Source organism: Oryx dammah, unplaced genomic scaffold (assembly GCF_014754425.2).
Source record: "Oryx dammah isolate SB20612 unplaced genomic scaffold, SCBI_Odam_1.1 HiC_scaffold_27, whole genome shotgun sequence".
NCBI classification, from domain to species: Eukaryota; Metazoa; Chordata; class Mammalia; order Artiodactyla; family Bovidae; genus Oryx; species Oryx dammah.
Genome location: NW_024070211.1, coordinates 28,379,490 through 28,515,009, shown reverse-complemented (window position 1 = coordinate 28,515,009; position 135,520 = coordinate 28,379,490). Strand labels below are relative to the sequence as shown.

General features: G+C 49.5%; 11 protein-coding genes, 1 non-coding gene and 1 pseudogene across 38 annotated transcripts in view; 6 read left to right on the top strand and 7 right to left on the bottom strand.

Moving 5' to 3' along the window:
• The window catches only part of ABCB6 (ATP binding cassette subfamily B member 6 (Langereis blood group)), an 8,041-nt gene extending 6,194 nt beyond the window's left edge, over window positions 1–1,847 (bottom strand). The window contains exons 1-3 of one of the 4 annotated variants that reach the window (XR_005718962.1): window positions 918–1,782; window positions 482–619; window positions 49–235 (exon numbers count right to left, since the gene is read on the bottom strand). Coding sequence is in view for 1 of the 4 variants with exons in the window: in XM_040228290.1 (XP_040084224.1) it covers window positions 49–235; window positions 482–619; window positions 918–1,466 (874 nt within the window). In the remaining 3 variants the exon portion in view is untranslated. Of the gene's footprint in view, window positions 1–48; window positions 236–481; window positions 620–917 lie in introns of all 4 variants that reach the window. The other 3 variants (XR_005718961.1, XR_005718960.1, XM_040228290.1) reach the window with 3 other exon arrangements.
• Window positions 1,848–2,155: 308 nt separating this feature from the next.
• Window positions 2,156–11,599, bottom strand: ATG9A (autophagy related 9A). 6 transcript variants are annotated; one of them, XM_040228292.1, is made up of 16 exons: window positions 11,460–11,599; window positions 10,394–10,451; window positions 9,834–9,965; window positions 9,668–9,711; window positions 9,079–9,143; window positions 8,186–8,347; window positions 7,862–8,003; window positions 6,888–7,636; window positions 6,655–6,808; window positions 6,366–6,545; window positions 5,720–5,968; window positions 5,343–5,521; window positions 5,119–5,236; window positions 3,924–4,146; window positions 3,576–3,721; window positions 2,156–3,293 (listed from the first exon to the last, which is right to left on the bottom strand). In XM_040228292.1, the coding sequence occupies exons 3-16, from the start codon at window positions 9,934–9,936 to the stop codon at window positions 3,288–3,290; spliced, it is 2,520 nt and encodes an 839-aa protein (XP_040084226.1). In that variant the 5' UTR covers window positions 9,937–9,965; window positions 10,394–10,451; window positions 11,460–11,599; the 3' UTR covers window positions 2,156–3,287. The 6 variants fall into 6 exon arrangements, with proteins under 6 accessions (XP_040084226.1, XP_040084227.1, XP_040084228.1 ...); XM_040228293.1 differs by having other exon boundaries at window positions 10,394–10,448; window positions 11,460–11,593; XM_040228294.1 differs by lacking the exon at window positions 11,460–11,599 and adding an exon at window positions 11,094–11,342.
• Window positions 11,600–11,799: 200 nt separating this feature from the next.
• ANKZF1 (ankyrin repeat and zinc finger peptidyl tRNA hydrolase 1) lies at window positions 11,800–18,294 on the top strand. Of its 3 annotated transcripts, none has more exons than XM_040228281.1 (14): window positions 11,800–12,099; window positions 12,212–12,387; window positions 13,454–13,566; window positions 13,782–13,884; window positions 14,007–14,200; window positions 14,576–14,688; window positions 14,782–14,929; window positions 15,199–15,427; window positions 15,598–15,744; window positions 16,455–16,926; window positions 17,087–17,198; window positions 17,329–17,496; window positions 17,634–17,725; window positions 17,948–18,294. In XM_040228281.1, exons 2-14 carry the CDS (start codon window positions 12,240–12,242, stop codon window positions 18,069–18,071), a joined length of 2,163 nt encoding a protein of 720 aa, XP_040084215.1. In that variant the 5' UTR covers window positions 11,800–12,099; window positions 12,212–12,239; the 3' UTR covers window positions 18,072–18,294. The 3 variants fall into 3 exon arrangements, with proteins under 3 accessions (XP_040084215.1, XP_040084213.1, XP_040084214.1); XM_040228279.1 differs by having other exon boundaries at window positions 15,598–15,771; XM_040228280.1 differs by having other exon boundaries at window positions 11,805–12,099; window positions 12,209–12,387; window positions 15,598–15,771.
• Window positions 18,231–26,343, bottom strand: GLB1L (galactosidase beta 1 like). Of its 2 annotated transcripts, XM_040228282.1 has the most exons (17): window positions 26,108–26,343; window positions 24,780–24,906; window positions 24,445–24,611; window positions 24,044–24,194; window positions 23,836–23,896; window positions 21,590–21,684; window positions 21,317–21,491; window positions 21,170–21,228; window positions 20,945–21,066; window positions 20,794–20,834; window positions 20,476–20,594; window positions 20,089–20,163; window positions 19,909–19,998; window positions 19,681–19,794; window positions 19,261–19,392; window positions 18,821–19,036; window positions 18,231–18,649 (listed from the first exon to the last, which is right to left on the bottom strand). In XM_040228282.1, the coding sequence occupies exons 2-17, from the start codon at window positions 24,846–24,848 to the stop codon at window positions 18,392–18,394; spliced, it is 1,944 nt and encodes a 647-aa protein (XP_040084216.1). In that variant the 5' UTR covers window positions 24,849–24,906; window positions 26,108–26,343; the 3' UTR covers window positions 18,231–18,391. The 2 variants fall into 2 exon arrangements, with proteins under 2 accessions (XP_040084216.1, XP_040084217.1); XM_040228283.1 differs by lacking the exons at window positions 24,044–24,194; window positions 24,445–24,611 and having other exon boundaries at window positions 26,108–26,271.
• STK16 (serine/threonine kinase 16) lies at window positions 26,325–29,699 on the top strand. 6 transcript variants are annotated; one of them, XM_040228285.1, is made up of 8 exons: window positions 26,325–26,400; window positions 26,758–26,947; window positions 27,469–27,688; window positions 27,939–28,072; window positions 28,243–28,363; window positions 28,489–28,584; window positions 28,994–29,115; window positions 29,216–29,699. In XM_040228285.1, the coding sequence occupies exons 2-8, from the start codon at window positions 26,862–26,864 to the stop codon at window positions 29,352–29,354; spliced, it is 918 nt and encodes a 305-aa protein (XP_040084219.1). In that variant the 5' UTR covers window positions 26,325–26,400; window positions 26,758–26,861; the 3' UTR covers window positions 29,355–29,699. The 6 variants fall into 6 exon arrangements, with proteins under 6 accessions (XP_040084219.1, XP_040084223.1, XP_040084218.1 ...); XM_040228289.1 differs by having other exon boundaries at window positions 27,401–27,688; window positions 29,216–29,697; XM_040228284.1 differs by having other exon boundaries at window positions 26,384–26,550.
• A 1,424-nt stretch (window positions 29,700–31,123) lies between these two features.
• LOC120854341 (tubulin alpha-4A chain) lies at window positions 31,124–34,919 on the bottom strand. Its single transcript, XM_040228273.1, has 4 exons — window positions 34,820–34,919; window positions 32,832–33,054; window positions 32,408–32,556; window positions 31,124–32,164 (listed from the first exon to the last, which is right to left on the bottom strand). The coding sequence occupies exons 1-4, from the start codon at window positions 34,820–34,822 to the stop codon at window positions 31,193–31,195; spliced, it is 1,347 nt and encodes a 448-aa protein (XP_040084207.1). The 5' UTR covers window positions 34,823–34,919; the 3' UTR covers window positions 31,124–31,192.
• A 10,282-nt stretch (window positions 34,920–45,201) lies between these two features.
• On the top strand, window positions 45,202–51,202 carry LOC120854340 (tubulin alpha-1A chain-like). Its single transcript, XM_040228272.1, has 4 exons — window positions 45,202–45,305; window positions 48,750–48,972; window positions 49,280–49,428; window positions 50,171–51,202. Exons 1-4 carry the CDS (start codon window positions 45,303–45,305, stop codon window positions 51,149–51,151), a joined length of 1,356 nt encoding a protein of 451 aa, XP_040084206.1. The 5' UTR covers window positions 45,202–45,302; the 3' UTR covers window positions 51,152–51,202.
• A 7,344-nt stretch (window positions 51,203–58,546) lies between these two features.
• DNAJB2 (DnaJ heat shock protein family (Hsp40) member B2) lies at window positions 58,547–66,101 on the top strand. Of its 7 annotated transcripts, none has more exons than XR_005718958.1 (10): window positions 58,547–58,751; window positions 59,001–59,102; window positions 59,796–59,905; window positions 60,974–61,027; window positions 61,210–61,332; window positions 62,354–62,446; window positions 62,653–62,755; window positions 62,943–63,013; window positions 63,863–64,962; window positions 65,171–66,101. XR_005718958.1 is itself a non-coding variant. In XM_040228276.1 (10 exons), the coding sequence occupies exons 2-10, from the start codon at window positions 59,038–59,040 to the stop codon at window positions 65,179–65,181; spliced, it is 837 nt and encodes a 278-aa protein (XP_040084210.1). In that variant the 5' UTR covers window positions 58,547–58,751; window positions 59,001–59,037; the 3' UTR covers window positions 65,182–66,101. The 7 variants fall into 7 exon arrangements, 5 of the variants coding, with proteins under 5 accessions (XP_040084210.1, XP_040084208.1, XP_040084211.1 ...); XM_040228276.1 differs by having other exon boundaries at window positions 63,863–64,069; XM_040228278.1 differs by having other exon boundaries at window positions 58,575–58,681; window positions 63,863–64,069.
• Window positions 66,102–67,973: 1,872 nt separating this feature from the next.
• Window positions 67,974–87,329, bottom strand: PTPRN (protein tyrosine phosphatase receptor type N). 2 transcript variants are annotated; one of them, XM_040228270.1, is made up of 23 exons: window positions 87,168–87,329; window positions 85,681–85,731; window positions 85,289–85,402; window positions 82,493–82,589; window positions 81,263–81,524; window positions 80,826–81,180; window positions 80,267–80,401; window positions 79,016–79,050; window positions 78,065–78,339; window positions 77,762–77,848; window positions 77,374–77,453; window positions 77,115–77,179; window positions 76,246–76,464; window positions 75,613–75,813; window positions 75,365–75,512; window positions 75,140–75,213; window positions 74,853–74,930; window positions 74,602–74,721; window positions 73,227–73,393; window positions 69,837–69,890; window positions 69,136–69,200; window positions 68,848–68,921; window positions 67,974–68,633 (listed from the first exon to the last, which is right to left on the bottom strand). In XM_040228270.1, the coding sequence occupies exons 1-23, from the start codon at window positions 87,280–87,282 to the stop codon at window positions 68,562–68,564; spliced, it is 2,943 nt and encodes a 980-aa protein (XP_040084204.1). In that variant the 5' UTR covers window positions 87,283–87,329; the 3' UTR covers window positions 67,974–68,561. The 2 variants fall into 2 exon arrangements, with proteins under 2 accessions (XP_040084204.1, XP_040084205.1); XM_040228271.1 differs by having other exon boundaries at window positions 80,267–80,398; window positions 87,168–87,308.
• An 8,471-nt stretch (window positions 87,330–95,800) lies between these two features.
• Window positions 95,801–97,524, top strand: LOC120854098 (annotated as a pseudogene).
• LOC120855199 lies at window positions 96,672–96,751 on the top strand. Its single transcript, XR_005719169.1, has one exon. It is a non-coding gene; the product is annotated as a small nucleolar RNA SNORD55/SNORD39 (small nucleolar RNA).
• A 3,385-nt stretch (window positions 97,525–100,909) lies between the features above and the next one.
• Window positions 100,910–106,530, bottom strand: RESP18 (regulated endocrine specific protein 18). Of its 2 annotated transcripts, XM_040228268.1 has the most exons (7): window positions 106,302–106,521; window positions 104,277–104,381; window positions 104,037–104,141; window positions 103,105–103,237; window positions 102,837–102,876; window positions 102,626–102,715; window positions 100,910–101,063 (listed from the first exon to the last, which is right to left on the bottom strand). In XM_040228268.1, the coding sequence occupies exons 1-7, from the start codon at window positions 106,405–106,407 to the stop codon at window positions 101,013–101,015; spliced, it is 630 nt and encodes a 209-aa protein (XP_040084202.1). In that variant the 5' UTR covers window positions 106,408–106,521; the 3' UTR covers window positions 100,910–101,012. The 2 variants fall into 2 exon arrangements, with proteins under 2 accessions (XP_040084202.1, XP_040084203.1); XM_040228269.1 differs by lacking the exon at window positions 104,037–104,141 and having other exon boundaries at window positions 106,302–106,530.
• Window positions 106,531–134,951: 28,421 nt separating this feature from the next.
• The window catches only part of LOC120854337 (aspartyl aminopeptidase), a 9,384-nt gene continuing 8,815 nt past the window's right edge, over window positions 134,952–135,520 (bottom strand). For all 3 annotated transcript variants that reach the window (XM_040228264.1, XM_040228267.1, XM_040228265.1), the window contains exons 14-15: window positions 135,451–135,520; window positions 134,952–135,089 (exon numbers count right to left, since the gene is read on the bottom strand). The exon at window positions 135,451–135,520 is cut by the window's right edge and continues 98 nt beyond it. In XM_040228264.1, the coding sequence (XP_040084198.1) occupies window positions 135,039–135,089; window positions 135,451–135,520 (121 nt within the window). In that variant the 3' untranslated portion in view covers window positions 134,952–135,038. The remainder of the gene's footprint in view (window positions 135,090–135,450) is intronic.

Genomic DNA, 135,520 nt, shown 5'->3' with positions numbered 1-135,520 from the left:
CCAGGCCAATGAAGGACCAGAGTGCTAAGCTGACCTCCTCCCTCTCACCTATGTCCCTATAGAAGATGGGTACCAACACGTTCAGTCCCCGCTCCAACCCCATGAGCCCCAGGCAGATGAGCACAACAAACTGCAGAGCTGGACTCCCCCGAGGCCACAGGTAGCCACTCAGTAGGCGGAGCTTCCTGCCTAGGTCTCGCCAGGTAGACCTCGGTGGCCCCTCTGTTGATGGAACCTAGGATGGTGAAACATGTAGGGGAGGGGAGCTCAGAAATCGAAACAGCATTAGCCAGAAACCCCCTAAGGAAAACATATGGGATTATAGCTCCCAGGTAACTTGGACCCACAGGTGACCCCTGATGGGCTCAGAAAGGCTAACAGGGATTCAGATTTAGGAAAGAAGTGAGTTATTACGGTGAGAAGAAATGATGACGGGGAATGGAATTACAATAGACCCTAAATTTTAGAAATTGAGGTGTACCTGGCTCCTCTCTACATCTTGATCCTCTTCATTGACCCGCAAGGTGTAAGACTGCGGTCGAAGTCCAGGGGCCCAGAGCCCCAGGACAAAAAGCCCTCCGGAGACCACATACCGCAGCACCCACAGGCTAAACTGAACCTAGAATTAAACATAGGCGGGGAGACTATCACTGAGGGCCAAAGTCCCATTTTCACTCCTTGTAACACGGCTGGGCACTGGGGTAGTACACACACCCAGGTCCTCTTCAGGGGCCCAGCATCTAATAGGCTTTAAAAAAGACTACAGTGACTCAGCACCGCCACTCCCCACCAGCTGGCTATCAGCTCCCAGCAGCACTGGCCCCTCCTTTCTTCCCTTTCTTAAAGGCATTTGAAAAGCATGGAAGCAATGTGAGCAGACACGCCAGGCTTCCCCCTCCCCCCACGAGGTCCCTCACCTGCTGGCTCAAGTTCGCCCTTGCCCACCACCATTGTGGGTTGTTCCAAGACACCAGGGCCAAATTCTCGGCTGCAAAAGACACAGTCCAGAGGAGCAGGAGACCCGGGCTGTGCCTGAACTTGATCCAGACGCCCATTGCTAGCTTCTGCAGTGCCTGGCTCCGTTCTGTCACGAGCATCGCCAGACCACAGGCGCTGGCCACAGTCCCCAGTACAGAAGCCAGGAAAAGGTAGCCTGGTAGTGGGGCACCCTGGGCAGTGCCCACCCGGCCAACGAGGCCAGCTAGGGGCAGCGCTACCTGAACTGTGGCCAGCAGCAGCTGCAGCACGTAGGGAGTGACGCGAGGGCCGGCCACCCAAGACACCCTGTCGGCGCCACCAGGCCGCTCCGGACGTCTGCATGGAAAAGCCGGCACCAAGGCCAGAGCCCCTAGGGCCATCAGAGTCGAGGGCACGAGCGTGAAGAAGAAGCAGGGGCTGAGCCCACCCTTCGCCCAGACCGGACCCGCGGGTCCCTCGGCCTCACAGAAGTTGCCCACAGTCACCATGGCAATGCGTGGCCACCGACCAAGACTGTGGGGACTAAGGGACGGGAGAACTGGAGCGGCGGCCGCTCGGGGCGGGGCGCAGAATCCTGAGTATCTCGGGTCATGGATTCTCTGGGCGCTGAGCCGCGGGGGTCGCTGGGCAGGGTCACACGTGGACCCGGCCACACCACCCACTCGCTTCGCACACGCGCCGCCGCCACGCACTCACGCCGGGCACGTACGCTGTCTCCGCCGTTCGGCCGGTGCGCGGGGCAAGTGACCCTCCGGCCGGGTCCGAGCCCACGGGAGTGTTCAACGTCCGACTCCGGCGACTCTCTTCCTCAGCAGTCCCGCCCACCAGGGCCGCCCCTGGCCCCTAACCAGGTCCCCATTGGGCGAGAGTCTCCGAAGGCGGGGTAAGGGGGGGATGGCGCACGCAGGGAAGGGCAAAATAGACGGGCGGAGCCGGCATGGTCACGTGCTCAGGGCGGGAAATCTGACCGCACCTCCTGCCGGAGTCCTTGACCTCCAAGGAACCGTGGTTCGGGAAGCTGCCCTTCTGCTCGCCCGCTAGGTCGCTAGAGCCAAGTGATCGCATAGACCAGCTTTCTCACGGGGCGGACACGCAGTTCCCAGCCACCTGGGTGGTTCACAGACACCCCACCCCTCCTGCCCCCCCAAAACCTGGCCGCTCGGGACAACAAGCCATGACCTAGTCAGTCCCTTCTTTATTAAAGGTTGTCAAGCTGTACACGGTCCCCCACCCCATTCCGCTGTAAGTTCGGCTCGGTAGTTCAACCGCTCACCCGCAGCGGACCCGAGCTGGGGGAGGGGGGTGGGGGGAGGGAAAGGAGTTGGGTCCCAGCATGCAATGCGGCAGACCACAGCCTAGGGCGAAGCCATCCTGTCGCCCCTGCATCCCCCTCTCGGGACAGTGGGATGCAGGCCAGAGCGCTCTTGCTGGGAGACAGACAGCTGAGGTCACCCTCCGGCCCTTTCCATCCCATGTGCAGGTGGTACGGGGTACAATAAGCAGCAATGGGGGCCAGGGTGGCCTCAAGTCTCCCAGGGGCCCATCCTAAAAAGTTGGAGAGGACAGCAAAGACTTTCCATCCCTGCTCCACAGTTTAGAAACCTTCCTTCTTAGTGTCAAAAGATAGCATGAGGGGAGCTGGGAGCTAAAGCCTCCACACCAACACAAAGCAAAAGCTGAACAGAAGGGGGGAGCAAGGGAACAGAAAGGGAGCAAGTGGCAAACATGCCAGTGATGTATGTGCAGGAAGCAGGGGAGAGGTGAGCAGGCTGCAGCACTGGGAGAGAACTGGGGGTGAGGTAAGGGCCACAGCCTGAGCTGCTCATCTGTTCGGGGGTGGGGAAGGAGGCTGCAGAGGTTGAGGGTCCAGACCCAACCTTCCCACTCCACAGTTGGCACACATTCTCCCTGCTTGGCAGCTTCTGGGGTGGGGAGTCCTCTGGAGACTTGCAGGGGTGGGTGCAAAGGTGGCAGTACTGGGGCTGGGCTGGGGACCAGTTTCTAGCACCACACTCTGAGCCAAGGGGGGTCCTGGGGATGAGGCTAGAGTCCCGTGTGCCCTGTTTCCTAGGCCCCCCGTCTCTCTCCTGGGGCTGTGGTGAGCCCAGCATTGGCACCTCCCTTGGCCAGGCACGGACACACAAACACCACACGCGTGGAGCCAGGCAGCACTCGGGAGCCCTCCATGACGGACGGATGGGATGGCAGGGCAACAATGGCCTCCATCCTGGGGCACAGGGACCCTCCTCTGGGATGGCAGGGCAACGATGGCCTCCATCCTGAGGCATAGGGACCCTCCTCCGCCTCGTCTATACCTGTGGAGAGAAATGGGTTGGTGATGGAGATGGTCTTCGGCAATCTGCTCACACAACAGAAGCCTGGAGATAAAAGAAAAGGAAATTTTGATTCTGGGGCAGGTAAGCAAAGGAAAAATCAAGTCCTGGGTTTCATAGTTGGTGAGGGGAGAGAAGGAAGTCTACTTTGGAGAAGTTGCAGTGTCATCTGCTCAGGAGGCCACCTTCCTTCACATGAGAAGCTTGACCTCAGCCTGGAAGTTACTACTTCTGGCTGTCGGTTTCGGGTCTTGGAGCCCTTACCTTGTGCACTTGAGGGGGGAGCTCATCCTCTGAGCCCTCTTCGGGCACAGGCTCCGGGTGCCTTGATGCTGACTGCCCATCTTCAGCCCATCCTCCCAGGGGCAGCCGAGAGAAGTGAGAGGGAGCCCGGGGCACTGTGCCAGGATCTACAGACACAAGTGAGTACTCTTAGTCTGCACACAGACAGGAATGAGAAGACGGGCTCTGGGGCTGCTGGGGGAGTTGGAAGCGCCAGGGAGGGACTAGTCTTCTTGGGTCTAGTCCCTCTGATCTCTTTCCTCCCCTAGAGGCCCCAGAAGGACCACTCTTCCCTGAAGGCTCTGTGTCTTCTGTACCCCCAGTGCATACCTGTGATGCCTCCATAACGCCTCTGAAAGCCCCCCTGCAGGGCAGTAGTCTCAGGAGCTCCAGGCCGGGGTGCAGCACAGGGATAGCTGGCAGAGCGGGGGATAGGCTGGGCTGCCCGGGCCCCCTCTCCCCCCTCTTCAGGGGCACTCTCCCCACTCTCATCACTCTCCCGGCGGTGCCACACATGCCGCTCAGGTTCAGCCTGGGCCTGCTGCTTGTGGAGCTGAGAAGTGGGAGATTCGTTAGTTGGGGACAGAAAGTGAAGTCGCTCAGTTGTGTCTGACTCTTTCCTACCCCATGGACTGTACAGTCTGTGGAATTCTCCAGGCCAGAATACTGGAGTGGGTAGCCTTTTCCTTCTCCAGGGCATCTTCCCAACCCAGGGATCGAACCCAGGTCTCCCCCATTGCAGGTGGATTCCTTACTCGCTGAGCCACAAGGGAAGCAGTTGGGGACAGAAGAATATCTGCAATAGTTACTCTCCACCATGGTATTGGCCAGTTCTGATTTATACTGCCTCATCTAGAACCACTCACTCAGAGTACCTGTCGTGTTAATAACATGTAACATACATGTAATGTTTTCCAAGTTAAATTCTCAGCAGATTCCAGGAACAAGCCTGTGCACAGATTGTAATGGCTCTCATTTTTCCCAGTCATCTGATTTCAGAATAAATTGTTTGTGAATCTAAGTGCCAGGAGCTCTTTTAGGTGCTGGGGATACAGCAGTAAACAAAATACTCAAAAACCGCAACTCCCTGTGGCTTATATACTTGGATGGGGTGGGGGGAGATAGACAATAAACCAATAAATAAGGAAAGAATACAGTGTCAGATGATGTTAAATGCTATAGAGAGAAAAACAGAACTGGAAGATTCAGATCCCTAGGCAAGGGAGGCTTTTACTCAGGGTGGCCAGAGATGGTACAGACCTGAATGAGAAGGAGGGAGCCATGTGAATATGTCAGGGAAGTGGACTCTTAGCAGGGGAAACCACAAGTGTGGAAAAGCCCTGGGTGAAAGTAAGCTTGTCTGAAAAGGATAGGAAGAGGAAATATGGGGAATGAAAATTGCAGAGCAGGTAAATGGCAGAGAAGGGATTCGAGCCCATGTCTTGCTTCTCCATGTCTAAAACCCTCTATTCTATTTTCAGTTGCCACCTTGGTTCTACAGCCCTGCCCCTTCCTGCCCACTCACCTGGTGCATGTAGAGGGCATGTAGGCTCATCTCAGTGGATGCATATTCTGACAGCACCAGGCTCTGCAGTTGGCCTTCCCACACGCTGCTCCCGGAGCTGGCTGTCCTGGCATCCACCCTGTCCCCACCGCCAGCACAGACAGCAGTCATCAACATTTCTGAGACTGGCACAAATTGCTGGGGGCTACTGCCACGCCCTCCCCTCATGGCCCACTGCTACTCACCCAGAGCCTGTCATGGTGCTGGGAGCCCGGCCCGTGGGAGCCTGACCCGGCTGCAGAGGCGAGAAGGAGCGCAGAGCAGAGGCGACTTCAGCCCTGTGCCTGGAGCCCTGCAGGTCTCTAGGCAGTGGGGGGCCCCGGCAGGATGAGCCGGCTACCACATTTGCAATAAGGCTCAGTGGCTGTGAATAAAAAGGGTGGTAGAATTCTCAGGGCACAGGGAGGCCTCTGGTCCCCCAGGACTCTGCACATTAGGACCCAGTGGCACAGACTGAATGAACAGAAGGAAACTGACAGGGTGGACCCTTCTGCCCCACACCCTCAAGTCCCGGCTCCTGGCGTCCACTCTGCCCATCATATCCTAGTCCCTAGGAACGCACCTCAGACTCGGATTGTAAGGACTGGATGGACGTAAAGAGGGCATTTTCCGGGAGCAGACCCCCTTGGGCAAGGCCAGCAGCTGCTCCGTCCCGCTGAACTTGCTCCTTGAGGAAACCTAGGAAGGCTGTGCTCTCACGTGGTGGCTGCCAGCCAGGGTTGGTGATGGCAAAGTGCATGAGTGACAACTCTGTCTTCCCATCCTCGGCCTGCTGGTACACTGAGGCCTCCGTCTGCCCACCGGACAGCCACTGCACAAGGGAGGCTGTAGTGAGCAGGACTGGCCCCTTACAGAAGCCCTTTGGGTACTTCTCCTGCGGCGGAGCAGGGAGGCCTTGCCCCTGGAGGACAGAGACCACAGTGCACTGCTGTATCTCGTCCAGGGGCCCTAGTGGCCACCCTACGAGTAGCCACATACTGTGCTAGCTGCTTGGTTTGTGCCTTTCTTAGGGGAGCTTGGCCAAGGGTACAAGTTTAAGGCTATAATCCAGTCCAGGCTCCTGTTTACAAAGCCATGTGTGCCCTGGTGCAGGGCTGCCACTTTGTGATTCGTTGGCTCAGAAGGGGTATCTTTTTGCAGTTTGCCCCAAAATGCTGCATAGGCCAGCATCACCTCTGGCCAACTGCCCCACCCCCCTTTCCTAATACCTGGGGATGCCCATGCTGGCGAACATCCATCTGAGCGAAGGAGCAAGTGTCTCCAACACCGACAACCTCCACGGTGAAATTGCGGAAGAAGTCTATAATCTCCAGGGCCCGTGGGCGCAGGCAGAAGATGAGGATGAGAGGTGTGACAATGGGGCTCAGTAACTCCTCCAGGATGAACACCTAGAGAGGAAGAAAGGGACTGAGGTCACAAGAGAGCAGGAGGGAGACCAGCCCTTGGCACCGAGCTGTCAGCCAGTCTCTAGCAGGCCCTGACTCCAACTCCACTCACTGCCTTGTACTGGAAGAGCTGGGCAAACTCGTCCCGGGTCTGCGAGCGGTGGGCATTACCCTGCCAGTGGTCAGGCATGTAGTGGATGTGAGCGAGGATCACGCGGAGCAGCTGCTCAGGGCAGAACACCATGTGCTGGTCCGGGATAAAGGACCTGGTGGGATCAGGGCTGTGGTGAGACGGAAGCCCTTCCTGGAAATGCCAGCCTGCTCCCCACTGCTGCCCTGGCCCACCTGCACACGGTCACAGTGACCCCCAGGAGTGTGACGGTGGTGAGGACGTGTTCCACAGCCAGCACGTCTTCATCATAGATGGTGAGGGCAATAAGCACGGCCAGGATGGAGCCAGCGAAGAAGGCGCAGTTCTTGGCCAGCAGTGTCAGCAGCGGTGACAAGAAGCAATTCATGTACTTGGACGCAGGCTTGTAGCCTCGGTTGAGGCGGGACTGCAGCTCGTGCTCCAGCTCATTGAAGTGGCGGAGGTAGCAGCGGCCGTAGAGCGACCAGCAGCGTGCACCCAGGGCGCCCGGCTCCCGCTTAAGCACCTCGGCGTAACTGAAGAAGGCGTAGAGGATCTGCCAGATGAGGATGAGGGGGCACAGCAGGAAGTTGGCAATGCCGATCCACAGGATACGGTTGCTGAGGCGCTGGGCCAGCTCCAGCCGTTGCCCCCCACGTTTGTACTCAGCCTTGAGGCTCCATTCATTGAGAAAGAGAGAGCCTGGTCCCCAGAAGAGGATCAGCTCGAAGTTGTACTTGAGGCCCCGGGTGAAGAAGACAACCTCCCCGAGACCGGGCAGGCGGAAGCGCAGGGGCAGGAGGGACTTGTTCACCAGCGCCACCATGTAGTTCTGGAACCGGAGGATGCGGTGGTAGATGTCCAGCTCTGTCAATTCACGCTTGTGGATGCAGATCTGATGCTCCTTCTGGGTCTGCACGATCCGGGCCTGCACTTCTTGCCACGTGCAGTATGGAAGTGCCGACTGGGATGGGGAAGAGACGGGGGATGGAAGGCAGGGTGGTTGCCTCAGCCCCTTGCCCTCCATGAGCTGTGAGGCTCAGGGGTCCTTGGGAGCCTTCAAGCAGACCCTGCCTGACCTACCAAGGATGGAGGAGGTTGCCTGGTGCCCAGGAATATACCCCACCCTTCCCAGGCGGTGGAAGACATCCTGGACTGTGGTGCTAACTGCCTAGCTTCCCAGTCTCACCATGGGGATGCGGAGAGCGTGCAGGTAGAAGGAGTGGATCTCCCAGTAGCAGCAAACGTTATAGATAAACTTGATGAGCCGGTGGACCCAGAAGACACCAGCGATGACCAGGATGGTGATAAGGGAGCCATTTTCCTGAATCCTGGTGGGGGAACAGAGAAGGGGAGGAAGAGTGGCCTGAGGCCTCTGGGCGGAAATGCTGCCGTCCTGAAAGATTCGGAGAGGCTGAACCTGTGTTCTGGGGAATGTGACTGCCTCACACCCCATCCCCCACCTGCCAGCTGAACTACAAGCTCTCGTGCCCTCTGACCGGCAGGAGCTCACCTGGCACTACAGACTTGGGCAGGCAGAAAGGCATCTGGCAGAGTGACCTTGACGGGCTCGGCCGGGTGAAGACTGTGGTTCACCATCTTGTTGGCGAATAGGATGTCGTAGTCCACACAGCTGACCAGGAAGGTGGTGAAGGCAACCACAAAGAGGAACTGCCTGCGGAGTTGGGCAGAGGGGGTGCAGTCTGAGAGTCAGAGAGACACCAGTGAAATAACCGGGAAAAAGTGAGAGTCTGGAAGTGGCAGACTAAGACTAGGGAGCAGCCTCTGGGGAAATGGAGGGCCTCTCTCTACTGCTTGGCCCCGGGAGACCCAAGGCAGCACCTGTTTTTGGCTCCTAGCTTCAGGCACCACAGAATCAGCCTGCTTTTCTATTTCATGGTAATCTCTGCCAACACTCACTCTTTCAAAGGTTTTAGACTATGTGGTCTCTGGTCCCTAGTCCCTGATTTCCTGTTGAGATTGTAGAACCCCTTTGCAGATTTGAATTCTTCTCTTAGGGAGGGCAGGTTTTCCACCCTTTCCTCCCAGAAGCCCTTCTACTCAGCAGTGGGTCTAAGGTACATCCAAGGCAGAACAGAGACATTTTTCTCAAGTAAGCATCTGGCACCTGATACCTCCTGACTGAACCATGCTCATTCTACTGGAGCTCTGATGAGTCTGACTTCTCTCTGTGGAAGAGACAGGACTTGGAAAGCCTTCCTTATAAGGGTGATTTAAAAAGATAAGGCTGTAAAACATGGTGCCACACCCAGCCTTAAACTATAAAGGTTTGCAGTTTGGAGCCTTGCACCTAGCTGCACTGGCAGTTTGGGCCAGGAGTTGAGCTCAGAGACAGGAAACACTGTGATGTGTTCCTTCACCGCACCATCCGTCCCTTGTACTTACATGAGCTCAAAGATCTCCCCGATGAGCATACAAGTGAAACCATTCTTCTGGTGTAGATTATAAACGTGCAATTGTTAAGAAAAAGTGGTTGGTAGAGACAGCAGTTAAGAGCACATACTTTGGTGTCATGTACCTGAGATGAAGTCCTGGCTTTCTGACTTTTGAGCTGTGTGACTCTGGCCAAGTTACTTAACCTCTCTAAGCTTCTGTCTGTAGTAGTATAATAGCACCTGTCTTATAGGATTCTTAGGTCTGAGATAGTGCATGTAAAGTATTTAACAAAGAACTGACACAAAGTCAAAAAGACATTAATTATTACGATTATTAGCATACCATCAAGAGAATCACCCTCAGAGAGTTTCCTTATAAATTAATAGTACAAAGTACAACGCACATGGCTCTTAATAGATGTGGGATATTATTATTTATAACTGTCATTATTTCCCTAACCTCTATTTAGGTTCAAGGTGCACTCCATTCTCCTTCGAGGGATTAGAGCCAAACGCACACCAAGTTCTTCCCCTCAAGGGGCCTGGCTTAGAGAGGGGCTGAAGGTTCAAGAGCTCCAACACAGAGACACAAAGGATATTCGAGAGAAGAAGAGGTCAAGATTCTCGATGTGGTGCCAAGGTGCTGTGGGTACAGGAGCAGAGATGTCAGAGCCCTGAAGAAATGGAAGCCCCTTGCTCCCTCAGCGTCCCTCCACCAAATCTCCCCCCAAGTCCCAGTTCTGGCTCTCATGTCCAAGAACTCACACTTGCTCCCCTCAGGAACATGCACCAACAGGTCCTCCTCTCCAGGGGGTGAATCACTGTAGGAGGCCTCTAGGCGCTGGTATTCAGTGTCAAACTGTGCCATCACCACCGCCCCCTGTCCACCCTGTCGACCTGTGGATACAGAGGAAAGAGAGACCCAGGTTTAGACCTTCTGCCTTCATCTTCTTCCCTGCCTACTAGGACAAAAATGAATGAGAAAGAATCCTTGGGCTTGGTCTCCACTACTAGTCATCTTGGATCAAAGGCAGAGGAAGAGTAGTAACCCAGTGAAAGCAACATGCTTAGGGCCTGGGAGACACTCACTGACCAATGAGGTCAGTCATTCCCGTAGCCTTTACTGAGTGTCTACTGAGGCCTTGCTGGCCTGAAGACAGACTCTGCCCCTTTGAGGGGGTGGGCGGCAGGGTCTGTTTCATCTTCTATTCAGTGGAGAGAAGGAGCCCTCCCACTCCCCTCCTAGAGAAACCCTGGTCTCCCAAGAGACTAGCAGTTTGGAAGCACTTTGTAAACAGAGGTTTGAGATAAGCACATGGCCCTACCAGCTCCATGGACAGTGTCAGCTCCACTCCAGCCCTCGATGCCCTGGCTCTGCAGCTGCTGGAGGAGAAGGTGTCAGGCCCCAGAGAGTGGGGAGTGGGAACAGAAATAAACCTAACCTTACCACTCCCCCCAGCCCCCCCAACGCCCCCCCACCCCTGCTCAGCGGAAGCCAAGCAAGGGGCAGGGAGGCTGCAGTGAGAAAGAGGCACCCCTCCCAGCCTAAGGCTATGCACACTTCCTCTGGTTGTAATATATAAGGCCACTCATTCAACTGTAAGGTCCCGTGCTGTGGCTTAATGAACCCGTCAAGACTGAGTCTGTACAGGGCTGGACTGTTTCTCCATGCCCCACCTCAGCCTCAGGAATTAGGTGGACCTTTCAGGGTCCGCAAAGTCCCAAATCCAAAACCCAAGAAGAGAGTCTCTCCTAAAAAGGAGCTGCTCTTGCTTCCCTAGTGAACACCCAGCGGGCAGGCTAAGTTCCTAGATGGGATATCCTGACTGGGTCAGTGTAGACCCAGATCCTGGCTCAACTGTGGGTTCTCTTGGTCCTGGAGACAGGCATGATCTAGGTGGCACTCACCCAGTCAGTGCAGACACTGAAGCTGTGGAGCACTGCCCAGCCTGGCCCCAGTGGGATTCTCCGAGTTAGTGAGAGCCCTGGATCCTAAGAAGCTGAACAAGCCCTCAGGGAACTCACCACTCACTGGGTCAGTGTAGACCCAGGGCCCATAGAGCCACTGTCAGCCGGGCCCGGGCTCAGGGGTTCCTGCGGACGTTGGAAGAATCGAGCCAGTCCGACAGCCGACACCCCAAGCTGAGCTGGGTTGCCTTCCTACACCCAGCTGCCACGACCCGAGCCCAGCGCGCCCCCAGACCGCCCGGCCCCAGGCCAAGGGCTCGGCTCTCAACAGCGGACAATCTTGCGCGCGGCCCCGCCGCTCACGCGCGCCCCCGTCCGCGCGCCCCCGCTATCAAAACATTCCGGCTGCGCGCCTTCGCCCCGCCCGCGGTGCCCCTTCCCCCGTTACCCGCCGCAAGTCCGCTTAGGACTCCGCGGGCATACCTGGCCAGGCCCGACACGGGTTGTGAGATTTCAGTAACCGGGCTCGCGTTTCACCTCAGGAACGGTGACCCGGGTGATTCCAGGGGCTCCGTCGCCTCCACTGGGCTCGACCTGACCGGGAGCGCTAGGCCTGGCGTCTGCCACTCACTGTCAGCCGCAGTTAGCCTGGCCAATGAACATGGAGGTGGAGACACGACGGCCAATGCTCGGCGTCCGAGGCGGGACTAAAGGCTAGAGGCGGGCTCTGGAAGTCAGGGAACCAATTGTGCGCTCTATATGGGGCGGAGCTCAGATGCAGGCAACGCCTTTTGTCCTCTTCGCTACTCCGTAGTGACGAGTTTGTTACGCTGTTGCAAAAATCCGGGCTTCGAACTGTAGACTTCCAATGCCTCTCCGCTCCCTCTGACCTTAAGTGCAGCTTCTGCGGGCGGGGGCGAGTCCACGCGGTGTAGTCACTGCTGGAACTCACCGCACGGGTAACGAGGAGAGGTTGGTTAAGGGACCGGTGATTTTAACACTGCTGGAGTCGATTTGGTTGCTGAATTCGCGCCCATTTCACTCTTGTGTGGTCCGAGACTGGGGATTTCAGAAAGCAGGCTGGGATCACGTTATTAACCTTGGGCCCACCCCTGGTACCCGGGTGAGTTGCCGTGGTTCCTTGCGGAGTGGGAGAAAGTCACGCTGGCTGGGGACGCGGCATAGGACCTTGCTTTGGGAAGCTCTGTTTCTTAACCTCCTTTCTGCTCCAGCAGCTGCTTCTAAGTAAATTTCTGCTCAGCCATGTCGCCGGCTCCAGCTGCAGCCCAGGCTCCTGTGTCGGTCTCCCTGTTTGACCTCAGCACGGATGCTCCGGTCCTTCAGGGCCTGCGCCTGGTGAGCCACTTTCCCCAGGAGGCCTTGGCCCAGTCTCTGCAGACTTCCTGTCCAGGTATCTGGGAAGATGTGGGGTGGACCCGTGAGAGATATGACAGGACACTTTGGAGCTTATTGCTCCTCCAGGGAACACATTCTTACTGGTGTTTCCCAGCTTAGGAGCTCTTCTTGACATCTCCTTCCACTGGATAAAATTTATCAGCTCCCAACTGCAGAGTGTTTGTTTTTTACTTTTACGCTGAAGTTTGTGTATATTTTTCTTAACTGTTATGAATTTAAGGCAACATTTGTACATGTTTTCTGATAAAAAGAAAAAATTTCACTCGATCGCTGGATTTCTAGAACAGGCTCCTGAATTATCCCCAAGCAAATCTCTTGCCATTGCTTATGCCTCATCACATTAACACCACTGCCTGCAAAAACACTTCACCATTCCTTGATATCACCCCAATTTAACTATTCCAACCAAATCATTCCTTCTTGCTGAATATAGAACAACTTACTGTTGGTTTCATACTACTTTAGTTTGGCTGTTTTCTTATACTTTAAAAAAAAAAACAACTGCATACTGTAATTGGAAATATAAGCTAAAAAGATGGTATTGGGGAAGAGTTATTTCCACAGTTTAAAAATAATCTTAACCTTACCAGAAACCATTCACTGGTGGCTCACATTGTAAAGAGTCTGCCTGCAATGTGGGAGACCCAGGTTTGATCCCTGGGTGGGGAAGATCTGGAGAAGGGCATGACAACCCACTTCATTGTTCTTTCTTGGAGAATTTCATGGACAGAGGAGCCTGGTGGGCTGCAGTCCATGCGATTGCAAAGAGTCAGAGGACTGAGTGACTAACACTTTCAGGATTCCTCTAAACAATCCCTTGTTTATTTACACACAGTGTTTATATTCATCCTATGCATATCTTTTCAGAAGCATATTTATTCTATAAAGTGATTGCTGTGTCATTTATTTCATGACTGCTAGATTGTTAAATTCCTTGAAGGCAATAACATGCCATCTCTCTCATTTGTATCTTCTGCTTTGTATATCAGACACTGAATGTAATCCTAGATAGTGTGGATTTGGGCCCCCATTCTACCTCTGTTTACCCTCCCCTTATTTAGGTTCAGAGGAGCGAATAAGCCCAGAAAGAAGACCATTCCAGGGTCCTCTGGATATTTCAGAGAAGTTGTTTTGTTCAACCTGTGACCAGGTCTTCCAGAACCACCAGGAACAGGTAAAAGACCAGGTGCAGAGCTAAATGTGGAAGCAAAAATGTCATGGTTGGGGTAAAGAGGTAGAAATTTGTCTTTAATGAAGGTCTACATTTTAAGTAAGGAAGTTAGTATTACCTGGTCATACTTGGTGGAGTTCTTTTTTAGGTCTCGGGTACCATAAAAGGCTGGGTCAGGCATATTTCCACATTGTTCTTCCCTCTTTGCCTCGTACCAGAGGGAACATTACAAGCTTGACTGGCATCGGTTTAACCTAAAGCGGCGTCTCAAGGACAAGCCTCTCCTGTCTGCCCTGGACTTTGAAAAGCAGAGTTCCACAGGTGATGACTGGTGGGAAAGCATGTGCGAATCAGTCATGGGGATGGAGAAAGATCCTAGTTGAGGAGCTTGAAGAAAGGTCAAAGATGGGGCACCAAGCTTTCGTATCTTTTGTTGTTTTCAGGGGATCTTTCCAGCATCTCAGGATCAGAAGACTCAGACTCAGACAGTGAGGAGGACCTGCAGTTACTGGATGAGCAGAGGGCTGACTTTGAGAAGCCTACGCGACCCCGAGGCTTCCACCCGCATCGGGTTCTTTTCCAAAATGCCCAGGGCCAGTTTCTTTATGCCTATCGCTGTGTCCTAGGCCCTCGCCAGGCAAGTGCCAGCACACATTGTGTGGTCAGTCCCAGCCTTCTGTACACTCAGCCTAGATTTCCCCTCAGCACAGTCTCTTATTTCTTCCTTCCTTCCTGTCACACATGATGGCACAGTCTTGAGCTGGCCTCAATCTTAGAAGGGTTCAAGTGTAGTGGAATTCAATTTGGAGATAGACGGATCTAGGTTGGGATTGTGGTTCTCCTTCTTGATCTTGACTACCTCTGCAAGTCTCTAATTTTATTTATAAAATGGAGGCAAGCATGAAGCTGTTGTATCAAAAGAGATGGTGCCTGTGAATCACGTAGCCCTGGCCCTTGTTTCTTACTCCTAGTAAGTGCCACAGAGATGTTTGTGCTGCTCCTGTGTCTCCAGGTTCCCCTTGAAGAACCAGAACTGCTGCTTCAGAACCTGCAGAGTGGAGGTCCCAGGGACTGTGTGGTGCTCATGGCTGCTGCTGGGCACTTTGCTGGTGCCATTTTCCAAGGGTGAGAGGGTGCTGAATGGGGCAAGGATGGAATGGATCCTGTTAGTCTGGGAGTACCATTTGATTTCCAGTACTGAGTCTGTGCTGTCTACAGACGAGAAGTGTTGACACACAAAACCTTTCACCGCTACACAGTGCGGGCCAAGCGGGGCACAGCCCAGGGGCTTCGGGATGCCCAGGGTGCAGCTGCTTACTCTGCTGGGGCCAGTCTGAGGCGCTACAATGAAGCCGCACTCTATAAGGTGAGTTATGTGTCCAGGTCAGGTGTGCCCCTAATCCCCACTTCTCTCCTCTTGACTGATTAAATGGTACAGCAGGGAGGCTGGCTCCTGTGTTCCCTGTCTTTGTTCTTTCTGGGTAGATGAAGGTAGAATAGGGTGGATGCCCAGGAATCTGAATCCTCTCATTCTCTACTACCCATTCCCTACATGTCATCTGTACATCAGTTTTTGGTTGGAGGTTTAAAAGTAGCAAGTGAAGAATTAGAGAGCTGAGTTACTGTCTTCTCTAGGAAGTTCGTGACCTGCTGGCAGGGCCAGACTGGGCTAAGGCACTGGAGGAGGCTGGGACAATACTGCTGCGTGCCCCCCGCTCTGGTCGGTCCTTATTCTTTGGGGGCTGTGAGGCTCCCCTGCGCCGGGGAGATCCCCGACTTTGGGATATCCCCCTCACTACCCGAAGACCCACCTTTCAAGAGCTACAGCGTGTACTCCATAAGCTGACCACGTTATACGTCCATGGTGAGCTTTCTTTCTAGATCCCCATACTCCCTAAATGTTCCACCCGAGCCTTGGGTTCTCATTCATGCATCAAGATGGTTTTCTAGCCCTTGGACTGCAGTCTAATGCCATTTTCATTGACAGAAACCTGAGCTGGCTTCTCCTTAGCTAAGTCTTTTGTTTTATGGCAGGAGAAGACCCCCGGGAGACAAGCAGGTTGGATTTACCTCAGACACACAGGAAGAGAGTGAGAGAAAGGAAGGTTATCGAGGAAGAAAGAAAGGTCCCCAGTGATGAAAATGAGGCACTTGGGCAGAACAAGGAAGCTCCCAAACAGGGTTTGCACACCATCTGGCAATTGTCAGGTCTCTCTCTGGGGGGATGTCTGTCCTAGAAATGCAGTGGTAAATCTACTGTCATAACATTGCCCACTTCTCTATTTATAGGTAAGACCTTACATACTAACCCTGTGCACCCCGCCCCGCCCCCCGCGCCTCCCCCCAACACAGACACATCTGTTCAGTTCGAGGTAGCAATTACTGAAATATATTTTGTGATTTTTCCAAATCTCCTATCATCTCTTTTGATCACTGATGTATTTCTAGTTCTTAGAAAAGTCTTAGCATGAAGTCGATGCTTGGACATGTGTTGTGTGAACCTTAACATAATTTACTTGCCTTCTTGGATGCATTGGTTTGGAGCTAGGGGTTGCTTCCCATGCTGCAGACTATCACCTGCATGGTTGTCAGCTGCTTCATGCTCCTCTGTTCTGACTACCCTAAGGCTGTCATGGGAATGTCCAGGGACTCTCGTCCCTGAACAGCTTCTTCTGGGCCTGCCCTGGAGCTTTAAGCCTCATTTCTTCACATGATACTAATGGCCTCAGCTCTTGATCCGCTACTTTATCTTGGGTGACAAAGTACAATTTTATTTCAAGTGATGTGGATTATCTCTCTATGTACATTCTTAGGCGTCCGGGGCAGCCCACACCCTCCTAACCTCTGCTTATTCCTTAGATGGGTCTAACATAGCAACATTTTTCCCCTAGGATCAGAGTCAGAGGGAGAGGATGGCTCCCAGGTAGAGCTGGAGCTAGTAGAGGTGACACTGGGAACGCTGGATCTTCGTGAGTTTGAGGTATTTCCCAAGCAAAGGAGGAGAAAAAGGAATAAGAGGGAGAGAAAGCAAGACCTGGAGTCTGGGGCACAAATGACTCTTTCCCAGCAACCAAAGGAAGATGAGGCCCTTTCAGGGTCAACCCCCTTGCGGCCTCTCTGGGATGAGGCCACGTGCCCCTGTCAGTCGGAGCTCTGGGATGTGCTTCTAGCTGCTTGCCGAGCTGGAGATGTGGGGATCCTGAAGGACCGACTCACTGCCAGCCCCCTAGACCCTGGAGTTCTGCCTCTGCTCAGTGCCCCCTTGGGCTCTGGTGGCTTCACTCTTCTGCACGCAGCAGCTGCAGCTGGGAGAGGCTCAGTGGTTCGCCTGCTGCTGGAGGCAGGTGCGGACCCCACTGTGCGGTAAGTGAGGTCTTCATGCCAATCCCCGCTAGGGTACAGAGGATGATCTGGACGCTAATCTTGGCCTTGCCTAATTGACAGTATTTCCCTTGGTCTGCTTGGGCGATGTTGGGAGGTGCAGCAGGCAAACCGAACCTGTTTGGGGGTTTTTTGCACTTAGGGATTCCCGAGCTCGGCCACCGTATACAGTTGCAGCTGACAGATTGACACGCAATGAGTTCCGGAGGTTCATGGAGAAGAATCCAGATGCTTATGATTACAGCAAAGCTCAGGTCAGCTGAAGAAGGAAGCAACAGAATGGGAAGGCATGAGAGATGCTGGCTAGATTTTTTCTACTCCTACAGTCTTACCAAGGATAGTCTGTACAGATCTTTACCTTATGCTTTCCCGGAAATTTTCCAGGTGCCAGGGCCGCTAACAGCAGAAATGGAGGCACGGCAGGCCACTCGGAGAAGGGAGCAGAAGGCAGCTCGGCGGCACCGGGAGGAACAGCAGCGGAAGCGGCAGGAGCAGGAGAAGCAGGAGCAAGAAGAGCAGCAGCGATTTGCTGCCCTCAGCGACCGGGAGAAGGTGAGGCTGGGGGTTCTTCCTTCCACAGCAACACTTCCCCAGAGGTCTGATCCCTTCCCTGGTGTGCAGCCGTCACTTCTTGGACACGCTGTCCACCACTGAGGCCTTGTGCTTAACACAGCTTCTTTTCCCCTCAGAGAGCTCTGGCTGCAGAGCGCAGACTAGCTGCCCAGTTGGGAGCCCCCAACCCTCAGACCCCCGACCCTGCCATCACCGTCAGCAATATTCCGTATGTGGAGGGGGCAGGTGTTGGGGGTGGGCTGTGATGTGGGCGGGGCCATTCTGTACAAGTAGAGCAAGTGCTGCTCTGTGTTCAGAAAGGCTGTTGAGGGGATATGAGATGTTTTGGGAACCTCTGGAATAAAAACAAGTGACAGGAGGGTGGGTGGGGAAGGCTTGGATTGGAACGTTTCTGGGATTCCTCTCCAGCCATTTTCTCCCTCTTATTCAGACGCTGCTGGAGTTGTGGGATGTCTCTCCAAGGCCTTGTTCCTTTTCACTACCTTGACTTCTCTTTCTGCTCCACACGCTGCCTCCGGGATCATCGCAGTCAGGCTGGGAAGCCCTCTTCCTGATCCCTTACAGCTCCACCTGGGGCCAGTGCTAGGCCCTGAGAGGGCACATTCCCACTGGCCCTAGGCTGCTTCTTCCCCCACAGAACCAGTGTTTGGAAGATTAGGGTGAAGGACATTCAGGAACCAGGGCAAAGACAGGGCCACAGAGGTTTGTGGAGCTGGTACTGTCTCTGGAACTTTAATCACAATAAAGTTTGGCAAGGAAACTGCACTTGTACTTCCATTCAGGCCCATGGCCTTTGTTTCCTTACTGTCACCATGGCTAGCACGAATGGATCCTGCCCACTGCGCTTGTCCCACATCCAAGGATTACCTTTCTTTCAGTGCCCACTTAACTCCATTGGTTCAGAGGCACTTGAGAGGGAATAGATGTACGTCCTGTGCTTGGTGCTATTAAGGATGGGCCTGTCCAGGAACTGGATTTGGGGCTGAGGAGGCACATTTTCTAGCTCTAGCAACGTGATTCTGTTGTGGGCTCCCCTAGGAAACAGCAGGGGTCTTGGCACGTAGAGGGTCTGCTGCGGCCCCCGCTTTGTCCAGTAGCGGCCCAAGTTAAACCCATTGATCCAGACTTGGCCCTGGGGAGTAGAGGAAAAGAAAGGATCAGCTCTCAGAGGGGTAGAATTACCCACTTGCTGGGGGGTGGGGGTGGGGTTCCTAATCAGAGGAATAATTTGTGCTCTCCCTTCTTCCATGGTTTTCCCTTCTTACCACCCTACCTCTCCCCGCACCCTCACCATCAGCAATACCTTCGTCCATCCAGGTAGAAACAGAAATGTGTCCCCGCCTGAGTTTAAAATTGGGAAGGTGGTAGAGTAGAAGGTGGGGCCGGAGGGGGTCTGAGGATGTAAGCTTTTCAGCGGCTGGATGGGAAACCACTCTTTGACAAGATTATCAACTTTCAGGGGGAACATCAGCCACTGGGTAAGGATTGTCTGCCCCAGAACTGGTGGCTGTAACAGGCCCTGTGAAGAAGGCAAATGAAAATTCATCATTCACTTAGTTCTAAGGCCAGACTACTGCTACTCAAGCCCTGGAATGCACCTAGTGGCCATGTCCAGTTCCCCCACCAGCTGCTGCTTTGCTCTCTAAGCCCTAAGGCTGTAGCTCTTCCTTTAGGCCCTTATCTTTTCTGGGGAGTTCAGTAAAGAAGAGTATGGGGGTGAGGGAGTGGGTAAAGCGAGCTCACCTTGAAGTCACTGCTGTTAGACCCAAAACTCAGCCTCCCCATGTTCTCCAGCAGGACATCCAGTGTGGCCCCCATTTTCCCCATCAAAAATAGGTTATGTTTCATGTTTCGTTCCAAAACACCCTGAAACACCTGTGGATGAGAATATCTGTGAAAGGGAGCGGCTCAGCATCTAGCTTGTTGCCACCACCCAGGAAGCTACATTAATAGACACTAATAATAATAGAGACTATTATTTAGAGGGCAGAGAATGAAGCCCTTCTGTCAGTTCCTTCTAGAACCTTATCCTTTGTCAAACTTTTCCTCATCCCACCTTATCCTCTGCAAATGTGAGCAGGCAATGGGAAAAGGTAGATACCGGAAACTTTGCTGGGGAGGAAAGGAAATGGGCTCATAGGTAGCCTGGAATTAGGTTCTCACCCCATCCACCATCACGTAGGCACGGTCATGGACTCCATTGTTTGGCACCCAGAGTTGTGTTGGCTCAGAAACAGTATGGGTCAGATAGGTCCGATACAACATATAGCCATGGACCTAGGTGTGGAAGAATGAGTAAATAAGATGTGCTGAGAGACAAGAAAGGATACTGTGGGGAAGATGCATAACTCAGGGGACCCTTGGTATAGCTGTTGGTGGATTATGCTTTACCTGGTTGACAGCCTCAAAGGTCATTGGCAGGACTGAATGGATGGGACCTTGGGGGCATAGGAAGTCTAAGAAATCCAGCAAATTCCCATCCTATTAGAATAAGGGGAAAGTATCAGAATATAAGGGAACTTTCAGAATAGAGGGCTGGGCAGAATCAGAGAATAATGGGGAGGAGCTTACCAGGTGTAGGATCAAAGGTCCAAGCGTCATCTTGGGGCTGGGGGGAGGTAAAGGTCCCAAGGGAACTTCCTGGAACTGAGCCCAAATTCTCTCAGGAGCCATAGGAAAAGCACACAAAGAAACCCTATTCCAAGACCCTAGTGTGCAGGGTTCTTAACCGGGGGTCCAGGGAAGGGCTTCAGGGGTCATGAAGATTCTCTAATATTGTATGTATTTGTATCTCCCTAGGAAGCCCTATCTGAGTGAGAAATGCTGCAATAGGCTGCTCAGAGGGTTTTGTGGTCCAGACAACAATCATTGACTTATGGGACCCCTTTACGAACAATTTGGGCACCCCTCCCCCTAAATTAGTAAAAGCCTTTGGCGCTTAATGAAGTGGTAGGGCACCTTGCTGATGACATTTCGAATAGCAAAAAGCTTGGGTGTGGGGTCCCCTGCTTCAGATATGGGTGCGTCGTAGTCATAGCTGGTAGTAATTGGAAGAAAGCGTCCCTTCTCATCAGCACCTAGTCAAACCAATTTAATTAATTCAATGCATCGCTCAGATGATAGGCCTAAGCAAAGAAATTCATGCAGAGAATTTTGCTCTCAGAAGGGGCGATGGTAGCCATATCCAGCTTCTAGACATCCTAATCCACGCATTCCTCAGACTCTTTAATTCCTTGCTGCCTCCCTGCCTCCACCCCAGAGACCATCTAGACTCACCATTCCAGTATCCAAAGTTGGTACCTCCGTGGAACATGTACCTGAAGTGGGAGAGAGTGGGGGGAAAGGTAGAAGCTGACCCATTGAATCTTAACCTTCATCCCTAACACCCAGTTACAGATTTCATGTTGGCCCCAGTGCCTCCAGTTACATGTTCACACTGGCTCCCAACTTGAGCATTTTCTCTAGTCCTTTGGTTACAGCTGGAATGGAACGTGTGGAGTGATTCTGGCCCCAGTAATCCAGCCAGCCTGTGTAGTACTCAGAGTTCACCTAGAGTGTGAAGTGAAAGGAGCTGTGAGCAAGATGGGACCTGAGTGCCACCCATTCCCCACACTGCCTCTTGCTTTGATTGGCCTCCCCTCTGGCGCCTCACCAGGGGCCCACGGGGTTCATACTTCCGAAGCAGGCCAAAGATCTTGGTCATGTTGTCAGCTGCAGAAAGGAGGCAAAGGTGCAAGGTAAGCAACATGAAACAGGTGCCCCTTTCCCAGACTTCATTCTGAACCCTTGCTTGGGAGACCTGGGCCAAAATCTACAGTGGTATAGAGTCCCTGGAGGGAGCCACATTTGAGTCCTTCAGGCCCATCTGTGGTGAAGAGCAAAATCTTGTCTCCAAGCAGCGATCGGAAGAGCCCAGCTAGGTGCCTCATGTAGCTCACATCACAGGCTCTGTAGCTACCGTATTCATTCTCCACCTGCCAGGGGAAAGGAAAAGTGGAGGTCAGCTCTGAGGTGGAGAAATTAAGGGCACTGGCACCTCCTTCCCTTAGCCCAGTCAACTTTCCACTGGTACCTGAATGCTAATGATGTTGCCCCCATTGTGGTAGAGCCATGGATATATCCTGGGCAGCAAGACCTTGAACCAGGAGTCCACTGCAGCAAGGAAGTCTAAAGGAAGGGGCAGTGCTCTGCTCATTAGGACACTGCCACCTCCTCGGCCCCCACCCATAGCATCAGTGCTAGCATCTTGAGTGCCGCCTGAACTCGGGGAAGCACTGTGTATCATCCCACTTGTCCATAATTCCGTCTGGGAAGCAGTGACTTGTCAGAGGAAACTCTGAACCCTAAGCACTTGTATATCTGCATGGCAATGAAATTTGAGCATAGGAAACAAAGCAGTGTTTCTCGAGAATTCATTTTTTAAATGTCAGAAAAAAATGGTAAGACACATCACATGGAGCTATTACGTAACCATATATAATATATACTTGAGATCGCTCTGACGTAGCACGCATAATTGTGTGCCTGTGTGCTCAGTCGCGTCTGATTCTTTGTGACCCCATGGACTCTAGGGGTTACAGGCTCCCACCAGACTCAGGTATGAAGTAGCATGGGAATTCACAAAATTGGAGATTATCTGACCTGCACCTGATGGAACTGCCAGTCCAGGACATTTAAGTCAGCAAATGAAAGATCATTATACAAGGTGGCATGCCTTCAATTCTCAACTCCTGTTGGTGATTTTTGTTGACTCACCCTCAGGGTCTTCATGCATGACCTCTGCCTCCTTACCTAGGTGACGCCAACTCAGGCTTCAGGTCTCAAGTTACCTTTCACTTCCCCAAGAAAACCTCTGATATCCTAGATGAGGGTGGATTCCCGGTTACACTCTCTCACATCACCTCCTACTCCCTTTTCAAGTGCTTAAGAAATTAAAATTAAGTGTGTCTGTAATTGTTTCCCGTTGGTCTCCCCTACTAGTGAGCAGGAGCCTTCCTCTCTCAGGTTCACTGGCTGCATCCCTGTCATTGAGGACAATGCCTAGCAGATAGCGGACTCTCAAAGGTGGAGTCAATGAAAGATGTTTTAGAGGCTATCTTTATATTAAAACATTTAATTCCTTTACATTTTGTGTTCCGTATAAAGGAGGGCCAGGTTGCACTGCCTCCTTTAATCCAAGCATACATTAAATCGCATTCCTTGAATGATAAAAATTTAACATGACCAGAACTATTGTTTTTCCCCCAAATGTTGATCTTTTGCCACCCCTAGTCTTCTCTGTCTTCCCTAAGTCAGTAAATGGCACCAGCATCTTGACTGGCTGGATACTTAATTCCCTTCTTTCCTCATCTTACCCATACTGTCCTCCCGCCCATCCGCCACTGCTCCCTTTCTCATCAAAATCTGTCAGTTGAGTCCTGTTGACCTTTATCTCCAACCTATAGCTCATTTCTGCCCTCTTCTTTGCATTTCCACCACTACCACAACCAGGAGCCATCTCTCTCTCCTCAACTACAATCATAGTCTCCCAGTTAAGTTTCTCTACCTCTACCCTTGTTCCCCTCAATCCATTTTCCACATCCAGGCTAACGTAGTCTGAAAACAAATCAGATAATTTTGGTTAAACTCTTTCAATGACTTTCTACTATGCTTATAAAAGGCAACCCCCTTACAATGGTCTGAAAGGTCCTGCATTAACACTCACTATATAGCTCCAATTTCTCATACTACTCTCCCTTACCCGCTGCGCTCCAGCCAAGCTGGCCTCACTCATGCCAGTGTTCTCTCCTACCTCTGGGCCTTAAAACATACCATACCTGGGAATTCCCTGTGGTCTAGTAGTTAGGGCTCTGAGCTTTCACTGCCAAGGGGCCAGGTTCAATCCCCCATCTGAACCACGATCCCACAAGACTCACAGCACAGCCCTCTCCCCAGAAAAGTACACCATTCCTCTACCTGGTCATTCTGACTTCACTCTTCATATGACCAGTGCTTTCCTTTTGCTAGAGTAACTGAAATGTCATCTCAGAAAAGCCTTTTCTAGCTTTCCTACCTAAAGAGGCCCTGTTACTATCTCAACTCCTTGTCCATTTTCTTGTGTAGTATTTTTAAAATAATCTTATATAGGTTTGGGTTTTTTTTTTTAAAATTAATGTGTCTTCCACACTGAGTCCTCTGGTCCCCCAGTTCCCAGCATCCTGCTGGGCATGATTAAAACAGTAAATAATTTGAATGAGTGATCTCTGTTTTGGTACCCAAATGACCCATTTTGTTGTTGTTTGCTTTTTTCTGAGTCCAGTCTTTTTTTTCTCTACCCACCTGGATCTGAGGTTCTCAGATGAATTTTAGGTTTTCGAAGCAACCAGGCTGGGAGACCCCCCTGAGACAAACATAAAGACAACAAAAAAGTGAGTGGGCTTTGTTGTGTGAGAGTAGAATAGGTAAGAAGGGAGGAAGTTGAGGGTAGTGATGGAAGTGTCAGGGCACATGGGAAGCTTTGCTTCTATCCCTTCTCCAACTAACTCACCATCTCCCACTCTGCACAGATGTAAGGTCCTGGTCTCAGTATGACCAACAGGTTCGCTAAAGTTGCCTCTTGCAGAAATGCAAAGAGGTCACGGCTGCCATTAAAGTTATAGACCCCAGGCTCTGGCTCATGGTAGTTCCAGGGCACATAACTGAAAAAGGAAGAGGTTAACAGGGCCCAAGACAGGAAGAAGCCAGGGAGGCCAAGGGGCTCAGGCCTGCAGGAATCTCCAGGAAGCTGTGGGAAGGAGGTCCTGGCCCTCCCCTTTCCGACCCTTGGCAGGGAAGCCCTGGAGCTACAATCCTCATACCCAGCCAGTCTTCCTGTCCTGGTCCCCTTCTTAAGGGCATGGTAGGAGGAGTGAATCCCACCCTTCCATGGTTCTCATGAGCACTTCTTACAACTGTACTACGTTGAGGCCACTCATTCGCATCTTGAAAAGCCGGTCTGCCCAAAGCACCCGCGGTACCCGAAAGTAGTGCAGGCTGCCAGATACGTAGCGGAACGGGGCCCCGTCCAGGAGGAATCTGTTATGATCCCGATCCACTACGAAAGACCGAGTGTCTGCCTGTAAGGGGAGAGACCGTGCTCACAGGGGTCTGGAGTCCGGGGTCAGCGTCTGCCAAGAGCAGAGGAGACAGAACTAGCCCTTCCCAGTATTTTGTTGTTTTCACTTTCACTCTCTCCTCCGCCTGTCTTACCGCACCCAGCGGCTGGTTCGATTCTCCCATCCTACCTGGGGCAGCAGCAGCGTCAGGAGCGGGAGCAGCAGGGAGGGAAGGCAGAGAGGTTTCTTGGGAGCCATGGCGCTTTCGGGGCTCTTCCAGTCAGAGAGGGTGGTCTGACGGTCACGTGGCAGATTCCTGGGAGAGAACCTCAGCGAGCAAGTGGGCGGAGACCACTGCAAGTTGTCAGGCGATTAGCCTGGACTTTGTCTCCAGCCTGCAACTGCCTGCTACTCTACTAGTTTGTAAACCCCTCTATATCTTGCTACTGGTTCATGAACCAGCTTCATCATGGGAGCTTGTTAGAAATGCAGAATCTCAGACCCTGCCTCAGACCTGTAGAATCAGAAGTTGTATTTTAACAAGATTTCCGGGTGCTCTGAGCACATTCAGGATTGAGAAGTAGCTCTCTGCTACATTGAGCCCCCTGAGGATAGGGAGAGCCTTGTCCATCCTGAGTCCTCTGCTGCTATCAGAGGGTTCAGTACACAGCAGGTTAAATCTAGATGAATGTCAGATCCAGGTTTAGACCCAAGGGAAACCAAAGGATATCTTCTCAGTATATGAAAGGGGAGTGGGAGTTGGGGTGGGGATCAGGTTACAAGAGGAATCTTCTTCCTAGAGAATCCTGTCCTGTTTCAACAAAAGAGACCATCTAGGCCATCCTATCATCTTTGGATGTGCGCCCCTTTCCAATTTACCCCTGCCTGGGCAAGAGACATCAAAGTTCCAAGGTTTGGAAATTTGTGAATTTCCATCATTCACTGCCTTCACAGTCCCAAGCCTGGGATGTGAAGACCAGGATAGTTATTATTGTTATTTCTGCTTATGGACACTACTCAGGGCTATGTATCAATCGCTATAGTAAGCACTTCACCTCTCATTTAATCTTCAAACAATTCCATGAAGTAGATAATAATCTCCATTTTACTGATGAGGTGGTTGGAGGATAGAAATATTAGCCCGTTAACAAGGTCACATAACTAGTTTAGTAGAGCTGGGATTTGAATGAGGCAGTCCGGCCTTAGAGTTCATGCATTTAACTTTAGGTACTCTTACACCTATTTTACAGTTAGGGAAAGTGAGGTTCCTAGAAGCTAAGTAACTTGTCCAGGTGACACAGCTAATGGGCTTTTAAGATTCAGACCCTAGTCTAGTTGAAGAGCCTGAGCTCTTAACTACTCTGATTACGGTAATAAGATACAGGCCAGAGCCCCCAAGGTTGTACTGATCAGAGCTGCAAAGGGGTGCAAACTGCCAGCTCCCGCCCCCTCTGAGGATCCACCTCCGGGCTGGACCCGTCGGCCACTCGGTGCACGGGAGGTATGACGCCTCCTACCTCTGGCATTGGGAGAGGCAGGTCCTGGGGGCCTCGGGCCGAGCCCGGCTTTGCTCCCCTTTGACGTAGGTGCCTGCGTCTTGACCCTCACTGCAGGCCAGGTGGGGAACCTTCACCCGGGTCCTGGGACCCGTTCTCCCCCAGGCCTAACCCGCCCCCGGCCTCTCAGCTCCACGCCCCCACATCGTCCTAGTGCTCAGCGGTTGCTAGGATACTGCGGGCCGTTACGCCGGCGCGGACTGATGACGTACTACTGCTTCCGGTCCCTGGCGCTTCCCTCCAGCTAAAGCCGGGTGAGTGTGGTGTCCTGGCTGGCCCACCCAGACCGAGACCCGGAGTGGGCTCTGCAAGCGGTGGGTCCGGGCCTCGCACTTCTCCCCGGATCTACCCTGTGCCCTGCCTCTACAGCCCAACGGGGTGTGCGAGTGAGGGGCCGCCTGAAGGTGGGCCGGGGTTGGAGGAAGTGGCCTGGGAGTTGCCGCGGGGCCTGGGCCTTTTTAAGGCACCTGACCCCAGCCTTCTTGGAGCGGGCGTTGCCAGGGCTTATTTCCTCTAGGTTCGGAGACCTGGGCCTGAGCGCTCCACGTTGGCCCCTTAGGGGGTCTTCTGGATTGTGCCCCGCCCATGACCTGCCGTTCTTTTCTTTCCAGCATGATCTGCTGGAGCCCCAGCAACTTGCCTGAAAGAGACCACTCGACCTGGACGAACCCTTTGGCAGCTTCAGATCGTCCTTGAGGAGGATGACTGAGACACTATGGGCCACGCGCTTTGCATCTGCTCTCGGGGAACTGTCACCATTGACCATAAGCGCTACCTCTTCATCCATAAACTGGGGGAGGGGTGAGTGTTTTGGAAGTCATTTAGTCCCAAGAATTGTGTTTGAAGGACAGCAGTCAGCACAGGTTAGGGGCACGGAGCCTCTAATTCACCGGACAGAGCCCAGCTCCTTGGTGGTCAAGAAAGTGGATTGTGGAACCAGTCTTCCTAGAGTTACCATGTATGGCCTTGATAAGCCCTAGTTGCTTTATCTGCTTATTAGAGCTAATTGTGCTTCAGTGGTGGGGCTGTGAGGACTAAATGAGATAATTATTGCCTGATTAATAGCACTTGATAAGGGTTAGCTGTTATTTAGTTAATATTTATTGAAGCCCTGCATTAAGACCATAGGACCTAGAAAGTGACTGTGTCCTTGCTCTATGTGAATAATCTTCAGACTTCTTTTTAGAGTCACACCTTGGGGGGGTTGCTAGTAAATGGGAAAGACACCCCCCCTCCCCCTGCACTTCTTCCCAGGGAATTCCTCTGGATCCCAGCAGTATGGGAGATGACCTTGGTCCTTCACTGACCCCTTTGGCCCACAGTGGGTTCAGCTTTGTGGACCTAGTGGAGGGGTTACATGATGGACAGTTCTACGCCCTGAAGCGAATCCTGTGTCATGAGCAGCAGGACCGGGAGGAGGCCCAACGAGAAGCAGACATGCATCGCCTCTTCCATCACCCCAACATCCTTCGCCTCGTGGCTTATTGTCTGAGAGAGCGAGGCACTAAACATGAGGCCTGGCTGCTGCTACCCTTCTTCAAGGTCAGAAAGTCTCCTGGCTATGGAGGGGGTTGCAACAGAGCGGTGTGTGCCAAGGGCTATTATGAGCAGTCAAGCACATTAGGAAGCAGAGGTCATGTTCTGGTTTGAGCATTTCAGATTTGGGGTTTAAGTAACCCACCTGGGGCTGTAGGGTGTGTGGTGAAATTGCTATAAATTCTGACATAGGGAAAGAATCAGGCTCAGGGAGCAGAGGCTAAAAACATCAGCTGCGGGGAAACTTGTTTTGCAGAGAGGTACGCTGTGGAATGAGATAGAAAAGCTGAAGGACAAAGGCAACTTCTTGACTGAAGAACAAATCATTTGGCTGCTGCTGGGTATCTGCAGAGGCCTTGAGGCTATTCACGCCAAGGGTTATGCCCACAGGTCAGTGGGAGGCTCCATGTACTTGCTGGACAGAAAGGAAGAGCCTCATCAAGAGAAATGAGAGATCTCTGTGCTCTTCTCCAGGAACAGTCCCTGTGATTCTTTTGCCCCCCTAGGATCCTGGCCTTCTGGTTCAGGGATGCTCCTGGGTCATTTCTACTTCCCTGCAGGGACCTGAAACCCACCAATATCTTGCTTGGCGATGAGGGGCAGCCGGTTCTGATGGACTTGGGGTCCATGAATCAAGCATGCATTCACGTGGAGGGGTCCCGCCAGGCTCTAGCCCTCCAGGTAAGAGTTTCCAGAGTCCTTTGCCCATCTCTTCCTCATCCTCAACCCCTTCTGGTGCATGCCCCAGTTTGGTCACATGACCAAGACCTGTGCCTTGCTTCTGAGCTCTGGGGCCACTGTTCCAGGACTGGGCAGCCCAGCGGTGCACCATCTCCTACCGGGCCCCGGAGCTCTTCTCCGTGCAAAGCCACTGTGTCATCGATGAGCGGACTGATGTTTGGGTGAGGAACGTGTGGGTGGGAACGTGGAAGGGGAGGAGTGCTGCTCTGTAGCTGCTGTAAACTGGAGGAGCAAGTCTTTGGTTTCCAGTGCATGGGGCCCCAGGAAGCATGTATGTCCCAATCCCCCCTTGACTTCCTTCCTGGGAACTGTCACTGGCACTGTACTCAGTTGCTCAGGAAGTGGTATAATCTTGCCCTTTGAGCAGGATAAGTATAACTAAATGTCAGGGCTGGAGGCAGCGGCTCAGCACAAGACGCAGAGGCCTCCAGCTAACTGGCAGTTTCTCTGGGGCCCTGGTGGTGTCACGTGACTGAAGTCTGCATACTGTAGTCTCCTTTCACTACAGAATGAAACAGAGAGAGATGACTCCATTGGTCCCCTTCCAAGGAATAAATAAGTTATGCTCAGTCCCTAGGCTGTGTGCTATATGCCATGATGTTTGGGGAAGGCCCTTACGACATGGTGTTCCAGAAGGGTGACAGCGTGGCCCTTGCAGTGCAGAACCAACTCAGCATCCCGCAGAGCCCCAGGTGAGCTTGAAAGGGGCACTCCAGGCTCCTCCCTTCCGTTTGCAGGGGTCAGAGCACAGGGGGCGGCCGCCTCCCTCACGCTCCCCTCCTCCTCCTGCAGGCATTCTTCAGCCTTGCGGCAACTGCTGACCTCAATGATGACCGTGGACCCCCAGCAGCGCCCTCACATTCCTCTGCTCTTGAGTCAGTTGGAGGTGCTGCAGCCCTCGGCTCGGGATGAGCACACTACCCACATCTGAACAAACCCGTGCCCACGTTGAGAAGGTGGCCCCTGTGCCTTGGCAAGGAGCCGCCCTCCCTCAGTAGAATCTCCAACCATTCAGTCCAGGACCGCCCCTTGTCACTGGGGGCAGCTGGGGCCTGAGACAGTTTGCTCGTTTTTTTGTCTCTGATTCTGCTCTCACCCCCAAGAGCAGTAACTGGACTGGAGGCCTGCCTGGGTGGGGGTTGGGGATGGGGAGAGGGGAACTGATAGAATATAGTCAAGGCTCTGAGCAGGACTGCTGAGCATACATCATGATCTGCTTCCAAATCTGGGGGCAGGAGAATGTATAAAACAAGAATAAAGTGAAAGCAGCTTGGTGTGATCTTAGTCTCGTTGCTCCTGGAGTGAGAAGGAGGTGCAGGGTGCCCAAAGGCTGGTTGCCTTTTCCGGGGGAGAGCCTGGAGAGAAGAGGAACTGGCAGAGCCTCAGGAGCAGCGTGACCAACCCTCCACATTCGGAGGCAGGTGTCCCCACCTTAGATCTGGCTGGTGGGGGAGTGGGCACTTCTCCTAGCTTGTCTTAGTGAAAAACTTCAAACTGCTATTGCCTGAGCTGGTTTCTATGCCAAGAACTGGGCCAAGGGCCCCCTTAAAACACCCTTACCTCATTCTTTCTTCATTCCCATGGCTGGGTAGCTTAGTCAGAGGAGCCCAGCTGGTTTTCCAGGAAGGGCTTCTGGGTGGAGACACCTGAAGAAGCTTTGGGACAACCACACAACTGGTTTCCAGCCTCTGCCTGGGGGCAAGGGGAGTGGAAGTGGTGGATATTTTAGTCCAGAATCTCCCAGATGGTTCTGGTTCACACATGGTTAATGATTAATGGGGCCTATGTGGTGTGGCAGTATCCAGCTGCCACTTCCTGCCTCCTCTGCTGAGTAAACAGGGGCCCTGCCTTTGCTGGGCTGGAAACCTGTTCCCTCGGGAAGGGCACTGCGTCCCTGAATCACCAGGGAGGGGAGGGGAGGGCAGTGTTGGCATCTCCTGCTCCTGAGAGTGACGCCCCCCCCCAACTGTGCCCACCCCCCAACTGCTGACGTCAGTGTGGGTCCTGGGGTGCCTATTAACAACCTTGAAGTTCTCCCCAGGGCCCTGGCAGGAGGCTCCCACCAGCTAGCACAGAAGCTGAGGCCAGAAAGAAAGCACAAACAGAGGGGAGATGACCTGGCTTTTAATGGCACAACCCTAGGCCTCAGCAAAACAGCAAGACCAAAAGTAAGCTTTGCAAAGCTGCTGGGAGGTGCACGGACACAAACAACTCTAGGAGATCGCCCTTGTTCCCTCCCAGCCCCCAAGCTTATGACTAGGCTCCATGCCCAGGAACTCTGGGCCTGCTCAGCCCCACTCCCAAGCCCTTAAAACGCACAGAGGTGTCTGGGCCAAGCTTTGCTTCCAGTCTCGGTGAATGCAGAGCAGCAGGAAGAATAGGGTAGCAGTCTAACTCTCAAATACAGAAATGGCTGGGCTTAAACTCCTACTTGGAAAGGAAGTGAAGCCTCAGATCCTTTAATGGCTCATGTTGGACAGGTCCAAGATCCGGTCCTCATCTCCCCCCTATCCTGGGCACTCCTAGGATAATACATGGGGTCATGTTTCCTGGGCCTGGTAAGGGCCCGTTGGCAGGTGTAACCTTCATCCACGGAAGGAAAAAGTCATGAGCAGCACATAGTCAGGGCGGCAGCAGAAATAGCAGCAGCAGCACAAAAGGGGAAGGCAGCAAAGCTCAAGCACTCACAGAGGGACGAGAAACCGTGCAAGGAGACTGTTTATTTCGAAAGGATTTTGCAATAAACATAGTGGGCTCCAGGCAGCGGTTCTATTCTTCTCCCTCATCCTCGTCCTCATAGGAGTCGATGCCCACTTCCTCGTAATCCTTCTCCAGGGCAGCCATATCCTCCCGGGCCTCGGAGAACTCACCCTCCTCCATGCCCTCGCCCACATACCAGTGCACAAACGCCCTCTTGGCATACATCAGGTCGAACTTGTGGTCCAGGCGGGCCCAGGCCTCAGCGATGGCGGTCGTGTTGCTCAGCATGCACACGGCACGCTGTACCTTGGCCAGGTCTCCCCCGGGCACCACAGTGGGGGGCTGGTAGTTGATACCGACCTTGAAGCCCGTGGGGCACCAGTCCACAAACTGAATACTGCGCTTGGTCTTGATGGCAGCAATGGCGGCGTTGACGTCCTTGGGTACCACGTCTCCACGGTACAGCAGGCAGCAGGCCATGTACTTGCCGTGGCGGGGATCACACTTCACCATCTGGTTGGCAGGCTCGAAGCAGGCATTGGTGATCTCTGCCACTGACAGCTGCTCGTGGTAGGCCTTCTCTGCAGAGATGACTGGTGCATAGGTGGCCAGGGGGAAGTGGATGCGAGGGTAGGGCACCAGGTTGGTCTGGAACTCGGTCAGGTCCACGTTGAGGGCGCCGTCAAAGCGCAGGGAGGCTGTGATGGAGGAGACGATCTGGCTGATGAGGCGGTTGAGGTTGGTGTAAGTCGGGCGCTCGATGTCCAGGTTGCGGCGACAGATGTCATAGATGGCCTCGTTGTCCACCATGAAGGCACAATCTGAGTGCTCCAGGGTGGTGTGAGTGGTCAGGATGGAGTTGTAGGGCTCGACCACAGCTGTGGACACCTGGGGGGCTGGGTAGATGGAGAACTCCAGCTTGGATTTCTTGCCATAGTCAACAGAGAGCCGCTCCATCAGCAGTGAGGTGAAGCCAGAGCCAGTGCCCCCTCCAAAGCTGTGGAACACCAGGAAGCCCTGAAGTCCTGTGCACTGATCAGACTGAAAGACAAGAAGGAAAAGAGCAATGTGGGTGGGGAAAGGCCGAGGATCTCTTATGTTCTGGCTTCACAAAAGTCTAAAATTTCTCAGGTGTTAAGGCAGACTAATGAGTATCCCAAAGCCACAGCATGCTCTGGGACATGTACAATTAGAGATGACTCCATGAAATGGATTTGGAAAAAAATGTTTCTGACCATTAGCATCATTTCAAAAGCTTCCTTCCTTCTACCCCCCAGTTCTCACCAGCTTGCGGATCCGGTCCAGTACTGGGTCAATGATTTCCTTGCCAATGGTGTAGTGACCACGAGCATAGTTGTTAGCAGCATCCTCTTTCCCAGTGATGAGCTGCTCGGGGTGGAAGAGTTGCCGGTATGGGCCATTTCGGATCTCATCTGAAAAGGCATTCACCACATCTTTAGAGCAGAAACCACAAGGCTATGCTCAGCACAGACCTCCCTCCCTCAGCCTGGTGGCTGTGGTCAGATATATGGAAGCATTCATCCTCCTGCCAGCCTGAGATAGCAGTGTGTGAGAGAAACCCAGACCTGCTGCCCTAGGCCAGTCTGCGATCAGCCTCCCTTCTTTAGCTTCCAGCAGGGCAAGGGGTTTTGCAGGGCCAGGAAAGCCGGGTCTAGACATCCTTAATTCCACCCTCTCTTCTGCTCACCAATTACGGTAGGCTCCAAATCCACAAAAACTGCCCGGGGCACATGCTTTCCGGCACCGGTTTCACAGAAAAAGGTGGTGAAGGAGTCGTCCCCTCCACCGATGGTCTTGTCACTGGGCATCTGTCCATCCGGCTGAATTCCATGTTCCAGACAGTAGAGCTCCCAGCAGGCATTGCCCATCTGGACACCTGCCTGCCCCACATGGACTGAGATGCATTCACGCTGAAGGGTAAAGAGAGGGGACATGACATAAGCCCCACATACATAAGTCCTTACCCCATGAGCCTCTCTCCCACCCTATCACCTACCAGTTAGGATGACTCAGTTGGCAAAAGGGCCTGAGCAGAGGTCAAAGAGGCTGGCATGCTGCCCAGGCTCTCCTGCATAGGACTTTCCAACTGGAGGCACCCAGTAGGGCAGGCCAGTTCCCTCAGTCTACTTCTCCATGGGGACCTTGTCAAGTAAGAACTGTGGCTCCATATGACCCTGCCATATTCACAGGACACTCAGGCAGGACGGAGAGGTCAAGTGCATATGAGACAGGCAGACACTGCAGTCACTGAGACAAGGACAAGCGATTTTTTCAGCTGTTCCCAATCCCTACTCCCACAGATCAGCTTCTCAAGAGCCTCAGAAGGGACAGAAGGTTTTCCAGAGCTAAGAATTTATAGCTAGAGGTCCGCCCTTGATTAATTCTTTGCTTTGAGGATGAACAAGTAGAATATCATATAACCCTCTGGCCCTTTCATTCTTGTGAACTGTAGAGGTGTCTCAGCCTTCTGGTCAGGCATCAACTGACCATGCTGGCCAGCAGGATGCCTTGGCCCTCACCACCTTTAAATCCCATCTGGCTGGGGATCAATCCCATCTGGCTGCTCTCCCCACCTCTACCCCCACACCCTGGGTATCTTCACCACGTTCATCCACTGCGGTGTTCTCACGGAAACTGCAGAGAGCAGTAAGGCTCCAGCAGTAAGGGTTGTGGGCACTGGGGCACTCGCTGCCCTAGGCTCATTCCTGCCAGTCTGGAATTAACCTCTGAAAAGCCAAAGTGGTGCAGAGCAGGGCCGGCGCGGCCTCCCTTTTCGACACCGAAATGGCGGGGTGACGGTTTGCAAACACCCAGAAAAGGAAGCGGAACCTGCGGTGAGGCCCCGAAGGTAACCTGCCTTGCCCTGGGCGGGGTGAGCGCCATCCTGCGCTCTGGCCCCGTATTTGCCCCTTCTAGATTCTTTCCAGGTCCATCCCAGTGGAAAGCGAGGATTGGATTTCGGCCCCAGTCCCTGGGCTATAAATACCACCCCCTACACACACCTCTTTCCCCTCCCCCCAACCTGGCCTCGGCCCGCGCTCTCGCTCAGCGCCAGCTGTCTCTGCCCGTCCGTGCACGCGGACTCAGGCTGGAGAGATTCCGTCTTGCCTCATTAGGCCGAACCCCATTCTCGCCACCCCTCCAGGATCAAAAGAGGGGTGCTGAGTCACGGGGTGGGGGTGCTGTGGGTAGAAGGGATGCGCCCACAGTCGGAGGAAAGGGAGATGCTGAACCAAGTGATCTGACCCCTTCCCACCTTCTTGCACCAAGCACGTGTTTGGTCAGTTCCAAGGACTCGGGAGCGAGGGGGAGGCTAGGGGCGGAGGGCAGCCAAGCGGGGTCTCCCTCGACCGCGGAAAGGACGGGCCGCGGGACCGCGTGACTCCCCTCAGGAGGGTTAGGACACAAATACTTGGTGGAGCGGGAAGGGATTCCAGGAGGACTCCTCTCTGCTACTGAAGATTCCCACCCCGCTCTACCACCCTCCCTAGCATCCGAAAGTGGACAACTTGGCCCAGCCAAAGTCACCGGGAGGGGGTGGAGGAAGGCAACCCCCCTCCAACACCTCGAGACCTGAAACTCCAGATAGAGGGCCCCGAGCAGCCCTAGAGGGAGGTTCCCCGAAGAAGAGGAGAACTTAGGGGACGGGCGCGATGCCGGCGGGGCCGCACTCACCATGGTGAGTCCGGGCGGTGGGTCTCACGTAGAGTCCGGGTGACGGGTCTCAGTGAGAACTGCGCTAGCTGCAGTGCCGCACTGCTCTTATAGGCGGGGGGCGGGCCCGCGCGCTCCGACCGCCCACTAGGAGCGGGGCGGCCCAAACGCCACGCCCCCGAAAGGTAGGCGGCCCGGAGGGGTGGGGCCAGAGCGAGTCCCCTCCCCCGGGCGTGCCAGAGTCCCTCACCTGTCCCGCGTGAGTGAGCAGCAGCGACCCGAGCTTAAACCCTTCTCTCCCGGCTTTGCGCCGACACTCGGAGCTCCCGAGCTCCGCTATTGGGACGCAAGGCGCGGTGCCAGGACGTGTCTCTCCTGCACCTGCTTCGTGGGGGCGCCTGTCGCTAAGGTGTTCTGACTTAGGCCGGGTGCTGCAGAGGCTGTTTTTCCGGAGTGGCTGCAGCCAGCCTTCGCCTGTGCCCTCCCCACTCTGCCTCTCTGGAGGTTCCGGCCCACTGCCTGGCTCTGGCGCGTCCCCCATGAACGGCTTGCAGTCGCACGAGGCCTGCGGGTCCCCGGCCGGGACCGCTGGCCTTCGCCAACGCCCGCGGGCGGCCGAGGACCGGGAGCTGCACAGTCTGAGCCCCAGGTTGCCGATCCCTTAGGTTGCTCCGCAGAGCCGAGCCCCACAGTCTGTCTGCGAGGGCCGACCCTCAGAATCTGTCGCGTCTTGCTGGCTGCCCACTGGTCAGTGGCCCCGTCATCAGCACCGTCACTATTAGCCGGTCCTCGCCATAGCCACCTGCCCACTTTCCTGCACCCAGAACCGCTGGAGCTTCTGGGATTCGCATCCTGACTGCCCTATGTGACCTTGGGCAAGTGACTTAACCTCACTGAATTCTTGGCATCTTCACCGGTTAAAGGAGATACCGATCCCACCCCCAGAAAGCATTGTGAGGTGTTTGTTGACTCTGAACAGGAAAAAAGAAAATGGAGATTCTGATGCCATGGCTGGTTTTGACTTTCCATTCCTCTTCTGTCCTTAAGCCATGGGCAGGATCTGCTAGCTGCATCTCAAAGCCCTCGGAGCTCTGGCAGAGGTCTCAGCTAAAGCTATTCCTTCTTTCTACTTTTCATCCCCATGTCTCACAAGAATGGGCTTTTCAACCTACTTCTGCTTTCCCTTGCATGCCTTACATTTTCTACCTGTCTCTCTTCAGTGCAGAAATCATCAGAAGTGCCCTACGTACCTATTGGTACATCCTGTCTCCTGGGAAAAGATTCACCTGTCTCTCCTATTTGTTTCTCCTAGTATTTCCTAGGGCCAAGACTGCCTGACAATATAACACAGCAGGATAAAATAACTAGCAATGGCAACTTGCTACCAACAAAATAGCTAACTGATACCTTACTTTACCAAGGCATGGAAAGAAACACCGTGAAATATGACAAGGTCTCTTTTCCCAGTAGACTAACCATATGGTTGGGAGAACAAGACTCATTCATAGAAAAGAAACCTGGCAAGGGCACATAATGAGGCTGCTTTGGGAAATGGGGTCACGGTCTCTACAGAGCAAGGAGCCTTGGTGACTACAAAACACGTGGCCTCGTTCAGACCTTCCCTAGCCCTCTGTTTTCCTTGTGCAGCCCAACCCTGCAGAGTGAGTATTTTAAGAGACTTGTGCTATCTTAGGCAAAACCCCAAACCTATTTGTTCTTCAGGTTCAGCTTCTTTTTCTGTAAAACTGGGATAATAACTTTGGGTTGTGAGGACCAGATGAACTGGAGGATGCCTAGGTACACAGGAAAGCACTATGTATCCAGCTGCCTGGACTCTTAGAGCATTTTGTTAATTTATTTTAGTGCCTGTAGCACCTCATGCTGCAGCTATTCATGCATATGTCCATCTTATTAGACAGTGATCTTGCTGAAGCAAAAGACTGTGTCTTATTCACTTTTGTGTTCCCCAGTGCCTAGTATGGCACTTGGCACATGGTAACATTTGCTAAGTGTGTGTCAGATGAATTGTTTCACTATAGAGATGGGACTGAAATTAAGGTGAAACTCTTAAGATGCCAGAAGTTTCAAATTAGCAGCCTGGAAAACAAATTCCCTCTCTGAAATGTTTCATCTGGCCCCCACAGTGTTAACCCCTATTGCGTTTAGAATATGAAAAAAATGTATGGGGCATCGCCAAAGACCACCCCTATGTTAGAAGACTTACTAGACAGATTCACAGGACTCAGCATAACCTTGTACTCACAGCTAGGGTTTATTACAGTGATGCAAGAACAATACACAGCTGGATAATAAGGGGAAAAGACACAACAGGAGTCTGAAGGAATCCATGTCCTCTCCCTCCCATAACGGCTTACACAATGTACTCGTTTTCCTAAATGAAAATGGAGCAACATTTCCCTGCAGTGCTTTTGCCCAAGAAAGCCCATCTAGGCCTGCAAATCTCCTAGATGGGGAGATTTGGGGTTTTCTGGGTGGGCCCAGTGTAATCACTAGTCCTTGTTTTAATTAAAAAAAATTTTTTTAATTATGAAAGTATGATAACACATTAACAAGAGACTTGGAAAATATAGAACAAGGTTACATATAGTTCCACTATACATTATAGTTATTTTAAAAAGTAGATAAATTAAGATTTTTAGTTGGGCTTTCAATATCAAACTCTCAAAAATTAATACAATGAATACAATACCATTTTCTCAAAAATTAATTATCTTCTATAGAGTAAAAGGATCTAGTAGACCTGAAAAGCACTATGAATGAATTCAACATAATTAAGATTATACAATTTTCACACAGCAATAGAATACAAATTCTGTTCAAGTTCCCACAGACTGTAAACTAGAAGACACTGGACTAAAACAAGGTCCAAAACTTTCACTGTCTAAAGGTATTGAAATCATACAGAATCGCTCCTCTTATCACTGTAGAATCATGTTAGAAATTAATATCAAAAGATATTTTAAAATAACCCACCTATTTTCAAGTGGAATGTGACATTTACCAAGAGAAATAGAAGGGTTCTTCTAAATGGAAGAAGGAGGCAGGAGAGTCAAGTCAGGGAAGAGGAGAGGTCAGAGTGAAGGCTCTCAAGATGGAAGGAGGCCATGGTGAAGGAATGTGGACAGCCTCTAAAAGACAGAAAAGGCAAGGGACATATTTTCCTCTAAAGTCTTTAGAAGGAAAGCAACCGTGCCAATGCCTTGAATTTATCCGTAAATAGGTTTCCAATTCCAATGGTGGGAGAGGGGGCTTCCCCACACACCACCAAGCAATTCTCAGACACTAGCAAGGGGTTCGAGAATACTGCTCAATTCTGCACTTTCTGCCTGGAGATAGCATCAGGTTCCACAGGTTAAAGGTTTGATCCTACAAAACTGACCCCCCATTTCCTGCTTCAGATGCCAGTCACAAGTCCCAGTTGTTACCTAAGCTTCTGACCCGCAAGCTACAAACTGGAAGTTCCAACACCTCCCTCCAACTCTGGATACCAACCACAAGTCCATATGGTTACTTGTCCTGACTGATGGACTGCAGATTAGAGCTTACCATCACCTCTTTCTTGGGCTCAACTAATTTGCTAGAGAGGCTCGTAGGGTTCAGAGAAACATTTTACCTACTAGATCACTGGTTTATTACACAAGGATATAAGCCAGGAGCAGCCAGATAGAAGGGATGCAGAGGGCCATGTAGGGTAAAAGGCCATGAGCTTCCATACCATCTCCAGGTGCTCTACTCTCCCAGCATCTCCATGTGTTCACCACCTTGGAAGGTCTCCAAACCCCATCCTTTTGAGTTTTGATGAAGGCTTCATTACATAAACATGGTTGATTAAATCACTGACCATTGGTGATTGAACTCAATCTCCAGCTACCCACCCCCTTCAGGAGGTCAGGAGAGCCTGATGGGACTGAAATTCCTAAACCTCTAATTGCTCAGTGGGCTCCACGGGCAAGCAGCCCCCATCCTTAGGTGGGTCCAAAAGTCACCTCATTCACATAGCAAGACACCTTGACCACTCTCAGCACTTAGGGAATTCTCAGGGTTTTGGGAACTGTGAGCCAAGAAGAATGGACAAAGACCACATAATATATAAGAAATACATTTTGGTCATCTGAGTAGCCACAGTTTTTTCTTATAAATCATAATATTGCATTCCCTATAAGATTTATTTTGGACTTTTGATCTCCAGAACGTGAGATAATAAATACATTTTTGTTGTTTTAAGCTACTAAGTTTGAAGCAATTTGTTACAGCCTGGATAGGAAAACGATGCGGCAACAAACGTAGCTGGGCGATGGCTACCTTCTTAGGATGGGCAACAAGCTGCTCCAGTTCACCCAGCCCTCGTTACTCTGTGTCTCCCTGACACAGAAGACCAGTGCCCACTGTCATTTAACATCACATGCTCAGCCCACATCACACATTTATGTTAGCCTGTCTCCTGCAGCAATGAGTTCACAGCCCTAAGCAGGCTTCCTGACAGAGAAAACAGAGAAGACAAGGGTGCAGGGAGACACACCCAGGGCATGTTGGTGGAATATAGAGTCTGCATCTGGTTGGGCATGTGTGTCTGAGCGTGCATGCTCATGCACAAACAAGCATGACTGAGTGTGCATGTATTTTCTCAGGATATAGACAGATCCCCTGAATAAGGGCCATAAGCTCTTGGTAGGTGTGCAGGTAATAGTCCATATTACCAAACAGAAAACTCTTGGACATTCACATAGAATCTAGAAGACAATGCCAAACACTTTTTCAATCTTCCTGATGAGGTATTGTTTAGTCCACTCACCCAAAGTGGGTGTCAACTCTCTCTTTGGGTCGCTCTCCCTCTTCACCTTGCCTACTGTTATCTCCATCTTTCCCAACTCCTTCTCACAGTCTCACCTCCATCTTGAAGCAGTGTGGCAAGGTCATCAAAGTTCTTTGTTTGCTTTTGGCTGTGCCACGTGGCATGTGGGAGCTTAGTTCCCTGACCAGGGATCAAACCTGAGCCCCTTACAGTGGAAGCTCAAAGTCTTAGCCACCAGGAAAGTCCCCATCAAGGTTTAAAATGTCTCCATGGATTCCATTAGGGAGAGGTGGAGCTGAGCCTTACTGCACACCCATTTTTGTTTTTGTTTTCAGTTGGAGCATCTACTAGCTGTCCTCCTCCTCACAGCCCATCTTTCCTACGGGAGAGCTCTGTGTCTTCTCTCCTCCCTGCTGTCCACGCTGGCTTGGTTCACACGCTCCACTGAGATGTTCTTGCTAAGGTCGCCAGTGACCTCCATCTTGCCAAACCATGCCTCTCTCTTCATCTTTCTCAGCCTCTCAGCAGTATGTGACATAACTGATCCTTCCTTTATAGTGTTTCATAGTTGAAGTACTTTGTTCTTGGCTTTGATGACACTTCTGCTCCTGGCTTTTGTCCTAGCCACTCCTTCTTGGTGGTCTTTGATGGCTTACCTCTAAAGGGTGCTCCTCATAGCTCATTCCCAGGCTTTCCACAGGCTTTTTCTCCCTGAAGGAGCAATAGTTGAAAGTGGGTGATGAGTATATGGGGTTTTATTATGTTATCTCTACTGTGGGGTGTATTTTTTCAGTTCAGTTCAGTTCAGTCGCTCAGTTGTGTCTGACTCTTTGCGACCCCATGAATCGCAGCACGCCAAATTGATGCTTTTGAACTGTGGTGTTGGAGAAGACTCTTGAGAGTCCCTTGGACTACAAGGGGTGTATTTTTAAATGTCTGTAATTAAAAGCAATTATAACTTATCTAGGGTTACTCAAAAAAGAATAGCTAGAGTATAAACATCCCAAGCTGCAGTGCAAGAATAGAATAAAAAGAAAGCCGTATCACCTATATGTTGATGGTTCTCAAAAGTACTTCTCCATTTTGGACCTCTCCTCTGAGGTTCAGAGTCACATGACTGTTTGGCTTTTTGATATCATACCTTGAAAGCCCCTTAGATGTCTCAACACAACACAAAGTAGAACTCCTATCACACTCCCTGCCAAACCTGCTTCTGTCCTAGGCTCCTGAAAGTGAAAGTCGCTCAGTCATGTCTGTACCAGTCCATGGAATTTTCTAGGCCAGAATACTGGCGTGGGTAGCTTTTCCCTTCTCCAGGGGGTCTTCCTAACCCAGGGGTCAAACCTGAGTCTCCCACACTATAGGAAGATTCTTTACCAGCTGAGCCACAAGGGAAGCCCCGGGTCTGAGTAAATAATACCACCTTCCTCCCAAGTCCTTAGGTAAAAATGGAGGACTGTCCTCTATTCCTCTTTCATTCTCTTCCTCCCCTCTTTTATTAATTAGAATGTTTTAGCTTCAAATCATGGAACGCCTAGCTACCAGCAGCTTAAACAATGGGTGTATTATTATCCCCCAAGAAATCTGAATGGAGGGCAGTTCCAGGATTGGTTCAGTGATGTCACCAGTAAGTCCAGTATGTCCAGCTCTCTGCTCTGGCATCCTCAATGGCCTGGTGACGTCTTCTCTCCTGATCACAGGATGACTACCACAGCTCCAAGTATCATGCCCTCATATGACACCATCCTAAGGCAGGAAAGGGGGGGTGGTTTCCTCCCACATCTCTTTTTATCAGAGAGAAAAACCTTTCCTTAAAGCACCCCAGCAGACTTTCCCTTGTATCTCACTGACCTCAGGCCTAAACTAGTCATTGGAAGGGGGCACTGGAACTACCATGAATGGTTTGGACTAACCCTTGGAGAAGGCTATGGCAACCCACTCCAGTGTTCTTGCCTGGAGAATCCCAGGGACGGGGGAGCCTGGTGGGCTGCCATCCATGGGGTTGCACAGAGTCAGACATGACTGAAGTGACTTAGCAGCAGCATACTTACCCTTAGGTCTAGAGAAAGGCCATCTTCCTTGACCAAGTGGAAGGGTGAAAAATTATACAAAATCAGGACCGTGCCAGCAAAGAAGACATGGAGGCAGGGGTCAGGTAAGGCTGTTGGGTAGGTCTGCACAGCCCAGATTAGCATGTCCTATCACTTCAACCCAGCTACTTCCCTCACCCCCAGTTTAGTCCAAGCTACCATCCCCTCATTGCTGGATATTAGCCATGGTCTCCTCGCTTCCTGCTCCCACTCTTGAACCTCTATAATGTACTCTCCACATAGCAGCTGCAATACTCTCTCTAAAACAAAACACGAAGTAGGCCATGAGGCTTGCTTAACCCCCCACCCCCCATCACACTTGTAATAAAAACCATTCTCAGGACTTCCCTGGTAGTCCATTGGCTAAAACTCCAAGCTCCTAATTCGGGAGGCCCGGATTCCATCCCTGGTCAGGGAACTAGATCCCACATACCACACCTGAGTGTGCATGCTGCAGCTAAAGATCCCACGGGCTTCAACTAAGACCTGGTGCAGCCAAATAAGTAAATAATTTTTTTTTTGTTTTTTAAGCCATTCTCCTTCCCAGGTCCCTTTCCCTCTGTGAACTCCCTCCCTCCATTTCCTTATATACACCAGGCTTGTTCCTTTGCACTTGCTATTCTCTCTGCCTGGAACACTACAGTTCAGATCTTGGTGTGGCCCACTCCTTATTAATTTCAAACATCACCTTCCTGGAGAGTGGCTTCTTCTCAGTAGTAGCCCCCTCTCCTACTCTCCCCCCACCTCGTCTCTTTCTGTGCCATTATCTGTTTTGTTTTCTTCAAGTGTTCATTGCTATCTGAAATTCTCTTGTTTAGTTATTATGTCTTCCCACAAAAATACAAACTCCTTGAAAGCTCAGACTCTTTTTGTCTACTACCACTGTATCTCTGGCAACAGTGCTTGGCACACAGCAGACAATAAACATTGTTCAAGGAATGAAGAATATTGATCACCTCTCATTTTATAACTTAGATACATTACATGCTCTTAAAAAAAAATCTCAGGACTTCCCTGGTGGTCCAGTGATTAAGGCTTCAGCTTCCAGTGCGGGGGGTGGGGGTTCAATCCCTGATCCAGGAACTAAGATCCCATATGCCTCATGGCCAAAAAAACAAAACATAAAACAGAAACAATATTGTAACAAATTAAATAAGACTTTAAAAATCATCCATATTAAAAAAAAAAAACTTTAAAAAAGGTCTCTTTATTCTTGTTTTATATGAGACCCCTCCCCCTGCCTGCCTTGAAGAGAATTTTCTGTGCAGAACCAGTGTTGTCAAGGTTGACTTTGAGATGCCTAACTTCAAAGACCAGTTGGGAGAAGTTGGAGTGCTAGCAGGACACTCTGGGACACAGTGGGCCCCAAATCCTTCCATCTGGATAATAATTCCAGAGTTCTATGCCTTCGTGGATCAACCCAGTGTAGACCGGGCTTTCTCAACTTTGAAGTGTTGGTTGGTTGTGTCTTCTCTCCAGGGATCCTGGCCTTTTAGTTCCAGGTAGGAGAGAGAAGCAGAGAAGGCGATGGCACCCCACTCCAGTACTCTTGCCTGGAAAATCCCATGGATGGAGGAGCCTGGTGGGCTGCAGTCCATGGGGTTTTGAAGAGTTGGATACGACTGAGCGACTTCACTTTCACTTTTCACTTTCATGCATTGGAGAAGGAAATGGCAACCCACTCCAGTGTTCTTGCCTGGAGAATCCCAGGGATGGAGGAGCCTGGTGGGCTGCTGTTTATGGGGTCACACAGAGTCGGACACGACTGAAGTGACTTAGCAGCAGCAGCAGCAGCAGAACAGAGAAGATCTCAGTTCATGGCCCAAACCAGGGTTAACCCTCTTAATATTCTGGGTTACACCCTGGTATTCTAGGATGAAAAGGGCTCTGATAAAGCCCCACCCTCAAGATAATTCTTTCACCATTTGCCATACTGACTGAAGATTCACATTAGAAACTACTTCCTGGAGAGGATTGCTATTAATAGACAAGATTCTTTTATTTTCTAAATCTGACATTCCTATTCCTGGTCACAGCGCTGGCTGGAAGTATGACTAGAGAGAGGCAACATGGTTTCAAGGCAGCATTAGGGACCATTTGAGGTTAGTGGTCATGCATTTGAAGTTAGATCAGTCAATATAGTTCTGGGGTTTTCTACAGCCACTGTTTAGCGGGTCAGTGCAGGCAGAATTGGTGAACAAATGGATTTAACCAGAGTTGTGGTTTGGTCAGTCAAGGAAACTGAAGCTAGAGGGAGACAAGGGAGTTGAGGAGTATGTAAGGGAATGATCACCACTGACCACGGAATTTAAAATAAAAACACAGGAGAGGATGAGGAACATCGAAAACTCTGCCATGTGGAAATGGGAGAGGCACAGATCCTGAGTCCCAGAGGAACCGTAATTCTGCCCCTAATTAACTCCCTCGTGCCAAGAGGCAGCAATTTCCTTTTATTCCTCAGGGAGTAGAGGCCTTCCCTTGCCCACCTCACACAAAGTTGTTGAGGGACTCAAAGGAGATAAGGGCATGGGGGGGTGGGGGGTTGAGGCTGCCTTGAGAACAACAAAGCAGGATACAAATGGGAGAGAGTAACATTTTTATTTCATAATTTTGTTGCAGGCCATATGGTGACTACTTCTGTGGGAAATAAGGCCAGACTAGACAAGCAAAGACTTGCATTAGAACAGGGAGAGACTGTTAGGAGTAGCCTTGAAACCCTGCTCAGTATCTTGCCTTGCCCGTGGACAACAGCCAGTTCTGGACTAAGCACATCTATCTTGTTTAATCTCACAGTATACTACCTCTCCCCAGTCTACAGATGAGAAAACTGAGGCAAAAGAAGTTAAGTGTGTGCTAAGTCACTTCAATCATGTCTGACTCTTTGTGACCCTGTGGACCATAGCCCATCAGGCTCCTCTGTCCATGGGATTTTCTAGGCAAGAATACTGGAGTGGGTTGCCATTTCCTTCTCCAGGGGATCTTCCTGACCTGGGGATCAAACTCCTGTCTCTTACGTCTCCTGGAGATGGAGCTAACTTGAGCTCTAGTTTCTGCTGTTCTCTAATATTCTGAGTTTCCACCCAGAAAGGCCCAAGTTGATCTTCTGCCCTAGGTAACTCATTGTTTCTGGTCCACTGCAGACTTTTCTTAGCCCCGCCCACTCCTCTTCCAGTCCTCACCAACTCTGGGGGATTGGGAGGGGTGGCGGGTGGTGCTGGAGCTCAGACAGCTTAATTTCTAAATCCTCTCCCACCTGTGAGGGCCAGGCTGAAGCACCAGGGGTTGTGTGACTGAGCAACAGACACCGTGTACCCAGAGACCTGGATACCTGTGTGGGGCTACGTGTGGGGCTACCAGTGGGCCCCTCCTCTGCAGGCACCTCCTCCCCTCCCTGGGCCCGGGCCCAGCGCCTGCCTGCTGCCCGGTAACCAAGTCAACAGACCTGCCCTCCTGGGGCCGTTTCTAACAACATTCCCCCCGACTGAGAACAGACCAGAGAGTATAAGGAGGCCAGCAGGCTCTGTGTCCCTCACAGATCTGTCCCCAGCTTCGGTCTTGCAGCAGACAGACAGAAGACCCCAGCTAGTCCCAGCCAGGCAGCATGGTAAGCAGAGGTGGGGGCTGAGGATGCAAATGAGGGTCCCTTGTGTCCAGGGGTTCATGGGCTATAGTGTGGAGGCAGGTGAGGTAGGGGACAGGGAAAGAGACTTGCAGATGGGAGTGTGGCCCCCCAAATGTACTAGTATGTGGGGGCCTGTTCAGGGGGTTCAGAGGGACAGGTGATGGTAACTAGGACCTGGGTAAGAGCCTGAGCAGCTGCTGAAGGGCTTTGAATTTAGGGGTAGGGAGAATGGGGTGAGCAGGACACAAGTAGAAAGTGCAGGCAATTTCCTGTAAACCTGGGCCCCTGCTGGCCTCTGGTTCCATCTCCCAGCTAGCCTGTCCTTTCCCTGTGCCTTGATCTGACTCCTCATTTCAGCTATGTACCAGGAGGGAGAGAAAGAAGGGGTGGGAGGGTGCTGTGGTGGGGGGTGAGGCTTATTTGATATCTGTTACGAAAACCTGCCCCCCAGGCAGGACAGAAGAGCAGTTAGAAGTGTGGTTGGAGCCAGGCCGTCCCTTCTCTGAATATTCCTGGTTTTGCTCATGACCTTGAGCAAGTTGTTTGACTCCTCTGAGAGTCAGTAAAATAGGATAATAAAAATACGTACCTAAGGGGGCCGTTATGAAGATTAAATGAGATAGTGTGTGAACCACTTAGCACAGTGCCTGGCACCTAATCAGCGCTTAACACATGGAACTAAGCACCCAAATGACAAAGCTTGCAGAGTATGAAATTATACTATTTTCACCGACGAGGAAAGGCAATGGGAGAAGCCGCCTTGAAGCAACTCTGTCCACGTCCCAGAGGGATAGGGATTTGAGGCCAAGTCTGTGTGACTCCAGGGCCTGGGTTCTGTGCCCACATCCAGAGTGAGGGGCATTGTTTCCAGAGTCTCAGGCATTCTCCACGTCAGACATGCCTTGCATGGGCCCTCAGCTGTGGAGGCCAGGTCAGTGTCTGGCTCTGTGCATGGGACCTGGGCAGGCTCTGAGATACAGCAGCAGGCGTCGGCCCTGCTGGGTGATTGGTGAGCTGAGTCAGCCCTCCCTCATGGACCTGGGGATTTCTGGAGTCCTTTGACCCCGAACCCCTCCCAGCTTAATTCATTATTTTATTTTTAAATTTTTCTTTCCTTCTTTCTTTTTGTCTGTGCTGGGTCTTTGTTGCTATGCAAGCTTTCTCTGGTTGTGGCAAGCGAGGGCTATTCTCTAGCCGCGGGGCGTGGGCTTCTTGTCATGGTAGCTTCTCTTGTTGCGGAGTGCAGGCTCTAGGGGGCTCGGGCTTCAGTAGCTGCAAGTCGAGGGCTCAATAGTTGCGGCACCCGGGCTCTAGAGCACAGGCTCAGTAGTTGTGGCACACAGGCTGAGTTGCTCTGCAGCATGTGGGATCTTCCCAGATCAGGGATCGAACGTGTGTCTCCTGCATTGGCAGGCAGATTCTTTACCACTAAGCCACCAGGGAAGTCCTGTGACTTTCTCTTACTATGACCCCCGGGGTTGGGTGATGGGGGAATGGATAAGGGGATCCAATAGAAATATGGCCTGACCTAGTCTGTGTTGTGCAGTGAGCCAGGCAACTTGCATTCTTTCATCTGCAGAGTAATTCTAGGAGGGGGCTCTTATTATTGTCATTTCTCAGGGAAGATGCCTTCAGAGTATTGAAGACTCTTGCTTGAGGGAAGTGGGGAAGTAATGGGGCTGGGATACAGATGGTCTCCGTATTAATCCCAGTCATCCAAAGAAATCACAAGAAGTTAAGGCCCTTGTGTCATATTTACAAAGTCAGAGAAGTGTTCAATTTGTGGAGAAAGCATCCTCTTTTAAAAAATTCTGAAATATTTCAGATATGCAAAAAGGTATAAAGGATAATATGATGAACACCTGCTACCCAGCTTAAGCAAGAGAATCCTCTGACTGTATTCACTTCCCTCCTCTACCAAACAAAACCATTATTCCAAATTGGGTGTTAATATTTCCTTTGCTTTTTTTATTTTTGTAACACATTCCAAGAATATATAGCAAACATAAAAATGTATCTGTAGATGATGCATACAAGTTGAAAATTTACATAAATAGTAACGTCATGATTCCTCTTAATTTGCTTTTTTTCTGGCAAGAATGTTTTAGGGTAAGATTCTTTCTTGTATTCACCCACGCCCACTTCTGAATCATTCTTTATGCACTTTCTCCTGTTGAGGGCCTTCTAATTGGCTTCCGTCGCTATGGTGCTATGACTGTTCCTTCACCTGTTTTCTTGTGTACCTGTGTGAGAATTTCTCTAGAGCAAGAGCATCTTCAGCTTTTCTGCTATTGCCAAATCACTTTCCAAGATAGATGCATCACTTTGGGCTTCTAGCAGCAGTGTGAGAATTCTCATGTCTCCACAACTGCCACATGGTTAAGCCTTAAAGCTTGGGGAAATTTGGTGGATGTGCTTGAGTTTTCTGTTTTTCTTTTCTTTTTTTTTTTTTATGGCCATACAATGGGACTGGCAGGAACTTAGTTCCCCATCACGGACTGAACCCTGACCCTCAACAGTGAAAGTACAAAGTCCTAATTACCGGATGGCCAGGGAATTCCTTCATTTTGTTTTTAAGGTCTGCCATAAACACTTCTCAAGGGGAGCAGGAAGAAACACTCTGGGATCCCACTTCCCACACTGTCACATATCTTAAGCATATGAAAGTCTCCCTTTCCTAGACAGTGAGCTTCTTAAGCACAGGGACCAGGTGTTAAGTGTTATGAATTTCCAGTATCTGCACAACGTCAGGCACATAATGGAGGCTCAATATAAGATGAAGCAAGTGACTCAAGTCTCTTTGATGCTCATGGGGCTCCCCAGAGCAGAGACCTTTCTCTTTTCTAGGACCAAGCAGGTTACCCTAGTCCTGCTTCAGGGGCAAGAGTTCTTTGACCACTAGCCTTGAACCATATGAGGAAGAACTTTCTTCCCAGACTCTCTTCACTCTAGAACCACACATACCCGAGAGGAAAGAACAGCACACACACGTCCATTCCAGGCCCACGTTCCCCTTCTTCACTGGCATTTCTAACTGTAAAGTGAATCCAGAGTCCTTTCTGCTCTTATAAACCTTATCCTTGTCTCTCAGCCCTGAAACCTCACTTGGTTCTTGCTTTCCTTATTAATGGATGCTACTTTCTTTCTAGACGTGAGTGGGTTGACTATTGTGCTCTGGCAGACACAGCTGAGCCCCTCAATGTTCCTTAAGATGCTTCGTCACTGAGAAGGACTCTATAATCTTAGAAATGGTCACATCTTCTGCTTCCCCTGAGGGTTTTATCCCCACCCCACATCCCCCAGGAGATGGGGGCACAGAGAGCAAAGTCTAGGAACTTCTGCTTTCAGCTGGAGAACCACTCAAGGAAGGAAGGCAGGAATCGTGTCCAGACATGATACCCTTCTCTCTGCCCTTTGCCCACTCAGCGTGAGTGCATCTCAGTCCACGTGGGGCAGGCCGGCGTGCAGATTGGCAATGCCTGCTGGGAGCTCTACTGCTTGGAACATGGGATCCAACCAGATGGGCAGATGCCCAGTGACAAGACCATCGGGGGAGGGGACGACTCCTTCAACACCTTCTTTAGTGAAACTGGGGCTGGAAAACATGTGCCCCGGGCAGTGTTTGTGGATCTGGAGCCCACTGTGATCGGTGAGTGATGATCAGGCCCTGTCACGCCTTGTCCCAGGTACCCCAGCAAGTCCTTCTCCATAACTGGAGAGCCCTGGAGTTCCGGTTCCCAGTTGCTGCAGCCAATCAGAACTCCAGATCTGCTATCATTCAGCTCCAGAGTCTCAAGGTCACCACACATCCCTTTCCTTTTTATTGACACACCCTTAAAGCCAAGAGCAATAGCAACTGCCTGAATGGGCCTGGTGACCCCACCCCTTCTGTGTACCCTGGGGCTCTGGGAGCCAGGCTGCAAGGGGCAGGGCACCTAAAATTCTGTCCATTGCAGATGAGGTTCGGACGGGCACGTACCGCCAGCTCTTCCATCCAGAGCAGCTCATCACTGGCAAAGAGGATGCTGCCAATAACTATGCCCGAGGCCACTATACCATTGGAAAAGAGCTCATTGACCTGGTGCTGGACCGGATTCGGAAGCTGGTGAGAGAAAAGTTGAGGGCTGGGGAAGGGGAATTTGCATTCCTGTCATGAAGTAATCTGGAGGCCAGATAAGGAAGGGCAGCTTCCGTCCTCGGGAGAGTCTCCCAGACAAGAATTAAACACACAGGATCAGGAGTAGTGAGGAGGGGAGGCAAAGGGTGGGTTCCAGCCCAGAGCTGGGTGTCTCCTTTATCTACTACAGTAACTGGCCCAATGCTGTGCAGAGGGGCCACCAGTCGATAGGCTGCCTGGCCAAGCTATGAACGCCCATAAGCAGTCCCAGATTGTCAGCTGGTATTGTAGGGATGTGGACAGAAGGCCCTGTGAAAAACAGGGATCCAAACAACACCAGCCCAAGGCTCTCTCATCAACTTGGGCCTTCAGCAAGGATGTGGACCAGGTTTCTGGGTTGTTGATCTCAGTAAAGAAGCCCTCCAGAGACATCAGAAGTTAGATCGAGAGGCAGGCATGGGTAGGAAACCAGGTGGAATTGGCAAGTTATGATAATAAATGACTGTTGGCACAAGAGTCAAGAGAAATGTCTGTGGAAGGTCTCGGGAGGTTTGAGAGAGGAGGAGGGGCAAGGAGAGGAGAGTGGGACCGCCGTATCAGAGCCTATTTTTTGCCCTTGGAAAAGTCTTCCAAGGATTTTATGAAACTTTGGGGAAATTGCAAACAGCACAAGCTGGTTCTCTACTGTCGGTCAGCAGTGCTTCAGATCTCACGTTTCTCTTCGCTCTAGGCTGACCAGTGCACGGGACTCCAAGGGTTCCTCATCTTCCACAGCTTTGGAGGGGGCACTGGCTCTGGCTTCACCTCACTGCTGATGGAGCGGCTCTCTGTTGACTATGGCAAGAAATCCAAGCTGGAGTTCTCCATCTACCCAGCCCCCCAGGTGTCCACAGCTGTGGTCGAGCCCTACAACTCCATCCTGACCACTCACACCACCCTGGAGCACTCAGATTGTGCCTTCATGGTGGACAACGAGGCCATCTATGACATCTGTCGCCGCAACCTGGACATCGAGCGCCCGACTTACACCAACCTCAACCGCCTCATCGGCCAGATCGTCTCCTCCATCACAGCCTCCCTGCGCTTTGACGGCGCCCTCAACGTGGACCTGACCGAGTTCCAGACCAACCTGGTGCCCTACCCTCGCATCCACTTCCCCCTGGCCACCTATGCACCAGTCATCTCTGCAGAGAAGGCCTACCACGAGCAGCTGTCAGTGGCAGAGATCACCAACGCCTGCTTCGAGCCTGCCAACCAGATGGTGAAGTGTGATCCCCGCCATGGCAAGTACATGGCCTGCTGCCTGCTGTACCGTGGAGACGTGGTACCCAAGGACGTCAACGCCGCCATCGCTACCATCAAGACCAAGCGTACCATCCAGTTTGTGGACTGGTGCCCCACGGGCTTCAAGGTCGGTATCAACTACCAGCCCCCCACTGTGGTGCCCGGGGGAGACCTGGCCAAGGTGCAGCGTGCCGTGTGCATGCTGAGCAACACGACCGCCATCGCTGAGGCCTGGGCCCGCCTGGACCACAAGTTCGACCTGATGTATGCCAAGAGGGCGTTTGTGCACTGGTATGTGGGCGAGGGCATGGAGGAGGGTGAGTTCTCCGAGGCCCGGGAGGATATGGCTGCCCTGGAGAAGGATTATGAGGAGGTGGGCATGGATAGTGTGGAGGGGGAGGGAGAAGAGGAGGGGGATGAATACTAGCAGAATCCTTTGTGTCTGTCCTAAATAAAGTGCTGTGGCCTCATTGTCTCCTAAATGTCTTTTTCTCTTGGGAAAACCACTGGGGGTGGGTTCTTTCATAAGAGATAAGAAGGCTAGTATCTTAGCCTGGGTTCCCCAGAAAGCAGATCTGACTTCAGATTTCATTCCAGGGAGCAGAATGAAGGCGGATGTGGGTAAAGCAGAGGAGGAGGAAGAATTCATCCTGGAGAGGATGTAGCGGGATAAACGGCATCTTAGAACCATTCCTTGGGAGATTGGGCAGGAGAGGAGGTGAGAGTGGGGAATTTCTACATTGGCTCCATTCTTGCCTTGGTTAAACCTTCCCCACATCAAGCATAAACTCGCCTGTACTTCCAGGTCGCACACACTTGGGTCGAAGGGCAACAGGGAAGACCTGGGGGCAGGAGGCGAGGCGCTAAGTTGTGAAGCTGGTCTGAGCCACACAGGGCTGCAACAAGAGCCTGGTCAAGGCCAGGAGATTTGACATGGTGTCTGATAGAGCTGGTGCTCACTAGTGCCCCTCCTGTCCTCTTCAGGCAGGAGGTTTGAGTGAAGAGAGGTAGAGAGTCCAGAAGCTGGCATTGAGACAGAATGGTGGCAGAGCGGCACCAACTGTGGAGCAATGGCTGGGGGTCAAGGGGGAGCCTACCCCCCGGAAATCACCATCTCACTCATCACTTTTCGATAAAGACAAACGACCTGTCTTCAAACCTATGCCACAAGCACAACTTCCCACTGGACGACTGCCCCCAAATCCTTGTGTGTAGACTTTCTGTAATGCCTTCTGGGCTGGAGGGATGGTTTGACTACTGGAGGTCTAGAACTAGGGCAATCCCCACCCCTATTGCAGCCCCAGAGATGCAGGGCCTAGTGTTGTCCTTGGCACTGTCCTCCCTGCAGCCTCCCTTTCCCAGGCTTGAATGCTGGCAAGGAAATCCCAAAGTCGGCAAAGCCAGGAAGCTGCTATCACCCTTAGGGCTGGAAGAGTCAAGGTATGAGATGATGATGCCAGAGCTTTGGAGCCGAGATCACCAGGTGACATCTGGAGCCACAGTAGAGCTACCCAGAGGGAGCAGGAGTGGGGAGGAGGGAGGGGTTTGTCAGGGTCTTCCCTGGTGGACTTAGACGGTAAAGAATCCACCTGCAATGCAGGAGGCACGGGTTTGATCCCTGGGTCAGGAAGATGCCCTGGAGAAGGGAATGGCCACCCACTCCAGTATTCTTGCCTGGAGAATTCCATGGACAGAGGAGCCTGGCGGACTACAATCCCTGGGGTTGGAAAGAGGAGGACTGCTGCTGCTGCAGCTGCTAAGTCACTTCAGTCGTGTCCGACTCTGTGCGACCCCAGAGACCATGACTGAGCAAATAACACTATACCATACCAGAGCCAGGCAGGAGTTACTTTCTGATTTTGAGAGAAAGAGAAATAAACTGGCTTCGCCTTTCCTTACACCCTCAATCTCCAGCCAGTGGTTCCCAGTGGGTGAACGGAGACACACACTAGTTGGTAAGAGAGGACCTAGGAAAAAGGGGGTGCAGCCTGTGAGATACAAACCAGGGCAGGAAAGGTGGGTGATTCCAGAATGAGGTGAATAAAACACTTACCTCCACACACCTGCACCTGGGCCTAGCCCAGGAGGCCACTCAGGTAAAACTGGAAAGGGAGTGACTCTTGCCCTCCCCCATATAGTCCCCCTCACCTGTCCCTGTCGTTCTTGTCTCTTGTCTCAATAATTATCTTGTAATTAGAGGATGGAGGGGTGGCACCACGATGGTGAGAAGTTTAGAGGAGAAAACAGGCACACCCAGCCCAACAGTTTCCTCCATTTTGCAATGATTTTCTCAGAGACAGAAAGGATTCTCGGTGCCTCTCTGAGGATTTCAGCTGACAGGTAAGCTCTGTCCTGGGAAGACAGAGGCCTGCAATTGTGTGTATACTTGTGCGATGGGCTTTGGAGAATCATTTAATTATTCTGAAATCCATTTTGGCTGAATAGCTAGCTCAGCTATATCCTCCAATCTGCTTTTATTGATTTTTTTCCCCCTCTAAAAGGGCTGAATTTCAAATCTCTATCCTGTGTCTTTCTATCAACTGGATTCAAACTTGGGGAGGGAAGAGGGGTTATTTGAGGAGCTTTTAAAACCCAAGAAAAATTGTTGTTGTTTATTAAGCACCTACTATATACTAGGCCCCACATTCATACTATCTTCTTGATTTTTTTAATTAATGAATTTTTATTGGCCACCCATCAAAGCTTATGGGATCTTAGTTCCCTGACCAGGGATTGAACCTGTGCCCCTGCAATAGAAGCATGGAATTCTAACCATGGGATCACCAGGGAATGCCCAATACTACCTTCTTTAATCCTGCTGCTGCTGCTGCTAAGTCGCTTCAGTCGTGTCCAACTCTGTGCGACTGCATAGACGGCAGCCCACCAGGCTCCCCCGTCCCTGGGATTCTCCAGGCAAGAACACTGGAGTGGGTTGCCATTTCCTTCTCTAATGCATGAAAGTGAAAAGTGAAAGTGAACTCGCTCAGTCGTTTCGACTCTTAGCAACCCCATGGACTGCAGCCCACCAGGCTCCTCCGTCCATGGATTTTCCAGGCAAGAGTACTGGAGTGGGGTGCCATTGCCTTCTGAGGTAAATATAATTATCGTACCCACTGGACTGGAAGGTCCATGGGAACAAGGCCTATTCTTCTCTCAGGATCCAGAATGCTGCCTGACACATATTAGATTCTCAAATCTGTTTAATGAATGCCTCCTTTATAGATGTGGTGACACAGGCTTGGAGAAGTCACGTGACTTGCACAAGGCTACTCATCGAGGAAGTGGAGGAGCGGGGATTGAAACCTGGGTCAGTCTGGCCAAAACTGCTGCCTCCTCTTCCTCGGTGTTCTCTCCTCCTGCCTGCAATAGATAGGGGCACCCCTCCAGACGTCACCTCGTCTAGACCTGCCAGGTCCCTGGTGCCCAGACAGTGACTCAGTTGCCTCGAAGGCAGGGAGGGGGTGACGCTTGACACTCCCTTGGCCGGGCACTGTGGGAGAGGCGAGGGGGGGCCGGTGCAGGGACTCAGCTTCCAGGGCTGAACAAGGGCCAAGGCGTCTCTGGGGCCAAGCTTCAAAAGCTCCCCACAACTGACCTCCAATAGGTGAGGAAAGGCCCTGAGAAAGGTGAGGTCCTCACCTGGCAACATGGCTGGGCATCCACAGAGGTGGCCAGGCTCCCCTCCTGATGGCTGTACCAGCCAGCCCATTCTGGGTAGTTGGAGGACCACCTCCTCTCAGATCTGGTGAGGTCTCCCAATTAGTAACTCTGTGGGCAAGCTCTGGCAGGCTTAGGTTGGGCTGGGTGTGGCTGTGGGAGGTGGCAACCCAGATCTCCATGGAGTAGCTGGGAGCACCCATCTAGCCCGGCTCCTGAGGACTCCCTCAGTGCAGGGGAATGCTTTCATCCCTGAGGCTTCTAAAGCCAGGGTACAATTACCTCCTGCAGGCAGACACAAGAGACGGAGCCCCAACTTTGGATTCCACCCAACACATTTCCTCCCTTACCTTTGATGTGTCAGGAACATGCCTGCCTCCAAAGTTGCATTCCCTTCTAGCCCCCCTCCTCTTCTTGCCTGTTGCCATTCCTTGCAGTTTAGGCCACAGTCACCCAGGACCTGTCCAGCTCCGAGGCTCTCCTTCCTCTAGAGCCCCTTCTGTCTCTATTGCTCAGGCGATACTTGGCATGCATCACCTTGCAGCGTAGCACTCAGCTCCTTTCTGATATCCCATTTCCCCAACTAGATTTTAAAAGATTACATGCGTATTTGACCAGTTATTATATACACACACTTCAGAATTCAAAAGGTACCAAAGAGATTGACAAACAGCAAAAATAAGTCCCCTTCATTTATTCCCCTCTTGGCAGCCATCATTGTTCATGTTTTTTGTTATTACAGTATTTCCTTCCAGACTGCTGAAGTGTGCACACTAATGTATACTAATGTGTGTACACATTTAAATATACTTTGCTCTACATCTTGTTTTTTCACTTAACAATAACATAGCATTACATATAGATATGCCTCATTCTTTTTGGTGACAATATAGTATTCCATAGTGCATTTTATCATTACTTATTTAACCAGTCTGCTATTAATGGTGTAGTATTTAGGTTATTTCTAATTCTTTGCTATTGAAAAGAATGCTGCAACACTTGCACATACTTTTTTGCATATATGTACAACTACAGATTACTATAATTGGCATTACTGGGTCAAAGGGCACACACCTTTAATTTTGATATATACCTCACACTGCTCTCTTTAAAAATTATATCCAAATTACCTCTCCCACTACCAATGTATGAGACCGCCTGTGCTCACAGTCTTGCCCATATAACATACACCTTTTGATCTGCATCAATCATCTGAGAAGTGAAAGTATTTTCTTGCAGCTTTCCTTTATAATTTTCTTACTATGAATGAGATTGAACAGATTTCCATATTTAAAAGCCAGTATTTTCTCTTCTGTGAACTGGCTTTTCTGTGCCCTTTGCCCATTTAAAAATTACATTGCTTGTCTTTGCTCATAAGTTTATTGGAATCCTTTGTGAACAAAGGAAATTAACCCTTTGCTTGCTACTTGTGTTCCACATAATTCCCCTCAGCTGTCATTGGCCTGTGCCCCAACAAGGTTTTCATTCCTTCAGTACAGGGACTGAAACTTATATTTCTCTATATTCCTAGTCTTAACATAATACCACATACATGGTAAGTGCTAGACAAAAGTCTGTTGAGATAAGAGAAGTAAAAAGAAAGAGATTTGGAAGACTTTGGAGTGACCTAAACTAATCAAGAAAAGCTATGACAAACCTAGACAGCATGTTAAAAAGCAGGGACATTACTTTGCTAGGTCCATCTAGTCAAAACTATGGTTTTTCCAGTAGTCATGTATGGATGTGAGAGTTGGACTATAAAGAAAGCTGAGCACCAAAGAACTGATGCCTTTGAACTGTGGAGAAGACTCTTGCGAGTCCCTTGGACTGCAAGGAGATCACACTAGTCAATCCTAAAGGAAATCAGTCCTGAATATTCACTGGAAGGACTGATGCTGAAGCTGAAACTACAATACTTTGGCCACCTGATGTGAAGAACTGACCTATTTGAAAAGATCCTGATGCTGGGAAAGATTTTTAAAAAGTTGGAGGAGAAGGGGACGACAGAGGATGAGATGGTTGGATGGCATCACCAACTCGATGGACTTGAGTTTGAGCAAGCTCTGGGAGTTGGTGATGGACAGGGAAGCCTGGCGTGCTGCAGTCCATGGGGTTGCAAAGAGTTGGACACGACTGACTGACTGAACTGACTGAACCTAATCGATTCCTTCCTCTTATACCAAGGTCAGTCAAGACTGGAAACAGTAGAAGCTCTGGCAAAAAAAACAAACAAACAGGAAATCATCCACCCAATCCCACCCCCACCCAACACACACACACACACACACACACACACACACACACACAACTGGAGAGATACTGGGTAGCATACAGAATCGATACAAGGGCTGCCAAACAAGACTCTGCAAACAGGTAGCCATCAAGGGAAGTTGGGCAGTCTGTACCACAGTCAAGGTCAGGGCACGGGACAGACTGCCTAAAAGACCGCTGTCCCCTCCATTCACTGCAGAGAGGCCTCCTCCCACCCAGGCATTGAGGTTGACATTCCCTCCTCCAGACACTAGAGGCCACTGCTGGCTCTGCCGCCACCATTGTAGAAATGAATTCTCAACTGCCCCTGCTTCTCTGTGACTTGTTCCAGATTCCAGATTCCCAGTTGGCCCTCCCGACTGGCAGAATGTCTGGCTTTTGCCTGCACCCTTGGAGCCAGGGAGTCTGGGAGAGCAAGTGTCAGGTTTTGTGGCAGGTAGTGGCCTGCTTCCCATCGAAGCCTACACAGTGGGAATTCGCCAGGTGTAGGTAGGTAGGAGGCTCAGAGACTGTGAGCAGCCAGGAAAACCGGACAAATGCACTCCAGGCTCTGCTTTCATGTCTGGCTCAAGCCCTTCTCTTTGATGAAAGCATTTCTGGGTCACCCAGCTTAAAATACTGGACTCACATAACCATTATTGTTCAGCCTGTAATGATGCCAGAGTTTTTGTACTAAGAGCCTGTGCTGTGTGCTTAGTAGTGTCTGACTCTTTGAGACCCCATGGACTGTATAACCTGCCAGCTCCTCTGTCTATGGAATTTTCCAGGCAAGAATACTGGAGTGGGTTGCCATTTCCTACTCCAGAGGATCTTCCCAACCCAGGGATCAAACCTGCATCTCTTGTGTCTCCTGCATTTGAAGGCGGATTCTTTCCCACTTGTACGACCTATTCACTATACCTCATGTGACTTTCAAAGAGCCCTAGGCATTACCTATATTTAGGGAGGAAAAAACGAGTCCTTAGAAGTTTTCCTGTCACACAGTAGCACCAGGTTGCAAACCCAGGTCTGTCTGTTTCCAAAGCCTTGAGGTTTCCCAGTGGTCTATACTGCTGGGCTGGTATCTTAGGTTGGAGCTCTGTGAAGTTAGGGACTGGGCCACAGTCTTCTTTTTACATCCTGGCAGCATCTACAATATATAAGATGCTCAATTAATGTTTGTGGATTGGCCTGGATAGCAAGTGGAAGCCAGTTCTAGAAGGTTCTCTCAATTTCCCATGAGGCCATGGGCTAGAAATCACCTTAAAGTGGAAGAGATCTACTCAGGATCAGTTTGGAAAGAGAAACCTCGAATCTGGGGAATTTCCTCTCTTTCTGCCCTCCACCCCAAATGTGTCCAATGTGTCATAACAACATGTTCCCATCTGTTCATTATTTAATCATCCAACGGATTATTTTTGAATCCCACTAACTGTCCTTAATACTCTAGTGAGAGAGAAAAAAAAGGACATAATCTCTGCCCTCCGAAACTGCCATTCTAGTGGGGGAGGTGAATGTCAGTCAAATAAACAAATGCTAATCTGTATCTCTGACCAGTGTGAGGAAATATGCCAAGAACAGCTATGAGAGGCAGGTCTGACCTACTCAGGGAAATCAGGCGGCCTTTTTTGACGATGGGGCTGGAGCAGGGATCTGAAAGAAAGGGGAGGATTTAGGCCGCGAGGGGAGTCTGTGAGCCCTTGAGGTGGCGATTTTCCCCGGGTCACCGAGCCTGTCTGTAGGAAGGCCACAGAGGGGCCAGTGGCTGGGCGGCTTGTTTGTTGGCGAATGCGTCACGCTTGAATGGAACCTGCCGCTGTCTCCCAGCTCCCATCTGGGGATGACGTTGTCCTGGTGCAAGCCCAAAATAGCCGGCTCCGCCTCCATCTCCCGGCAGCCCCTGCAGCAGCACGCCCCCCAGTCCACCCCTGAGGTGACAGGCCGAGCCGGCCTCCTCTGGGTCTCTAGTAGTTTCCGTGCCGCTGACGCACGCTTGCGCGCACAGCTGGGCCGGCCGCGTCCTACGCAGCAGCCGCGAGCCGGGCAGCCGGTGCCAGACGGTTCCCGGAGGGGGGCAGGGGCGGGGTGCTGCAGGAGGCCAGGGACTCCTGGCGGAGGAGGTGCGGGCGGGGGGCCCCGGTCAGGCTGGGGGGCCCTTGGCGTTTGCTGGCTGCGATAGGGCGCTCCGGCTCTGAGTCCCGAGATAGCCGGTGGCACCCGCCTGCCAGGGCCGATAAGGCTGCCGGAGGGAGTCTAGTCACCGGCCGCGAGGAGAGCCAGCGGGCTCTGCTGCCCCCTGCGGGGGTCTCCAGCCCCAGGGAGGGGCTCTCGGTTCTTTCGGGTCTGACTCTACCTTCTCTACCCCGCAGCCCCCAAGGAGACCCTCCTGACGACTAACGAGTTGCCATGGCATCCTACTACGAGATCCTAGACGTACCTCGAAGTGCGTCCGCTGATGACATCAAAAAGGCGTAAGTGCCTCCGCTGTGCATCAGAAAGCCACTCACCCCACCCCACCCCGCCACCACCACCCCGGGGCCCTTCAGAGGCAGTGCGGAGAGAGCCAGGTCCTTAGAAAAGACTGGGGTGGGGTGGGAGGCTTCCTCAGAGAGTGACCCCCTGTAGGGAGGAAGGAAACCCCTGGATGAATAGGGGAAAATGTGTAGCGAGAAGATCTGTTTACGAGCTGCAGTGTGGGCTCTTTTTCCAGGGCACCCTCCCGTCCTTTCTTTCCCTCAGTCTTCACTCCTACCCCATCCCCCAGCCTCTTAAGTGTGGGGTTTCTGAGCATGCAGTGCAGACATGCTCAAGCACTGAGACCAGGAGGGACCAGCGGCCTCCGTACCCTCCATGGACACATGTACCTACCGTCCTTTGCAACCCCAGACCAAGCTAGCCCCAAGGAGGGGTTAGGGCTGGGACTTTCTCACTCTCAGGTTATCATCTGCTGATACAAGTATGTAGTCCCAGCACTGGCTGCAGAGGGAAGAGAGAGGGACTCCATTAAAACACTGCTGCAGAGGCAGCCCTAGCCGCTGGGACTGACCCGGATCTGAGTGGTGGAAGGGCTATGGTGGACTAACAGGAAATGGGTCATTGTGTTTCCTGGTGGGAAGTCCCTGCCTTTGTCCCCTGACCCTCCCTTCTGAACCCACTTCCTGCAGGTATAGGAAGAAGGCATTACAGTGGCACCCAGACAAGAACCCAGATAATAAAGAGTTTGCTGAGAAGAAGTTCAAGGAGGTGGCCGAGGCGTATGAAGTGCTGTCCGACAGTAAGGGCCAGGGTCAGGGGTCAGGGCAGGCCAGCACCTGTCATTCCAACTTCATGCCCATCACATTGCTTCCCAAAGCCACGCTGCCAGCACCCTCATCACCTCCATGCCTCTTTCAACCTGGCAGTTAAGTGCTCCTCTCTCACAGGGACTCTGGAATTCTTTGTTTCAATTCAGAGGAGCACCTACTGTGTGCCAAGCACCCTTTTATTTTTCCCCTTATTTCCTGTCTCAGTGTCTGTTCCCCAGGGTCTGATAGTTGCGGCATAGGTCCTGATAAGGGGAAAGAAGCAAGGCAGGGAACCAAGGTATGCTGAGCCTTCTCTGAGCCAGGCCTTAGGGGGTGTAATCTCCATGAGTCTTCATAGCCATTCTTCAAGACAGGATTTATCCCATTTGTCAGACAAGAAAAACTGAGGCTGAGAGAAGTGAGTAACTTGCTCAAGGAATATGACTCCAGGTCTTTCATTCATTAATTCAAAAAATATTTACTGAGTACTTAAGGTACCAGGCTCTTGTTGGGCAGAGGAACAGTGAAGGACAAACAGGCTATGTCCTTGCCCTGATGGGTTTATCATAGTCTGGTCAGGAAGGATGGACGTTAACCAAGTAAACGCAGAGACAAGGTTACGCTAAAGGAATAATAGGGTGATGTGATAGGGAATAGGGAATCACAGGCACCAACTTTTGTTAGGTAGTCACGGAAGGTCTCTCTGTGACATTTAGGTTAAAGCCCTGATTAATGATAACACAGTTATCATTAGTTAACATTTATGAAGCACTGAGTGTCAGGGACTATGCTAGGCAGTTTAGGTGGATTATCTCATTTAATCCTTGCAGCTATGAGGTCGGTGCTGTTATTGTGTCCATTATACAGATGGGAAGGACCCCTTGTGTGAAGGGCTGAGCTGCTGCTAAAACCATGGCCATGTTCATGTCCCCTGTTCACCCTCCTGCCCCCCAAGTGTCAGTCTCTGGACAGTCTTCAGAGGGGCCTAGCCTGGAAGTTGGGGGAGTGGTGGCCGTCATCCCAGAGGGAGGGAGAAATGATCCAGTCTCTCTTTTCAGAGCGTAAGCGTGAGATCTATGACCTCTATGGCCGGGAAGGGCTGACTGGGGCAGGTAGGTGGAGTGGGGACACCCCGGGACAGAAGTGGGTCAGGGAGGAGCAGGGAGGCCAGTCTTCTGCAGTGGATTCTTGCTCTCACTCCAGGCTCCTGGAGTCTCCGAGCCTCGGGTGGGGTCCCCTCACTCAGGGCAAGGTGCCTGCCCTGAGCCCTCTCCCCATGCTGCCTTTCCTCCAGGAACCGGCCCGTCTCGCACGGAAGCTGGTAGTGGCGGGCCTGGCTTCACCTTCACCTTCCGCAGCCCGGAGGAGGTCTTCCGGGAGTTCTTCGGGAGCGGAGACCCTTTTGCAGAGCTCTTTGGTGAGTAGACTTGGTGGGCGTCTGACGAGCTGGACTTCTCCCTCCAGGTCTGCCCTCCATCAGCTGGGAGGCCTTAGGCAGGAGGCTGAGAGGGAAACAGAATTCCACAGACAGAAGACTTTGTGGGGGTGGATCCAAGTGAGCGCTGGGACAGAACCTCACACATGCCAGAACCCACGTGACCCTATAGTGACACTTCAGAGACTTGCCTTACATAAATGATAACAACAGTAATTCATTGTTAAACCTCCACAGTGACAGCCATGAAAGCAAGACTCAGAACATCATGGGACCAGCGATAATGCCATTACAAACAACAACAGATGCTACCTGTTTGAATGGATAACTTTATACCCACTTAGAGATGAGAGAACTGAGGCACATTCAAATAACTTGCTTAGAGTCACACAGCAGATGGCAGAGCGGAGACTTGTAGCTGTGTCTGCCTGACATCACACCAGGCTTATGCCTAAAACTGAAGGAGGTGTTCCTTCTGCCTGTCTTCCTTTATTTACAGTGGCCGCAATTGACCAGGGAACTTTATCATATATAATACTAAAAATGAATTTGATTTATAAGTCAGTCCAAGCCGAAATGTACCCAGTTGCTTAGCAGCTTCTATTTCAAGACTAAGATTAAGCAGGGTTCAGGGTCTTCTTCTTTTGGAGAAGGAAATGGCACCCCACTCCAGTACTCCTGCCTGGTGAATCCCAGGGACGGGGGAGCCTGGTGGGCTGCCCTCTATGCAGTCACACAGAGTCGGACATGACTGAAGTGACTTAGCAGCAGCAGCAGCAGCAGCAGGGTCTTCTTTGGTGGTCCAGTGGCTTAAGACTTAGTGCTCCCAATGCAGGGGACAGGTTCAATCCCTGGTCAGGGAACTAAATCCCACATGCCATAACTTACACCCAATGCAGACAAATAAATATTAAAAAAAAAAAAAAGAACAGGGTTCACACATTCTGGGGGGCAGGGGAGGATCTTTTCACCAGATGATGGTTCATCTGCTTACTCATTGCAGATGACCTGGGCCCCTTCTCAGAGCTTCAGAACCGGGGTTCCCGACACTCGGGCCCTTTCTTCACCTTCTCTTCCTCCTTCCCTGGGCACTCTGGTAAGTGCCATTCTTTCCCATGCCTGCAAACGTTTGGAGTCCTGGAGCCCCTCACCTCAGCTCGTTGTTCTCCCACGCCTTCTCTCTCATGTCTCCAGAGCCCTGCCTCACAGAGGTTTCCGGCCCTTTGTGAGCACAGCCTGCCTGCCGGGTGCAGCCTCTGTCTAATGCCCCCTCCTCCCCCACCCCCCTTATCCCGATGCCAGATTTCTCCTCCTCGTCTTTCTCCTTCAGTCCTGGGGCTGGTGCTTTTCGCTCCGTCTCTACGTCCACCACCTTTGTCCAAGGACGCCGCATCACCACACGCAGGTGAGGGCTTCTTCTGGGACCATGCCAGGGCTGAAGGGTGAAGTGGCAGTGGGGGGCTGCAGACGACTTAAGAGGCAGCTCCCTGAGGGCAGAGCCCAGTACGTCTTATCCAGTGCAGTGAGGAGCCCGGACAGACTCCCGCAGGATTCAGGCCTGCCTGCCTAGTGAACCGTGCTGTCTCCCACAGGATCATGGAGAACGGGCAGGAGCGGGTAGAAGTGGAGGAGGATGGGCAGCTGAAGTCCGTCACGATCAATGGTGAGGAAGGGCCCTGCCACCGATCCCTGGCAGGAAGCTGGAGGCCCCAGAGCCCCCTCCCCAACCTACTCCTCTCTGAACACCCCTGGGCCAGGGAGGCCAGACTGGCAGGATCAGAGATGGTGATCCCGGGGCGGGGGGCGGTGGGGTTGCCGGGACACAGAATCGTGGGCTCTCAGAGGGCCCGCTAGTCACCATTGTCATGAGTTGGGATGCCTGGAGTTTGCAGAGCACCTGACTAGTTTCAAAGCCCTTGCACACACACCACCATATCCCCAATATTCTTACAAGAACCAGGGGAAAGCAGGGCAGTTTGCACTCGCCCTACTTTTCATTTGCAGAGACGGAGCCTGAGCATAGCTAAACGGTCCTAACTCCTGGGTAGCCCCATGCCCGAGGCTTTGACCTACTTAGTGAAGGGTGAAGCCAGAAATGATACTACAGGATGCAGGGTTCCTGGGGCTGACCTCTTCTTCCCACAGTGCCCCGCGGTACAGGATGGTCATCCTTTGGTGCCCGCTGACTCTGGGAGCTCTGTGTGCTAATAAGGGCATTTTGCAAGGTGTCTTATTTAATCACTGGAACCATTTGACGGTGTAGGCACTCTTGTCATTCCCATTTTATGGATGAGGAAAGGGAGGCTTAGGGAGATTGAGCAGTTTGCCCAAAGAGACAGCTTGTATCTGCTGAAGCTGAATAACTGGCCATGCTCATAACCATGTAGGTTTCAAAATGCATGCATCCCCACTTCCAAAGGAGGAGCTGAGAGTGGCCAGAGTGCATGAGGCCACCTGGTAGGCTTCCCGAGGCCTGGATCAAAGGGCCTCATGGTGGCCGTGACTCCTGCAGGTATCCCAGATGACCTGGCCCTGGGCTTGGAGCTGAGCCGTCGTGAGCAGCAGCAGTCTGTCACCTCCAGGTCAGGGGCCACGCAGGTCCGGCAGACCCCTGTGTCACAACCCCTCGACGGCAGCCTCTCTGAGGAGGATGAGGACCTGCAGCTTGCCATGGCCTACAGCCTGTCAGAGATGGAGGCATCTGGGAAGAAACCGGCAGGTGGGCGGGGGGCACAGCGACGACGGCAGGGGCAGCCCAAGGCCCAGAACCACGATCCAGGCGTGCGGGAGCCCCATGAGGGTGCAAGGGGTGACACAGCCAAGCCAAGCCCCTCTCCGGAGGAGAAGGCCACTCGCTGCCTCATCCTCTGATCACCAGGCCCAGCCCACCCGATTCAGGGGGACTGGGAGTCCTGGTCAGAGAAGGGCATGGCCTGAGTTGCAGGAGCCCCTGTCTGCCTCGGCGCACCCTCCCCAGGCCCAGCCCTCCCTCCAGCGTGGATTTGCTGTGCTCAGCCCACGGCTGATAGGTCCCTGGTGGAGTCCACGGTGGGGGGACCTCAGGGCAGCGGGAGGGCCTGAGGAGCCAGGGTGAACTTAATTCTTATTAGACGGGGAGTTTCTAAGGGGCATTGTGGCTTGGGTTGGGCCTTTCATGCCCAGGCCTTCTGCCACCTGTGTTGCTGAATGATGTCAAGGAAGGAGGACTTGGCCTGAGGTTCTCTGAGCCAGAGTGGGCAGCCACAGCTCTCCTGGTCGGCTGCAGACACCCCCACCCCAGTTTCCGTGCGCAGTGTTGAGCTCTGACGTCTCTGTTGCTTCCCTCCTGGTGCTGCTTCTCCTCCCTCGCACTCTTCTCTCTGCAATTCCCTGCGGGCTACATCGCTTGCTTTCACTGCCTCCTGCCTGGCTGGGACTCCCTTCTTCCTTTTCCCCAGAAAGCCTCTTTGTGGCGAGGAAGATGCTGTGGCCCGCAGGGCCATAAGGTCTTCCGGGGAGGCTAGCTGGGTGGGGCGGGAGCCTCTCGGCCCGTCCAGATTCAGAACCGGAGCCTACTCCTCCTCCCTTCCTCTTGCTGCCTCAGCCTGCCCCCAGCCTCCGGACTAGCCAGAGGTGAGGCCGGCTAACCCTGGAGAGGGGGGATAGGGCCAGGGTGCCCCAGGAGGGAGGTCTAGGAGGGACCGCATCCCATCCTCCCGCACCATGCACCAGGGCTCAGGGAGAGGCCACAGGGCTAGCCCAGGGCTGCATGCTTAGCTCTGCCCTCCACAGCTTGCCGCTGATCCTCTCTCCTGTCACCCCACCCCTGCTCTCTCCCCAGATGTGTTCTGAGCTGGATGTCCAGGACCCAGAGTTGCTGCACAGTTCCAACAGGACAGCGCCCAACCCTGTGCACTGGGAGGGGACCCTCCATCCCTCTCGCTCACCCGTGCTGAGCATAGAGCTGGGCCTGGGTGGTGGGCGGGGGCCGGGTGGGAGGTAGGCTTAGCCTGTAAATGCTTCCCAGGGTGTTTGGTGCTGTTTCCTGGGGACTACAAGTCCCAGAATGCAACGCACCTCGCCTTCTTTCTGTTAGATCATGCTTGGGGGAAGTGGTGCGCAGTTAACGGAGCTGTGCATCTTGGGATATGTAGTTCCAGCTCTGGTCGGCCTGTTAACTCGTCGTGAGATGGGGACATCTTGTCATTTGATTTGTCCCTGGCAGGCGTGGCAAGAATGTGGATGAAGGGGGAATGTGAGCTTCGTTTCCCCTGATACCTCTTGCTAGCGCTGGGGTTAGAGTGTACAAATCAAGGCCCCGAGGCATCTGGGAGAGGTTATTTTCCTGTGGGCAGTCCTGGGATCTGAGAATGAGCCAGGGCGGATTGGCTGAGCAGGGCGTGGTCTCACAAGGGCTGATGGGCATGGGCTGGTGAGAGCTTGGAAGGTGGAAGGCCACCCTAGTGCTCTGGGGTGAGAGTGTGAGTGTGTGTGGCTGGAATCAGCGTGTGATGGGTGCGCCGGGCATGCTGCTGCTTGTATGGCTTCTTTGGCCTCTGACCCTGCTGCCCATTCTTTCTCTCCAACACCACAGAAACTGCCTCTCCTCCTCCCTCCCTGGGGAGCCCGGTGGCTGGGGAGGGAAGTGGTGGAGCCGGGGTGTTGCCAGCCCCTGTGCCGTTGAGTCTCAGTGACCTATCAAAGCCAGCTGGGCTGAGCTCAGACCAAGAGGGAAACACTGGAAGTCAATAAAGCTGAGTTTTGAGAGCTTAGTGGTGTGCTGTGTCCTGTGTGCTTCCTTCCCGCCAGCCAACCCTGCGGGGCCAGCGGGTGACACACCTCCCTTTATTTCTCAGGCATCCAGAGGTCGCAGGCCTTCCCAGCTGACAGCAGAAGTCCCCTCTTTGACCAGGCGGCCCTCCCCTAATATGGTGTGGAATCCCAGGCTGTGCTCACATGCCTCACCTCTGGGGGCCCCGCACTGGGCTTTCACAGGCAGCTATTGTTCTCCGAATGCAGGACCCCACCACCCAACTACTGCAGGGTCTGCAAGCACAGCTAGGACCAGATCTGACTGGACTGAAAGCTGAGGCCAACAGAAAGCCAGAAACGTGGTGAAACACCTCTAAAAACCTCCTCCCGAGGCCCAGAGACTGAGTACCTCCTCCACAGGTCCTCTTAGCTTATGGCTAGCATCCAGGGTCAGAAGCCTGCCTCTCTCACATGGAGTAGCGTAAGTCTGCCCCACGCAGGGTCCAGGGCCCAGGGAGGTGAAAACTAGGTACCTCCCCCATCCTGTCTCTTAAGACACCTGCAGAGAGACCCTCCCAGCCACGGGACAAGCACTTTTCCATCGTCATGCAGGCCAGTGTGGTTCGCCTCCAACTCTCTCTTCCATTCAGGGGTAAGCCCTGGGCTTCATCCTCAATAGCCAAAGGACCTATATTGTATTTTCCTCAAAACAAGGAAGCAGCATGCCCTGAAAGGAATTTCAAGCCTCTGTCTTGAGAGAGAGAGAATCTTTGGAAGTTTCTGCCCACTTCCAGCCTTTGCGATGACCAACAGTGGTGTTGTGCTGCAGCAGAGCACAGGTGAAGGGTGGGGGGCCAGAGGTCCACTCACTGTCCCTTCACTCTCTGAGCAGGACAGGTGGTACTTGCCCATCTTTGATGTGGGGGCCTGAGCCTTGGGCTTCCCTGGAGGCTCAGACTGTAAAGAATCTTGCCTGCAATGCAGGAGACACGGGTTTGATCCCTGGGTCAGGAAGATCCCCTGGAGAAGGAAATGGCAACCCACTCCAGTATTCTTGCCTGGAAAATCCCATGGACAGAGGAGCCTGGTGGGCTACAGTCCATGGGGGTGCGAAGAGCTGGAAAAGACTGTGACCAACACTTTCACTTTCTGAGCCTTGGCAAGGTGAGGTGGCCCTAATTAATTCCTGAGAAGCTCCAGGCTCAAGGCTTTTTTTGCCTCATTTCTATGTGTACCACTGTTGTCCAAGGAACACGCGGATGGAGTTTCCTCTGAGGCCATACAGAGTGGGGGCATTCTGGGGGAATGGGGAGAAAGGCCCTTTGCCCCCAGGTGAATGAATATTGTGACATCTCACAGGCCTAGTCTGTGAGTCGTTACCAGCGTTTAGCTAATTCTGCTTAAGCTGTGGTGAGCACTTGGCCTGTATCACCTCATTTAGTCCTAACCTCCGTCCTGCATGGTGTATATTATTCCTGAGGCCAAAAGGTGCGAGGCTGCTGCCCTAGAACCAAGAGGAGATGCAGCCAAGAGGCCAAGCGTGCCTGTGTTGGAATCCCAATTCCACCACTTAAGTAGTTGTGGTACCTCAGGCAAGTTCTGTGCAGTCTCTCTGTCTGTAAAATAGGGCTAATAATTGGTAGCATGTCCTGAAGATTAAAACAGTTAATGGTTGTCAAGCACCTTGGAGGCTATCAGACATGTAGGAAGTACAGCATAAAAAACTACTGCCCGATTGTCATTTGCTTCCATGCAAGCCTTGGAGAGCCTGACTCCACCGCCTGGCTCTCCCATAATTGTCTGCATCTCCTGAAACGCAGCAGGGCCTGCTCCAGGCTGAGACTGGGGCTGAAGCTTGGAAGCAGAGCAGAGAAACGCATAGGAGGTCTGGGTTGCAGCTGCACACACGACACACTAACTTTATTCACATTGATACAAAAGTAGATTTTTCCAGAAATGTTCTCTTGTGCCAGGGGGAGCAAGTTGAGTGGCACGTGGCAGAAGGGTGAGGGGAGGGGACGGGAGGGGGCAGGAGGGGCAAGGGCCACAGTGTGGGTCGTGTAGGCAGGACAGCGGGCAGCAGGGGCTAGGGGAGCAGGACGATCTGGGCATGGTGGCCCCTCTGCCCCATTCTAGCCACACTGGAGGGCAGAGGGCGTCCACACGGATATATTGGGAGCATCTAGAGTGGCAGGAAATGGGGGTCAGGGAACTTGGACAGGAGGAGATTGTGGGTGGAATTTGGTGCCCATGACTTTCCTCTCCTTCTGACCGGCTGCCAGCTACCCCAGGGGACACCAGGGGTTCCTGTATGCCCCATCTTGCTTCCCCTTCCTTACATGCTCCTCTTGGAAGGGCTGGACATGCCCAGGAGGGGCCGAGTTGGCGGGTGTGGCGGTGAGAGCGAGTGCACAGATAGATGCTCACGCAGGCAAGGAGGGAGTGGAGGCTGGGCTGCCCACCGAGGGGCCCCAGGGGTCTCACTGGGGCAAGGCCTTGAGGATGGCATTTACCTCCTCCGCCACAGCTGTCAGGGCAAACTCAAACTGGTCCTGGGGAAGGGTAGAGGGAGAAAGGTCGTGGGGAGGCCCGGCCTCTGCTCCTGCCCTGGGATGGGTTGGGGGGGCTTTGGGGCGGTCACTTGCGGGAGAAGGAGGGAGCCCTCCTGGGGGAGATTTGGAGGCAGGCAGGCGGGAGAGGCAGGCCCCTGCCACTTCCCCTGGGGAAAGGTCATGGCTAGGGTGGGTGTAGAGAGAAACAAGTCACCTTAGAGCGAACAAGGCCAGGCCGCTGGTCACGGACATGCTCCAGGGTGGCAGCGATGTCAATCTCCTTCACTCCTGGTGGGGAGGGGTGTGGGGACAGAGATGCTCAGAGGGTGTCCAGAGGAGGGTAGGACCCAGAAAGCCTAGGGCATCTTGGGATGGGAGGCTCAGAGGACTGGATAAAGCCTGGGGGTGTGGTGACCTGCCCTCCACGAACTCCTGTGGCCCCAGGGGCTGGGGAGACTCTAATCTGGGGCTGGGCTGGGGACGTGGTGGGGAGGGGCCTCACCTTTCGCCATGCGGTTCAGTACCATGTCGATGAGGATGTAAGTGCCCGTCCTCCCCGCACCGTCACTGCAGAGGAGATGGTGACAGGCTGAGCTGGGGACCCAGCAAGAAGGGGGAGGGGAGGGGGCATGAAGGCGTGGGGTGGAGACGCTGGTGGAGCTGTTAGGGTTAGCTGCGGGGTCGGAGGGCATGAGTGAGCCGAGGATGAGGGATGGGGTCATAGCTCCTGGGTCCTGGGAATTGGGCCTTGGAGTGTCTCTTGGGCAGTGAGCCAACTGAAAAGGAGAGCCCTGGCTCCACCCTGAGGTGGAGGCAGTGAGAAGGAATGGGAATAGCCATTTCCAGCCACTGGCCAGGCTTTCCTTCAGCCAACGTCTTACGTAAATGGCAAGATGGTAAATATTTTCAACTTTGTGGGCCACATATAGCCTCTGTCGTGTGTTTTTTTTCCCTTCAACTATTTAAAAATCGGAACATCATTCTTAGCTCATGGGCCATTAAGAAAATAGATGGTATGCTGAATTTAGCCCATGGGCTGTTGTTTGCTGGTATCAAGGGGACAGGCCAACAGCGTGCTTGGGAGATACACATGGAGAGCAGGACCGGAGAGGGGGTGGGAACCGCGAAGGTGCCCCCGTCAGGGCCCTCTGGCTTGGGTCTGGCCCGCCCCCACCCCCCACCCCCCTCCAATCCTATACACACCTGCAGTGCACAATGATGGGGCAGGAGCGGCCCCGGTAGCACTTGTTCACCTTCCTGCAACAAGAAATGGGCATGAGGCCAGGGGCACCAGCAGAGGGGAAGGGGAGCTGAGACACACACCTGTGGGCCTGTCTTCCTTTCCTCTCCACCTGCCCAGGGCCGAGGAGGGAAGAGGGCTGGACGGAGGAGTCGTGGCTGGAGGCCAAGAACCAAAGATGGTGTGGGGGGCATTGGGCTTGCCTTGTCACTATGGGCCTAGGCTATGCACCTGGAACAACTGATAAATCAGCTCTGATTTATCAGATAAAACCTGATAAATCAGATCAACCGATAAAAACCTTTCAAGCCTCAGTTTTCTTACCTGTAAAACGGGGATGATAGTAATAGTAACCTCCTTCTTAGGGTTATTACATGGATTATGAGATAATCCATATAAAGGACTAAGTGATAAATCTGGCACACAGTAGGTGATCATTAAGTGATGGCACTATTAAAGATAATATGTCATAATATTAACAGTCTCCCCTGCCTGAAGTTCAGGGAGGATAGGTGTTCTGGTGACTTCAAGGCTGTCAGAGCACACTATTGCTCTGCCCTGGGTGTTCCCCTCCCCACCTGGGCTCCTGTGGTCCTCACCAGCAGTGAGGTCTGGTTGCAGCCCTGGGTGCAGAGTTCCTCTGGCGAGGGGATGACAACGCCTCAGCTCTGAATATGCTGCCGCCCACTGTCTCCCTGGGTAAGTCTTACCCCAGCACAGGTGCTCTGTGATTGGGTCATAGTCAGACTGTGGGTCCACCTGGACCTCAGACTCTGCTTCTTGGACCACAGCTCAACAAGGAGCGGGTGGGTTCTCTCTCTCTCGTGGCCCAGTCTAACCTGCCCTTGTTCCTTATGACATTCCTGATTTGAGAGTCACTTGCAGACTCCTGATACTCCCAAAGGACAACGGCGAGGGAGAACCTTTTGAAGGGTTATTAGAGCATTTCAGAGGAGCTTAGAACTTAGTGGTTCCCCAGTCTGGTACCCCCAGACTTGCTAGAGCCAGGTGACTTTGAATGGTTTTCTAGGAGTCCACATGATTCCTTAGCGTATCGGCTGGTACATCAGGGCTGGGGTTGAACAGAAGTTGTCACGGTGGCTCCCAGTCAGTTAATAATAATGATAACAAATAGTACTTAGAATTAACAGAGCCTCTGCTATGTGCTGGGGCTTCCCTGGTAGCTCAGCTGGTAAGAATCCACCTGGAATGCAGGAGACCCCAGTTCAATTCCTGGGTCAGGAAGATCCACTGGAGAAGGGATAGGCTACCTACTCCAGTATTTTTGGGCTTCCCTGCTGGCTCAGTTAGTAAAGAATCCACCTGCAATGCAGGAGACCTGGATTCTATCCCTGAGTTGGGAAGATCCCTTGGAGAAGGGAAAGGCTACCCACTCCAGTATTCTGGCCTGGAGAATCCCATGGACTGTATAATCCAGGGGGCACAGAGTCGGACACGACTGAGCGACTTTCACTTTTACTTTTGCTATGTACCTGGCACTTACAGTAGATTTTATAGATTTCATGCTATTGACTTTTGTAACAATCCCTTAAGGTATGGGTCATCAATCTCATTTCACAGGTAAGAAGACAGATGGAGGTCAAGGAACTTGATCAGAGTCATTTTCTAAGACTTCAAAATTTATTTTGCCTTCCCTCTGATGGACCTTCACCAAATCAGTATTTATTAAGCAGCAATTAATTTGTTCTGGGTGTCTAAGCCAATTGAGTTTACATAATTCCAGCCTGAAGCAAAGAAACATAACCTTTTCGCTTACCTGTGCAGTCTTAAAATAGGTCCATGCACTCATTTTATAAAGATTTTTAAATATGGAAAACAAAAAATACCCCTGATACCCTTGATGGCACCTTCAAGAAGCCTGTACCTCAGGTTGCATGGACCCCAGTTAGAAACCATTGTCCTGAGGCTCAGAAACTACCCCCAGGTTCCCACCCCAGTTCTGTTCCTCTGCTTTCTGCCCAGCACCTAGAGACCTCAGACTGGCCTGGCAAGGGGCAGAGAAGCAGAAGGAAGCTGCAGTGTGGGTGAGGTCCCTGCCATGGCAGCAGGCTTCTCAGCCACCTATCTGTGGAGGGAAGGCAGGGGACTCTGGAGGCCTGGACATGGTTTTAGCATCTGAAGAGGGCAAGTCCCCCTGTTGGTTTCCTGTCCCAGCCCCCACCTGGTTCTATGAGTCCCCAAGAGTCCAGAGATCACCCCCATTCCCTTTGATAGTATTTGTCCCTTCCCTGAATCTCCCCAGCCCCAGCTCTCCCAGCGCCCTTCAGGGTGGTCCCTGGGCCACACGTCCTCATGTCCCATCCATGCAGCGGCCACACCTGCCAGTGATCACTTTTGTGACTATGCAACTGGAGTGAGAATACTAGCTGCAGATCACAAAAATGACGCTGGCAGCCGTGCGAGAGAGAGAAGAGGGAGGAGACAGAGAGGGGAGACAGACAGAGCAACGGAGAGACAGAGACATGTAGAGAAAGAGAGAGAGGAGGGGGGATAGAGAGACAAAGAGAGGCAGAGTAAATAGGCAGAGATGGGAGGGAGGTGGAGGAAACAGCTGAGAGATGGAACAGGGAGAGGTGAAGAGGGGGGAAGTGTGGATGGAGTGGGGGAGTGAGACAGACTGTGAGAGCGATGGGGAGAGAGCTGAGGGGGAGAGGGAGGGTGGAGGAGAGAAAAGTGGGAAGGAAGGGAGGGAAAGAGGGAAAGAAATAAAAATAGAGGCAAAGAGACACAGAGGGTAAAGAAGGGGGAAGGCAGGGGTTAGTGAGAGAAAGCAAGGGGACAGCAGACTTAGAGACTGAGCACCAGGAAACACAGGACAGGAGGAAATAGACGGCAAGGACCAAGGAGGAGGAGAGGAGAGAGGGAGGCGGCTACAAACAAGATGAGCCTTTCAGGGTATGGGGGGCGGAGGGAGAAGAAGGTTACGGAGAAAGAGTGGGAGATAGGAAAAGAGGCCAAGAAAGAGGGAAGAGGCAGCCAGCCAGCAGAGAGCGCGAGCAGTCAGGAGCTGGACCACAGCAGTGGACGGATGGGCACAGCGAGACAGGGCGTCAGTCCTGGTTTGGGGGGTGGTGTCCAGAAGGGGATGCCAGGAGGTCAGAGTCAGTCCTGGTTTGGGGGTGTCTAGAAGGGGGCACCAGCGGACCAGAAGCTGAGGCTCCAGGTCGGGCGAGAGGGCCTGCCTCTCCTGACCGGGGGGCCCCAGGAGGAGATGATAGGCTGCGGGGAGGCGCCAGAGCGCGGCTCCCGGCCCCCTTGCTCCTGGGCTGCTCTCGCCCGGGCTTCTGGCAGCGTTCCTCGGGCCGCCCCACCGCCCAGGGGTGCCCGCTCACCTGCGGAAGTCCAGGAGAGGCCGGGTGGAGGCCGGGGTGCCCTCTGCCGGCCAGCTGAGGAAGTGGAACTGCGTGAGAGTGCGCGTCTCCTGGGTCTGCACGTTCTTCAGGTAGAAGCTCCGCACTAGGAAGTCCTCGCACCAGATGTGCTCCGACACCAGGTTCACCTGCGAGGGTGGGGGCGCAGGCCTGAGCGCGGCAGGGCCTCTCCAAATCCTCCCGGCCTCCCAGGCCAGTCAAGAAGCTCACTCAACCGTCCCCAGGAACCCTAGCCATCTGTGTCACTTATGGACTGCTCAGGACGACTGGCGGCTTCTCCATCTAGACACGGCAGGAGCCTAGCTCCCCGACCAGGGATCGAACCCGTGCCCCCTGCAGTGGCAGCTCGGATTCTTAACCACTGGACGCTCCGGGAAGTCCTGTGTGCTTCCTGGAATCAGTTTCTCCTTCCTCTTTTTCGCAAAGACTAGCACAGTGTCTGTGCTACACACACACCATAAACTTCGATAAAATTCTGTATTTTCATTTGATTTTTTTCTTTAACCCCAAGCAGGACCAATTTTTAAAGCTTAAAAAGAAAAAGTATTGTATGCTCATCTAATGCTGAAAATTTGTTATCCAGAGCTCATTTAGAGATAAGAAGCTTCTGTTGTGCAAATAACATCTGTTTGATGGGGGATCCCATTGGTCAGGAATGTTTCTCCTTCCCCTACTTTGTCTCTGCCCAGACCCCGCCAGGGCAGGGTTTTTCTATTTTTCATAAGCAACATGTGTGATTGGCAGCTTTTTTTCTTTGCTTTGGCTTCCAGGAAACTCAGATCTAAACTAGACTCAATAAAAGTAGGACTAAGTCTTGGTCTTCAAGTATACTTATCTTCCTTGTCTCAAAACTGTACTCCTGGCTCTTAGCTTCTTACCTTAGTTTCAGTGGCTTTATAGTTTTATATCTGTACCTTTCATCACAGGTCCTTACAAGTGCTTTTCAGCCCTAGACTGGACACACACATACACACATGTATATGCATATATATATGTATGTGAATGCTTTCCTGGTGGCTCAGACAATAAAGAATCCACCTGCAACTCAGGAGACCTGGGTTCAATTCTTGGGTTGGGAAGATTCCCTGGAGAAGCACATGGCAACCCACTCCAGTATTCTTGCCTGGAGAATCCCCAGGACAGAGGAGCCTGGCAGGCTACAGTCCATGGGGTCTCAAAGAGTTGGACAGGACTGAGTGAGTAAGCACAGCATGGCACAGCATGTGTGAATATGTGTAACACATGGATGTTTATATACATACAGTTGCACATGCATGAATTGTGGACCGCCCACTGTCCCCACCCCCACTGTCTCCTGGCCATGGGGTTTGCTGACCTCATATACGTGGTAAAGGGAGGAGCCCTCGTCCGGCCAGTAGCGATCACACTGCTTGACACCATCCTCCACCAGCGGGGTCAGCATGACGATGACAGTGCAGCCACTCTCCCACACCATCTAGGGACAGGTGATGTCTAGCACCCAGGTAAGCGCCACTCCAACCTCCCTGGGAACTGGCTGGCCCTGGCTGCCCCTGGCTGCCCACAAGGGACCCCGGTCCCTGGAGACACCTCCCTCCAAAAGCCCACCTGCCAGAAGTCTGCAATGGTATGCGACAGCGGGCCCTGTGTAGCTATGTAGGCTGGCATCCGAGGGTCGTGCTCAATCTGGGGGCAGGGAAAATACATCATGAACCAGAATAGGAAATGCCATTACGGAGAGGTCTGGTCAAAGGGAGCAGGCTAAGGTCTGGGGGAGCCTCAGAACTCCCGTTTCCATGCCGGATATCAGGCCCACAATTCCAGGGCCTTGTGGAGCGGGAAATGGAGTCTATGGGGGCAGGATGAAAATGGGGGAGGAGATAGGAGCCACTCACAATGGGGCTGGCATTGATGTAATCGCTCCGAGAAGGGCTGCTCTCCACCTTCAGCTTGATGCGAGCATGGTCATCTGCACAGACCCCACACCCCACCCCAGAAACCCCTCCGGTCACTAGGGTCCTGGCACCTCTGCCACTCAGCCTGAGCCAGGAGCCCAGCCCCTACCCCAAGCCCTCCGGACTCCCAGCAGACAGAAGGCTGGGCCAGCAGGACTCACTCACAGGGAAGGAAGTCAGGGTGGCGGTTCTTTTTGATGTTGCCCTCGCCCTGGGCGGTGGCACAGGTGTTGGGCTCCGCCTGGTAGGCACACAGGGCCTGCCACTCCTTGGCCAGGCGGTCCCTGTTCCGAAGGTGGTCCTCCATGTAGGCCTGCAGGGACACCACAGCCTGGCGCCGGCCCCCACTGCCAGCCCTGCCCCTCCCACCAGCTGGTCCCCTCCCCGCCTCTGGGCCCATGTCCCATCCTGACCAGAATCATGTGTCCCGTGGAGATGTCCATGTTGGCTTGGGCGGGCTCCTCACACCAGGACGGGGTGCTGCTGTGGGAGCTGGGGCTGGCCTGGGCGGCGTCGCTGAACTGTGAGGACACGCTGCTCACCCGAGAAGGCTCAGGTGGACCCTCCGCCCGGTTGAACAGGGACTTTGTAGCCATATGCTGGCGGCATAGATCCTGCAGAAGAAAGACAGGGCAGGATCCATGTTCTCCTGAAGCCTTTTCAACAGAGTTCTGGACTCAATTCAACAGAGTCCTTAGGATGGTCCTGGATTGCTTTTGAATGAAACCTGTCTCCTCTGGGGTGGGGTCTTCTGCCCTGGGTCTCATCCTTTCCAGGGCTGTTCTGCTTGGGTGTGGCCCATGACAACCTCAGATATTACAGAGTAGAATCCAGAACCCCCTGAATGGTGGTACTGGGGAACCACTGGGGAACCAGGAACCACCTGTTCTCAATTCCCATCCATTCAAAATGCCTCCACGACACCCCTTCTGGGGCTTCTCCAGCCCGTGCCTGGATACCCAACTCCCTGCCCTCATCTTACATGAGACCCAGACTCCTGAGCCCCTTCCACTCCCTTTCATCAACAAGCTTCTGGGGCTGCACACCTGGTACTCAAAGGTAGTGTCACCATGGGCCCCCTCGGGTCCCAGGGCAGCCAGGCGCTCCTTGTCCTGCTGTCGTGCATGCTGCCGCACACACAGAGCCACTGCCAGGGCCACGAGCAGCCCAGCCACGCCCGCCAGGGCCACCAGAGTAAGGAGCACGGACCGCATGGGAGAAGTGCTGTGGGCCGGTCGGGGAAGGATGGCGGCTGCCTCCTCCCTCTGTGGGAACAAGGTTAGAATCAAGGTGGGCAGTGGTGGTGGGGGAGACTTAGGAGCTGCTCCTCACCCTGTCCCACACCCCACTCCCTGCTAGGATATCTCCTGGGAAAAAGCTGAGAGGCAGGGACATGGTGGTACAGGCAGAGGGACTCACACAGACCCAAGATCCTGCTTTCTCAATCCCCATGGGACCAACTCAACCACACTGTACTGCCAGAGACTTAGTGGGTGACTCTCCCTAGGAGTTTTTACATTAAAAAATGGATGTAGAGAAGTATAGAGACCCAGGGAGTCAAACAGTAGAACATGAGGCATCAGTGTTGGATGCATAATAGAAGCATATTTTGAGTTCAAAGTCCTTTCTGTGTAACGTTTTCCCTTGGAATTTGAGACTTTGCTCTAGCATATCTATGGACGGCTGGGCCATCTCAGGTAGTTCTTCCAGGTGAGCTGGCTGCCTATAGAAGGCTGATCCTGCAGGGAGCTGGGGCCACTGGGGCCATCTGCTGGTCGAAAAGAAAACTGCATGGAGGAGGGCAGCTTCAGCAAAGGTGGTGTATTTCAGCTCCTGTTCTGCCAAGACTGCCTTCATTTCTGGTGGGCAGCATCAGCCAGCGGGGACTTTGACTGATTCTTCAGTTATCTCATACCTGTCCCACTCCTGTCTGCAAGATCTGGAGCCCTGTCTGTGCTTCCAGTTCAGACTTCACCAACCCTGCAGGGAGGATGGAGGTCAGACCCTCTCCAGCCCCCCATATGGTCTCCACCCCATGCCATGCAATGCCCCGTGGCAGGCCGGGCCCACATCCCTGGGTCTGGGAATATTCCTGGGTCTGGGAATATTTCAAGGAGAGCATCAGCCACCGGTCTGGATCTATACAACTAGGGCTGGGGCCAAGAAGTATTTACCGGCTTGCTGGGTCACATCAGCCAAAGACAGGTTCTGTTCATTGTGCCGGATGCGGAAGGTAAGGGCTGGTCCCACGACACTGATGAATAGGAGGTATATTACTGCCTCACCCATCACAGATCCCAGATTTAAAATGAGAGATCCGCTCTGGTCCTATCCCTATTAGAGGATGGGGCTGAAACCCATGCCATACGGGGGTGTTTCAGGAGGGAAGATACTGGACAAGCCAGCAGCAGGGCGAAGTGTGCCTGTAACTTCAATGCAGCTGGAAACATCTGTGACCTGACCTCGGCCCCTTACCTGGAGTTTGTCTTCCCCTCCCTCCCTGAGCCCCTCAGGCCCCACTCCCTTCAAGCTACTTGCCGCCCCAGCCAGATAGAGCCCCACCTGATGTTGATGAAGCTGCCCGAGGACATGTGCACGTGCTCAGCCAGGATCTCCAGCAGCCTCACTCCTGCAGCCAGACTCAGGGGCCTGGAGTTGCAGAGCCGGTAGAGGAAGAAAAGTGGGGACCCTCTTGGCCACTTTCTTGAAACACCCTCCAAGGGTGCCAAGACATCCAGGGGTGCAGAGCAGTCCCCCCCCTCCACCCCCATCTACTTCACATCTGCAATTCTGCTCTCTGCCTCCCAAGGCAGGCCAGCCCAACCCCCAAGGGACCAAGAGGCTGCCCCACTCGGGAGCCCTTACTTCTGGTCGGTGACAATGTAGCCGTATTCCTCTGCTGATGGCCGAGTGGAGGGCTGCCCTGCCACAGTGGGCTGGCTCTGGCCCAGCGGGCTTTTCTTCTCTACCAGGACTGGTGTGGCGGGGGGGCCGGCAGCTTTGAGGGGCTCAGAGGATCCAGCGCTCAGCTCCTTCTGGGCTTTAGTGGAGGTGGAACCACCCATGGGGGATCCAGGCAGGGAGGGCATGGGGGGCGGAGGCTCTGCTGGGTCTACGCCCTGAACCTGCTCCTCCATTGTCTGTTTAGAAGAGAGGCTAGAGGTAAGGTGTCTAACAGTGAAGGGGTTAAGGAAAGGGGGTCTACAGTCTGGACCCTGAGCTCCCATAGGGGTGCTTATGACTTGATTCTCTTTCTATCCCCAGACCCAGGTCAGCATTGGGTACCGAGAGGGCATCCAGGAAAGTGAGCCAAGTGGATGAATGAATGAATGAATAAAGGGCTGAATGAGTGACTATTCATGATAAGTAATAATCGACAGGATGGGGCTGGAGTGGGGAGAAACTCCAGAGTGAGGAAAGCTGGAGTTAGGGGAGATGATGAACAGACAGGCAGTGTTTTTTTGACTTTTGTTTAGCCACACAATCTTAGAAATCCAACGTGTGAAACAGACAGAGCGCCTCAAGCCGTAGGGCAATCAGGAGTCTGCCTACTCCCTTCCCTCCCTTTGCCTAAGGATCTCTTTTCAAAAGTGTGGTCTGACACGACTGCAGTGAAAAAAAGCACTGAATCAAGAATTCTCACTTCTGGTCCCAGCTCTGCCTTCAGCCTGAGGTGAGACTTTAAACAATGACTTGCAGCCTCTGGGCCTCTGTTGAAGGGTCAGAGAATACAGATTCTGCGACCTGAGCCTGAGATTTAGATTTCAGCTAAGGGTTTTTGCTGCCTTACGGGTCTGGGAGGTGTTGCAAACTCACTTGCTTGATGTCAGCTCCAACGTTTACAACCCCTCCTGTAGAGACAGGAAAAACAGGACTCTGGGCAAAGGGCCAAGGCCAAGGTCCACACAACGCAGGCAGGAGAAAGGGCTGGTAGCTCTGAGTCTGTGACATCTGCTATGGGCTCTCCCCGCAGTCAGTAATCAAGGCTGTTGTTGAGTTCATCCTAACATGCCTCTGTGTGTGTTAATCCCTCAGTCGTGTCTGACTCTTTGTGACTGCAGGGACTGTAGCCTACCAGGCTCCTCTGTCCATGGGATGCTCCAAGCAAGAATACTGGACTGGATTTCCATGCCTTTCTCCAGGGTATCTTCCTGACCCAGGGATGAACCCACTTCTTTTGTTTCTCCTGCATTGGCAGGTGGATTCTTTACCATGGTACCAGCTGGGAAGCCCCATGCTTCTGGGCTTCTGCACCATGGGCTCAGTTACTTCAGTGGTATTCACCTCTTTGTGACCCCATGAACTGTATCTCGCCAGGCTCCTCTATCCACGGGATTCTGGAGCGGGATGCCATGCCCTCCTCTAGGAGATCTTCCCAACCCAGAGATCAAACCCATGTCTCTTATGTCTCCTGAATTGGTAGGCAGGTTCTTTACCACCAGCGCCACCTGGGGAGTCCCTTCTGCTTCATGCATGCACGCTCAGTCACTTCAGTCGTATTCGATTCTTTGTGACCCCACGGACCGTAGCCCACCAGGCTCCTCCACCCGTGGGATTTTCCAGGCAAGAATACTGGAGTGGGATTGCCATTTCCTTCTGCAGGGGATCTTCCCGACCCAGGGATGGAACCCGGGTCTCCCACATTGCAGGCAGACTCTTTACCTTCTGAGCAACCATTGCTTGATCAACTCCTCCCTATTTTGGGCCACATCCTTCAAAGCTATTCTTTGCACAGTCCTCTCTTACCTGTCAATTAGTGGCTTCTTGGCAATGACCTTAGGTCCTCAGCATCTTCTGCCTAACCTTTCCAGTGCCTCCAGATCCCCAGCTCATACCCTCATTGGCTTCTTTTCCCATTACCTTCCATCTCCCAGTCCTTTCCTGCTCTAACTCTTCAGCTCACCACCTCACCCCTTGCTTCCTGACTGTGGCTGTCAATGACTCCGTGTCTCAAACCAGTTCCCTACCCTAAGCTTGGCCCTTCCCCTCTAGACTGTTTCTTGTGGCCTTGAGAAGTGGGGCAAGAGGTCTCTGCGGGGCTGCCAGTCTCTCTGCCCCGACACTCACCCAGATTTCGCCTGGCACCCTTGTGCAGCAGCTGCAGCAGGGTCGAGAGGGTAGAGAGCTGCTCCGGGGTCAGCTGACGCAGCTCCACGCCATAGCCTGCCAGCACAGCGGCCACTCTCTGCAAAGTCGCATCTGCTGGGAGCCAAACATGGAGCTCAGGACTAGTGCCGGGATGAACTTATGGGATGAGTTTGCAGGTGGGAGGGGACCCCCACATTTAGGAACTTCTCAAACACCAGGACACTGATGCCCTCCCCTTCCCGTCCATGTCCACACTTTGGGGGAAAGCCCTTCAGGTGCCAAGACCAAACTTCAGGCCCAGTAGGGACTCCTCAATTCCCTAGCTGGAGAAGACATGTCAGCTCCAACCGCTACTGTATCCCCAGTGCCTACTTATGCCTGGCAGAGAGCAGGCAGTCAATAGGCATTAGTTGAGTGTACAGATGACTTTAAGGACAAATTAACAAGTGTGTTCATAGTCAGCACAGACCCCCCTCATCCCTGCCTCCCCAAGAAAGCAGCCCCATAGGCATGGAGTGGATGCTGAGACCACGGTTACCTGGCTGCTCTGCTGGGGCGGGAGACTTCTCCTCACGACCCTCTAGTCCTTCCTCCTCATAGCCCTCCGAGGAGTCCCCTGCCCGGCTGCTGCCCCCTGGCTCTGGCAGCCTTGGTGCCCTGGCCCTGCTGGGCACTTGTGACTCCTGGGCCAGGTAGAACAGCTCTGACTCCTGGAAAAGCTGAGCAGGTGGAGGCCCTGGAGGGTCCCCATAGGAGTGGCCAGGGTGAGCCCCAAACATGCTCTTGGAAGCAGTTTGGCTGAGGAAGGCAGGGGCTTCAGCCTTGGGCAGGGGGTCAACACTGACCATGCCTGGGGAGCTCTCTGAGCCCCGGGAGCCATCGCGGGAGCCAAACTGTGGGAAACCAGAGATTGGGATAAGAGCAGATGTCAGCATGGGGACTGGGGCTGAGAGGGGACCAGTGTCTAGAGCTCACCTGATGGAACAGGTAGGGCTGCAGCAGGGCAGGTTCATAACTCAGGGCAGGATGCGGGGGCTGTGGGGGCAGCAGCAGATGCTCCAAGAGAGGGGGCAGCAGCTCAGCCTGCAAAGGGGACAGTGGGGAGCCCGCCCCAGCTCCGCCCCCACCTACTGAAGGTCGAGGAAGCCGATGCTGCGGAGCTGGGGCGGAGCCAGTGGGGATGCCCTGTAAAAGCAGCTCCCCAGCGGGACCAGGTCTCCTGGGCACCAAGCCAGATCTGAGGAGGAAAGCAAAGTGTGTGGGGGGGGTGTGTGTGTGTGTGCGCGCATGTCTGTGTGTGCGCATGTTGGTTGTGTGGGGCAATGGTGTACAGAATTTATGAGGCAGAGATGCTGGGGGCCAGGCAGGCTTAGCCTAAAGTAAACCTGATCTCTCAAGAGATGAGGTAGCCTCAGGAGAGGAGACAGTAGCATGGAGAAGGGCCAGAGGTCTACGCCTGGGTGGAGGTCATCACCTCCCTGGTAAGCGTGCCTGGGTCCCTGAAACACAGCAGCAGAGCTGATGAAGCATGAGGCTAAGGACAGAAAAGGGGAGAGTGGGGAGCAGGGGAAGGGAGCTGGGAACTGCTCTAGATGAACTGTGGCTGCAACTTGCCCCGTTGCCCCTGTGTGCATGTCCCCAAGTACACATCCAAACATTCAATGCCGTGTCCCGCCCTACCCCACTCTGCCTTCTTCAGCTGGTATCATCCTCTGAGCCCCAAGCCCTCATTTACTTTCCTTTGCTTTACAGGGCCTGAATGATGCCTTCAGAGCCCCTAACCACAATAGGAAGATGGTGCCTCCTACCATGCAGTAATAAAACTGAACATTAAACAGCCTCAGTCTGACAAAATTCTAATCTGTTCCATGATGACTTCTTTGATGCTTCTTTTAAAATACCAAATGTCCAAATGTTTCAAAGCAGTCTTTAACATTGTGAATCAACTATGCTATAATAACAATTTTAAGAAAAGACTTTATCCGGCAAAAAAAAAAAAAAATTCCCCCAGTTTTGAATGCTCTTGTTTTGCTAGATCCCCAGGGATGAGCTCAGCTCATGTTGGGCATATCAAATGACCACTCCAGAGCCTCTTTCACCCATGCCCCAGCCTGCTGGTCTCTGTACATATTTTCCTCTCTCCATCAGGAGGACCACAGATGCACAAGCCTTGCAATGCTAGAGCTGATGACAAATGATGCCTACCTGTCCCTTAGATGAGGCTCTGGGGGGCGAAGTCTGGGGATACGCTCCATCTCCTGGGAGATCACATACTGGGTGAGGTCATCATGCCAGGACAGTCCTTCCAGGGAGAGAAAAGAGTGCGATGGAGATTGTCCCTCAGGCTTGGGGCAGTCTGAGGGCTCAGTAACAAGGGCCAGCGCAGATCACAACTGCACCCTCTACCCTGCAGTGTACTGAACTCGGCAGAGCCCGGGAGCAGTGGAGGGGGTCCAGGGACCTGGTGGGTGATCTGAGTTGTCCTTTCTGCCCCCCCCGCCCCGCCCCCAGGTGCTGATCTGGAAGTGAGACTGCCTCCGGTGAGACTGGGTTTAAATCCTCTGCCACTTACTAACTGTATGTCCTTAGCTGAACCTCTGTGAGCCTTAGTTCTCTCATCTGGAAAATGGGGGTTTATACCTCCTAAAATTGTTGTGATATTAAAACACAGTATAAAGTGGTTAGAATAGTACCTGACACATGAGTATTCAATAAATGCTATTGTTATTATCATCGTCAATATTATTATTCATCTTATTTTTATTGAACCTGAACCTCAGTTTTCTTTATTTGTGGTGGTGGTGGTGGTTTAAGTGGGAATAACATACACTTTATGGGTCTATAGTAAAGATTAAATGCAATCAGGGACTTGAAAATGCTTGGAAACCTCCAAAGCATCATACAGCTGTTTTAAGCCTTCATCAACATCATCTTATCCTGAAGGCAGATCTCCTGTTTGACCATTTCCCTCCATGAACTCTGCTTGCAAGAAAAGTCAGTCATCTATTCTAAAAGGATAACCTCCCACTCTCCAGTCCCACCTACTCTCATTCCTTCTTGCTCGCTTCTGGATTAATACTCATACTGCTTCTAACTCATATCATGGGATCTACACCTGCTTTTTTGCCTGTTAACATTAGATGAACTATCTGTGTTTCTATAAAAGGCCAATCCTCCACTTGGGCACTAGATTTCATCCCCTGCTACTACTCAAGAACATCTTCCCCACAATTCTCCCCTGTTTCCTAAATCATCATTTTCTCCTGTTGTCTACTGAATTATTCCCATTCACACACAAACACAATGCAATTTTTCCCATGTTATAATAAAAATACTGCTTGAATCCCACATTCCCCTCCAACGATCACCCCATTTGTTTGTAGCAAGACTCTTTGAAAGTGTTATCTCTGCTGGCTGTATCCACTTCCTTTCCTTCCATTCCCTCTTACTCACTCTTTTCAGGATTTCCCCGCCCCCCCCCCCAACTAGTCTACTAAAACTATCATCAAGATCACTAGTGGGTCCTGCATATCTAAATCTAGGATGAGTTCTCAGATCTCATCTTACTCGAGCTACCACTATCAGTTGACACTGTTGCTCACTCCTTCCCCCTTGATACACTCTCACTTAGCTTCTAGGACACCAAACACTCCTGTTTCTCCTTCTGCCCCATTGGCTCTCCCTTCTCAGCCTCCCTTGTTGATCCCACTCCTTCTCCTGGTCCTCTTAATGGAATTCTTTAGGGTTTTTCTTCATATTGACTCAATCCCTTGACTATTTCATCCACCTCATGGGTTTAATTACCATCTATACACCAAAGAATTCCAAATTTATATCTCTACTTCAGACTTCTCTCTCTCTTTCAAAACCCAATTTTATACACTCAACTTTCTATTCTAATTGAGGGGACATCTTGAACTCAGTATAATCAAAACTGAGCCCCCCTTCCCCAAGTTTATACTTCTGCATAGTTAATATTTTAATGTCTAGTGTTTCTGTTTATACCATTGATTCCCTACATTCTATTCTCAACACAGCAGCAAGAGTGATCCTTTTAAAGTAGAAGTGATATCAAGCACCCCTATGCTCAAACCTTGTGATGGTTTCCTCTTTTACTCAGAGTATAGTCAGAGTCCACACATTCTCCTGTAAAATCTTAGAACATCATTACCTACCTGACTGTGTCTTCTGCTCTGCCTCTCCATCACTCCTCTATAGCCTTCTGTAGAGGTGTTTTCCATGGTGCTCCTCAAACTCATGCTTAGGGCTTTTGTTCCAGATCCTTGGCCAACCAAAATACTCTTTCCTAAGATAACCTTCTGGAAAACATCCCCACCTCCTTGATGTATTTATTCAAATTTCATAGCCTCACTAAGATCTATCTTGACCACTCATTTTAATAGTATGGCTTCCTACCTCACCATTTCTGATCCCTTTATTCTGCTGTAATTGTTTTTTTCCATGGCACTTATCCCCTTCTAACATATGAATATTTTCTAATTTATATAATGTAGCACCTCCCTTCATCTCCTGAATATAAACCCCAGAAGGCAGAGATCTTCATTTCACCCCTTGATAAATCTTAAGCACCTTAAACTATGTTTGCCACATAGAAGTACCCAATAAATGAATGAATTTATTTGAATAAATGAATTGAATGAGTGGGGTGTTCTCCTGGCTGAAGACCCCAGGATTCACAGCTCTGGAATACTCAGTCAGTTCCAGAGAGTGGGCTGATCTCAAAGAGATGAATGCTGGCCTCTTCCAGTGGCTTCTTCCAGAAGCCCCCTCTGGATTCCTCCAGAGAGTCTAAGTGTGAACAGCATATCCCTAGGATTCTACTCCCACTCCTGTCTCCAGTAGGGTCTGGGAAGCTGAGGCTCCACAGTGGGTGTGATAAGAACGTTCCATGAGAGAAAACCTAAAGTCAGGTGGTCCCTCCCTTCCCCATTTCATCTAACCAAGTTACAGCCTCTCTCCTCCAGCGCCTCTAGGCCTCACCTTGGGACATGAGCTGCCGGAGCACACCTTGTAAGCGTTGAAGAACTGGGGATGTGACTTGCAAAAGGGGCCGGGCTTGCCCCACTCCCACCTGGCACTGTCCAAACAAGCCATCTAAGAACACAAAAGTGGTGTTAGCAGGGGGCTTGGACAAGAGGCCTTCCAAAGCCCAGGTTGCAAATAGAGAGCTCTGTCTCTATCTCCTCTCTTGGCTTCAGAGGGCTTTGCTCCTCCAGGTCATCCCCCCTTCTCTCCAAGTGCAATTCCCTTTCTGACCTCCAGGCACCCACCCCCCCCAACACACACACACACACACACACACACACTACTTTCTCATTGTGTACCCTGCCCACCCCCACCGACTTGTAAGTCCTATGTTTGGTTTCACTCACCCTGAATACAGACTTCAAGATGAGAGCAGAGTCTGCGGTCAAACAGACAGCCTGTAGAGAACAGGTGAGCAGAGAGGCTCAGATACCCCCAGGCATACAGTGGTCAGATGGATGAACAGGCTAGGGAAGGGGGAAGCAGATGGGATCCAGTCGTCCATTCTAAGGAAGGCTTTAAGCTGGGAGGAGAGGAGGGAAGAGGCCTCCTCTTCCTAAGAGGGGGATCTGGCTTTGGATTTCAAAGATCTGCAAGTTTGGATTCTTTCCCTAAAAGCCTCAGTTTGTTTAACTAAGTAATGGGGAGAAGAAGCCCTTCAGGTGCATGGGGATGGTGATGGTGGAGAATCATAAACTTCTACTCTGATAGAATTACTGCGGGGTACTTTATGTCCAAGTTCAGAGGGAAAATGGATTTTCCTTCCCATATCTCCAAAAGTATCTTATGATGGCCTGGGACTCAGAAGAGATGGGAACCCTAGCACACTTCCGCTTCGCATGGGAAAGGGTGGGATGGCTCTAAGGCAGTGCTCTCCACACTGTCCCTCTAAGTCCGTGGCCCTAGAGCTGTTGGCGCTGTTCGCGGTGCTGAAGCTCTGAGCCCGGCGCCTCAGGGTTTGCCTGGAAGCAGTTATAGGGGAGGGAAGGGCGACCGGGTGAGGAGCCTTCAAAAGACCTGACCTCTCCGCCATTCCAGCCTTCATCTTCCACCCTAACCAACCCGCAGCGCCACAGGAAGTACCTTGCCCTGGCCTTCAAGCCCGATGGGGAAGGAGGGCGTCAGATTGCTAGCTTGCGCCCCTTCCCCCACACGCCCCTGGCCCCCACCCTCCCCCTGCTCATGAGTCAGCGCTGACTGTCTCCGTCCGCTCAGATGTGAGTCAGCACCAGGCCTGGCTGTGGGGAGGGGGCGGGAGACGACCCCTCCCTCTTCACCCTCTTTGGCCCCCTTCCCCAGCCGTCTGCTTCTTATAGGAGATCAGATTACAGCGATCTGCCTTTCTCTAGGAGAGAAACCCTGGCCCCTCCCTTGGCCTGATCCTCTACGGAAATCTGGGACCCCGGAGCTCGTGGGCCCGACTTCTACTGCCTGGAAACCAGGGTTCTCTCTCTTTCCTTCCCCTCCTCCACCCCTCAGCGCCGCCACTTTTTGGCGCCTCGGGACACTTCCTTCTCTTGTATCCCGTCTCTAGGTCTCTCTGTCCACACGCACCCCCATTCCTTCTCCCCAAACCCCAAACTTGCCCTGAGCCCTCTTCTCTTAGGTCCCGCCCCCGGGTTCCCAGCCCCACCTCCAGGCCTACGCCCCTTTCCTCGCAGACGCCCTCTCTTCTCTCTCCGCTCACCGGGCCTCCCCCTCCCCACTCCACATACACCTTCCAGCCGAGGTTCTGACCTTCGCGATACTTCCCGTTCCCTCCCCTCCACACCCCCAGCACACCCCACCGAGTTCTGCTCTCGGCACCCTCCCCCACCCCCCATTTCCTCCTGACCGTGGGCACTAATGGCGTTGCAGCCTCCCGGGCGGCTGCCCAGCAACAGCAGACAGAGTAGCACCCGGAGACCCCCAGATCCCCCGGGACCCCCAGGCCGCCCCGGGAGCCGCATCCTTCCTGGCTCGGCTCTCCAGCCTGGCAGCCAGAACCGCAGCGACGCCGGCCCGAGCCTGCCAGCGGGGCCGAGGCGGGGCCTGCCACTCCCCACCCACCGAGGCGGGGTCTACACGCCCCTCTCGCCGCAACTCTGCCAACCCCAGGCGGCTGGTGACGACATCCCCACCCCCGGCTCTGGCGTCGATTTGCGTCATTCGTGGCGTAAAAGCGCAGTCTTCGTCGGGCTCCTACTCACCCCAGCCCTCCTACACCCAACAGTAGGTGCCTCTTTAGAATTCTCACTTGGCCTCAACTTGACATATTCTTCTCCCCAAGGGCCACCGCCTCTATCACCCAGTCTCAGGGTTGGCGAGAAGGGCTCCCGTTGGGTGGGGACCAGGAAGGATAAGTGAGTCCTGTAGTATAAACCTTAAGATGTGAAGCATAAAAGTGAATAGAATGTGTCCTCTTTCGCATCTCAATTAATGGTTCCTCTGTCACTAAGATCATGGCATCCGGCCCCATGACTTCATGGCAAATGGATGGGGGAAAAATGGAAACAGTGAGAGACTTTATTTTGGGGGGCTCCAAAATCACTGCAGATGATGACTGCAGCCATGAAATTAAAAGACGCTTGCTCCTTGGAAGAAGAGCTATGACCAACCTAGACAGCGTATTAAAAGGCAGAGACATTACTTGACCAACAAAGGTCCGTCTAGTCAAAGCTATGGTTTTTCCAGTAGTCATGTATGCATGTGAGAGTTGGACTATAAAACTGAGCACCGAAGAATTGATGCTTTTAAACTGTGGTGTTGGAGAAGACTCTTGAGAGTCCCTTGGACTGCAAGGAGATCCATCCAGTAGATCTTAAAGGAAATCAGTTGTGGATATTCATTGGAAGGACTGATGCTGAAGCTGAAACTCCAGTACTTTGGCCACCTGATGCAAAGAACTGACTCACTGGAAAAGACCCTGATGCTGGGAAAGATTGAAGGTGGGAGGAGAGGGGGATGACAAAGGATTAGATGGTTGGATGGCATCACCCACGTGATAGACATGAGTTTGAGTATGCTCCAGGAGTTGGTGATGGACAGGGAAGCCAGGCGGGCTACAGTCCATGGGGCTGCAGAGTGGGACACAACTGAGCTACTGAACTGACTGACTGACTGACTGTCATCCTTAAGAGCAGGAATGGTTACACATATGTGCTTGGACTCCAGTTTTAGAAATGCCACCTACTAGGGGTATAAGTTTGGGCAAGATGTTTAACCTCTCTACTCCCAAGTTTCCTGATCTGTGAAATGAAGGTGCCAGTAGTACCAGGTGGCTGTGAAGACTGAGAGAATTACACGCACGTGGCTGACTTAGAACAGCCATTGTACTAAACACTGGATAGATACTGGCTTTTTTTTGTTAGCCTTGCCTCACCTTTCTTTCACCCCCTTCCATGGCTGGTCTATTAAAATCTTATGGTTTCTGCCTGAAAAATATATCTCCCATCATCCCACTTCTCTCCATGCTCATGGTCCTTCCCCAACCACTGTGCTCTTTCATGACTATTGCAGTAATCATCTAACTAGACTTTTGCTTCCATTCTTGTCACCCAATAAGCTTGGGAGTGAGCTTTCTAAAGTTCAAAATTGATCACTTTACTCTCTTGCTTTTCAGTAAAACTTTTCCAAAATACAAAAATAAATAAATAAATAAATAAGATAAAAAACATAGTTCAGTTCAGTTCAGTCACTCAGTCGTGTCCAACTCTTTGCGACCCCATGAATTGCAGCACGCCAGGCCTCCCTGTCCATCACCAACTCCCGGAGTTCACTCAGACTCACATCCATCGAGTCCGTGATGCCATCCGGCCGTCTCATCCTCGGTCGTCCCCTTCTCCTCCTGCCCTCGATCCTTCCCAGCATCAGAGTCTTTTCCAATGAGTCAACTCTTTGCATGAGGTGGCCAAAGTACTGGAGCTTCAGCTTTAGCATCATTCCTTCCAAAGAAATCCCAGGGCTGATCTCCTTCAGAATGAACTGGTTGGATCTCCTTGCAGTCCAAGGGACTCTCAAGAGTCTTCTCCAACACCACAGTTCAAAAGCATCAATTCTTCAGCACTCAGCCTTCTTCACAGTCCAAATCTCACATCCATACATGACCACAGGGAAAACCATAGCCTTGACTAGATGGACCTTAGTCAGCAAAGTAATGTCTCTGCTTTTATCTAGGTTGGTCATAAATTTTCTTCCAAGGAGTAAGCGTCTTTTAATTTCATGGCTGCAGTCACCATCTGCAGTGATTTTGGAGCCCCAAAAAATAAAGTCTGACACTGGTGCATAGTAAATACTCATATACTCATCACCTAGACTTAACAGTTATTATTTTGCTATATTTACTTCTTTTTAGTACTTAAAAGTAAGCAATAGACATTGTAAAGTGAAAGTTGTTCAGTTGTGTTCTGACTCTTTGTGACCCCATGGACTGTAGCCTGCCAGGCTCTTCTGTCCATGGGATTCTCCAGGCAAGAATACTGGAGTTGGTTGCCATGCCTTTCTCCATGGGATCTTCCCAACCCAGGGACTGAACCCAGGTCTCCCACATTGCAGGCAAATTCTTTACCACCTGAGCCACCAGGGAAGCCCAACAATACTGGAATGGGTAGTCTCTCCTTCTTCCAGGGGATCTTCCCAACCCAGGAATCAAACCGGGATCTCTTGCATTGCAGGTGAATTCTTTACCAGCTGAGCTACCAGGGAAGCATATTTTCCTATACCACCAAATTGCCATTATGACCTAACAAAATTTACAATAATTTCTGAATAGCATTTCATACTCAGTTCACATTCAAATGTCTCAAACTTTTCCAAAAATGCCCCTTTTCTGCTGTTTTGTTCAAAATAGCAGTCAATCAAAGACCATCATTGCATTTGGTTATATTTCTTAATTCTCTTTAAATTAGCATAAACAGTGCTTTCCTCACCACCCCCACCCCCCATTTTTGACAGTTTCTTGTGGAAGAGATCAGGTCAGGTTTTCTAACTCCTCACCTTCCGAATTTGTCTGACTGTTTCCTCATGATATGTTTCCCTGTATTTCCTCTGTATGTATACTGTGTAGCCCCTGTATTTCCTGAAAAATAGGAGTTAAGTCTTGATTGGATCAGGTAAAAATATTTTAAAACAAAAAATTCACAGGTGGTGCCATATGATTCCAATCGCGTTATTTCAGGAAGTGTATAGTGTCTGGCTGTCTCACTATTAAGTGATGCTAAAATTGATCACTGATTTAAGGTAGAGACAGCCAGATCTCTACGGTAAAGTTATATTTTCCTCTTGTGACCAGTATGGATGCAATCCATCGAAAGATATTATGGCCCTGTGAGAATATCTAGTCCCCCATCAACTTTTCACCTAATGGTTTTGCCATTCATTGATGATCCTTGACTAAAATCATGATTTTCTATCATTCTTTTCAGTTCAGTTTCAGTTCAGTTCAGTCACTCAGTCGTGTCCAGCTCTTTGTGACCCCATGAATTGCAGCACACCAGGCCTCCCTGTCCATCACCAACTCCCAGAGTTCACTCAAACTCACGTCCATAGAGTCCGTGATGCCATCCAGCCATCTCATCCTCGGTCGTCCCCTTCTCCTCCTGCCCACAATCCCTCCCAGCGCTCAGCCTTCTTCACAGTCCAACTCTCACATCCATACATGACCACAGGAAAAACCATAGCCTTGACTAGACGGACCTTAGTCAGCAAAGTAATGTCTCTGCTTTTGAATATGCTATCTAAGTTGGTCATAACTTTTCTTCCAAGGAGTAAGCGTCTTTTAATTTCACAGCTGCAATCACCATCTGCAGTGATTTTGGAGCCCCCCAAAATAAAGTCTGACACTGTTTCCACTGTTTCCCCATCTATTTCCCATGAACTGATGGGACCAGATCTTATTTCCTTTAGCTGATCTTATTTCATAAAGAAGAATTCAGAATTCAGAAGGTAGTTTCTTCTCTTTAACTATTCATTTGCAGAGTAATGATTTGGTATAACAGTTACTGTCAAGGGTGGCAAATAAGTTTTTAAACATATTTGTTATCACTTTTCTTGTTTGAGCATTACTATGGAAGTATGGATTTTTATATATTCAGTGTGTATCAGTCAATCACAGTAATATAAAAATTGTCCTGAAGTAAGTAAGTGAAAGCCTTTTTAAACTGGCTCTTGTTTCCTTTTGAAACATCCAATTAATCACTTAAAGCTCCTTTCCTTGCTTTGTATTATAGAATAATATATTTGTAGATAATTTTTATATTACTGTTTAGAAACTTATTTGCCACCCGAGCTGACTCATTTGAAAAGACCTTGATGCTGGGAAAGATTGAGGGCAGGAGGAGAAGGGGACGACAGAGGATGAGATAGTTGGATGGCATCACCGACTGATGGACATGGGTTTGGGTGGAGTCTGGGAGTTGGTGATGGACAGGGAGGTTTGGCGTGCTGCAGTTCAGGGGATCGCAGAGTTGGACATGACTGAGCGACTGAACTGAATTGAAGATGTGTTAATCTTTTTTATTCCTTGCCCTAGACATGGAAGCAGCCATTCCTCCAGAGATTTGGTAGCTTTTAGTAAAAACTGATTTTAGGGACCACAGTCTGGGTCCTAGGGGTCATAATGACTACTGAGATTATTGATGTAGCTTCTAGGTCCTTTCAGAGCATAGACTTAGGATATAAAGATACACTCACACATATACACACACCTCACTCACACTATTTCCAATTAAAATTTAGCTGTGATTTTTTACTGACCTCTTAATTTTATACCTGTATCTCTTTATTATACTGAAAAATTTGGTTTCTAATAACACCAACACAATAATTTATATGTTTGATCCTACAATATGCACACAATAATTTGCAAATAATATAAATATTACTCTCCTAATAAAACAGCGAATATACCTAAGACTTTGGGTAGTTTATTTTGTCCTTATAACCCCTAGGGTTCAGTTCAGTTCAGTTCAGTCACTCAGTTGTGTCTGACTCTTTGAGATCCCATGAATTGCAGCACGCCAGGCCTCCCTGTCCATCACCAACTCCCGGAGTTCACCCAAACTCACGTCCGAGTAGGTGATGCCATCCAGCCATCTCATCCTCTGTCGTCCCCTTCTCCTCCTGCCCTCGATCCTTCCCAGCATCAGAGTCTTTCCCAATGAGTCAACTCTTTGCATGAGGTGGCAAAAGTACTGGGGTTTCAGCTTTAGTATCATTCCTTCCAAAGAACACCCAGGACTGATCTCCTTTAGAATGGACTGGTTGGATCTCCTTGCAGTCCAAGGGACTCTCAGGAGGCTTCTCCGACACCACAGTTCAAAAGCATCAATTCTTTGGTGCTCAGCTTTCTTCACAGTCCAACTTTCACATCCATACATGACCACAGGAAAAACCATAGCCTTGACTAGACGGACCTTTGTTGGCAAAGCAATGTCTCTGCTTTTTCATATGCTGTCTAGGTTGGTCATAACTTTCCTTCCAAGGAGTAAGCGTCTTTTAATTTCATGGCTGCAGTCACCATCTCCAGTCATTTTGGAGCCCCCCAAAATAAAGTCTGACACTGTTTCCACTGTTTCCCCATCTATTTCCCATGCCATCAAAATACTGTGTTCTAAAGTCATTTGAAATAATTCTTTTGTTTGTTTAGTCATTTTTTTTTTTACCAATCTGATATATAATTTGGTTTGTTTGTTTTCAGTATTAGGATTTGCTTTTTATTTTTACACTTTTATTTTTTGAATATGTAAAATATTTGCATTGTTTAAAGATCAAACTCCCATAATAAAATATACTCAGGAAAGTCTTCCCTACACCATCCACAATTGCCCATGCTATCTTTATCACTTTATCCCATTTATTTCCTTTTTAAAAACTTTGTAAATTGTGAAACATAAAAAACAGAAAAATGCATAAAGCAAAAGGGAACAGCTCAATAAATCATTACAAAATGAACACCCATGTAATACAGGTCAAGAAACTGAACATTTCCAGCACCCTAGAAGTCTTATTGTGTACACCAGACATTTCCTGTGATGTGCTCAAAAAAAAAAAAAAAAAAAAAGATACTGTGGTTAAGCCAGCTATCTTCTTCTTGTTAGAATGAGAGTCTTTATCTTTCCAGTTCCCTGCAACCCAGACAGAAGTGGAGCTCTTTCCTTTTGAAGGATAATTTTGCTAGTTATAGAATTCTAGGATGACTGTTATTTTCTTTCAACACACTTAAGATATCATTTCTCTGTCTTCTGGCTTTTATTGCTGCTGTCTTAGAGTCAATTATCAGACTAAATGTTGCTCTTTTGAAAGTAATCCTCTCCTCCACCAAATTCACAGCTGCTTTAAAAATTTTTTTCCTTTGTCTTTGCTTTCCTGCAGTTTCATCATATTTTTTGCTTTAGTTTTAGTTTTTTATTTTTTAATAGTTTGCTTGAGATTTGTTGCCAATCTTGAATCAGTGGGTTGATATCTTCTAACAGTTCTGGAAAATTTTCAACCATAATCTTTAAAAATATTGCTTATGTCCTATTCTCTCTGTTCTCTTTCTGGGATTTCAAATAAATGAATAGTGGACCTCTTCATTGAATCCTCTTTGTTTCTTACCCTTTCTTTCTGCATTTTCCACCCTTTGCCCCTTTGTATTTTGGGAGGGAAGGACCAAGTTTCTTGTGACCTATCTTCTGGTACACCAGTTCTGTTTCAGCTGTCTCTAATCCGTTATTAAATTTATTCAATTAATTTAAAATTTGGGTTCTCACATTTTTAAGTTTTAGAATTTTTATTTAATTCTCTTTCTTTTCAAAGAACCAATTTTGAGTTTTATTGATTTCTGTTTATTATTTTCTTGTTTTCAGTTTTTTGATTTCTGCTCTAATTTTTATGTGTTTCCTTCTGCTTGCTTTAAACTTCAATTGCTCTTCTTTCTCTGTTTTCTTAAAGTGTGAACTTAATTTATTGAATTTAGATCATTCTTATTTTCTAATGTGTGCATGCAATGCTATAAGTTTCCTTCTAAGTACTGCTTTTACTTCATTCACAAATTGTGATAAATTACATTTTCATTTATTTCAAAATATTTTAAAATTTTTCTTGAGATTTTTTTCTTTGGCTCATGGATTGTCTAAAAGGTGTTTTCCAGATATTTGGGGATTTTTTAGCTATCTTCCTGTTATTGATTCCTAGTTTAAGTCCATTGTGGTCAAAGAATGTATCTTATGATTTCTAGTCTTTTAAATTTGTTAAGGTGTGTTTTATGGTGGTCTGTATTGATGGACAGTCCATATGAGCTTGAGAAGAATGCATATTCTGCTGCTGTTGGATGGTACATTCTACATGTTAGAGTGAAAGTGATAGTCACTCAGCCATGTCCATCTCTTTTTGACCCATGGACATGGAATTTCCCAGGCAAGAATACTGAAGTGGATTGCCATTTCCTTTGCCAAAATGTTAATTAGATCAAATCAAATAATTGTTCTGTTCAGGTCATTTATATCTTTACTGATCTTCTGCTTGCTTGATCTATCAACTTCTGACAGAGGAGTGTTGAGGTCTTCAGTTATAAAAGGTAATTTTTCTATTTCTCCTTTCAGTTTTATCAGTTTTTGCCTCATGTATTTTGACTTGTTTGACTCATTAAAAAAAAAAAATCTTCCAATATTACTTTCTGTGATTTCTAGATCCTTGTCAAAAATTACAATTTGGCATTTATATACTTAAACATGATAAAGCACAGTTGCTTTGCTTTGGAAACATTGGATTGCCGGTCTGTTTCTGTTATCTATTGTGCTGGGCCATGCTAAGTCACTTCATGTGTCTAGCTCTGTGACCCCGTGGATTGTAGCGCGCCAGGTTCCTCTGTCCTTGGGATTTTCCAGAACGCTGGAGTGGGTTGTCATACCCTCTTCCAGGGGATCTTCCCAACCCAGGGATGAACCCAGCTCTCTTGCATTGCAGGTGGATTCTTTAGCACTGAGCCACAAGGGAAGCCCTATCTATCGTGCAGAGTATGGCATTTGAAAGGTTATTTGTAGAAATAATTTAAAGTCTTAGAGGATTTTAATTTACTTCTACAGGTGCCTAAAAGCACTAGTGATCTGGTACAACCTTAACCTTAATACACGATGCAATCTGAGTAAGGGTAGATTGACTTCATTTTCTCCTTATTCCTAAAGTTTGCTTCTTGGTCCCAGATCAAAACAGAGAGCAGTTCTTCCTTTCAAGGGCTTGGACACTGATACCTGCTCCTCTAGCTCCACAGGCTATCTAAATCAGCTTTTTGTCTGCTTCCTAAAATGCAGAATTTCCCCAGGCCAAAGCAACTGTGAACATTGGGTTTACCACCTCTGGATTCTGTTCCTTTCCTGGATCTTGACCCAAGTTTATCATATTTTTGGTCTTTTGCTAGTTTCTTAGTGCTTTTAAGAAGATTTTGGATACTTTTCCCAGCCAGCTTTTAAGGTATATCAGACACCATTTATTGCTCCATTTTGCATCATCATGGGTTACCTTTTAACTCTAGCCATCACTGCAGTCACCACCTACATACAGATGTAAGTTGATACCACTTGACCCACCAGCAAAAACAGTGCAGATCTTTTGTTTTTGGCCTGGGTCCTCTCTGTTACCACAGCTTTAGGTATCCATGGGAATCTGCTCAGACATTCTCATGCAAGAAAAACCTGAATGTATGAAGTTTAGCATCTTACAGTGAAACCTTTGATCTAATGGAGATTGGGCCTATAGGATACTCTCCTTTTCTCTGTCTCAGAGGACAGTTCTGAGGTGCACTATACTTGATGCCTAAGAGAGTCCCCACATTTCAGCCTTAGCATTCTCTCAGTCTTCATCTTGAAATCTAATCCTAATTTACATCATCCCCAGGTAAACCCTTACTTCAGGCTTTGATTTGAGGAGGAACCAGATTAAGACAAATTGTCAGCAGGTGGATGGTGTGAATTATCTAGTGAACTATTACCAAAAGAAGCAGAAATTGAGAAAAAAATAAATAAATTTAGGACATATTGCCAACATCTGTTGGATCACAGAAAAAGCAAGAGAATTCCAGAAAAATATCTACTTCTGCTTCACTGGCTATGCTAAAGTCTTTGACTGTGTAGATCACAACAAACTATGGAATATTCTTAAAGAGATAGGAATACCAGATTCCGGCGCCATCCTGCTTCGGGGCCCAGCCGGCAGCCAGGGCTCCCGGGCCCCCGGACACGGAACCCCCGCGAGGAGGGTGGTGCTCGGGCTTGGGCCACCGGGACCGTTCCAGGGCCATTCCTGGAGCCGCAGAACTCGGGGCCGCGAGCGGCACCATTATGGCTGCCGGGGTCGGGACGGGAAGGGTCTGGGCTGCGTCGCATGTGCATGATGACACCTTGGAAATGCTGTGACCTCCCGACTGCGCTGTGGGGGAGCTAACCTTGGAGAGCTGAGCGTGCAACCGCAGGCGTGGGGCGTGGGGCTAGCGGCCTCGGCTCCGGGCTCCCTGCCTCAGGCTCCCGCCCCCACACGCAGGCATCTCTCGGGACAACTGGCACAAGCGCCGTAAGACCGGGGGCAAGAGAAAGCCCTACCACAAGAAGCGGAAGTATGAGCTGGGACGCCCCGCTCCAACACAAAGAATGGCCCCGTCGCATACACACAGTCCTTGGGCGGGGAGGCAACAAGACGTACCGGGCCTTGAGGCTGGACGTGGGGAACTTCTCCTGGGGCTCGGAGTGTTGTACACGCAAGACAAGAATAATCGATGTTGTCTATAATGCATTCAACAACGAAATGGTCCGTACCAAGACCCTGGTGAAGAATTGTATTGTGCTTATCGACAGCACACCGTACCGACAGTGGTACGAGTCCCACTATGCACTGCCCCTGAAGTGCCGCAAGAAGGGGGCCAAGCTGACTCCTGAGGAGGAAGAGATTTTAAACAAGAAACGATCAAAGAAAATTCAGAAGAAATACGATGAGAGGAAAAAGAACGCGAAAATCAGCAGTCTTCTAGAGGAGCAGTTCCAGCAGGGCAAGCTTCTTGCATGCATCGCTTCAAGACCAGGCCAGTGGGGCCGAGCACACGGCTGTGTGCTAGAGGGAAAAGAGCTCGAGTTCTATCTGAGGGAGATCAAGGCCCGGAAAGGCAAATAAACCCTCTTCCCTCCTGTCTTAGCTCATCTAATAAAGGTGTTTACTGTTCTATGCCAAAAAAAAAAAAAAAAAAAGAGAGAGAGATAGGAATACCAGACCACTTTACCTGCCTCCTGATAAATCTGTATGCAGGTCAAGAAGCAACAGTTAGAACCTGACATGGAACAACGGACTGGTTCCAAATTGGGAAAGGAGTCCATCAAGGTTGTATATTGTCACCTCGATTATTTAACTTATATGCAGAGTACATCATGCAAAATGCCAGACTGGATGAAGCACAAGCTGGAATCAAGATTGTGGGGAAAAATATCAATACCCTCAGATATGCAGATGACACCACCCTTATGGCAGAAAGTGAAGAACTAAAGAACCTCTTGATAAAAGTGAAAGAAGACAGTGTAAAAGCTGGCTTAAATTTCAGCATTCAAAAACTAAGATCATGGCATCTGGTCTCATCACTTCATGGCAAATAGATGGGGATACAAGGAAACAGTGACAGATTTTATCTTCTTGGGCTCCAAAATCACTGCAGATAGTGACTGCAGCCATAAAATTAAAAGACACTTGCTCCTTGGAAGAAAAGCTATGACCAACCTAGACAGCATATTAAAAAGCAGAGACATTATTTTGCTGACAAAGGTCCATCTAGTCAAAGTTATGTTTTTTCCAGTAGTCATGTATGGATGTGAGAGTTGGACTATAAAGGAAGCTGAGCACGGAAGAACTGATGCTTTTGAACTGTGGAGTTGGAGAAGACTCTTGAGAGTCCCTTGGGCTGCAAGGAGATCACACTAATCAATCCTAAAGGAAATCAGTTGCAAATATTCATTGGAAGGACTGATGCTGGAGCTGTAATATTTTGGCCACCTGATGTGAAGAACCGACTTATTCGAAAAGATCCTGATGCTGGGAAAGATTGAAGGCAGGAGGAGAAGGGGATGGCAGAGGATGAGATGGTTGGGTGGCATCACTGAATCAATGGACATGAGTTTGAGCAAGCTCTAGGAGTTTGTGAAGAACAGGGAAGCCTGGCATGCTACAGTCCATGAGGTCGCAGAGTTGGACACAGCTGAGCAACTAAACTGAACTGAACAAAGGAGATATTGTAGTGTACTTATATGTTGATGAAAATAATCAGACATGCAGGCAATAAGTAATGACTTAGGAGAGCATTGCCGTTTTGATGTCCTTGAGTAGGCTAGCTTTACGCTTTAAGAGAACATCCATTTTTCTTCCCTGACCAGCCATCCAGATGTCCATTATTCACTGAGACAGAACATCTCTAACAAAAACAAAGGTTACTTGAATTAGTTTCCTATGGCTGCTGAAACAAAGTACCACAAACTGGGGACTTAAATGATAGAAATTTATTGTCTCACAGTTCTGGAGGCTAGAAGTCTAGAATCAACATGTTACGAGAGTTGGTTCCTTCTTGGGCTGTAAGGATCTATTCAGGGCCCGTCTCTTTGGCTTATTGATGGCCATCTTCTCACTGTATCTCTTCATGTCATCTCCCCTCTATGCATGTCTGTCTCCAATTCCCTTTTTTTGTAAGGAAGCTGATCATACTGGACTAGGGTCCACCCTAATGATCTCATCTTAAATTACTTACATCTATAACATTCTTATTTTCAAATAACGTCATGTTCTGAGGTACAAGAGATTAGTACTTCAACATATGAGTTTTAGGGGGGACAGGATTCAACCCATAAGAGTCACCAAGGCTTATTAATTTATCCTTCAAACTATCTCTCTTATATGTCCTCTTTGACTCAAATTCAGGTCCTTATGTGGCATGCCACAGTATCTCAGCAGTCTTTCTGGCATGTTTCCACCTCTTTCCCAGTCTCTAGTCCATCCTTACACAGAAATGTGAGATTGTTCTTAAGCTCAGCATTCATGGTGTCACTCCCTTGCTCAACAGACCTTCAATGGCTTCCCATTTTCTATCAAATTATATCATCCAAATCATATAACCTGCTCCTCTGCAATAAGAACTAAACTTACCTTCCTTTTAAAAAATACCTATCTTTTTCTCCCCATTTTCCTTCTTAGAAATAAAAAGGGAATGAATAAGGAGGATATGTGGGTAAGTGCAGGAGTTGCCCAGTTTAATGAGAACTAGGTACAAATGAATGTGACTGGTCTAGTGTTGGGTTTAGAAACACTTCCTGAACACACCAAGTAGAGGCGGAGAGGGAAAAAAATAGCAGCATGACCACGACTCTGTGTCATCAAGAACTAGTCACTTAACTTCTCTGGGTTGCTTAATTGGATGAGATGTGTGGCCAAATCCCAGTTCTTCAGAGGAACAAAATCTTGTTATCTGCCCATGTGCTTACATCTGGGAATGTCAAATGAGTTTGAGAGTACCTTGAAAGTATAAAGCTTTGCAAATAGGACCAGAATTGGTGTTTGACTGGGCTGAGTATGAATGATCAGATCACTCACTCCCTTGTAAGATTTTTAAGCTACCGTTACTTTGCAGACGAAGAGCAGTCTAGTCAAAGCTATGGTTTTTCCAGTAGTCATGTATGAGTGTGAGATCTGGACCATAAAGAAGGCTGAGCACCGAAGAACTGATGCTTTTGAACTGTGGTGTTGGAGAAGACTCGAGAGTTCCTTGGACTGCAAGGAGATCCAACCAGTCAATCCTAAAGGAAATCAATCCTGAAGATTCCTTGGAGGGACTGATGCTGAGGCTGAAGCTCCAAAACTTTGACCACCTGATGTGAAGAGCCAACTCATTGGAAAAGACCCTGATGCTGGGAAAGATTGAAGGCAGGAGGAGAAGGGGCTGACAGAGGTTGAGATGGTTGGATGGCATCACCAACTCAATAGACATGACTTTGAGCAAGCTCTGGGAGTTGGTGATGGACAGGGAAGACTGGGGTGCTGCAGTCCATGGGATTGAAAAGAGTCAGACATGACTGAGCAACTGAACAACAAGCTACCAGGAGCAAACTGGGAAGAGTCAGCAAAATATCATTTAACATGTGTGCACATTGATTGTAGCACCCGTGTGTTAATTTTGGGGATCACAAAGAGTGGGGCAGCCCTGGCAGGGGCTATAATACTGGAGGTAGAGACCCTCATAAAACAGCAGAGTCCAGGCCCGTCCAGGTTGGTGATGCCATCCAATCATCTCAACCTCTGTCGGCCCCTTCTCCTCGTGCCCCTTCAATCTTTCCCAGCATCGGGGTCTCTTCCAATGACATGGAAGGATGGGCAGCTGGGCCACACAGCATGGCTGGATATGTGTAAAGAAGGCTGCCATTCCAGCTGTGGTCCCTCTCTTACTATCCTCACTTCAGGAATGGTCACTGGAAGGAAAACAAGGCAGAAGCACTCTGCCGCAGCACTGGAGAGCTGTGCTCTCCTCACCCCAGTCACTGTTCTGGCCCCACCTCTCTCACATCCAAACCTGACCCGTCCTGCCTCAAGGAAAGTCACAGAGTGTTCGCATCAAAGTCACTTTATTGATCCAGGTTTTGATCACCCTGGAACTGCCCCTCTGGAGGGCAACGGAGGGCACTGGGGCAAAAAGGCTTCACATGAGGTGTCAGTCGGCGACAAGGTTGTGGCCCACAGTGGGGGGCAACTCAAAGAAGCCCTGAAACCAGAAGCAAAGGATCGGAATCAGCACGTGGGGAGGTGGCCCCTCTCTCACCTACTCCTCCCCCAGATGCCTCTAACAGCCTGATTTGAGTCAGCCTGCGGTGACTCAGCCCATCGATTGAGGGCCTGTCACCTTTACTCCCACACAGAATTCATAGAGCTCTTGTCCCGTGATTTTCCCTTGGGCTTGGGCTAGAGAAGAACAGCAGCACCTTATTTGCTTTCACAAAAGCTCTCCAACAACCTGTTCTTCAGGGTGGGTCTGTCACTCAGCTCTGGGTGTGTGGACCCAGCAAAGAATCCAGGCTTTGGAAGCCCAGCTGCCATCCTATGAGTGGGAAGTGGTTTCCTAGGAGAGCATGAGGGACTGGAATTCCCCAGAGGTGCAGACTGCCTCTGGAGAGCCAGCTCCACAGCCAACACCCTTGTCTCCCCTAGACCAGGTTGATCAGCTCCTTACAGGTCTCACTGTTCACTCTCACTCTCCTTATAATTCATCCCCGATATCACTGGAGTGACCTCTTAATATCATACCACATTATAATATCCCCCTCCTCAGAATCTCCCAGTCAACTTGCCACTACACTTGGAATAAAATCCAAACTTTCACCAAGATCTATGAGCCAGTGTGTGGTCAACCCTGGACCTACTTCTCCAACCTAATCTTCTACCACTGACTTTCCCATCTGTTCCTCAGACATGCCATGGTATCCTTGTCTCCAGACTTGTTCATTGTGTTGTCCTCTTCCTGTGAGGCCCTTCCTTCATATCTTCTGTTGGCTACCACCTTCTTATAATTTGTATCTTAGTCCAAAAAAAAAAAAAAGACTTTTGTCAATGTGGAGAAGTCTGATGTCTGGGGCAGCCCCACCCCCACTGCAGTGTCTGAGCAGAAAGAAGGGCAGGAGCTGTGCAATGGAAAGGATTAAGAATCAGGAGACCTTGGTCCAGTCTTGGGTCTGCCAAGAACCTCCTATGCAGCCCTGAGTAAGTCGCTGGACCAACCTAGGCCTCAAAGTCTCAAATGTAAAGATAGATGGGAGGGCTAGATGGGTGTTTTCAACCTGGATTCTGAACAGTTCAAACCTCCAGGGAAGTAACCCAGAGCCTTGCCTGGGTGACTTGCCCAGGGTAAAAAGTAGAGCAAAGTCAGGAATTGCTGAAGGCTTCTGGACTCTCTCTCCTGTTCATCCGAAGAAGCTTTGCTATCACTTCCTGTATACAAGGGAGTGTGTGGAGAAAAGGAGGACCTTTTACTTAATATTGAAAACTCTGCAATTTCCCATGTCTATTGTAAACCCAATACTGATGCATGATTGTATGCGATGATCCTTAGAGATGCCCGGAACCTGCATCATGCCCCCAATCTCTTACATGGATGCTCACAAGTAGTTGGAGAAAGGCAGGAAAGTGGGGGTACCCTTCAACTGGGAGAGGTATTTTCTTCAGCTTCTCTGTTCACAGCCCAATACCCATTCTCTCCTTCACACCTGCCTCCTTCCCTTAAACATGTCCTTGGCAATTCCAACCTCCCCTGAAAAAGTGAGAGCCCCTCACCTTGACTGGGTTGGCCACCTCATGTTTCAGAGCTTTTGAAACCACTTTGGAGGTAAAGCATTGATCCTTGTTCACTTTGACCATTGGGCTCTGTGAGGAGGGAAGCCAGAAGTCAAGAAGGAGGCAGAAAAGGGTGTCAGGGCCCCAGAAAAAAAGAGATAGAATTCAAAGTCAGGGCTTTAGAAGTCTTAAGAAGACACATGGGTCTCACCTTGGGGAACAGGAGTCGAAGTTTCTCCTCTTGCTTGCCCCTAGAAGAGATGAGGGTGACAAATGGGACCTAGGCTTGCTAGAAACCCTCTCCTCTGCCTTTGCAGGTCACTAATGGCTCATGGAATTTTCTCCTGCAGATCCCAGACAGGACCTCTGAATCATTCACAGAGTACACTTGGCAGCTCTTTCCTGCAGTTTGAACACCCATTCCCTCCCTGCTCCATCTCTCCACTAGACAGCATGGGCTGACCATAAGCTTCACACACCTCACCCCCGGGGTTTTGGTGGGGAAGGCTGCTGGCCCACTCCTCACACATGGATCCTCAGGATGGAGTCTGCTGGTGTGACCCATCTTCTGGGTCATCACATCCTGGGTCATGTCATCCTTCCAGAACAAACCTGCAGGGTGAAAGGATGTGGTGAATTAATACCTGGGATGCTCTGACTGGCCGGCCCACCAGGGACCAGGGTGAAGCAAACACTCCCCCTTTCCCTCCAAGTAAGACAAAGAATCACAGTTTGTGGAGAGAATTAAATGAGATGGCACATAAAAGTTGCTTAGCACAGTGCCTGGCATGTAATAAATATTCTGCTAGGATTAGACAGTACTCTTTTTGCTAACTCATTTGATACTATTGTGAGGATTGAATGAGATTAGGGATGTGAAAAGTGCTGTGAAAACTCTAAGGCAGTGAGTGATCCCCGAACTTCAGGGTACTTCGGAATCTTCTGCAAGGCTTGTTAAAGCACAGATTGCTGTTCTTCGCTTCTAGAGTTCCTGATTCAGGAGTTCTGGGGTGAAGGTCATGAATTAGCATTTTGAACAAGTTTCCTGGTGATGCTGATACTACTGGTCTGAGGATGCACGTTGAGAATGACTGTGCTAAGGCATTATACACATATTAGACATCAGTAGTGATAGTAGTAATATGAATTCTGGCCAGATTTCCTATCTGACTCTTCCCTCATTCATGAAACTCCCTTCTAAGAAAGGGTTAACCATCTGTCTTCAAAGGACTTCCCACTCCCTTCCTTCCTCTTCTGTATTTGTCATACAATTTATTATGCTTCCTACTCAGAGGCTTAAGTGTGTGTGTGTATGTATGTTTTCCTGGCTGAGAATTCAAGGATTCCTGGTTCTGGAAAAAATCTGTTAGTGCCTGGAGTTGGGGCTAGTCTGAAGGGGTTAAATGCTGACCTTTTCCAGGGGCTTCTTCTAGAAGCCTGTGCTGGGCCCTTCCAGGAGTTTGAGGGCAAACAGCTTGCCCTTCCAGGTCCATCCCCATTCTGGTCTCTCCCCATTCTCCATGAGGTGAACATGACAGAAAGAGTCAAGCAGAGACATTAGGGGGAGAAAGCCTGTTCTCAGATCAAAAGCCCTTCACTATACCTCTGCATGTGACAAAGCCCCAGCCTTTCTTCTCTAGCTCTTACTCACCGTGGGGCCTAATCTGCTGGAGTAAAACTTGCAAGTGCTTGAAGACCGGGCTGGTAAATCCTGGGAGGGGCCAGAGCTGCCCCACTCCCACTTGACTCTGACCATCTGAGGGCAAAAAGTGGTGTGAGAAAGGAGCTTGACTAGAAGCCTTCCAAATTCCAGTTGAAATAAAGCAGCTTCCTTCCACTGTCACCCCTGGGTTCAGTGGTCCCTGTCCCCCTCACCTGACCCCCTCCTCCTTTCAGGTCCTCCTTTTTATTTTTTCCTCCCCCCATCACCGCCTTCCCTGTTTGTTAACCCCTGCCACCTCATTCACTTTTGGTACCAACTTCCAGATAAGAGCCAAGCTCACAGGCAAAGAGCAGCCCATGGAGGGTGAGGTAAGCAGATACTCAAAAAGCCACACACATAAATGGATAATCAGGTGAACAAGTAAGGCATGGAAAGCAGGGGAATTGCATTTAGGGAAGGCTTTAAAGCCTGGAGGGGATTGAAGGGGACTGGAGTGTGGCTCAGTGGTAAAGAATCATTCCATCCCTGGGTCAGGAAGACCCCCTGGAGGAGGAAATGGCAACCCACTCCAGTATTCTTGCCTGCATAATTTCATGGACAGAGGAGCCTGGTGGGCTATAATCCATGGGGTCACAAAGAGCTGGACACAACTGAGTGTGTGAGCATGTGTGAGCACACATGCATGAGGATTGGAGAGGAGTCCTGAAATCTTTATAGGAAGAAAGTATTGGTATGCATAGGTTTTGAGTGTCTGGATCCTTGTCCTGAAGGCTAAAATTTGCAACTGGGCATAAGGGAAGGCAAGGGGGACAGAGATAATCCCTAATGCTATACACATTTTTCTCATTCCAAGTAGATGGGGTAGGGTTGGAGTCTGGTTTTTTTGTTTGCTTGTTTCTTTGAGTTTTTTTGGGGGAGGGGGGAGAAGGTTGTGTTGTTTGTTTCTGATGGTGGAATTACCAGGAGTCATTATGGAAAGGAAATTCTCCTCCCCATTTAAATGGATTCTATTATTTCCCTGGCTTTGAGAAGGAGGAAAACGTCATACTGAGAAGGAAAATAACTTTTGGAAGGAGAGATCGTACTCTGGGGCAGCGCTCCCAGAACTGACAGGAAAAGTGGGGACCCGGGCACCCTCAGTCAAACCTACAGGGGCACCTGGCGCTGTCCGCGGTGCTGAGCGGTGGCCACATCCTGGCATGGAGGAGGCTCTGAGCTGTAAAGAGAGCTAGGCATCCCTAAGAAGCCTGAGGGTCCTACCCTCTCCCCACCCTCACCCCCCTGGCCTCCTCCTACAGGTTTTCGTGAGTCCTCTGCACTGGCCTCTAAACCCAAGAATCGGGCGAGCAGAGCTGGCGCCAGTTTAGGAGTTTGCAGCGTCTGCCCTAAGCTCCGGGTGCTGGAATCCTCGAGTCTGCGCAGTCGGTCTCCCGCTGCTCAAATATGAGTCAGCGATGGTCTACTCGGATGGTGCAGTGAAGGGGGAGGAAGAAGATGGACCTTTTCTGCCTCATCCTCTTTTCCCCCAGCCTAGCCCTCCCATTCTTCCCGGAAACTGGATCGCAAACACCAGGCTCCAGGGGCTTACAAAGAAGCCTTGGTTCATCCCTCGGCCCAGTCTTCTCCCAGGGCCCGGATACCCGGGGTCCCTGCTCCTACTGTCCAGAGATCCTGGCCCCTGACTATTCCTGAGCCATAGGCATCTCTTCCCCCGCTCCTCGGCAAGTCTTGCTTCTCTTGTGGCCGCAGTTGCCAGTTTTACTTCCCTGTGCCCCTGTGTTTTTACGTCCTTCTTCCTAATTCCCCATCTTCCCCTGAGTCGGCTTCTCTTAGGTCCAGATCCCATACACCGAGCCCCACTCCAAGCCTGCGCGTCCTTCCGCGCACTTTTCTTTTCTTACTCCCCAAACACATTGTTTTCCTCCGAAGTTCCTAACCTTGAGGTCCCCAGACCCACTTCACTCAGAACCGCTCTCTGGCCCTGCCCGCACCCCACCCAGGTTTCCTCCTGACCGTGACCACTAACGTCGCTGGAGCCCCCCAGGCGGCTGTTCAGCAACAGGAAGCAGACGAGCAGCCAGAGCCACCGGAAGCCCCCGAGCCACAGCGGGCGCTGCATCCTCCCGGGCTTGCTGCGCTGGTTCCCCACCTAAGTCGAAGAGATGGCAGACAGCTGCCGGAGGGACTGCGCAGGGCTGTCGATTCCCACCCGCTGGCTAGCCAGACTGAATCTACACAACCCCCTCCTTGACAGCTGGGCCAATCGCTGGCGGGCCCTGCCCCTGCCTACGCCTACCGAGCCCCTGCTTCTCCTACCGGCCCCACAGCCACCCAAACCTACTCCTAGGAGCCCACTGCTCTCTTAATAAAACAGATCCCAAGGACTACTGCCTCTACTCCCAGTCCCAAGGTTGGAGAGAGGGCTTGCATGTAAAATGCTGGTGTGAAATGCACCTGCCTCATAGATTTGTCGTGAGGGTTAAATAGGTACAGCAACTGGACAGCTGGCATTCAATGAATCTAGTCTATTTTGATTTTCCTGATACTTACTTCACCCTTACCTACCTTAAAATTTCCAACCATCATGGGTTTGACCTGCTAAGTATATGCACAACAATCTTCTCCGCATCCACTGCCATCATCCTGGTTCAAATCACTGTACCCAATTTAACAGAGCTATTGCAATAACTAACTACTGAAGTAACTAACTGATTCACAGCTTCCACACTTTTTTAGTTACAAGCTAATATGTGAGCTTCCTAAGCTCTAGACATTTGAATATCTTTTTCATTAAGCTTAAAATTTTATTATGAAAGTTTTCAAATATTAAAAATGAGAAGACTCAAATGAATAAACATGAAGCATGAATATTCTTATCACCCAGACTTAAGAGTTATTAAGATTTTGTCACAATTGCTTCTGAAGTATTTAAGAGTAATTTACGGACACCATGACATTTCACTCCTAAATAATTCAATATACATCTTTTAGAATTACTGGTTCACTTCAAACGGGGAGAATATGCTGGATTTTCTGAGTGTGTGCAACATCATCACAAAGGTCCTCATAGAGAGAAGCAGGAGGGTTAGCATCAGTAGTGGAGGATATAACATTGGAAGCTAGAGGTTGGAGTGATTCAAGAAAGGAGCCACAAGCCAAGGAATGCAAACAGCCTCTAGAAGCTGAAAAGGTAAGAGTGTGTTTTCTCCCTTTAAACCTCCAGAAGGAGCAGAGATCTGCTGTCATTTTATTTATTTTTTTCTTTAAAAATATTTATTTATTTATCTGTGGCTCTGCTGGGTCTTGACTACTTCTCGTGGGCTTTTCCTCATTGCAGAGAGTGGGGGTTGCTTTCTCGTCACAGTGCTCAGTTTTCTCACAGCGGCAGCTTCTCTTGCTGTGGAGCGTGGGCTCTAGGCTTGTGGACTTCAGTAGCTGTGGCACATGGGCTTAATTGCCCCGTGGCATGTGGAATCTTCCCAGGCCAAGCATCGAACTGGTGTCCCCTGCATTGGCAGGCAGAATCTTAACACCTGGACCACCAGGAAGTCCAGACATTTTAATTTTAGACTTCTGACTTCCAGAAATATAAGATAACAAAATTGTTTGGGGGCACTAAGTTTGATTTGCTGTGATTTGTTACACCAGCATTTGGAAATCAACACAATGTCTAAAAATATTTACTCTTCCCTAATTAACACAGTTCTTTAATACTTTCAGATGCGTGTGTGCTCAGTTACATCTGACTCTGCAACCCCATGGACTGTGTAGCCCACCAGGCTAATCTGTCCATGGAATTTTCCAGGCAAGAATATTGCAGTGTGTTGCCATTTCTTTCTCCAGGGACATCTTCCCAACCCAGGGATCAAACCCATGTCTCCTGCATCATCCTGCACTGGCAGGCAGATTCTTTATCACAGAGCCAACTGGGAATCCCTAGTACCTCCAGATACAACTCCTTTAGCAGATGAATGGTTTGTAAATATTTTCTCCAACTCTGAGCTTGTCATTTTAATTTTTTAATAGTGTTTTTTTTTTGAAGAGCAAAATGTTTAATTTTGAGGAAATCCAATTTATTAAGTTTATCTTTTATGGCTAAAGCTTTTTTTTGATCTTGGAAATGTTTGCCTACCCCAAACTCAGAAAGATTTTCTTCTATGCTTTCTTCTAAATGTTTGGCAGACCACATAAACTCAATCAGAAAGCATTCTCTCTTTTGTTATGCTCTGAAAGAATTTCAGTATGATTTTTTTTAATGAAAAAATTAAAACTATCTTTGTTGACAGATGACGTGATTTGGATACAAATTATTTTATTCTTTAATTTTTGTATTGGGGTATAGCCGATTAACAATGTTGTGACAGTTTCAGTTGAACAGAGAAAGGACTCAGCTATACATATACATGTATCCATTCTCCCCCAAATCCCCCTCCTATTCAGGTGCCACATAACATTAAGCAGAGTCCCATGTATTATACAGTAGGTCCTTGCTGGTTATTCATTTTAAATATAGCATTGTGTATATGTCCACCCCAAACTCCCTAACTATTCCTCCGCCCCAACCCTTCCCCCGGCAACCATGTTTGTTTTCCAAGTCTGTGAGTCTCTTTCTGTTTTTTAAGTAAGTATATTTGTATCTTTTTTTCTTTTTTTTAGATTCCACACATGAGAGGGGTCATATGATATTTCTCCTTCTCTGTCTGACTTACTTCACTCAATATGGCAATCTCTAGGTCTATCCATGTTGCTGCAAATGGCATTATTTCATTCTTTTTATGACTAATAGTCCATTGTACGTATGCACCACCTGTTCTCTATCCGTTCCTCTGTCAGTGGACATGTAGGTTGCTTCCACATCTTGGTTATTGTAAACAGTGCTGCAACGAACACTGGGATGCATGTATCATTTTGGATCATGTTGTCTTATGCCCAGGAATGGAACTGCAGGGTCATATGGTGGCTCTGGGCTTCCCAGGTGCTGCTAGTGGTAAAACAAAAAACAACCGCCTGCTAATGCAGTAAACTTGAGATGCAGGTTCAATCCCTGGGTCAGGAAGATCCTCTGGAGGAAAACATAGCAACCTACTCCAGTATTCTTGCTTGGAGAATCCCGTGGACAGAAGAGCCTGGCAGGCTAGCGTCCATAAGGTTGCAGAGCCGGACATGAATGAAGCAGCTTAGGATGTGTGCACGCGTGGTAGCTCTATTTTTAATATTTTAAGGAACCTCCATACTGTCCTCCATAGTGGCTGTTCCGATTTACATTCCCACCAACCGTGTAGGAGGCTTCTCCACACCCTCTCCAGCAGAGTTTCTCTATGATTGATATTATTTTTCTGAGTGTATGGAGTTAGAATTTCTTTGTGAATAAGTTTTACTACAGTTTTAATTTCTTTAGCTATTCAGCTATTCTATTCTTTTCACATCTCTTTTGGAAACTTGAATTTTTCAAAAATTTATTCACAACATTTAAGCTATCACATTTGTTAGTATAAAAGATATTCATATTTCTTTATTATCCTTTAAATAGCTGTAGAAATTTGAAGTGATTTCACTTTTTAAATTCCTGATTTTGATACTTTGTATTTTTCTGTATTTTTATTCATCAGTGTAGCTAGAGATAAATATTATCAGTCATTTTAAAGAACTGACTTTTGGTCCTATTGCTTTTTCTCTGTGGTTTGCCCATTTTATTGATATCCATTCTTTATTATTATTTCCTTCTATTTTTTTGAGTTTCACTTATTGTTTCCTAACTTCTTGAGTTGGTAGCTTAGATCATTGATTTAAATGTTTTCTTCTTTGCAATAAAGGCATGTGGATCTATACATTTACCTTTAAGCATTAGTTTTTCACGTTTTGACTATCAGTGATAAATGTTTTCTAATTTTTCTTGTGACTCCTTGGACCTATGGATTATTTAGAAGGATGTTGCTATAGGGGATTTTTAAAGGTTTTTTGGCTTTTTTTTTTTTAATTTCAATGTGGCCTGAGAACATGCTTCATATGATTTAAAAATTTCAAAAACAGGCTGTCCTAGAACTGCCCCTGTAGATAGCAAGGTGGCTCCAGGTGGGGAGGACAGAAATGCTTCAATTAGCTGCAAAGTTTTGTTTGGAGAAGGAAATAGTTCAAAGAAACCCTAAAATGGTAGGAAACTTGGGATTCTCAATTCGTGTGTATATGTGCTATATCACTCCTCCTCTAAAATGTAAATTCCTCCACCCCCTATAAAGAACAGGCTCTAATAACAGTCCTGATTTGCGCAAGCCCTAAGGCACAGTGAGTCAGCACCTGCCCCACAAACTGGCCTCACCTTGGCTTCTGTGTTTGATCTTCTCTCCAGCCCCTTAATTTTCCCTTTGTTTTAGACCCAGTCAAGGACCCTCACCTGGAGAAGAGCAGATTCTTGTTTGCAGACCTTACACCATGGTAACCAGTTCTTATCACGGGGCTCAGTCACTCAGTGCAGATATGTTACCCTAGCAACCGATCTGGGCGAAGAAAGCACAGTTGCCATGGTGACAGGAGTCAGAAGCTGTTCCATTGGTGAGTGTGCGGGTCTGGATTCCCCCTGAGGCTCAAGCTCCTCTGGGTGGAGTTCATGGCCAGCTAGAGGTGCTCAGCCTTGTGCAGTTGCCCAGTCCAAGCCTCCAGAGCATCCCTTGAGCTGAAACAATACTTCCTAGCAGATTTATCTGTTCTACTCTTGCCCTCTCTCAGTACATTCTCCAACTGTGCTAGGACAGTCTTTTAAAATTTTTACATCATCATTCTATTCATTTCCTTAAAACCTCTGGTGATTTTCTTCTGCCCTTTGTGTAGGAACTAGTATTCTTTACTATGACGTACAGGGACAGGAGAAAATGGACATCTTAGCTCAAGCAGAGAGAGAAAATTGGCCCTTCCTCCATCTTTTTATTCTATTAAGATCCTCTATGAATTGGATGATACCTACCTGCATGGGTGGTCTTCTTTTCCTTTTCTCTCTTTTTTGACTGTACAGGGTCTTCATTGCTGTGCTCAGGCTTCTCTTGTTGCCGGGCATGGGCTCTAGAGCATGCAAGCTCAGTAGCTGCAACCCTAGGACTCTCGAGTTGCCAGGCACAGGCTTAGTTGTCTCAGGGCATGTGGGATCTTAGTTCCCTGACCGGGAATTGAACTTGAATCCCCTGCATTGGCATTCTTTACTCAATCTACTGATTTCAAATTTTAATCTCTTCCAGAGACACTTTCACAGGCACACTTAGAAACAATGTTTTCCTAGCTGTCTGGGCATCCCTTAGCCCAGTCAAATTGACACAGAAAATTAATCATCACAGTGAGCAACTGGAGTGAACCTTGCTGGGGACCCCTGAGGATCTGTGTAGAACTTATTTCAGATCGACTCTCACGAAGGGAAGGATGTACTGAAACATTTATCCACTAAATTAAGTCCTTAATTGGTTGAGGGCAGCCCCAGAGGGTGTTAATCCCCAAATATTTCAAGCCTGTCTTGAGCATAGGTAGGCAACTTCCCCAGGCATTCCAGAAAATCCACTAGATGAGAAGAGTCCCATGACTTGAGGTGGGAGGCTGTCAGCACATGCAGACACCCTCCACCTGCACCTACATGTGAGCACAGAGATAGGCCAAGGGACAGGAAACAGAGCTTCTACGGGGTCAGCTACACAGCTATTGTATGAATATGTTGTATCTATGACTCTCTTCCCTGACTAGCCTTCAACTGCCTTGAGGCAGGAACCACGCACTGCAGTGGCCAGGCACAGTGACTGCATGATGGGAAAAAGCAAGGTGGGTGATTGGGGTCAACCTAGTTAATAAGAACTAGATATAGAGAAATAGGCTGAGGGTTATGTTTAGCTATGTCCTTAGATGTGAGGATAAAAGGAGAGGACATGGTTGGCAGCATGTTTAAGCCTGTATTACAGAGAGTCCCTTGGACTGCAAGGAGATCAAACCAGTCAATCCTAAAGGAAATCAACCCTGAATATTCACTGGAAGGACTGATGCTGAAGCTGAAGCTCCAATACTTTGGTCACCTGATGCAAAGCCCACTCAGTGGAAAAGACCGTAATGCTGGGAAAGATTGAGGTCAAGAGGAGAAGGGGGCAACAGAGGATGAGATGGTTGGATGGCATCATCGACTCAATGGACGTGAGTTTGAGCAAATTCTGGGAGACAGTGAAGGACAAGGAAGCCTGGAGTGCTGCAGTCCATGGAATCACAAAGAGGTGGACATGACCAAGCGACTGAACAACAGCAACAACCACCAGAGGAGTGTCTCTCAATTTCTCGGGGCTGTATAAGGGGGTGAGTTCTATGGTCTGAAATCCTAACCCCAAAGGTGATAGTATTTGAAAGTGAGGCCTTTGGGAGGTGATTAGGTCCTGAGGGTCAAGATCTCATGAATGCAATTAGTGCCCTTATAAAAGAGACCCTAGAAAGACCCCTTGCCCTTCTACTATGTGAGGTTATAGCAAGATGGAGCCCTCTATGAACCAGGAGGCAGGCCCTTACCAGTCACCTGATGCCAGTGCCTTAAGCTTAGTCTTCACAGCCTCTAGAACTGTGAGAAATACATTTCTATTGTTTATAAGCCACCAAGTTTATGGTGTTTTGGCATAGAAGCCTGAACAGAGTAAAACAGTGGGCTTGATACTTTTGGTGTGCTCCCATTTGTGAGGATCGAATGAACTGAGTATGAACGTGCTTTGAGAAACTATAAAGCCCGAGGCATGGGACAGCTAGAGTTTGGTTGGGCTGATCTCCCCACTCCCAGGGGCAAACTGGTCATAGGTATCAACCTGCTGAATGTGCAAAGCCTTGGCCATGTTATTCTCTGTGTGATTTCTTGGGGTCTAGAGGGAAGACTTTCCTTCCACAAAAGGAGCGGTGTGGGTGGGGATGGCAGCTGTTCCAGCTACTATTCTCAGTTCAGTTCAGTTCAGTTCAGTCGCTCAGTCATGTCCAACTCTTTGCGACCCCATGAATCGCAGCACGCCAGGCCTCCCTGTCCATCACCAGCTCCCAGAGTTCACTCAGACTCACGTCCATCGAGTCCGTGATGCCATCCAGCCATCTCATCCTCTGTCGTCCCCTTCTCCTCCTGCCCCCAATCCCTCCCAGCATCAGAGTCTTTTCCAATGGGTCAACTCTTCGCATGAGGTGGCCAAAGTACTGGAGCATCAGCTTTAGCATCATTCCTTCCAAAGAAATCCCAGGGTTGATCTCCTGCAGAATGGACTGGTTGGATCTCCTTGCAGTCTAAAGGACTCTACTCTACCTTGCCTTTTACCCACCTCAGAAATGGTCTGTGGGAGGAGGAAGTGATCTGAAACTAGGCCTTCAGTGCAAACAGGGGCTGTGCTCTCCATATCCTATGCCCTGTGTTCGGATCCCACTTCTCTCACCTCAGAGACTCTGGTCAATTCTAAACCCCACTTCCTGCCTCCAGACAAACCTGTAGAAAGAGTTTGCTTGAAAATCGGCATGAATAATCCAAATTTGGGTCAGCCTGAAACTGCTTCTTGAAAGCACCAGGGAAAGTGTGGGGGTGGGAGTCTTCCCCTGAGGCTTTAATCAGCTGCAACGTTGTGACTCAGAGTAGGGAACAGCTCAAAGACATCCTAAAATGGGAAGAAACTAGGGATTTTCAATGAATGCCATAAGGCAGGTGTTGCCACTTCCTCCTTCGCCCACCTCACTCCCAAGCAAATTCAGAACAAGTCTCAATAGTAGTCTTGATCTGAATAAGCTCTAAGACTAGTGACTCAGGAACTGTCAGACTGCAGGCACTTACCTTGTCCCCATCTCTAATCCCATTTCCTTCTGGGGACTTTCCATAGACACAGGGCTGGTCGATCCCCTGAGCCCAGAGTAGATTGGCAGCTCCTTGCTTACCAACTTGATAGAACCATGGTGACCAGTATGCACCACGGGGTCCGTCACAGTACCACTGATGAGGCGCAGCAGCCAATCTAAGCTAAAGAGGCCTGGCTGCCATGGTGACAGGAATGGAGATCAGTGTCTTTGAAAAGGGGAGGGGCCGGCTGCCTCCGGATGGAGCCCAGCTAGGAGATACCCAGCAATGCTGCCAAGGTACCAATAAATTCCACCTGGATAATTCACTAGCCCCAGACAGGTCTACTTGTCCTTACTCTTATCTGTTTCATAAGCTATTTTCCATCAGCGTCAATGTATCTTTAGAAAATGCTTGTATTTTCCTATGCCTTTCCTTTGAAATCCCCTGACAATTTGCCACTGCATTGTGAATAAAACCCAAATGCTGACTGTGGGTTATAAGCCCTGAGTAGTCCTGGGCCTCATGTCAAGCTGTTGCCCTACGAGGCCTACCTTCATCACAAACCTAAGGGCAACCGTACTTGCAGTTCTCCCTGGCTCAGGGACTCTTCCAAATCTCCACTCTCTACTGAAAGTGCTATTCTTTCAGTACACACAAGGGCTATTGCCTTGTGTTCTTTAAGTCAAAGTTTAAATAGTCACCTTCTCAGGCTGTCCTTAGTGTGAAGATAGCTGAGGTGTGAAGCAGCCCAGCCTCTACTGAGGGGTCTTTTAGAGAAAGGGTGCGGCAGTGCGCGGGAAGGCTGGGACTTGGGTTGGCCCAGCCCCATGCTTGCCCTGTCAGTTTCTTAGCTATGAAGATGGATGGATACCTGCTAGATGGGCAGGTATCTGGGCTCCAGAGAACTCAGGGGTCCCAGGGAGATGTCTGAAAGCCTTGCTCAGTGGACTTCCTCCACACCACAGAGGAGAGCAAGGGGGACGCTGAATGCAAGGGGCTCTGGGTACTTCTCTCCCATTTAAGGACAAAAACTTCTGGTGTATTCACACAATGTTTATGGAAGGAGGGGAGGATTAGAGTCATGTCATACTCAAGATTTTCTAAGAAAAGCAGAACCTGTATGTATCTATATTTTTTAATTTAGGAAAGCTCTGAAGTAGATTTCTGCAGGCGCTTTAAGCTCTGTTCCTATGCTTGATCTTACAGAGCTGGGGGCTGTTGGAGGCCCGGAGCCCCAGCATCCCACGGTTGATGAAATCTCTGTGAAGGTGTGTGAGACGGAGAACACGGGGCGCCCTCTAGTGGGGAGGGGAAGGGACGTGAAGAATTTAGACAATGGGTCCCAGGTCACGGCTGGCAGCGGCAGAACCAGGACTGGGCTGGCTCTGTCTGTCCTGAAAGTGCTGTTCTTTCGCATCCTCAGGCCCTCTCTTTCAGAAGGTTCTCCATCAGGCTCAGTGGAGTCCTGTCTTTCCTTATCAACCAACACACACCTCCTCCTGCCCCCTGCCTCCCTCTTTAAATGGGCTCTTAGTGGGCTCAACCTTCCTGACAAGGTTAGGCCCTCACCTGCCGTGAGGCCTTGGGTGGGGTTGGTCATCTCTTGGTTCAGGACCTCTATCCAAAACCACTTCCGAGTTCATCTTGCTCCCAGTTCACCCTGGTCCCTGGGGTCTGAGGGGAAGGAAACCTGGAGTCAAGGGTGAAGATAAAATGGTCAAAGAGCTCAGAGGAAAAGACAGGAGGCTCAAATGAAGAATTTCAAAATCCCTGAGTGAACCTCACCATAGGGAACAGCAGCAAATGGCTGTCAGGCTTCCCCAGCCTCTCCCTTCGCAAACATCACTAACGGCTCACAGAGTCCCCTGACTGAAATCACACAGACCTTCTCCTCATTCTGTTCACTGGGTTTCTGGCAGCTCCTACCTGCAGCCCTAACCCTCATCCCCTGCCCAGGGCCCTGTCCACCAGACAGGCACAGCGCGGACAGAGCACCAACCTTGCCACACCTTAGCCGGCTGGTTTTGGTGGGAAAGGCTACCGGCTCATCCCTTCAGTAGGACTCTGGAGCAAGGAGCTGGGCATGTGCTCCATCTTCTGAGTCTTCCCATCTTGAGTAACATCGTGGTGGAAGGATGGAATGAGTTGACACAGAATAGTCCTGATGGGCCCAGCCCCGAAGCCAGAGTGTGACTAGAATTTCCACCTTCCCCAAGGTGCATCGGGACCTTAGGGCACTGGAGACTGGCTGGGGTACAGGAGTTCGCCTTCTGTTCCCCTCAGTGTTTGAGTCCCTGTTCTTAGTATCGAATAGCTCTGTGATCCTGGAAAACTTGAGCTTTCCCAGCTTCAGTTTTCTCATCCATGAAATGACTGACCTCATGGGGTTGTTGAGAGAGTGACAGGAAGTAGCGCATTTAAGTTTCTCAGCACAGTGCTTGACACGTAATACGTGATCACATGGCAAATTAATAGTGATGCTGTGAGAGGCAAATGAGGCTGAGGATGTAAAGAGTGCGAAAACACTAAGTATTACTTACACATTAGACGCAATGCTTATCAGTAGTAGTAATTCAGACTCAAAGCAGAGCTCCCTTCTGAACCCTGCAACATGAAACTCTGCTTCCAAGAAGGGTCGTCCCCCACTCTCCACGCCCATCTTTCGTGTCTTCTATTTGCTATACACTCAGAGCTGCCCAGTCCCCAATTCTGAGTCCAGGATATGCGCATGATGTCGGGGAGAGGTTCTGGCTGGGGACTTCATGGTTTCTGGCTCTGGCACACTTGGACAGCACTGCAGACTGGGCTAGTTCCAAGGAGATGGATGCAGGCCTCTTCCAGGGACTTCTAGTTGCCTCTACCATGCTTCTATAAGGAGTCCACACTGCTCTGTGAAGGCTGGGAGAACACTACCCCGTCTCGCCCAGGGTCTGGGCAGGTGAGGCTCCAGGGATGGGTATGATGAAAAACCTAGGAAAGGAGCTTTTACTCTTAAATTTGCAGTTCCCTCCCTACCTCTATAGCTAACAGGTCCAGCCTCCCTCCTCCAGCTCTTTCGGTCTCTCCTTAAGGCACCAGCTGCTGGGGCACACCTTGCCAGTATTAGATGGTCAGGTTGATGACCTCTTGTGGGGGTCTGGCCAGCTGCACTTCCACCTGGCTCTGTCCCTCTAAGGGCACAAGAATGACACCAGCAGAGACAGTGGTCAAAAGCCTTCCAAAGGTCCAGGTTGCACAGGAGAAGCACGTTCTCCACTGTCACTCCCAGATCTCCTCCCCCTCCCCCCATCTGTGTTTTCCCTTCACATCCATCCTTTGTCTCTTCATCCTCTGGGTCTCACTCACCCTTGGCACAGACTTGCAGGTAAGAGCAGTCTTTGGACAAACTGCCTGTAGACCTGTGGATGGACAGATGAGCAGAGCCCCAGATGGCTACAAAAACTGAATAGACAGACAAGAAAAAAAAACAACAACAACAGGGTAGGGATGGGGGAGAAATTAAGCTGCTTCCTGGGAGGAGAGCTGGAAAGAATTCTGGAATCCTTGGAAGAATAAAGACATAGAACTTGGTTTCATACAGGTAGGACTGGCAAGTCCAGGTTCTTTTCCTCAAAGCCACAGTACATCCAACTACACAATGTGTGGCATGAACTTTCTACTACACAGACCCTCTTCAGTCCAGGCAGACGATGTGGGGTGGAGGAGAAGCCATTTTTTAAATTTCTTTCTATCCTGACTCTCTCTCCTTCTCCAGTTCACAAGCAGATCCTAACACGGATACAGAAAGGTGAAGACCTCAATAAAAAGACAATCCAGTTTTAAAACAGGAAGAGAAGCTGAACAGACATCTCTCTAAAGAAAATACTCATGGAGAGGGAAATGGCAACCCACTCCAGTATCCTTGCCTGGAAAGTCTCATGGACAGAGGAGCCCGGAGGGTTGCGGTTCATGGGGTCGCAAAGAGTCGGGCACGACTGAGCGACTAACACTTACTTACTTACACAAGTACAAAACAATAAAAATTCCAAAAAAAAAAAAGAAAATACTCAAATGGCTAATATGCACATGAAAAGACGCTGATATCATTAACCATCAGGGAACTGCAAATCACACCCATGATGACATACCACTTCACACCCAAACAGGTGGCAAGAAGCAAAAAGACAGATAATAACAAGTGCCAGTGAGGATATAGAGAAATTGGAAGCTTTATACACTGCTGGTGGGGATGTAAAGGGGTGCAGCTGCTGTGGAAAACAGTCTGGTACTTCATCAAAAAATTAAACACAAGAGTTACTGTATAATCCAGCAATTCCCCTCCTAAGTACACCCACAAGAGAAATGAGAGCATTATGTCCACACAGAAACCTCTACATGAATGTTCACGGGAGCATTACTCATCATAGCCCCAAAATGAAAACCTAAGTGTCCATCAGCTGATGAATGGACAAGTAAAATGTGGTATATCCACATAATGGAATATTATTCATTAATAAAAAGAAATGAAGTTCTGACACATGCTACAACATGGATGAACCTTGAAAACATTATGCTAAGTTTAAAAAAAAAAAAGCCAATCACAAAAGGTTGCATACTGTGGGGTTCCATTTACATGAAATGTCTAGCATAAGCAAATCCAAAGAGACAGAAAGTCAGTTGGTAGTTGCGTAGGGCTGGAGGATGATGATTTGAAATGATTTTAAAAAGAAACTTTGCCACTGTAAATGGAAAACCAGTACCCATTGACATAGATTGAAAGTAATTACACACACAAAAAAGAAAAAATTAAAAATGAAAGAGAGGGAACCTTAAGGTGGCAACAGGAGGGGCTTGGGGAGGGGAGTTGGGCCTTTGAGGTGGAGGTCCCAGGGTTTACAGGTAAAGCAGGCAAGCCGGGACAGTCCCTGTTGTCCCCAGTACTGACACCCTGGGCCAGGCGCGGCGGGGGTTGGTCTGGAGGTGGCTCTGAGTCGGGAACTAGATCCTATGTGCGGGAAACAAAGAGTTCCCATGCAGCAACTAAGGATCCCACCAACGGCAGTGAAGAAGGAACACCCCAGGTGCTGCAGCTAAGAGCTGGAGCAAAGAAATAAACAAGCAAATTAATTAATTTTTAAAAACCTGTTATTGAACTTGCATCTTAGCTGGTTGCTTGGAGTAGCTGACAACTTGCAGTGTGGTGCGAGAGCCTAGAATAGGGTCTGATATACTGTAGGTTCTCAGTGAGTATACTCTTACTTCCTTAAAAGCTCCTAATAAGCCCCAGGGGAGCTTTCTAAAATTCAACTTGAAGCTCGTCACTCCTGGGTTTACAATTCCTCCATGGCTCTCCATGACACTTTCCAATAAACACTAAACCCTGCAAGGCTGGCAGTGTCTAGCCTTGCTTTCCTCTCCAGACAGTTCTTCTCTTCTCTCCTACTCTGTGTTCCAGCCTCAGCAGCCTCCTCTCCATTCCTTGAACACCTGAGCTCTTCTCAAAAGTGACCTTCCCATCTTCCATCCTCTTTGTTTCCGTGTAGAACCCACCTTCTCAGAGAAGCCTTTGAATATTTCTTCTCCCTATAATCCATTATTATTTCATTTTTTAAGACACGAGTCACTGTTTATAATGACTAATTCTTGTTTCCTTGTTTGTTTTTTTCTATGTCTCCACTGGAGTGAAAGTCCCAAGAGGGCACAGGACATGTTTGTTTCATTGGTACATCCACAATGTCTACCTATCTGAGTGAATGAATGTTCAATAATATTTGTTGAATAAATGAAAGGGACTTTGGGTCCAGAGACCCCTATGAAACTTCTCTGCCTCAGTGTTCTCATCTGTTCACTGGGTACCTCATGGCGGTGACTGTGAACATGAATTGAAATGACTCTGTGAAAACAGCCTCTTGTAAGAATACATTGTGAGTCGATTTCTGCTTCACTTCAGCTTCACCCTCCCTGGGATTCTCAGGCCTCAGCCCAAGCCCCATTAGTGGGTGAACAAACTGGAAACCAAGAAGTGCAGGCCTGGTGTGGTAGAGAATCAGGAGCAGAACTCAGGAGTTTGGCTTCACAGCTCATCAGTGAGAAGCAGTGAGAGACCCAAGCTCATCCAGGAGAACCGAGACTGCCTCCTTCCCTGGTAGCTCAGATGGTAAAGTATCTGCCGGCAACACAGGAGACTTGGGTTCAATCCCTGGGTGGGGAAGATCCCCTGGAGAAGGAAATGGCTATCCACTCAGTACTCTTGCCTGGAGAATTCCGTGAACAGAGGAGCCTGGTGGGCTACAGTCGGTGGGACTCACAAAGAGTCAGACCCAACTGAGTGACTAACACTTTCACGCTGATGGGGAGAGGAGCCCCTGAATGAGCTGCACCAAAGCTAAACTGAAGCTGGCCTCAGCTTTGGAGGCTCCTAGGAGCTCCCCGTCTGTGGGTCAGTTTGGCTGAGAGGCGGTGAGTGACACATGGGCCACTGATATCCGCTTGGACATCTCAGCGGGAGATACTACCATTGTGTTGAGGTCTGCAAGACCCAAGCCATGCCCTTCATCAGGGAACAGGGTCTTGCTTCAAGGACATAATCATATCTGATGGGGATCTCCTGAAAAAGAGGCAGCTTCTCAGAGTTGGATCAGAATTAGGAGGGTCTCTGGATGATGAATAGCCCAATGACTCTTTAAGAGGGGCTTCTCAGAAACTCCCCTAGTGGTGCAGTGGTTTAGAATCTGCCTGCCAATGTAGGGGACACTGGTTTGATCCCTGGTCGAGGAAGATCCCACATACCACAGAGCAATTAAGCCCGTGCATCACAACTACTGAGCCTGTGCTCTAGAGCCTGCGAGTCACAACTACTGAAGCTTGCATGTCTAGAGCACATGCTCTGCAACAAGAGAAGCCACTGAGATGAGAAGCCTGAGGACTACAACACAGAATAGCCTCCAGAAAGCAACGAAGACCCAGTACAGCCCCCCAAAACAGCAGAAGGGCTTCTCAGAGCATGCATGTGTGTATAAATGTATAAATGTGTACCATACACATGTTTTTATGTATATGGAGACCTGTGTGTATGTGGGAGAAGATATTTGTGTATATCTGTATGTGTATGTGCCAACATGGTCTGGTATTCCCATCTCTCTAGGAAAGACCATCTTACCTGTCTCCTGAGAAACCTGTTTGCAGGTCAAGAAGCAAGAGTTAGAACTTTGTATGGAACAACTGATTGGTTCAAGATTGAGAAAGGAGTATGTCAGGGCTGTCCGCCGTCATCCTGTTTGTTTAACCTACATGCTGAGCACATTATGAGAAATGCCGGTCTGGATGAGTTCCAAGCTGGAGTCAAGATAGGCGGGAGAAACATCAACCACCTCAGATATGCAGATGATACCACTCCAATGGCAGAAAGCAAAGAGGAATTAAAGAGCCTCTTGATGAGGCTGAAGGAGAGTGAAAGAGCCGGCTTAAGACTAAATAATAAAAAAACTAAGATCATGGCATCCACCCCCATTGCTGCATGGCAAATAGAAGGAGAAAATGTGGAAGTAGTGACAGATTTCCTCTTCTCGGGCTCTAAAATCACTGCATATGGTGACTGCAGCCATGAAATCGGTAGGTGATTGCTTCTTGGCAGGAAAGCAAAGACAAACTTAGACAGTTGAAAAGCAGAGACATTACTCTGCTGACAAAGGTCCATATATTCAAGGTATGATCTTCCCAGTGGTCATGTATGGTTGTGAGAGCTGGACCATAAAGAAGGGAGAAGGCCAAAGAATTGATGCCTTCGAATTGTGATGCTGGAGAAGACTCCTGAGAGTCCCTTGGACATCAAGGAGATCAAAGCAGTCAATCTTAAGGGAGATCAACTGAATATTCACTGGAAGAACTGAAGCTGAAGCTCCAGTATTTTGGTCATCTGATGTGAACAGGTGGTTCATTGGAAAAGTCACTAATGCTGGGAAAGAGCGAAGGCAGAAGGAGAAGAGGGCATCAGAGGATGAGGTGGCTGGACGGCATCACTGATGCAGAGAACGTGAGCTTGGACAAACTTCAGGAGGTGGTGAGGGACAGGGAAGTCTGGCATGCTGCAGTCCATGGAGTCGCAGAGTCGGACACAACAATATGCCAATATATGCGTGTGTGCAGCGTATTTATTTGCATTCACTATTTATTGCTCTGTTACTGTGTAACAAAATCACCTCAAAGTTTAGTAGCTTATGACAATAAACACTTATCTCACACAGTTTCTGTGAACTGAGAATCTGAGAGAAGATCAGCTGGGTATTTCTGGCTCAGAGTCTCTCATGAAAGTATAGTCAGGATGTCAGCCGGGGCTATATTCACCTGAAGGCCTGACTGGGCCTGATCCCCTCTCAGTGGGGCTCACTCACCAGCTGGCAACTTGGTGCTGGCTGTTGGCAGGAGGCCTCACTTCCTAGCCATGTCAGCCTCTTCATCTGCCTGCTTGAGTATCTTTACAACACAGCAGTTGCCTCCCTCTAGGAATGACCTGAGAAAGAGGGAACAGGCAGAAACCACTATGTCTTTATAACCTAGCCTCAGAAGTCACATACTATCATTTTGTCACATACTATTGGCCACACAGACCAACCCCAATACATCGTGGAAGAAGAAGGCACAATGGCCCAAATAATAGGAAGTAGGATCCTTGGAAGATGGGTACCAAGTGCAATATGTGCATGCAGGATTGTGTATGGGGTTGTGTGTGTTTGTGTATATATGTGGGTTTGTATATATATGTATATAAGTTTCATGTGTATGTGGATGGATGAGTATATTTAGACATGTTTTATGGCAAATAGATGGGGGGAAAGTGGAAACAGTGATAGATTTTATTTTCTTTAACTCCAAAATCACTGTGGACAGTGACTGGAGCCACGAATTTAAAAGACATTTACTTGCTCCTTGGAAGAAAAGCTATGACAAACCTAGACAGCATATTAAAAGGCAGAGACATTACTTTGCTGACAAAGGTCCGTATAGTCAAAGCTAGTAGTCATGTACGTATGTGAGAGTTGGATCATTAAGAAGACTGAGCACCGAAGAACTGATGTTTTCAAACTGTGGTGTTGGAGAAAACTCTTGAGAGTCCCTTGGACGGCAAGGAGATCAAACCTGTCAATCCTAAAGGAAATAAACTCTGAATAGTCATTGGAAGGACTGATGCTAATGCTGAAGCTCCAATACTTTGGCCACCTGATGAAAAGAGTTGACTCATTATAAAAGACCCTGATGCTGGGAAAGATTGAGGTCAAGAGGATAAGGAGGTGACAGAGGATGAGATGGTTGGATGGCATCACCAACTCAATGGACATGAGTTTGAGCCAACTCCAGGAGATAGTGAAGGACAGAGGAGCTTGGCATGCTGCGGTTCATGGAGTTGCAAAGAGTCAGACAAGACCTAGGGACCGAATGACAACAATGGCATGTGTATTCATGTGTGTGCATGTGCATGTGTGCCTATGGGTACTCGCTGTGCCTATGTGTGCATATGGCTGTGTATGTGTGTTTGTATGTGTGTATGTCCATGTATGTGTATACTTGTGCGTGTTATGTTCATGTATGTGTGTGAGGTATGTACATGTGTAGGTGTCTGAAGGTGTGCATAAGCATGTACATGTTGCACTTGTGTGTATAAAGGTGTGCTGGCACGCATGTGCAAAGTGAAAAATGTCACCCTTGTGGAGGAAAGCAGGAGCCAGGAGTGGGGGCTCTAGGGGAGGAGTGCCTTTTACTGCTGAGGCAGTACATGGACCGAAGGCATCCAGAGCCTGGAGAACAGGCTCTCGCTCGTTTCCAGAGTGTGCAGATTCACTGTCCTCTCTGCCTTTGGATCCCTCTGCCAAGGCTTGCTTTCTGGTTCATTTTTGTCTGAATATTTCAGTCTTCCCTTAGCAGTGCCCTAGGGAAGCAAAACTGAACAACTTCACTTTCATTTTTCACTTTCATGCATTGGAGAAGGAAATGGCAACCCACTCCAGTGTTCTTGCCTGGAGAATCCCAGGGACGGGGGAGCCTGGTGGGCTGCTGTCTATGGGGTCGCACAGAGTCGGACACGACTGAGGCGACTTAGCAGCAGCAGCATGGAAGCAAAGTAAGGGCTGGCTCTCGTCCCTGGAAGCTGACTTTAATGGAGAGCAGCGCCCCCTGGGGGAAGCCAGGAGAGAAGGGCCGGGGAAGGAGGTTTTCCTGACCCTAATTGCCCAGCTCCTCTCTTCTCTGTCCAGGGCTGATCTTGAGCTTCGCGGGTTTATTAGGGAAAAAGAGGGTGTTTCATTACTTCTAATAATCCAGGCTTCCCTGATAACTCAGTTGGTAAAGAATCGCCTACAATTCAGAAGACCTGGGTTCGAGATCCCTGGGTTGGGAAGATTCCCTGGAGAAGGGAAAGGCTACCCATTCCAGTGTTCTGGCTTGGAGAATTCTATGGAAGCCATGGGGTCGCAAAGACACTTCACTTCACTTCTTCTGAGAAGCAACTCCTCTCCTCTTTCAATTTAGAATGTTTCTGATGCTAACTTTTGTGTTTAGAGGACTTTATGCCTTTTCCTCCTTTTTAAGTAAGTATTTTACTTTATGATTGTGAAAGTACGTATAAAGAAAAATGGGTAAAATATAAACGTGACGCTCAACAGATTATTAGAATGTGAATAACCATGTCAAAATCTCTGGCCATAGAACATTGTCAATAACCCCAGAAACATCTTGTCCTTTCCAGATTACAACTCTGTCTTCTTTCCTTCCTCCTAAAGTTAATCACTCTCTTGACTTGATGGGCATAACATCCTTCCTTATCTTTGCTGTAATGTAACATAAACACGTACACATTTCTAAAGAGTAGTGTTTACAAATACAATTTTAAGGTGTATTAGCTTCCTGTGGTGACTGAAACAAATTACCACAATCTTGATGGCTTAAAACAACAGAAATTTATTCTCACAGTTCTAGAGGCCAAAAGTAGGAAATCAAGATGTTGGAAGGACTGAGCTTCCTCCAAAGGCTCTCTGGAGTAGACTTTTTTCCCTTCCTACCCTCTGGGGACCCCCAGCATCCCTTGGCGTGCAGAAGCATAACTCCAATTTCCGCCTTTGTCTTCACGTGGACTTCTTCTCTGTGTCTGCCTGTGTTCACACCTCTCTTTTTTCTTATAAAGACACTACACATTGGATTTAAGGCTCACCCTAAATCTAGGATAATTTCATCTCAAGATTCTTAACTAATTACATCTGCAAGACCCTATTTCCAAAATAGGGCATATTCTAAGTTTCCAGGTAGGCATGAATTTTGGGGGAGACACTATTCAACTCACTAAATACAATATGTATTATCTTGTGCTGACTTTTTTCAACCTTATAAAGAATCACCCATGTTGTTGACTATAACTATATTGAGTATAATAAATATACATTGTATTCATTTTCATTGCCTTCCACTATGTGATATCATTACCTTGCAATTCAGAGTAGGATGTACTGTGAGGCTAACAAAGCTTCAGCTTTGGGAGTCTTCACCTTCATGGACCCTTTCCAAGGTGCTGGAAGAAGCCCCAGCTATGTGTCCACATGATCAGATCTTTATGTGTGATTTGCAAAAGTAATACATTACATTTTCTCATTTCATTTACATCTCTTGCTTGCCTAATTGCCCAGGATAGAAGCTCCAATACGATGTTGACTAAAAGTGGGGAGAAAAGACACCCCTGTCTTGTGCCTGATCTTAGGAAGGAAGATTTCAGCCTTTCATCATTGAATATAAAGTTATCTGTGGATTTCTCAAGACACCCTTTATCAGGTTGACGAAGTTCCCTTCTGTTTCTGGGTGCTGAATATTTTTATCATGAAAGAATGTTGGATTTTATTAAATTATTTTTCTGCATCTGTTGAGATGATCATGTGGCTTTTGTCCTTAATTCTATTAACATAGTATGTTACTTAGATTGCTTTTCATAAGTTGAACCAAGCTTAGATTCCTGGGATGAATCTCGCTTTGTTATAATATATAGTACTTTCGGAGAAGGCAATGGCACCCCACTTCAGTACTCTTGCCTGGAAAATCCCTGGTAGGCTGCAGTCCATGGGGTCGCTAAGGGTCAGACACGACTGAGCGACTTCACTTTCACTTTTCACTTTCGTGCATTGGAGAAGGCAATGGCAACCCACTCCAGTGTTCCTGCTTGGAGAATCCCAGGGACGGGGGAGCCAGGTGGGCTGCCGTCTATGGGGTCACACAGAGTCGGACACGACTGAAGCGACTTAGCAGCAGCAGCAGCAGCAGCAGCATAGTACTTTTACTTGTTGCTGAATTCAGTTTGCTGTTTCGTTGAGAATTTTTGCAGCTCATTCATAAGGGATGACTTTCTTCCCTTTTCATATGGTATCTTTGTCTGACTTTGGTATTAGGATTACACTGGTGCTGTCTTCTCTTTCACTTTTAGTGAGAGTTTGTGAGAATTGGTGTTAACTCTTCCTTAAATCCTCGTCCTTGTTCTAATTAAACATTTTTTCATACTAAAATTTTATTTGTGATTTTGTGTTCTGCTACTTAAAGAGGGTCCTCAAATTTCATATGTTTCAAGTCCTACAAAACTAACATCTCTCCTGTAATCTGTTGTACTGTTTATGAGCCCTTGGGTTATTCCCAGTTTGGGACTCCATGACCAGTGCTGCTATGGACATTCTTGCACACGTCTTCTGGTGCCCATGCAAATACATTTACTGAGGGTGTACACCTAGAGTAGAAGAGCTGGGTCAGAGAGGACAATGCTGGTGCCCTAAGCTGGTGGCAAGATACACTCCCACTAACCTTGGACGAGAGTTCCTATTGCTCCACATCCTCACCAACACTTGGAATTGTCAGATTTAAAAATTTCAGTGTATTATAATGAGTGTAGTGGTGTCTAACCTTGGTTTCAGTTTGTGTTAGGTTAAACCAAATGACATTGCCATTTTGTAGGTAAAAATGGTCAAGCACAGTTCATTTCACATTATTTAATCTAACATTTCTCTGATGACTTATGAAGTAGAGCATATTTTCATATATTTAATGCCCGTGTAATGGATTTCCTCTTCTTTTATGAAATGCCTGTTCAAGTGGTTTGCTCATTTTTCTTTTGGATGTCTGATGTTTCCTACCTACTTGTAGGTCTTTATATACTCTAAATATGAACTCTATGTCAATTATATGTGTTTCAGGTGTCTGTCTCACTTTACAATCTGTCTTCTAATTCTCTGAATGATGTCATTTTAATGAGGCAAAATTTGCCAGTGTTTTCTGTTTGCCTAGTGTTCTTTGTATCCTGTTTAAACCTTCCCCTAACCAAGGTGGTAAAGATATTCTCCTGAAAGAGGAGAGTGAAAAAGCGGGTTTAAAACTCAACATTCAAAAAACTAAGATCATGGCATCCATCCCATCACTTCATGGCAAATAGATGGGAAACAATGGAAACAGTGAGAGACTATTTTCTTGGGCACCAAAATCACTGCAGATGGTGACTGCAGCCAGGAAATTAAAAGACACTTGCTCCTTGGAAGAAAAACTATGACCAACCTAGACAGCATATTAAAAAGCAGAGACATTACTTTGCCAACAAAGGTCCATCTAGTCAAGGCTGTGGTTTCTCCAGTGGTCATGTATGGATGTGAAAGTTGGACTATGAAGAAACCTGAACACCAAAGAATTGATGCTTTTGAACTGTGGTGCTGGAGAAGACTCTTGAGAGTCCCTTGGACTGCAAGGAGATCCAACCAGTCCATCCTAAAGGAAATCAGTCTTGAATATTTGTTGGAAGGACTGATGTTGAGACTGAAACTCCCAATACTTTGGCCACCTGTTGCGAAGAGCTCACTCATTTGAAAAGACCCTGATGCTGGGAAAGATTGAAGGCGGGAGGAGAAGGGGACGACAGAGGATGAGACGGCTGGATGGCATCACCAACTCGATGGACATAAGTTTGAGCAAGCTCCGGGAGTTGGTGATGGACTGGGAAGCCTGGTGTGCCTCAGTCCATGGGGTCACAAAGAGTCAGACACGACTGAGCGACTGAACTGAACTGAACTGAATGTTTTCTAAAAGTTCTATTATCTTGCCATCTATATTTAGGTGTGATGCCTACTTGCAATTGATTTGTGTATTGTGGGAGATAGAGTTCCAATTTAATTTTTCCACATGGACATCCAATTTTCACAGCACAATTTATTGAAAAGACCCATCTGAATTGTCATTTTTATCACAAATCAAATATCAGATATTCAATTGTCTTAGTTTTATTGGCAGTCTATCGTTGAACCAACAACACACTGTTTTAATTACTACAGCTTTGCAACAAGCTTCAATAATTGGTAAGACAGCCACCTTCTTCAAAGATGTCTTAGCTGTTTCCATATTGTGTTTAGTTGCTCAGTTGTGTCCTACTCTTTGTGACTCTTTGGACTGTAGCCCGCCAGGCTCCTCTGTCCTAGGGATTTTTCAGGCAAGAATATTGGATTGGGTTGCCATTTCCTTCTCCAGGGGATCTTCCCAACCCAAGCATTGAATCTTCATCTCCTACATTGCAGGCAGATTCTTTACCCGCTGAGCTGTTGGGAAAGCCCTAGCTGTTTCCATATAGTATATTATATATATTATAGAATCTGCTTGTCAACTCATACAAAAGAACAAGAAAAGCAAGGGGGAGGAGGAGAACCCAGGACAATTTTATTGGGGTTGCCTTGAATCTGGATATCAATTTGGAGGATAACTGATATTTTTACAATATTGAGTTCCACATCCACAAATAACACATATCTTCCACCTACTTTCATTTAATTTTCTCCCATATTTTTATGTTTATTCATAGGTTCCTGATTTGTATGCTTTGTAGAAGTAATCCTTTGAAAATTTCATTTTCCAACCATTCATGACTGGTATATAGAAATAGAATTGATTTTGTATATTGATGTTCAGCCAGCTATCTTGATAAACTCTTACTAATTCAAATAATAGATCTTCTGGATTTTTCTATATAACAAATCATATCGAAAGGAAGTTTACTCCTCCCTTTCCAGCCCTTCTGTCTTTTATTACTTTCCTCACATTACCTCACTAGGGACCTACAGTACAGTGTGGAATAGAAATAGAATAGTAGGTTGCTGCTGCTAAGTCACCTCAATTGTGTCTGACTCTTTGTGACCCTACGAATCATAGCCCACCAGACTTCTCTGTCCATGGGATTCTCCAGGCAAGAATACTAGAGTGGGTTGCCATTTCCTCCTCCAGGGGATCTTCCCAACCCAGGGATCAAATCCACATCTCTTATGCCTCCTGTATTGGCAGGCAGATTCTTTACCACTAGTGCCACCTGGGAAGCCCAGAATAGGAGACTGCCTTATTCTCAGTCTCAAAGGAATTCTAATTTAGTTTGGGTTTCCCCAGAAGCAGACCCTAGACAAAAATCTGAGGGCAAGAATTATACTCGGAAGATGAAGAACATTGGGAGGGGTGGGAGACAAGGAAGGGAGGCTGGCTGATGAAAGGATTTGTTATCAGGCTTCATTCTGGAGTTTAATTTTGCTGGGGAGACTGTTCAGTTCAGTTCAGTCGCTCAGTTGTGTCTGACTCTTTGCGACCCCATGGACTGCCACACACCAGGCTTTCCTGTCCATCACCAACTCCTGGAGTCTATCCAAACTCATTTCCATTGAGTCGGTGATGCCATCCAACCATCTCATCCTCTGTCGTCCCCTTCTCCTCCTGCCTTCAATCTTTCCCAGCATCAGGGTCTTTTCCAATGAGTCAGCTTTTTGTGTCAGGTGGCCAAAGTATTGGAGTTTCAACTTCAACGTCAGTCCTTCCAATGAACACTTAGGATTGATCTCCTTTCGGATGGACTGGTTGGATCTCCTTGCAGTCCAAGGGACTCTCAAGAGTCTTCTCCAACAAGATAGTTCAAAAGCATCAATTCTTTGGTGCTCAGTTTTCTTTATAGTCCAACTCTCACATCCATACCCGACTACTGGAAAACCCACAGCCTTGACTAGACGGACCTTTGTTGGAAATGTAATGTCTCTGCTTTTGAATATGCTGTCTAGGTTGGTCATAACTTTCCTTCCAAGGAGTAAGCATCTTTTAATTTCCTGGCTGCAGTCACCATCTGCAGTGCTTTTGGAGCCCTCCAAAATAAAGTCTGTCATTGTTTTCCATCTATTTGCCATGAAGCGATGGGACTGGATGCCATGATCTTCGTTTTCTGAATGTTGAGCTTTAAGCCAACTTTTTCACTCTCCTCTTTCACTTTCATCAAGAGGCTCTTTAGTTCTTCTTCACTTTCTGCCATAAGGGTGGTACCATCTGCATATCTTAGGTTATTGGTATTTCTCCTGGCAATCTTGATTCCAGCTTGTGCTTCATCCAGCCCAGTGTTTCTCATGATGTACAGAGAGACTGTGGGAGCCAGTATAAACCACACACATCAGAGTTACTTCACCCAAGACATGTGGAGCTGTGTATCCACACACAAAATCTCACCAATCACTGGTTAAACTGCTTTGGGGTAGACAGTATTAATTCCCTGGCATTTCCAACTGCCATGTGAGTGGAAAACTAGTTAAGCAGCAAAGGAAAGTCTGCAGGTAAAGAAGTACAGATATTGGTGGTTGGAAGTGGGCCCAAGTGCACTGAAGTGGGGAAAGTGAGACCCACAGGTGGGTTACCCACAGTGTCTTCTACAAACACCTTCAATTTTTTATTATTTCATTAATTTTTAAAATGATCTAGGCTTCCAAATGTCCTCTATTTAATTCAACATTTTATTATCACAAGTAACAGTTGCAGTCCCCATAGGATATCAGCAGCTGCCTAAGTCCAAATGTCTCTGTGCATCCCTCAAAAATCATGCAGTTAAAGAGAAAGAAGGAAATAAAAATACTCATTACTGGGGAATTCTCTGGTGGCCCAGTGGTTAAGGATCCACCTTCCAATGCAGAGGACACCTGTTCAATTTCTGGTCAGGGAAATAAGAGTCCACAGGCCAAGAGCCAAAGCGGGGGTTTGGTGGGGGGAGAAACAGTCATTACTCTGGCTTATAGCCTAATTAGGAGACAGAAAATACTACAAACTTGAGTGGTAAAGGGCTGCCACCTGGTCTCTGCTGTTCTGAAATCCCGTTATCACATCAACACTAGGGAGTGATCCCTCTCATCAACACTGCCTGCAAAGGACAGCCCACCACTGCCTGCCTCAGCCAGGGAGAGGCTTGGTAATTGTGATACAACAGCAGGCGAGGCTTATCAACATTTAGCACTAACAAACATAAACAACTGCTGATACTTGGGAAAAAATCCACTCTATTGGGAAACTACTGGCTAACTTAAGAGGAAAAAAAAAGGAGAACAAACACAAGAAAGGGAGAAAAAAAGGAGAGGGGGGAGAGAGAAGAGAGAAATTAAAGGGGAAATGATTAACCAGAGGGTGGGGGAAATAGTAATGAGACTGCTTTAAATTGGGTAAATAAATGCGAACATGTAGATAACATGACTAAGTTTAAAAATATAAAATTTACAAAAATTAGTGCATAAATAAGACCAGGAAAACATAAAAAAAATTTTTATGAAGCAAGAGTGACATCAACAGCTAAACCTAACACGCCAACAAACCCTGTAAATCAATTTTATTTACGAATATACATGCTGAAATCCCAAATAAAGTTAAATAAAGTGTTGTCAAATACAATTAATGATCCTTTAAAAAAACATGACATGACCAAGTGGCACTTGTTCTGGGAATATAAGTATGCTTGATATTAGGGAAATCTATCGGCATAATTCCCTACATTACTTGTTCTAAGGAGAAACTATCAGATGATTATGCACCAGACATAAAAAGCATGTACTGCCTGATTCCTTTTATGAAAAATTCCAGAAAGTGCAAACCAACCTATAGTGACAGAAGGCAGATCACTGGTCCCTTGGGGCCCAGCGATGGACAGTAAATGATTGCACAATGGGTAGAAGGAAAAGCTTTTTGAGGGAGTGATGGAAATGTTCTGTATCTTGACTGTGAAGATGTTTTCCTAGGTGTATATATCATCGAATTGTATACTTTTCAAAAAAATTGTATACTTTAAATGGGTACAGTTTTTTGTGTGTCAATTATACCACAATAATGTTGAAAAATATTTTAAAAATCAATAGCTTCTACTAGCTACACACTGGGTGACAATATCTTTGATGCACAAACCCAACAAAGGTCTTGGATTCTACATAGGAACATACAAACATTCAGAATTTAAGTTCTGAGTGTACATCTGTATATTCAATATATGAATCAATAAGAATAGGACAAACAAGTCAATGTAAATGGCCAAAATATCTGAACAGCAACTTCACGTGAGGTTATCCGAACAGCCAGTGAACACGTGCTCAATATTACTCTCCAGGAAAATGCAAACTAAAATCCAATCAGTTACTACTGCACACTTAACAGAATGGCTAAAATTAAAGAGACTGACAATATCAAGTGTTGATGAGGGTGTAGGGCAACTGGAACTCTCCTGGTGGGTATGTAAAATGCCACAGCCACTTTGTAAAACAGTTTAGAAGTTTGTTATAAAACAAGCATACACCTATCCTATAACCTGTAATTCTATTCCTAGGTATCTATCCAAGAGTAATGAGTATTTGTCCACAAATATACTTGCATAAGAATGTTCACAAGCGCTTTCTTCATCATAGCCAAACACTGGAAGCAATTCAAATACCACCAATAGGAAAATGAAGAAAGAAACCATGGTATATGGTATATTTTGCTGAATATGGTATATTATTTTATTATTCAGCAAAATATGGTATATGTAAAATATTCAGCAAAAAAAGGACTACTTTCACATGCAACCCCATAGATAAATCTCAAAAATATTATGCTAATCAAAATCTTGTTAATCAAAAGCCAAAATTGTTAATCAAAGCCAGACAAGTTAAAAAAGAAATCTGAGAATTTGGACAAAGAGAGCATGGTTTCATATATGAAATTTGTGGAATTCAAAAACCGACAAATCCATAGGGTTTTGTCAACCTTCTGTACCCTTTTGTTCTAGCTGTGTCTCTTGTGAACAGCTATAATTTTTGACTCTGACAATCTTTGTATTTTGACTAAAATAGTCTACTTGTCTTTTTAAATAATAACTTTGAGATATGATACAATTAGTCAAATTTATTAATGTTTTAAGTAGAGATACTGGGTTTCAGTCAACCATCTTAAATGCTTTCTACTGCTTCTTTTTTCATTTCTCCTTTTGAATTTTTAAAAAATTTCCCCACACTTTTAGTATAAAAATGTTCAAACATACAAAATTTGAAAAAAAATAATAATACAATGAACACCCCCAGTCTCTCCACTTAAGAGTCAATGCTTTTTAACTTAGAGCCAACCTATTTTACTATTTGATAGCACACACACATATACATAATATGGTTTTGCTGAACCATTTGAAGCGAAGTTGCAGAATAGACCGATTATTTTTTATTATCCCATTTTCCTCACTCAATTAGTTTGAAGTCGCATTTGTTTCCTCAGGCTGCTGTAACAAAGTACCATGAACTGGTTGGCTTAACACAATGGAAATTTGTTCTCTTACAGTCTGGAGGCTTGGGAGTCTGAAATCCAGGTGTCGGCAGGGCCATGCTCCCTCTGAAACCTGTAGGGGAATCCTTCCTTGCCTCTTCCTAGTTTCCTGTGGTTTGCTGGTCATCTCTGACATACCTTGGTTTGTATCTGCAACACTCTGATGCTCCATTTTCACATGGCACTCTTGCGGTCTCCTCATCTCTTTCACTCTATGCATCTCTGTGTGTTCAAATTTCCCCTTTTTATAAGGACACAGTCCTGTCCTTATAATGACCTCGTCTTAACTTGATCATCAGCAGGACCCTTTTCCCAAATAACATTGCATCGATAGATCCTGGGGGCTTAGGATTTCAGCATCTTTCAGGGGACAATCCAACCCCTAATAGAAGCTACAGACTCAAACTCTTTTAGTGTCTTTCCTAAAAACTACAATATAAATCCTTGACTTAAAAGGATAGTATTGAACTGATTCCTTCACTCTCCTCCTGAACATAGCAAGACACTTAAATTTAAACACACTTAAGCACACTTTAAGATGTTTCTCCTGAGTTTTATGCTATTGTGGTTATACAGTTTAATCATATGTATTTTAAATCCTACAGGCATCATTATTGTTTATGCATCTTACTGTTTTTTAAAACCTAAATGGTCATATTTATATAAAAATTAATTTTTGCATCAGTAACCAAAAAGTTGGAAAGACACCAGTTAGCACAATTATTTTGATAGAAGAGTTTACAAGCAGACTTGTGGACTTTTCCTATTTTGATTTTTTTCAGTGATAATCGTTTCTTGGTCATATGTTAACAATCAAGTAACAGCAGCGGCTGCTAAGTGAAGTGGATGATTAAGGGCAAAGCTGAAGCCCAGACTCTGCCCCTCGTCTGGCAGTGCCTGGGAGGGGTGGGAAAGGGATGGGTGCAAAGGGGAACAGCCTGAGCCGCCCAGGGAGGCTCTGGGGGCATCTAATGCTGAGCACTCAGACCTGAGGGCTAGGCCAGGCTCCCAAACTATTCTGGGAATGGAAGGACTGGGGATGGGAGAAGACATGACCTTCCCACTGTGAACTCACTCACCTTTCCCCTTAAGCATGAGCTTAAGAAAAAAGAAAAACAGACTTGAAATCCAGTCTCCATGAGCTCTCCCAGGATCTGCGGCCTCTACCTGTACCCTAACTTCCCTGCCTGTTCTGCTTTCAGAGGTTTAAGCCAGGCCTGAACCCCCCACCCCTCCAACCTCCAAATAAGTAAAACGGAATGACCTTGAGTGAAAAATCCACTTTAATAATCCAGCTTCAGCTCAGCTGAGAACTTCCCCTCTCACATGTGAGAGAAGCCCCTGCAGAGGCCTCAGTCTACCAGGAGGCTACGGCTCAGAGAAGGGAACAGCTCAAAGAAGCCCTAAAAGAGAAGGCAACATGGGATTTGCGCTTAGTGGAGACCAGCTTGGGGGTGCCCCACCGCTCACTGTCTACCAACACAGCCCAGCAAGAGAGAAAGGTGTAGTTCCTTCACCCACAGTTGATTGCTGTCAGTCTTCTCATCCCCAACCTCCTCTCCAACCTTTCATTATCCTCTAGGGGCTGATGAGGGCCCCTGAGCCTTGAGAAGAAGGGGGACCCTTCTTTTCCTACATGGTAGCACTAAGACAACCAGCTCCATGCACGGGCTGGTCAGTTGGTGATGGTGCCCAGGACTGATCTGGATACCAGATGGGGAGGGAGCCTGGCTCCCAGTGATGGGGGAGGGGGTTCAGGATCACCTTAAAGAGAGTGAGGGTCTGGAGCACTCCTGTGGTGCAGGCTGTCTCCCGGATGGAATGCATGGCCAGC

Coding starts and splice junctions, on each gene's coding strand:
- ATG9A (XM_040228292.1), bottom strand. CDS start 9,936: ATGGCACAGTTTGACACTGAATACCAGCGCCTAGAGGCCTCCTACAGT. Junction 6,546..6,654: donor AGCTCTTCCAGTACAAGGCA/GTGAGTGGAGTT, acceptor CTTCCTCTCTAG/GTGTTCATCCTGGAGGAGTT. Junction 5,969..6,365: donor GCCAGCATGGGCATCCCCAG/GTATTAGGAAAG, acceptor TCCCTTGTGCAG/TGGCTGTCCGGTGGGCAGAC.
- ANKZF1 (XM_040228279.1), top strand. CDS start 12,240: ATGTCGCCGGCTCCAGCTGCAGCCCAGGCTCCTGTGTCGGTCTCCCTG. Junction 13,885..14,006: donor TGAAAAGCAGAGTTCCACAG/GTGATGACTGGT, acceptor TGTTGTTTTCAG/GGGATCTTTCCAGCATCTCA. Junction 15,428..15,597: donor GACCACGTTATACGTCCATG/GTGAGCTTTCTT, acceptor GTTTTATGGCAG/GAGAAGACCCCCGGGAGACA.
- GLB1L (XM_040228282.1), bottom strand. CDS start 24,848: ATGGCTCCCAAGAAACCTCTCTGCCTTCCCTCCCTGCTGCTCCCGCTC. Junction 20,835..20,944: donor TTGGGAGCCAGTGTGAACAT/GTAACTGGAGGC, acceptor CTCCCACTTCAG/GTACATGTTCCACGGAGGTA. Junction 19,999..20,088: donor GACCTTTGATCCTACACCTG/GTAAGCTCCTCC, acceptor TTATTCTAATAG/GATGGGAATTTGCTGGATTT.
- STK16 (XM_040228285.1), top strand. CDS start 26,862: ATGGGCCACGCGCTTTGCATCTGCTCTCGGGGAACTGTCACCATTGAC. Junction 26,948..27,468: donor ATCCATAAACTGGGGGAGGG/GTGAGTGTTTTG, acceptor TTTGGCCCACAG/TGGGTTCAGCTTTGTGGACC. Junction 28,073..28,242: donor GCCAAGGGTTATGCCCACAG/GTCAGTGGGAGG, acceptor ACTTCCCTGCAG/GGACCTGAAACCCACCAATA.
- LOC120854341 (XM_040228273.1), bottom strand. Junction 32,557..32,831: donor TTTGGAGCCTACCGTAATTG/GTGAGCAGAAGA, acceptor ATGCCTTTTCAG/ATGAGATCCGAAATGGCCCA. Junction 32,165..32,407: donor TGGACCGGATCCGCAAGCTG/GTGAGAACTGGG, acceptor CTTGTCTTTCAG/TCTGATCAGTGCACAGGACT.
- LOC120854340 (XM_040228272.1), top strand. Junction 48,973..49,279: donor TCTGGAGCCCACTGTGATCG/GTGAGTGATGAT, acceptor TGTCCATTGCAG/ATGAGGTTCGGACGGGCACG. Junction 49,429..50,170: donor TGGACCGGATTCGGAAGCTG/GTGAGAGAAAAG, acceptor TCTTCGCTCTAG/GCTGACCAGTGCACGGGACT.
- DNAJB2 (XM_040228274.1), top strand. CDS start 59,038: ATGGCATCCTACTACGAGATCCTAGACGTACCTCGAAGTGCGTCCGCT. Junction 61,028..61,209: donor GGAAGGGCTGACTGGGGCAG/GTAGGTGGAGTG, acceptor CCTTTCCTCCAG/GAACCGGCCCGTCTCGCACG. Junction 62,756..62,942: donor CGCCGCATCACCACACGCAG/GTGAGGGCTTCT, acceptor TGTCTCCCACAG/GATCATGGAGAACGGGCAGG.
- PTPRN (XM_040228270.1), bottom strand. CDS start 87,282: ATGCGGCTCCCGGGGCGGCCTGGGGGTCCCGGGGGATCTGGGGGTCTC. Junction 81,181..81,262: donor AGCCCTACCTGTTCCATCAG/GTGAGCTCTAGA, acceptor GGTTTCCCACAG/TTTGGCTCCCGCGATGGCTC. Junction 74,931..75,139: donor ACATCAATGCCAGCCCCATT/GTGAGTGGCTCC, acceptor CCCTGCCCCCAG/ATTGAGCACGACCCTCGGAT.
- RESP18 (XM_040228268.1), bottom strand. CDS start 106,407: ATGCAGCGCCCGCTGTGGCTCGGGGGCTTCCGGTGGCTCTGGCTGCTC. Junction 104,382..106,301: donor CAGCGACGTTAGTGGTCACG/GTCAGGAGGAAA, acceptor TTTTGCCCTCAG/ATGGTCAGAGTCAAGTGGGA. Junction 103,238..104,036: donor AGAAGAAGCCCCTGGAAAAG/GTCAGCATTTAA, acceptor TTCACCCTGCAG/GTTTGTTCTGGAAGGATGAC.